The 107991-nt window shown below is 41.1% G+C and overlaps 3 protein-coding genes across 10 annotated transcripts; 1 reads left to right on the top strand and 2 right to left on the bottom strand.

Annotated features, from left to right (window-relative positions):
• Positions 1–35411: 35411 nt before the first annotated feature.
• LOC133346115 (PTB domain-containing engulfment adapter protein 1-like) lies at positions 35412–63952 on the bottom strand. 6 transcript variants are annotated; one of them, XM_061557529.1, is made up of 12 exons: positions 63839–63952; positions 62975–63151; positions 55723–55821; positions 54569–54630; positions 53502–53573; positions 48852–48950; positions 46792–46929; positions 46471–46587; positions 46106–46204; positions 43115–43241; positions 41398–41490; positions 35412–37342 (listed from the first exon to the last, which is right to left on the bottom strand). In XM_061557529.1, the coding sequence occupies exons 3-12, from the start codon at positions 55748–55750 to the stop codon at positions 37323–37325; spliced, it is 855 nt and encodes a 284-aa protein (XP_061413513.1). In that variant the 5' UTR covers positions 55751–55821; positions 62975–63151; positions 63839–63952; the 3' UTR covers positions 35412–37322. The 6 variants fall into 6 exon arrangements, with proteins under 6 accessions (XP_061413513.1, XP_061413516.1, XP_061413512.1 ...); XM_061557532.1 differs by lacking the exon at positions 62975–63151 and having other exon boundaries at positions 63839–63860; XM_061557528.1 differs by lacking the exon at positions 63839–63952 and having other exon boundaries at positions 62975–63312.
• Positions 63953–67765: 3813 nt separating this feature from the next.
• Positions 67766–70033, bottom strand: LOC133345779 (guanine nucleotide-binding protein G(I)/G(S)/G(O) subunit gamma-T2-like). 2 transcript variants are annotated; one of them, XM_061556751.1, is made up of 3 exons: positions 69628–70033; positions 69359–69477; positions 67766–69261 (listed from the first exon to the last, which is right to left on the bottom strand). In XM_061556751.1, exons 2-3 carry the CDS (start codon positions 69437–69439, stop codon positions 69136–69138), a joined length of 207 nt encoding a protein of 68 aa, XP_061412735.1. In that variant the 5' UTR covers positions 69440–69477; positions 69628–70033; the 3' UTR covers positions 67766–69135. The 2 variants fall into 2 exon arrangements, with proteins under 2 accessions (XP_061412735.1, XP_061412736.1); XM_061556752.1 differs by having other exon boundaries at positions 69639–69704.
• Positions 70034–73742: 3709 nt separating this feature from the next.
• Positions 73743–98915, top strand: LOC133346114 (electrogenic aspartate/glutamate antiporter SLC25A12, mitochondrial-like). Of its 2 annotated transcripts, XM_061557527.1 has the most exons (19): positions 73743–74219; positions 76491–76544; positions 77428–77570; positions 79956–80071; positions 81747–81886; positions 82277–82423; positions 83833–83971; positions 85215–85308; positions 85889–85973; positions 87059–87143; positions 88451–88603; positions 89282–89334; positions 89559–89639; positions 90061–90201; positions 92060–92198; positions 93291–93449; positions 95359–95449; positions 95810–96013; positions 96727–98915. In XM_061557527.1, exons 1-18 carry the CDS (start codon positions 74217–74219, stop codon positions 96000–96002), a joined length of 2016 nt encoding a protein of 671 aa, XP_061413511.1. In that variant the 5' UTR covers positions 73743–74216; the 3' UTR covers positions 96003–96013; positions 96727–98915. The 2 variants fall into 2 exon arrangements, with proteins under 2 accessions (XP_061413511.1, XP_061413509.1); XM_061557525.1 differs by having other exon boundaries at positions 95810–98915.
• The last annotated feature ends 9076 nt before the right edge of the window (positions 98916–107991 follow it).

Below are 107991 nucleotides of genomic sequence, written 5' to 3'. Positions count from 1 at the left end.
AAAATAATTCTCACGACGTTTCGGCTACAACGCAAGCAGCCGTCTTATTTTATTACTTCCCTTCTACGTGACTTTACCGAAAGAACCAAGAAGATGAATCGTATTGACTGTTAAGGAAAGTAAATGGGCTGGGGCAGGACGCATAGCTAATGGACGAGACTGGTAAACACACCCAAAAGGACAACCTACTGTGGAGGAGGAAGAGTGATGAGATCAGCTCACATGCTGGAGTGAGATAGATTGTGTGGCATCGTGGGACTGTTTTCAAGAGTTGCGCTGTGGGGAGACCTGATGATGACGATGATCACACACATATAGATTGCAAAACCATAAAACGTGCATTTATGATACAGAATTCTCTTGGTGGTGTTGATAAGTTTAACTTACATTTACAACACTTACTATTTTTCAGGCATGTCAAATGCCGGTCATTTAAAGCAGTGCTGCATTCAACCGAAGGTGGTGACTCAATGAATGTGGTGGTTTGTCAGACAGTATGATCACTAACTTTGGCAAATATTCTCTTACAAAACGCATTTGTAGGTGTTTGGCTCACTGCAGACTCTGTGGGCACAAAGCGTACTTACCACTCACATTAGCATTGTTTGGAGCCATCCATCAGACAATCAAAATTCTTTTAGAAATAATAATCATTCACACATTTCCCCTTGACCAATACTACTTGGTCAGTTGATAGATTTTTATGGATGATATGCAATGGCGTATTTACTTTTACACTGAATATGAGTCATGGGTATACTACAACACTAAAACAGACAGCTATTTCTATTGTGCCATATATAATCAGAACAAAGTGATACATTTGCCTTGAATTCATTGAATATATGTCAGCACAAGTTGTATTCTAGTGTCCATAAACATTAAATAAATATATTAATGCCATAACTGCGCGTAATTAATAGTTCATCACATTTGTATTTTGTGGCTATGTTGGGGGATAACTGAAGTAAATAATTGTTATTCTTTGGGTCTTTCGGTAAAGCCACGTAGATAGAACAAATAAGAAAAATAATAACAATATCACGACGTTTCGGTCGCAACACAAGCAATCGTCATCAGGTGAAAAATATAGTGGGAGAGCTGCTGAGAATTAATTTCTGCAGTCACGAAAGCTTTAAGTCATAAATAATTATTGTGAAACACTGTGTATAAAATGTTGATTATATCCATATTTTTTTGTGACCATCAGTATCGTGGTTATTGTAAATTGTTACGTGTATGCCATACAGAAATGCCAAAGGATCATGCCTGTTTAGATAACCACCAGCAACCTAGGAACTGGACCATTAAGTAAAGCAGCTTTAGTGGCTATAGCTTCCCTAGAGTGCCGACATTTCCGGACATGCCCTGTGTATATCACATGATCAGTAATCAGTTAAACAGGAACATCTACAGTATTTGTTACTATTAGCATGGCCTCCATTTTAGCAGTCCTTTCGAAAAACCGTTTCTAATGTCTGATTTAAAAAAAATCGTAACGTTTAAAAGTCACCGTTCAACGTAAAAGTGTATGTTTGCAATTTGGGCTTCACTTAAAATAGACTTTGCTTGAACAAAACACATTTCGGGGGGGAAAAAAACAGTAGCAACAACAAGAACTTTGGACTGTGATGGCAAAAGAAGTGGGAATGTATCTTCAAGAGGAAATCGCCTTTCCTTGCCCCCAGTTTATCAGAAAAAGTGGTCTCTTGAATTAAAACAAAACAGAGGTCGTTTGAAAATAATATTGGTGCATCAATTATTACCACTTTTTAGAACAAACCTTATATATTTTTTGTGTATCATAAAAGCTCTCTTAATTACCAACCTTTTGCTTATTAATGTATTTCCAGCTGTGTTTGTTGTTACGTCTTTGAATAAACCTCTTGCCTGGTCCCCAAGTGCATACAATTAGTGGGGCACTAAACAAGCTTTTGGATAAACAAACCAACTCCCTGGAGGTAAATATCAGGGAACAGGAAGAGACTGCAGTGGCATTTCTGGAACAACTACTCGAGAATACATTCACATTTGAGTCACAATGCACATTACAACTCTCCGTATTTAACTATTGCACGATTATAAAAGGCATCAACATAGAAAGTATGCATTGTATTCACGTAGAATTTATACAATTTTCAGACGATAACATTGTCGAAAATATTAAGATCACGAACATAAACCAATTTCAAAGTCAGTGATAAGACACACTTGTAAGATGATAGATGCATTAGCCTCCTATCACATGCACATACATTGTTTTTAAAGATAATTGGTAACCACCAGACACATGAGCAAGATGGGTTTAGAAATGTTTCTCTACCATCCACATATCATAAAATTCTGGAGAACATTCATTCATACCATTATGCCTAGTCTTTATAGGCTATGAACATGCATGTGGTTAGCCAGGGTATAAATAACATAAACGTAGAAAAAAGAATTGCATTTACAAGGATGGACAGCGACACTGAGATTGCATGAAGTACCAAAATGTATATCAAATGAGAAGAGTCGATCAAAGAGATACACTTTTACCAAGGTTAATGACAACTATTTCAGAATATATTTTTCCAAAAATGTGATTGGAGAAATAAATGCACAAGCATAGATGGAGAAAGGATTTATCATCTGAGATTTTGCTGACATAAAATCAATGTGAAATGAATTACAGACCATTGGAACTTCCTTTGCCAGTAGCAAAATATGATAATTGTTTTTTTACCCTTTTATCTGGCAACAAAACTGACACCTTTTTACAAGGAGTCATGTTTGCATTGACCACAATACCTGCGGTCGGAATGCAAAAAAAAACACAACTCTGATAATGTATGCACTGTCCTTGAAATTTATTGGTCCACACCCGAGACAGCATTTCTTATAGACTAGTCTCACATGGTGTTGGACTAGATGATGCCATCTGATCCAACACCATGTGAGGACAGTGCATACATTATCAGAGTTGTGTTTTTTGTTTGCATTCCGACCGCAGATATTGTGGTGAATGCAAACATGACTCCTTGTAAAAAAGGTGTCAGTTTTGTTGCCAGATAAACCATCTTCTTGGTTCTTTCGGTAAAGTCACGTAGAAGGAAATAATAAAATAATAAAAATAAAACATAATAAAATAATTCTCACGACGTTTCGGCCTAAACGCAAGCAGCCGTCCTCAGGTGGAGAACAGGTCTGTCGAGAAGGCAGAGTCTGAATGTCACGCTCCAGGCTTGGAGCGACTATTTATGCTGGGATGGAGGGGCGAAGAGCGTCTTGACAAAATAATTTGCATATCAAGAGGAATTTAGCATATTTATGGAAAATGCAGATATGCGTTAGTACTACTTGTGAAATGCGTAGGAGGTTTGGCGAGGGGTTTAAAGTCATTATGCCCGTGCATTATGCAGGATTAGCAGTATCATAGGGAGGGAGTAAGGCTAGAATTTATAAAGGGAAGGAATGTTAATAATATGGCGCCGCAGCAACTAATATGCTTATTGACATTGATAATTGGTTCTTTACCCTTCTATCTGGCAACAAAACTGACACCTTTTTACAAGGAGTCATGTTTGCATAGACCGCAATACCTGCAGTCATAAATACAAACAAAAGACATAACTCTGATAATGTGCACTGTCCTTGAAGTTGATTGGTCCACACCCGAGACAGCTTTCCTTCGAGCCTAGTCTCACATGGGTTGGACCAGAAGACGCCAAAAGGCGCACAACTCAAAGACATACTCTGATGGTGCATTGTCTTTGAGCTGTCTCGGGTGTGGACCAATCAACTTCAAGGACAGTGCACATTATCAGAGTTATGTCTTTTGTTTGTATTTATGACTGCAGGTATTGCGGTCTATGCAAACATGACTCCTTGTAAAAAGGTGTCAGTTTTGTTGCCAGATAGAAGGGTAAAGAACCAATTATCATATTTTTACTGGCAAATAAGGTTCTTATTGACATTGTCATATTACACTATGTTTTATTCTACCCACTCAACTGTATACCACACTGCTATATATTCACTATAAAATTACGATACTATATATTACCTTATACATTGTATTAAACATTACACTTTAATACTATTTATTATTATATAATATGCTATACACTATACCATTAACCGTCGCGTGAAAGGTACTAAGAGGAAGCAACGAAATATGTCAATGAGAGAGTGGTGAAAGGAGACTTGCAGCGGAGCAAAGAATCCATTCCCTGTGGAGAATATAAGATATATAGTCAATGCCAGTGAGTGGACTGCGGTCTGAAAGTCACCGTAAACGTGAACACAATCAGTTCCTTTTAGTACCTACATATGCTATGGGCTCCGCACTTCAAGGACCCATCAATTATAGTTCAGTGATTCTGCACTTGCTTTATTACTATAGAATTATACTGCCTTCAACTTTTATGAACGACTGGGTGTTTAAGGTTAGCGATTTGTCATATTATCTGGCTGTATAGCAAAAATTTAAAATACAATTACTTTACTATGCAAGTTACTAAAAATTGTGTTTTAATATTCGTGTTTTTTTAATTTATGGCCCCTTTCTAACATATGCTACAGGCCCCGCACTAGCTTCATCCGACACTGGATGAGACACGGTTTTAAAAACAAACTGAAAATGTCAGGTCGATTTAAAAAAATCTGTAAAATGTGGCCGGCTGTCTCGAGTGGAACAAGCATCAATTACTCTTTGCAATGAGTAATGGTTAGCCTGGAGACCGAGGCCACACTTTACAACATATATATCCAAAAGGCACGTTTACTATACAGTGCTCATATCGAGATGCCAGAATTCTCAACGTGCTTACAATTCATACAAAAACTTTACAGACTTTACGTGATATGGACACATTGATGCATAACAACAGTGTGGGTTTTCAGGATCAATAATATCGTTACATATGCTCGACTGGATAAATGTTGATAATGAGCTATACTTTACCTGAGTGATAGCACGGAATGGGATGTAAAGGCAGAAGGCAAGTGGAGAGGAAGACGATGCAATAACTTTTGTTGTGGTAACTCAACAGTATCTAAACATGATAATTGTTTTTTTACCCTTCTATCTGGCAACAAAACTGACACCTTTTTACAAGGAGTCATGTTTGCATAGACCGCAATACCTGCAGTCATAATACAAACAAAAGAACATAACTCTGATAATGTGCACTGTCCTTGAAGTTGATTGGTCCACACCCGAGACAGCTTTCCTTAGAGCCTAGTCTCACATGGGTTGGACCAGATGACGCCAAAAGGCGCACAATTATCATATTTTTACTGGCAAATGAGGTTCCCATAGAGTATCTAAACAGACCAGTAAAAGCCAGTAACAGTTACATTTTTTAGATTACATTTTTACGAGTTGCTTCTTTAACCTTTCATATTACTTAATACATAGTTTATAAGCACAAAAACATGTTTCCCCATACAGTATACCGCATGACATTTGTAGTACGTACAGGTATCTCGTCCAGAAGGTGTAGCTCATTGCACTGAAAACTTCAAGTCTATTTTTTTTCATTGGTTACCTGAGTGTCAAAAAAGCGGATACAAGAATAAGTGTACACAACAATACAAGTGCCATAGATAAATCACGTATGATTAAAGCAAATCATAGCAATGAAGGCTGGAGTGGATAAAAATAAAAAAACATCATAAATAAGTTGTTTTGTGATGATACTGCATGGCCAGTGTTGGACAAAGTACAGATGTCTTGTGACCGCTCAATTAATTGACCCCTAAAAAAATCTTCCCTTTGCATATGTATTTCCGTTTCAAATAAACCTTACTTTAAACATATGAAGTTTTAGATCATTAAATGGGGGGGGGGGGGGGGTCACAGGACATCTGGACCAGCCTGGAGGGTGACTGTCTCTCTGGCCTACTTGCCGTGTTGAAGGGCCATTGCTCGAAACGTCACCTATTGTTTAATTCGTTTTTTTATGGTGATGTCATTAACAAGCGGTGAGCTTTGTTTCGTTTCAGGACTTAATGCTGTCGACCGCCTTAAGGGATGGATGTGCTGAACAAAATATTATTTCTGTAATAGCACATTACCTCTAACAACTATGACACAATTGCATGCCTGTTACAGACGGATGCATGCATACATTACTCACGTACAATCCTGTGCTCTAGTCATTAGTAGAAGTGCCGGTAAATTGTAGACGTTGCCTGTGACATTCCAATGTGTGAGAGCAATTTAACTCCGAAACAATTTGCATAATGTGACCATGTGTTAAAGATAAACATTGCACTCCGTGATACGTCCTCCACACGCAATCTGTTTCCAGCATGTACGTTTTTGCAGGATACATTCAGCATGACCACTCAACACTTGAGACGTTTACTTGGCATGTATATTCCAAAGCGCAAAATCTTCATATCTTGATGCTACCAATCATGCGACAGTCAAACGACAGTGTCACTGTTTCAAAGCATTAGGTCCTATTGCAACTGGTATGCTACTCATAGCGGTGGTGAGACGATAACTACATCGCCTGGTATACAGGAGGTTGTGGATTCAACCCCGATCTCTGACGCCAGTATATTTGTCATTTGCACATTCTCCCCGTGTTTGCGTGGATTTTTATCCGGGTACTCCAGATTTTCCCCTCCATATTTAGAAACATGGATTTAGAGTATTCGGCTGCTACAGAGTTCCACGTGATAAGCCGCTTCGTTTGAGCTATCATTTGTGGCCAGGTCGCTTCGAAAATAAAGCGCTATATAGCTCAGTGGCAGAGGTCGCAACCGGGTACCCGATACCCGTACCCTACCCGATACCCGGCTACCCGTACCCGGCCAGGTACGGGTACCCGTTTGCGACCCTGGTGTGGCCGGGTACGGGTACGGGTAGGCCGTGAGTCACTGGTGAGTCACCGTTTGTCACTCATTTCGGGTAGGGAACGGGTACGGGTAGGGAACGGGTACCCGTACCCGGCCCATTGCGACCCTGGTACGACCGGGTACGGGTAAGGAATCAAAACCCGTTTGCGACCTCTGCTCAGTGGGCTTCACCTGGTAAAATAAAATAAAATAGTTTTAGTTTACTTTTGCAAACACATAAGTGAGGTTTCGAAAACGAAGCGTCGCTGCCACATCGTGCACATGCATGCTGGGAGGAATGCGAGTAAAACTGGGGAAATGAACGAAGACTCCGGGGGAAATCTAAACTGCTCTCTTGAGCGTGCCACGTCTTTGAATCAAGTTCTGCCAAACTGCTGGGGCTCCTCGGCAGCCATGCGCATCTCATACCGGAAAGGATCAAATGAGGATGGTTTTTTTCGTCTCTCATTTACTGCTCAAATCGTATCGTACTATCTTAGAAGAAAAACAAGTTTTGCCGCCTGGTTTTCTGGCTGGCTGGCTGGCATGCGGGCAAGTCCACGTCAAACGCGCACCTTTACGTGCAGACGTCACGCATCACGCCCACCCACCTATTAAGGTTAATGAGAATAATACTAAATAAGCAAGAAAATGTCATACTATATGAAACAAGTTTTGCTGGCTGGCATGATGTGATGTCTGGAGGCATAATGAGAGACGTGACATTCTTCATCCATTGTATTAGAAAATGTGCAATGGACGTAATGTTAATGAAGTAGGCAAGCAACTTTATATTAGCGCAGACTTTGTGTAATGGAAATGTGGGTGCCCATTAAATGTTTGAAATGTTTTGTTCATGAAACTCAGACTTGAACCAAATGTGTATTTTCCTATAGTGCTAAATATTTTTTTTTTGTAAATAACTTCCAGATTTGTGTTAATACTTAGTCCAAAGCAGCCTCTTGCACAGATATTCACAAGCTCCACTGCACAAAGTAAATTCACATCCCCTTAATATGGGGTGCTGGTAGAGACCAAGCTCAATTCCATGTTAAATTCATGCAAATAATCCGGTCTGCCTAGCTTTAAGGTCAAATATACACCGTACATACCAAATTGTTGAAATATCTAATGCTCTATATCGTGGTTCATGGGTGTGGTCGTGTACATCTACATTGCAGTGCCTTGGAGATGTTCTAAGATATTTAAAATAAACGTCTGACCCTATGAAAACCTCACCCACAGCCTTCAAGAAACATATGTTCACAATCACGAAATGCTTATATGTAGACAACTTGGCTGGGTGGAAAAGATCTTCTAATATCTTCTTGGTTCTTTCGGTAAAGTCACGTAGAAGGGAAGTAATAAAATAATACTTCCCTTCTACGTGACTTTACCGAAAGAACCAAGAAGATGGATCCCTGCAGTCACGAAAGCTTTAAATCGAAATCTTCTAATATGTCCATGTCGTGTGCCTCATTGGCCTTTAAAAGATGGCGAATAGAGAATAAAATCCAATAATCCACGATGCAATAATCCGCTAACCCTTATAAACTCACGGATTATTGGTGGTTTGTCACTGCACCCATACTCCGCGGTACACCGTCACGGACGGGAAGTGCTGCGCGTACCCCAAACGGCGAACCACAGAAATGGGTGCGACTACTGAGAGAGCATTTTGTAAATTAAAAGACACCGTACATATTCTTGGTTCTTTCCGTAAAGTCACGTAGAAGGGAAATAATAAACAATAAAATGTAATTCTCACGAAGTTGTCTTTCCGACAGCTCTGTTTCTTCACCTGAGGACGGCTGCTTGCGTTGTGGCCGAAACGTCGTGAGAATTTTATTTTATTATGTTTATTTTTATTTTATTATTTCCCTTCTACGTGACTTTACCGAAAGAACCAAGAATATGAATCCCTGTAGTCACGAAAGCTTTAAATCGAAATTTACACCGTACATACTTTTTGGGGGGTTTAAGTAACCCAAACTAGGCGTACTAAAATGATTTGTTTAGTATATAAATATACTTTTGCATCTTTAACTTGAATATAAAGTCCCAAAAACCGCTAAAAATTTAATTATGACAGATTTTTGGGGGGAAATGTTTTAGCCGTAAGTCACGTGCCACGTTTCCCCTTAAATCTGCAGATTTTTTTTGCAGTTGAATGGAACCGCGCGACTAATTCCTCCCATAATCCGCAGCACATTGCATTGTCGCAAATATTTTTCATGGATTATATATCTAACCTCTGCGGTGCGTGGCGGATTATAGGATTGCCGCACGAGCTTCAACCGAGTAAAACTAGCAATTCTTTTTTTTTCCGCCTCAGATTCAAGTACAACTTCAGTAAAGAAGATGAAGGATGACATATTTCCCTTTAAGCCATTGGTCTGTGTTCTTGGCATGTCTAAACTACATACCTCATTCCCCCCCCCCCCCTCATTTGCAGGTAACACGATAAAATAAAGAATTGAGCGCTGGCTAAGCTTGATTTTGGCAATGTTCCGGCGAGAGCAATCCACTGGCAAAAAAAAAACGTTATATGAGTGAGCGCGATGAGCTGTGGGGTGGGTGCATGTCGCAGGAACTTTGTTCAGAGCAGCTGGCAATGCAATCATGTTCTTTCCTGTACACGAGCACCCACCCCCACCACATAGTGTTGGAAGTACAGTGCTACTGGCAGCACAAAAGCCGTCTGTGCATGAGCTGCGCTTCCTAAATGCAGCAGCGGCAGCAGCACACTGCAGGCAACATGGATGTCATAGCGAGCACAAAGGAGGGACAATGTTCAGTGTGTTTTTCCTCCATCTTATCATTGAATCCTCTTTTCCGTGCAGGTGGAATGCAATTACATTTCGTACTAACTTTCTTCGTACATATGAACACTATCTTGTGGGAATAGGACAATTCGTTAGTGGTACTCATGGTTCAGCATGGTAGCAGAATTTCAACGGCAGTTTTACAGGGTTTTGTGGGTCTTTGTAAACCCTCTTGCTTTCTATACTGTGCTACATATATGTTTCCAGACGTGAATAATGCAAAAATGTTTCCTCCATCAGCATAATGGCTTTCCATACCCAAGATTGTCAAGCACCGTTCGTTTAAGGAAGCAACCCCTGGATTGGTTTCATCCTTCAGGGTCTCACCAACAGAGTCAAGATTGTTAAACAAATGCCGCTAGATTACGAGATGTCATCAGCAAGAGTAATGCATTCAAATTATGGGGCCCTGTTTTACGCAAAATTAAAGACCATACACTAAACTCATTGCGCGTTGCTGTGAAGCATTATGGGTAAAATCCATAGAGAGTAGAAAGCAGAGCTCCATTTTCCTCCTGGCCATATTTCACCACACTGGTCAGTGCGGATATGTGATGTTGCTGTACTACCCTCTGCCACCTAGCATAGATCTCTGCAACCCTATGGCAACCTATTCGTGCCTAGAGGTCAATCCAAACACCTATCTAGGGTCAATTTTGCTTAACTTTTGGTAGGATCAGGGTTATTCTGTCATTTTGGTAATAGGCATACAGTATCTGGTTGACTTAGCATATTTTATTTCCTCTAATAAACATCTTTTCTTAAACGTATCCATCAATTGCTTTCAATAAAAATCCATATTTTAAATAAAACCTAGATTTGTTCCAGTTGTACATTGTGTTATGCCGAATTTAAAGAGCTAGAAATTATATATGACCCTGAATCGAGCTATCAATTTCCCAAGGACAATTCAGTCCAATAGTTTTCAGAGTCTTGCGTGCTAACCACTGGTTAGCTAAGAGCACTTTGATCCGGGCAACCCGAGTTCAAATCCTGACCATGGCCAACAGCAGTAGCAAGTGATGTAGGAACTGTTGCTGAGCTTTCGATTTAAAGCTTTCGTGACTGCAGGGATTCATCTTCTTGGTTCTTTCGGTAAAGTCACGTAGAAGGGAAATAATACAATAATAAAAATAAAACATAATACAAATAAAAAAATTCTCACGACGTTTCGGCCACCAACACAAGAAGCCGTCCTCAGGTGAAGAAACAGAGCTGTCGGAAAGACAGCGTCCCAAACAGCTCTGTTTCTTCACCTGAGGACGGCTGCTTGTGTTGTGGCCGAAACGTCGTGAGAATTTGTATTTTATTGTGTGTTATTTTTATTATTTTATTATTTCCCTTCTACGTGACTTTACCGAAAAAAACAAGAAGATGTTGCTGAGTTCCTCTTCATAGACCTGCACTGACCATCATGAAGTGGCGGTCAAATAACCCCCTTAGCACATTCTTTGATTTACATTAGAAAAGTTATCGTATAGCCAACATTTTCGCAATTAATGTGGTGATCTTTTTCAAGAAATATTTGCATATATAGTTTTTTTAATCTCTAAATATACTCACCAGTAGTAGGCATTAAGATCCACCATTCACATGCATACTTGTAACCGCATGGCTGTGAGGCTATCAACCAAAGTAGGCACACTTTTTACTGATGCTTGGCTAAAGTATAGCAGTATATTAAACACTAAAATAGTGTATAAACTTTTTCTCTCATCAGAGTGTGAGACACCAAACTTATGCACCGAAGTCCTCAATGCAAAAACACCAACTCCCTGTATTTTGCTTGTAGTCTCTTGCTGTGTGTGGCGATGTATTCCAGTGACTCTGAGAATGTGGAAAATACAGATATGGAGCCATTGTGCACTTGTGATACCCACCGACTTTGCAATGATGTACCCACAGATGACAGTACAGCAAGTCGGTTATGACATATCAGTGCGGCGTGTGAGTATGCTCTCCCTATTCGTATGCATCTTCTCCAAGCTGTAGAGTTTTTCTTTTCACGTGTGCAAAGTTACTAAAAGGGAATGGAAAAGTTTAAGCGGAGCACCTCTTGAAAACAAACTTTTTATAGAGTCAGTGGGGAGTTTCTTGGGTACAGGCTCAGGGCTGATGGATGTACCTGTGCTCATGTGACCTGTCATCTTATGAAGGTGCGGTATATACGTTGGTGACAAATATGATGACTACAGCGAATCAAAGTGTTGAATATCCTTTATTTTTTAAATGTCATCCAAAATAAATATCTTTACAATACATCATGAAACTATATCCCAGTACATAATTTCAAACCTAAAATTTGTTTAGCTGGAGACTGCCCAGTAATGTACAAGTGCCTGCCAATACAGCTGAACAGTATTTACTTGTGAATTTTTTCCAACTTTGGTTGTCGACGCGGCAGTTTGCTTCTAAACCATCTCTAGTTCTAGAGTTTAACCGTGGTCCAGTTTTTTTTTAAATCCTTTATTAAGAATTTTACTATAAAGAAGGTCATAGGTCAAATAATGCTTCGTGAAGCGATTTGGTACAGATCACTTTGATCTCTTACCTTCCCATTGAGTGAAAATTCGATACAGAGAATCCATCTGAGGGGCTCGGCAGAGGGACCCTGCCCTGTGGGGCACACGTGGCATGCAGGCTGCAATAAACCTGGCTCGCTGTTTGGCCTGGCTTGATTAATGTCTTTGTTGCACGTTGAAATCATTTGGATAGCTTAAGGTTGAAATGGTCTGCAAGCCCTCAGTGTCTCATCAAAGATGGGCCAAATGATCTACCTTAAAAGTCAAACCAGATGACGAAACAGAATGCGAGGTTGCTTATCCTTATCTCTTACATTGTTTTTGTGTGACGGAAGACTATGCTTGATCTAGTTTGCCCATATAAACCAGCCATGGTGTGGGTATAAACATGAACGATCCTCTTTCAGCCACGTTTTAAGTTAACCCAGGGTAAATGGTCGGGCTAGAGTAGGCCGACGCTTTCAAGAAATTCAAGATCTATGTTTCCGCAAAGTGAAAGTGGACGCTTCGCGTGCGGGGATTGAGTGCTCTGTGGCATGGTTGTGGTAGTAGGGGCATGCAGGGCCTTTCCTGTGAAGTTTCTTACGAGCTATTTCACCACATACATTATACAGGGGGTGTTTTTATGTTATCAATACCTGAAAACTACTGTGACTCAACGCTATATACAAATATATACAGTATGCTTCTAAACCATCTATATTTTATGTGTTGTCAAAATGTGTAGGAATACAAATGTTATATTCACACGTAAGTGATCTGAAAATGAAAACATCCTACTTTTCAATCAATTGGGTAATGCTCACTGTTAGTGACTGTGCTGGAGGTGGAGATTCCCCATTACCATGGCAGTAACAAGTATGTATAGGTTAGATGAATATCGTTGACTTCCACCAAAATGGTACCCATTTGGCACTTATTTCATGGGCTTCAGAGGAAAGATTCACTTCGTATTGGTGTCGTATTACCTATACACATGCATGCATACACAAAGTACCCTATATTTCACACCGACACTGAACGTATCTTAAGAGAGACCAGGATAATACAACATTATAGCATACGAATGAAAGATATTTTTTTATGAAACTGCGTTGGCAGTGGTACACAAGTACAAAGAACAGGAAACTGAACACATTTGCCAATGACAGTGTGGCCTTAAATTGTTAAATGTATAATCAGCGACGTTTTAGACAATGTGGCATAAAGAATGGGCAAAATGTTGCCGATGATATATCTTTCATTTCGATGCAGTGTTTATTGACAAATGTGTTGTGTTTTTGGCTGAACGAAATGTAAGGCCTAACTAATGAAATAAGATATTGGATCAAAATGCTGCATTGTCAATCAAATATTGTGAGATCTTAATCGAGGTAACAAACTAAGATTTAAGTAAATTTGAAAATGATGTCCTGTATAGCTCAAAAACACTTGTATTCATATTGACAAAGCAGTGAATGCAGTAGCCAACAAGAAACTGGGAAGGAATGTTAAGAGTAAGATAGCTACAACATTATTCTATATGTGGGGAGCATCATAGTTGAAAACACATTCCTGCGGAGGGAGCTGGTAGGAACGTTGGGTTGCTCGGTCAATGGCCAGGGTCAACGGTGGTGTATTCCGCAAATATGCCCGACTGTGAGGGCGGGCACAAGCCGGCGTGAGTAGGTTAAACGTTGAGTTTTATAAGGGCACCACGGGGTGACCAGCCCCTCCCCACCCAGCCCGACCCCTCCCACCCCCCACCCAGCCCCACCCTCCCCACCCAGCCCCTCCCCACCCTCCCCTCCCCACCCAGCCTTCCCCACCCAGCCCCTCCCTACCCTCCCGTCCCCACCCAGCCCCTCCCTCCCCCACCCAGCCCCTCCCCACCCAACCCCACCCCTGCCACCCCCCACCCAGCCCCACCCTCCCCACCCAGCCCCACCCTCCCCACCCAGCCCCTCCCCACCCTCCCCTCCCACCCAGCCCCTCCCTCCCCACCCAGCCGCTCCCTGCACGACGGACGGACGGACATAATAATCCCCTGTGGGCTGGTGGAACCAGGAGGTTCCTACCAGTATAAACGTTGTCATACTTCGTATTTTTTAAACAATGTCACGTCTTAGGTTGCAGGGTTTTGCTTATACGGTTAATAGCTACTCTTCACAGCAAATTATATGTACATGCTTTAAAGATAAACTTAGATTAATTCAGACTTCCCATTAATGACAGCAGAAGGCAACCAGTCTTATTATCGAGATATTGCATCGATGGCCAAAGTAATTTCCATGCAGGATTAAATTTTCATTCCGTATGGAACAATCAGAGGCCAGACTGTATAGGCCTCTGATTTGTGCCAACATTTGACACATCACAGTTACTGATAATTGGCAGTAAAGTTAAGGTGTAACTCGGTAAGGTGTTTTTGAATGCAGACATAATTCGTTGCCAGTGCACACATGCAAACACGTGCGAGAGTATTGTGGTTAATGCAGACATGATTCCTTGTAAAATGTTTTAGTTTGGTGTTTTAACATCTTAACACCTGTTTTGTTGCCAGAAAAAAGGGGAAAACCTATTCCCATGATGTAACTGCTCACCCCGAGCTCTCATTACTCTGATAGTGCATTGTCTTTGTGCTGTGTACGCCTTTTGGCGTCCTCTGGTCCAACACCGTTTGAGACTAGGCTCAAAAGAAAGCTGTCTCTGGTGTGGACCAATCAGTTTCAAGGACAATGCATATATTATCAGAGTATATTTTTTGTTCGCATTCTGACCACAAGTATTGTGGTTAATGCAGACATGATTCCTTGTAAAAGGTTTCAGTTTGGTGTTTTAACATCTCAACACCTGCTTTGTTGCCAGAAAAAATGTGAAAACCTATTATCAACATAATTGTTGTCTATTTGTTTGTGTTTCTCCTTTGTGATGGGACTTTGTAGGATGAACGTTGGGATTTATAATGGCCACGGGGTGACCAATAAGATCTGAATTGGTCTGTAATAAGGTAGGAACTGATAAAGGGTTAACAGGTATGACATGATACTACCAGATGATAACGAACATACCTATTCTTTGGGTCTTTCGGTAAAGTCACGTAGATAGGTTCAAATTAATAAAAATAAACAAAAAACTACGACAAGCGATCGTCAAGAAACATACCTTTTTTTTAAAACAAGCATATGAAAGTTGCTTGAATATATACAAGCCATCTTCTTGGTTCTTTCGGTAAAGTCACGTAGAAGCGAAGTAATAAAATAATAAAAATAAAACATAATAAAACAATTCTCACGACGTTTCTCAGGTGAAAACCAGGTCCGTCGAGGCGACAGACTCTGTCGCCTCGACGGACCTGGTTTTCACCTGAGGACGGCTGCTTGCGTTGTGGCCGAAACGTCGTGAGAATTGTTTTATTATGTTTTATTTTTATTATTTTATTACTTCGCTTCTACGTGACTTTACCGAAAGAACCAAGAAGATGAATCCCTGCAGTCACGAAAGCTTTAAATCGAAATATATACAAGCCGCCACTGTATTACGGTCAATGCGTGTCAATTTTTTTCTGGGGATAAACATGAGCACGCTTTACTGTCTGCTCCAGAGTATAAGCACATGAAAAGGAGGTAAGCACACAAACCACTTTCACACAAAGGGTTACTCATTACCCAGCGAGCGTGAATGACTGGAATTCCAACATCTTAGCAACTGAGACACGCATCTGGTTTGGATCCAGAAGCAACTTTGTACTCGTGGGCCGTTAATTAAAACGACAACAGCTTCTCATCCATAATAGTTTTTCACTTATCAATTATTTTTGAAAGATACTTAACATCAATATGAGACACAATGTGCCTGACCAGTTTCAGCCTTGTGTTTCAGGAAATGACAGTTGCTATTAAACCCAACTAAATACCGAACTATTCCAAAGGTTAGCTTAACTTTTGTGAGGTTTTATATGTTGATTTGAAGCTTCCGTGACTGCAGGAATCCATACTATTTGGTTCTTTCGGTAAAGTCACAGTCTGCATCAGCAGCAGGCTATGCTTTCCCACCTGATGACGGATGCTTGTGTTGTGCCCGAAACGTCGTGATTTATTTTATTTTATCTTTATACCTACGTGACTTTACCGAAAGAACCAAAGAGTATAGGTTTTATATAACACAATATGATTCTGAAGCTCCCGTTGCTTCAATACACCACCTTGGCTGATGGCAACTGTGGGCATGGCTCTAATTGACCATACATAACAAACACATTTGAAAATGAATAAAAACAGATTGTAATTAGCAGTACCATTAATGTTTAAACTAACATATATTTGAAATTTTCTACTTTCGTAAAAGTTTCACTCGAGAACTTCATTGTCTTGAGAAGCAGCAATGTCTGCTGTTTTCGCTCTGCTGCAGGCAGCCAAATGCATGAAGGAGCCAAAGCCGTAAAACCGCCATGACAATTTTTTTTTAGCAGTCAAAGACAAAGTCTGGACGAAATGCTTTGCCAACATTACCTCAGAATGTTTTCCTAAGGGCGAGTCAAGATGGGAAGGATATTGAAGATTTGAGGGAAAATGACCAGCACCAGACCACAGTTTGGGTTCTGTGGCTGTTAAACAGTTTATACAAAAAATGCTTTGCATAGCCATGCTAATTGTCCTGTATATAAAAAGAGTTTGGCGCTTTCAACAACATTTCTGGTGCATGTGCTTCACATGTGTTGTAACAAAGGACAAAGAATCGTGTGGAATCTATTTTACTGGTCCAACATGCGGGAGAAGCAATACATTGTCATTTTATATTAGACAATACAACAGAGGATAACTGACGTTTAAATAGACACCTCTAAGTTGTTGATGTAACGGTTATTTTAGATGCTTACAGTAGCTATACATTGATGCAATTATCATCAGCCATGGTCAATCCACTGCTGGATTACGGCCTCCGAAAGCCATTGCAATGTAATCATCCACGCAACACATCCACACGGGTTGATTTCATCACTCCATCTCCTTAGTATACGTTCTTTCAGACACATTCCATCCCCTCACTGCCGCTTTATTATTATTCTTTATCATTGGCCATCATCCCCTCTGAAAGATGTGTCCTGCCCAAGCCGACTTACTTTTCTGAACAGTTTGAATGATGTCTTTAACATACGTATGTTCTCTAATCCATGTGTGCCTCTGTCTGTTTGTTAACGTAAATGCAAGCATGTAACTCCTCATGCTTCTTTGATCACTTTTGAGTTTTTGCTTCAAAAAAGACTTGGTTAATGACGATGATCTTGAACCGTATATCATAGCAGGTTGTACACGCCGATTAAAACATTCTTCTTTGGAAACATACATGTGTTACTTTTAAATACCAAGTTCAAATTTCCAAAAGCACTCCAACCTGATCTCATCCACCTTTTCATTTAACCACTGATTCCAGTTCACCTTCAATATCTGCCCTATGTAAACCTATTCTGCTGTGTTTTCCAGTTGCGTCCATATGACATACTGTACATCTCCAATGGTTGAGCGAACTTGTTATACATGACCTTGTTTTGCTCGTATTATTCCTGAGTGTAACATTGCAGCCTTTGTTATTTATTAATTAAATCATTCTAACATTCCCTGCCGTTCAATCCCACTGCATGTTAAAATTAATGCATTTTTTTCTATTTTGTATTTTATTGCTACCAAACGAACAATATATTCATTATATAAATTACCTTTATCATCACTGCATGATAAATTGTCCCTTGATACAATGCAAAGTAGCATAATGCATTTGCTGAAAAAAATCTCGAACGTAATAATGAGACACCCTTAGTCAATCCTCTGCTTGATGAAGGCCTCTCCATACCTTGTGGGTCATAGGGTTTTTTTCAAACATATTTCACCACTTTGGTCAATGTGGCTGGCGAACAGAATAGAACAGTGGACATACCAAATAAAGACCTCATTCGGCACCCAAACATCGCACCTCCTGGTTTCGACATCCCTCGAAGACGCACTGGTGTGCCATCAACCACATCAGAACTTCAACAGGCCAATGCACACATCTCCTCCATTCATGACAATTTAAAGACAAGCCACAGTGTGACTGTGGCCATGAAACCCAAATGATGGGCCACATAGTAAACCACTGTAGTCTGCTACACAAACTCTCTCCTGATACCCTTTCATAAGCGAGCATCCCTCGACATTGTCATTGAGCTCCTGAATCTGTGGCCATATGCAAGAATATTGTGGCTTGGTGAAGGGGGAGGCCAGGACTGATTCAGATATTGCTCGCCAATCATTTAATCCATTGCCAGGAATTTCACTCAGATTTTGGGATTCTCAGCGCAGTCCATTAACCACTGCTGACTACACGCCACACCAATCTTTAACACGCCAGCCCTTAAACATGGTATTTTTGGACGCTTTACAACACTTAAGAATTGGCCTAGCATCGTGTTCTTAGTACTCATCCACAAGCCAGAGTCTTTCAGACAAGTGCCACGTGGCTAACGCAAATGAGTCAACACATTTGCCACGAAGCACACTTAGAAGCACAAAGGAGCATGGGGCTTTGAAACATCTACACTGCTTGTGACCCGATTTCTTCTAGATGAATGCAATTGCATATTATACAGAGTGTACAGCAAAGCTCGGGGACAACGTGCCTTAGAGATAACATATAGTGGGAAAGGAAGTGTACTAAAGTGTGCACAGCGTAGAACGACTATCAAACACTTTATATACAATATTGTGCTTCACTAATAATCGAGAATCCGATGTTTGCACAGTCAAGAACAGAAACACACACAGGCGATATCTATGGAGAGATTTGGAAAGACAACTGTACAACGGTACGATTACTGGACAGTATTGTACTTGTAAAGACAAACGCACGGACACAACTATCCGGCGACTTAACTATAACAAATCACTTCCGCTTGCTTCCTGCCATGAATTTTGACAACCATCACATGCACAAACTCTTTACCGATGAATAAAAATGAGTTAATAACAAAAAACTGATGTAGAATGTTCCCCAGCATTAATGTCTCTTCCACTATCATCATACAGACACACTGTTGGTTTATATTGACGTTGCTTTAAGAATAATACTGCAGTAATACTGCAATTATATGGCATTACTTAAATGCTTCAGCAACTAAAAGCGCCTTGCGTCACATCCCATCTCAAACATGTTCACGGCAAAACCCAGTGGCAGCTGTCCCTGTGTGGCACAAGGTGTCTCAGCACTGGTTTGCAAGTGAGGCATTAGTCTGCGAGTAGGAGACGAAATTACTCTGTTTAATCCAAATGGAGCAATTTGCAGCTATTGTTCAAATTCGTCAAATTTGGACCGTGACGTCTGGCACACATCGGCCTACTCATTCTGAACGACATTCCGGGATCTTTAACATCCACTGTGAAGCAGACGGCATATAGCCCTGGTTAATACACCCGCAGTGTTAACCAGGGCGACCTGCCGGATACGAACCTCCAAACCTCTGCAACAAGCGGCCATGTCACCAAGCCCGCTTGCTTTCAATGTATCGTTGGATATAGTAGATATCCACGGCTCCTTGTCGATACTCGACTAGAGGTGTTCCTACATTGTGCCGTTCACAAGGATGATCCGTAATGTTTACTCCATGCACATGGAATTTAAATGAAAGTTGTTATTTGGAATGTATGAAATATTACTTCTATTTTTCTTACATCTACCCACACATCTTGTTTCTCCAGAGTCAAAATCCTACTTTAAAAAACATCTACAATCTGAAAAAGTTAACATTCTCAGTCGACACACTGATCACAATTACTTAGTAAATGCGCAGTGCTTACGCTGTACATTGTGAAATCAGAAAGCTGTGTATTAGTTGGGGGTTTCCTCTCGTCTCCGTGAAATGGCCTTGTTAATCCGTGCCACAAGCTCCATGTTGGACAAGAGCAGCAACGAAAGGCGAGGCACGTTTGTGGTCAGACCCTTTTCCCCCCACATGCATTCAATTTCCAGCTGTATTCCCCTGCGTTGCGTCTGGCTCCGGGCACGGCTACAACATCATTTACAGAGTCCAGGATCCACAAGACAGCGACCGTCAGAGTTTCCATGCCGGGTGTCCGCCAGAGAGCCCGGCATGTGCCCCCCCCCCACCACCACCACCATCACCCTACCAGTTGGCTTCCACAGCAACATGATTTGCAAGCTGATTGGAGAGATTGGTTACCATAAGTTGGAATTCAATCTGCCTCTTTGTTTCCCCCCTTCGAGCCCCAAAATATGTTTTATGAAGCACTGATTCGCCCCCATTACAGGCCCCCTAACAGTTCAGTACAGTACCAATGCAAAACAAATGCACGGATGTCTTCAGCAGAAGTTGACCACTTAAACACGCGGATTTTGGTTCAGCATGGATGGTAGGTCGCCTCTAGTTGATTGCTGTACGGAATTGCCATCCAGCGATTACTGCTCAATATTGGCATGAACATTGCAAGCAGCATGTATCTTTCCAGATGATTGACTTTTTTTCAATAAATTGCTGGGCGAGAATACCTATAACGTACTGTGATGTTACACGGTAATGCTGATGGTTTTTCCCCCGCTTCATCCAATTTTGGGCTTTACAAATGATTAAATGGGTCCATGCCTTGTAGATCCTGCGACAAATGCCTGCATTAATGCCGTGTAAACTGCATACTGTCCACATCCATGATGTCTGAAAGACAAAGTGAAATAAATAAACATTATTCTAACCATGCTCCGTGAGCCTATTTTTCAACTTCCATGGAAATGCTGTATGTGAGCTTTCTGGAAAAATATGGAAAAGCACCCACTGTACAGTCCGTTAAGCATTACCATCCGCTCTCACACTTGCATAAACAACGCACAGAACTAGAAATGTAAGGCATTTCCATGCACATTTCTCAAAACAAATGCCTCTACAGTGCGCATACTGTACGTAGCTTAAATTTTAGTCAGTTTTCCACAGCGTAGTCCAATTGCAAATGTCAAATGAATTGAGGATTGAATACTATATGAACAGTACGATAGCATAATGCATTATTGGGGTGCCGTACCCATTAAAATACAGACGCAACACTTGGAGAAGCAATCAATGTGCAGGAAAGGAGTGGGTGTTGCCCCAGAGTTGGTGAACTCTAAAACGTGTGACCCCATGCTGTAAAACACTTGGGCCCCCTCTCCTGCTCATCAGCCCTTTGCAAAATGATCTTCAAACAGTTGTCCACCCAGAGCTATTGTTGTATTTCAGGTATACAGCTTCGAAATTAAAGGTAAAAAGCAAAGTGCAATATGTACATTAAAATGTTCTAAATTATGCTCAATTTTATTCATACGATTTACAACGGGAACGGCTCCCCTTATCTACTCACCATCTCCCTTCTTACATTTACACTGACGGCACAGTTTATTTGAAGGTATGTTTTTGTGTTCGTTTGCATCTTTCTCCAGCTGTGCCCTTGGAGTGTGTTATGCATTTGTATGTTTAATGAAATATTGCTTTGCAATTATTTTGCTAAAAAGAATAATGGAAATTTCTATAATGTTGGGAACAGGAGACCTTTATGCAGCAGAAGTGAAAGCACTTGATACTATCATCTCCTTTAGATTCCAAGACTACACAAAGAAGATGTTCTTTGCTTAGGCATATCTGACATCGGTAAAACATGCAAACACAAGATTAAACGCTTTCATCGTCATCAGCTATGGTCAATCCACAGTTAGATAAAGGCCTCTCTAAGCTGCCACGATTTCTCACAATCCAGCGACGTAACACTGCTTTGTGCATCTGCACATGAACGCATTTCGTCGCTCAGTCTCCTCGGTGGATGTCCTCTCGGACGCATTCCATTCCTTGGCTGCCACTCCGTTATTATTTCTTGACCGTCTTCCATCATCCCTTCTGGGAGACGCGTCCTGCCCACCAAGCCCACTTACTTTTCTCAAATACTTTGGATGATGTCATTATAACCTGCGTATTTTCTCTAATGCATGCGTTCCTCTTTCTGTTTCTCAGTGCAATTCCAAGCATGCATCTCTCAATGCCTCCTTGAGCAACGTGCATGCAAAAGCACATTTAAAACACTGCTTTATGAAATGGAGTTTTCCTCGTAAATTTGATCACTCTTCAGGCAAATTCTGTTCATCAAAGCAAAGGGAACAACGAGAAGGCAAGAAACTGAACGAAGAAAATGGTTTCAAAAGATTCACTGCACTGTATTTCAATATCCTTACCTTAATTAAGTTTCAAAACTAAATAATAAAAATACAAGTACAGTTGTAGTGTACCTTAATTTGAATATGAGTGCATTCTGGGAAAAACAAAGGTGGATTTAAAATGGGGGCAACGCCTGTGTGGGAGTGCGGTTGTCCGCTGGCGTTAAGATCGCCCCACTATTAACAGCAGTGTCATTCCTCTGTACTTTTGAGCTGTGGTAGTAACAATTTTTTTTCTCTATTCCAGTGTTGGTAGATCTTTTGAGCAATCCACTGTGGTGGTGTAAAGTATAAACTAAATTTCCAACGTATAGGAATACCTTTAAGGGAATAAATAAAAATTTACCGTGCTCTTTCACCGAGACACCACGCAGATAGCTGTAGTCATTCATCGGCAGTCCCTCGGGGTTCGAGAATGACGGCCATCGGGTTTAGTGGTGGTTTTTGAGCTGGCTGAGGAGTCCAATTCTGGATCCGCAGATGTTTGGGCATTGAGGGCACGCGGTCCCAGATGGAATTGGAATCCGTAGCGGCGGTAAAGTAGTCACTACTGCCACTGTGACATATCCACAATGCAAGCGATGCAAAGAAATGTTTGCAAAAAACATCAAATGCATAAACATTAATTTAACTCGGAAACATTTTCTCTGAATTTACTTTTAACTTGGAGGCGTATATGTCAAGAGGAAAACATAAGTCACCTATTGGTGCTTCTTATTCACATTTGGAATTCATTATAGCCTCCGATAAATATGTTCCAAGACTAAACTTCCTGCTGTCTTTTCGGTAATTTCAACAGCAATGGCATTCTTCCAGCCAATACTGTTGTTTTTGGAACAAAAGAGATTACAAGTAATAGAATGCTACGTGTAGTGTTCTACATGTGCTGAAACTTCAGTGCAGAACGGCCATTTTCCAATATGCTGGTTTGAAAAATGTAAAAAAAAAATTGTGCAGTAAATACTGTACGTTTTTAGACAAGATAGTTTTATTGTTGAAAGTCAAAACTGTCAGCTAATGCTCTGAAGGTGCTGACAAATTACAGCCGAGGAGGAGAATCGGGCAAATGGTTGCTGTTGTTTGCCAAAGTCAATGGGAAAAGCAGACTCTGCCACTAGACTTGCAGGGGTCGCAAAATGTACAAGCCAAAATGTTCAACTGATCTCAAAATGGTGAACTTTTCTTGCTGAAACAAGCAGACATGATAAGTTAAGCATTTTGCATGCGTATAAAAAAAAATGGATTGTGATCATTCAAGTGCTTGTGCACAACAGCTGTTTTCAACCAACGGGCATTTTACAAAATAATTTCTAACTGCCGAGTTTCAAATGAGACTTGGTCTGCTGATCACTGAAGATGTGGCATGAAAACACTTTATAGAAGGTAGGCAGAAGAGGAAAATATTCAGTCTAAACCTGAGGAGACAAAGGGTAGTATACTTGGCCAGTCATGGGAAGTGCCATGGGGGGAAACCAAAGGCGCATTTTCAGAGAAGGAGCAACCTCCATTGAGTGGAGATTAACTGGAGGTTTTCACAGGAGGCCGTGTTTACTGGAGTGGAGAGCACATGGAGGGGAGTAGAGTGAGATGAGAGAAAAGAGGTATGTGGAACCAAGTTCACAGTGAATCTTGAAGACGGGAACCAAGTTCACAGTGAATCTTGAAGACGGTAAGAGCAATTTTGTAATTGATCCAGAATTGGATTAGGAGCTAATGGTGGGGTATGAGTATGATAGCAATGTGGTATCCTTTATAGGTGTTGGTGAGACGTTTTCAAGTGGAATTCTAGATAGTCTGGAGTTTGAAGGTGAAAGATTTAGGGAGACTGTAGAGGACATAACTGCCAGTAGTCCAGATTGATGGATATCTCGAAGTTCGCATTGCCTTTCTCTATCAACAGATTCTTCATCAATGACCATGTTCTATCCACGACTGGATGAAATCCTCCCTTCATCATCACCGCCCCCGTGGACCTCTGATGCTACAATCTACTTCACTCCAGCACATGAGCTGATCTCATTAATCCACCTCCATAGAGGTCCTCCTTTCAGGTGAGTTCCTACTTTAGCTAACATTGTCACCAGCTTTATCCATCTTCTATTATCCCTGCAAGTGATATTCCCTGTCCAAACCTACTTACTTTATATATATAAAAAAAAATCTAGCCGTGTAATTCCCAGCATGCATCTCTCCATGTATTTTTTTCAGATTCTGTTCCATGTTGTATGCTAGAGTCCATGTGTCTGGTGCGCATGTCATGGCAGGTAACTATGCATTGATTAAAAAGTTCTCATTTAGGAAACTGGTATGTTGCTTTTCATTAGATTTTACTAAAGAGCTCCATCCTACCCTCGCTCACCTCTTCAGTTCACCATTTTGATCTAGATCCACCTTCAATAATTTCCCTACATCCATGAACTCTGTTGTCTTTTCCAGTTGTTACTCCAATAATGGCATTATTTTGTTGATCAAACTTGTTGCATGAGACTTTTATTTTAATGGGTTTTTTCATATTTAACCCTATATATGTAGCCTCATTTGATAAGTTATTCAAGTAATTCATGGAGTTCATTTCGTTTGGTTAATATGACTATATCGTCAGCAAATTAAAATGGTTAAAACTTTATTCAATTCACTATTGCTCCAATTTAATTTCAGAAAACATGTTCTAATATCTCTTCGAATAACTTTGGTGGTAAGTATCTCTGTGCCTGACTGCTTGACAGACCTACACTTTTGTCTCTGTCCTGAGCGAATTCAACCCGAAAATGAACACAGACTGGTGCGATGCAATTTGCACTTCAACATAGCCAAATAGAAGACAAAGCTAATTACGAGCAAGAACAATGCAATAAACATGAATAATCTATATTCTTGGTTCTTTCGGTAAAGTCACGTAGAAGGGAAATAATAAAATAATAAAAATATAAAACAAAAAACATTCTCACGACGTTTCGACTGCAACACAAGCAATCATCATCAAGTGTGAAATCCACAGCAAGAAAATTTGGACGTGACTTTACCGAAAGAACCAAAAATATGAATCCCTGCAGTCGTGAAAGCTTTAAATCAAAAATGAATAATCTAGTGGAGTTGTCATTTGAGTTTCGATTGATCGAATGCAACAAATTAAAATCTACAGAGTCACAATTCTGAAATTAATGTCACCAATTTTTCACGTGTGAAAGAGAATTCTCCGGTATGTCACACATGAAGAGGTAACCACTGGCCTTCTCAGTATTAAAAAGGGAAAGATCCCAGGCCAGACAACTGTGGACAATCATCAAAGAATCCATATTCTTAGGTTTTTTCGGTAAAGTCACGTAGGTAAAAACATAAAAAAGTAAAATAAAATAAAAATCACGACGTTTCGGAGGCAACACAAGCTTCTGTCTTCAGGTGGTACCGTCACAGCCACGAAAAAACCTAAGAATATGAATAATTGCAGTCACGAAAGCTTCAAATCTAGAATCATCAAAGAAGCCTGAACAGCGTTCAATGAAAATGATCACACCTATTTACTAAATAGTTACACGATGAAATACCTCCATTGTGGATTACTCAATTTTTACTCTATTAAAAAAGGGACACAAACTGACTGTAAGAATTACAGACCCTTGAGTTGTATATGCGCTTGTGGTGGAGGTAAATTTTGGGCCCTCCCACATTATAGAAATATACGCATGCTGAAAACCTAAAAACGAATCCAAAATCTTTTCCATATTCCAAGCTTTTCTCTTTTAGATGACTGACAAAATATTTTCATTACAATGCATTCTGCTCAAGACCCAGACTTTTCCTCCAGCGCACGTCCATATTATTCTTTCTACTGCTCAGCAAACCTGGTAAATACCTTCCCTGGAAGGTTGAGTGAAGTTTCCCTCTAGATTTTTATATTCTTGGTTCTTTCGGTAAAGTCACGTAGAAGGGAAATATTCATTTTTATTTCCATTCTACGTGACTTTACCGAAAGAACCAAGAATATAAATCCCTGCAGTCACGAAAGCTTTAAATCGAAATTTTCCCTCTAGAGTTACTAAACTATGTAATATCCTCCTTTTGTGGTTATATTACAGTAGACATTTCAAAAGTATGATTCAAGCTTAAGCCTCACTGAAAATCTACCCTAAGGTAGGAGAGCGCATATCAGTTGTCTATAAGAGTGACCAATGAGCAAATGAACTCCAAGTTGCCAATATGGAATAATTGAAATGATCTTTGTTTAAATATGGCGAAAATAAAAACTCTAAAGTATAAAATCGGCGACGTTTCGGGCAATGGCATATCAATTGACATTTGAGAAATGCGAAGGATTGTAGCATGAGAGCAAATGGAAGCCAACGACACATGTGTGATGCTGTGCCCGGGGGAGTTGGGGTTTGCTTTGACACATTGTGTGCATGTGTTTGTGGCCAGTCCTAAGAGTCTGAGTTGGCCTCTGTTCTGGGTATCTGCCTGGATGGTATAATCTAATGCCAATGCCTTCACTGTGACCACAGAACATGTTACATTGTAAGGCTAATGGCCCCTTCTGCTCAGCAGATTTGCGTGTCGTCCTAAAACTAATAGCTTTGGCATAGAGACACTGAACTTGTGAGGTTAGCCACTGTAAAGTCATGTCAGATGTGACCACAACAAGTATATTCAGCAGCAACAAATCAATACAATTTGTATCGGCCATGGAATATAACAGAAACCATATTCGCAACACCGAATCTACCATTATAGTGTGCTCTAAGTTTAACAACCATCATGGAATAGTGACAGAGGTTCAACATATGTTGCATGAGGGGGGTTTCATTTACAAAACGCATGCAACTTAGTACATACTTAAAATGCAAACTTAACTTTAACGTTGACTTCCTTGCCGTACACAGTCATAGAGCTTCAACGTGATTTTATTCACATTCCACTCCCTTCCAGATTCCTCTGAGTAAATATACAAATAAATGTAGGCAAGGTTCACTCCCACAAGAGAACAGTGAACTTGTGGTCACGTTACCGAGTTTTAATGGGAGCAATGTTAATGGCCAGAAAACAAAGAGATATTTAATCATTAAAAAAGTAGGTGGAAACTTTCATAACTCTCAGCTTAGATAATATTGGGGGAACGTAAGCCGCCCGAATTCCCAGATTCACTCAGGGCTTTTCGATGGCGAATGAAGTCCTTACAGTGGACTTGTATAATGTATTGCACCAGTGTGGGCTGTTTTTACAAGAGCCTTCCCTTCCAGTTCGAAGCCACGCGCAGCAGAACTACTTGTGCAGCTATTCAAATTGAATGCATTTCACCACAATTCTATCCGCGTGCTGCTCTATGGTATGCATCCATGTAATACTTCAGCAAATATATATTTTAAAAAATGAATTACTTACATTCATTAAACAATTGGTTTACTGACATTATTTAAAACACTACTTCTCTGAACAATGTTCAGAACCAACCTACAATATACACACCTAAAAAACTAGCATTCTGCAATCTGATTATCTTGACGGTAAACATTTCACTCGAAGTTTTACGATACATTGATCATCTTTTATGTGATGAATGCACTGAAGAAATGTAAAGTTTGTCTTTCTGGCTTGCATGTATAAACCATACTCAATGACGACATTCCCATGAAGTTCATGGGAGTGGTTTATAACGTACTGTGGCCCCACTGGCAAAGTCTAATGCTGTTTGCTGCTGGTCGCTTGGCGTTTTGGGCCTGCGCTCAGCAATCGCGATGAAGGGGAACAAAAAACCTACGGCAGCGTATCCGCCAACATCAGATGGCAGCCAGTGTACACGTGTTAGTCACTTCATGGGAAGAGCCAACCGTGAATCACACCTGTGATCATCTCCAATATGTTTGCAGGTATTGTGGTCTATGCAAACATGACTCCTTGTAAAAAAAATGGTGTCAGTTTTGTTGCCAGATAGAAGGGTAAAAAAACAATTATCATATTTTTCTACTGGCAAATGAGGTTCCAATGGTGTAAATGCTTACCCCGAGCTCTCATATACTCTGATGGTGCATTGTCTTTGAGTTGTGCGCCTTTTGGCGTCATCTGGTCCAACACCATGTGAGACTAGGCTCTAAGGAAAGCTGTCTCGGGTGTGGACCAATCAACTTCAAGGACAGTGCATACATTATCAGAGTTATGTTTTTTGTTTGCATTATGACTGCAGGTATTGTGGTCTATGCAAAAATGACTCCTTGTAAAAAAAAAGGTGTCAGTTTTGTTGCCAGATAGAAGGGTAAAAAAAACAATTATCATACACACGTGCGTTGCAGATATTGAGTACAACTTTAGTTTTTTTTTAAAAATCACGTTTGGTGATTACAAGCTAAATGGAAAAAACAGGAGGCATGGCCATGTATGCCCGTGCTCAGAGAACAACCAGCAGCAGCAGCAACAGCATAGCGTGCTCGCTGGAGTCTTGCCACAGCCATTCTGGCCAAGCTCCCCGCACGTCCAGAGACTTAACTGCCAGGTGGGGTGGTGGGGGCAGCTCATAATCACTAGCACATGTTATCATGACCATGGCACTCACCAACAAGGGCGGTTGGGAAGTCGAGAAAGAGAGAGGTAGAACTATGTTCTTCTGCACATTTTAAACACGACGCTATCTGTAACACAATAGATTTCACATTGCGAACGCAATTCTTTCAGTTGTCCCCAATATGTTCCAGTATGTGTTTCTACAACCATGTAAAAACATTCTGGTCTGACTATTTTCCACGCTGACCGCGTTCTTTCCCCTTCAAAAAATGAGACACGACTGTTTTGTCCAAATGTGTGCAAAATAATGATTGATTTACGTGAACATAGGCTAACTTGCAATGTGCCTTTTCGGAAATAAATACATTTGCAAACGTGTGCGTGTGTGCCTTTCAGTTTATGCGCATTTGCGTACAATGCAATGAAATCAGACTCTTGTCCACGTTTGAGCCCAGTTGTTGGAAGATGGCAGCAAATCCAGCCCCCTCTTTCAGGCTCTTCGCCTGGGGCCCCCAACACGGCACGGATGAGGAGCCGAAGCACCACCACCCCCACCACCACCCCCTACCACCACCACCGCAGCAGCAGCCGCCGCTGCAGCAGCAGCAGCAGCCACTCTACCCGCCCAGTGAATCCCAGCTGAGCCATTGCGCTCATATGCTGCTCTTTCTCTGCACTACCACGTGCACCGGAGCATCCCAACCCTCCCAGAAAGCCAGCCGGTCCTGGGGGATGCACAACTCCACCACATCAGCGCATTTTTGTTGTTGTTTCAGTACAGTTTGAATCTTGGCAGAAGGGTGAATTTAAATCCAAAATAAATAAATCACTAACGACTTCCATGTAGGTGGGAGGAGTTAGCACGGTTAACAATGTGTCTACACGTCAAATAGATTTTGATTGTTGAGTATAATAGGAGTGAACCTGACATGCCCGTAACAGTTACAAGACAGCACATGCAAAACACTAACGTCTTTTGCCTTAAGTACGTTTGGAGTGCGTCATGGGTCCTACATTTATTGCGCACGTTAACTAAATAACTTTACACTCTATGTCTGTGTACTTGAAAGTACAAGGGAGATGACATTCAATTACCTGGCTGGGTTACTCTGAAATGTTTCTGCCAACGCATTCATAGCGACTACCCACATCCGTTCACATCGACGAAACCACGGCGAAATATGATGATGATATGCCTTGGTTTTATGGTTGTCTGTCAAATGTTTTATCCTACTGAGTCGTGGCAATTTTAATCTAACTTCTATAATGCATACACTGTACAGTACATGTTAAATGATTAAAGCTGATAACTTCAATTTGTAAAAAATGTGTAAGAATGGGAAACAAGGAGTCCACACAAATACAATGTATTAAAGTACTTCATCGCATTGAATACTGTCATTTTGGTCCACTCACTTTTTAAATGCGCAAGATTCTAGAAGAACATGGAAGACCACCAGATGTTTCATATAGAATTCGGTCCATTGTTTTTGGAAAAAACATCGCCTGCACGAGCCAAATGCACCCGGTACGAATGCAATTTCCAGACACTGAAAAATTCCCCAACGCTTACCCAGAGTTTCCAAGATCGCATATCATATACACCGGCTAGACAAGCAGTTTCTGCAGTTTTTAGTCAAACGCGGCACATTTCATGTAACGAACAAGACACACCGTTTGGCAATATGCTATATTTGGGATGTTCTACATACTGTAGAGGTAGATTTTAGAATGTAAATATTTCCTTCAAGTTTATGTACCACGTTCACAAAATTATATTTGTCTTGACATTGGTCTATTTTTTGGCAATTTAAAGCAACTTTTTATTTTATTTTTTAACAACACCCACTCAATACAGTCTATCTCTTTCCATAAAAATCGGTGTAATATGAAATTTAAGGTACCCCTAATATTTGCTATAGTCGTGTATTGCAAGTAGTGAATCTTTGAAACTGGATTTGAGATACTGAATAGGCTCACAATAACGACCACTTGGATTTACATTCAGTATTGGACTTTATTTTAAAATGAGAATCACTCCTGCTGGCAATATGGAGATGTATGCACCGGTCTGCTGATGTTTTTAAAGAATTTACAAAAGAAAGTTAAAGTTTTCATAAGACTCATCATCACCATTATCACCATCCGTAAAGAATCAACTGCTCTTTCAACGGCTCGCCAAGCCGTCGCAATCTCTCACAATCCTACAATGTAACAACCCATCTCGTAGCTGCACACAAATTGACCTCATCGCTCCATTGTCACAGTCGACAAGCTTTAATAAGGGTGTGTTCCCTCCTTTGGCTTCCACACCGTCATTAGTCTCGACCATCGGCCATCATCCCTCCTCGTGACACGTCTCGTCCAAGCCCAATACATACTCTTAAAATTCAATATGATGCCTCGAATTTGCATGTACACGTAAAGTATTCTGTAATCTAGATGCTTTTCTTTCTGTATCTCAGTATAATTACGAGCATGTACTTCTCAATGTTTCTTTGCACACTCTTCAGCTTTTATTCAGTCTTCTTTGTCATTGTCCATGTTTCTGAACCATGATTAAAAACGTAACTTTTTTTTAAGCACATCGGCATTTTGCTTTTCATTAGATTCAGTTTTCCAAAATCACTCTAACCGGCACTTATCTGTCGATGTATTCCATCATTTTGATCCTGGCCCACTTTGAAAAACTGTGTTCGGCACACATTCTATTGTGTCTTCCAGCTGTGTCTTTCCAACAAATATCTACAATTGTTGAGCAAACTTGTTATACTTGACTTTTGTCTTGCTCATACTTATCTTGGGCATCACTTTGCAGCCTTCCTTATAAAGTTATTCATTAATTGCCTCTCGTTAATCCCTACTGGCTGTTATAACTATGGTAACAGCTAATCTTTGATGGGTAATGTTTTCTCCATTAAATGTAAGTATTTCTCCAAATTTGTCCGTAAACATATTTTAGTGTACTAGTAAATGCATTATTTAAAATGGTGACATATCTTATGGGTGAAATCAGTTTATCTGGTTTATTCATTGCACATTTAAATGCCTGAAAATAAAGACAAGCCTCAATATTTAAACGTGATGTTTCAAGAATATATACTACATTTGTAAATTGTTGACTTAAAGCTTTCGTGACTGCAGGAATTAATATTTTTGGGTCTTTCGGTAAAGCCGCGTAGATATAAAAAATATACAAACATAATAACAATGTTATTATTGTTTCTATCTACGTGGCTTTACCGAAAGACCCAAAGAATGTTGTAAATTGTTCTTTCTACTATGATACTCCTTATAAATGGAACAATATTTGATCTCTGTTGCATTTAAAAAGCATGTCCTCCAAATCAATATTCAATTAAAATTGTTCCCATTATTTTGAATGTGTTAATCCAAACCTCATATCTCATCTAAAAGTTTTATTTCTGAAATCTAATTTATGCTTTACACGTTATACTACTGGATAGTTTTGTTTAATTCTTTGTATTACTTACGGTTTTTTTTGCACCTTTAATGATATTTATTTATATCTTTCATGTTGTTTTTATGCAGTTTTGTGTTGTTAAGTTTGAGTTGGAGAACAACTACACGAGTGAGTGGCCAACACTCAATAGTACACACGAATGGGTTCATCAACTCACATATTAACAACAGATCATTGATTAAGCCAAATGTAAATCCCACTTGGGATGTTTAGTCCGTAACTGTTTAGGTATTTTTTTTATTGTCGGAATCTGGAGAAAATCCACACCGATAAGAGAATAACACAGAAAACCCACAGAGATAAGTCCAGCAGTCGAATTGCCGCTCTGCCTATTCTTAGCACCTCTTATCTCACAATTTGCCTATTCTTAGCACCTCTTATCTCACAATTTGTCTTTGCCTCACGCACAATAATCTCTCCAAGATCCGTCAACCCTGCTTCCAAAGCACAGCATTACAGTACGCAGTATATTGTAGTTCCACGTCATCCAATATTTAAAAAAAACGGGCCCAAATTTCTTCGACTGACCGAACGACTGTCTCTACCTGCCCGTGCATTTTCAAACCGACCACGCCATGTCCACAACTCTGAGCTCAGAAAAATTGGATCGGTGGCCGTTGTTTTGTCAAAAGAAACTCTACGTGACATAAAGGTAGTGGCATAGGACGATGTGTGTGTGGCTATGGGCGTTTTTTTGTGTGGTAAACAAGTATTTGGAAGGGCAGCAATATATTAAAAAGACTATTTGGCCAGTCCATTAAGTGAAGATGCACCGAGTACTTTTAAACTAAATTAATCCAAAAGTCAATTGACATTGGTTATTATTGTAATAATATTATTAAGTTAAACTAAATTAATAAAAATGCGACGACGCCTTGGTTATTGTAGATATTATTTGTGCATGAAGTTGTGTTACATTGAGTAAAGAAATGTTTAAATAATAACAAAATGTGTGCAGTCTCGTTTTACATAGACAGGCACCCACACAGGAAAATTAACTTAGACCGCATACAGCCAAGAAGTGCTACATTTTAAGATGAGCTTAAACATTAAAAAAATCCTACTCAAACGTTGCTCAACACAGAAATGTCTTCATTTTTGCCATGACTTACTTTATTTTGTACTTAAACATTGAGATCGTTTATTTTCTACTTTAAGTGTATGCTGATGATGGTATAACTTATACAAATCCTTTACAAGATTAATGCTAACTATAGAATGCCGTAAGAAAAAGATGCTTCCAACCTACAAAGTTATCTTGCGTACAAAAATCTATTGGGTTTAAAGCGAGTCATCGGTAAGAACTCGGTACGCTGTAAAACAGTGGGCATTGTGTAGGGTCCTTGAAGTAACGGGTGCGACAGAAACACAATACACATCTGGAACACGTTAGAGGTGTCTCGAACGGAGGCTGGTGGTTTTGTCATGCCAGAAATACCTACATCACCACTCTCTGCCAATGGCAACAACCAAATGTTTTGCAAATGATGAAAGCAATAAAACCCCACACTTTCTCTCCTCATGTGTGTATAGTAAAATATAAAAGAAAAAATTCCGTTGCATTGAAAATACACGTTCAACCGCACATTCTCGCAAGCAAATGATGAGCAATTTTTTAAAATTCGGAGATCTTAAGTTGCCACAGTCACCGAAATGATGTGGCTCATAGGCCAGTTTTGGATGTTTCTTGATACCCATATTTTTTTACGGACTGCCTTAAGTGTGGCTCATCAGATCTTTGGCATTTCCACTCAATCTTGAACACGAGATGTCTCAGGTTGGCTCAGGCTGCTCTCGGCAGCCCGTGGCTCACGCGATAAGGAACAATATTTCTTAGTTTTACAAGGATATTGACTCTTCGTGTAATATGTTACAGTACGCACATGTTGCGTGTGAATTTGGGCGCATCACGTGTTTCACTAGTTTGTCTTCTGAACAAAACACGCTGAATACATTTTGAATCTATTTCTCAAAAGCTACAACATGCTTCTTCAATTATATTCCGACTCATACATCAGCATCACGTTACCAGAAAATACATTTCCATTTTGGAAAGCTAACGGCTAGCAGTGTGGACCCCGTGTCAAAAAAATGACCCCAGAAGAGGTAGTTTCAGAACTATTTCTGAAGTTACATCAAGGGGCATCTTTATCCACACAGGGGGCACACATTCAATTTATCCTGCAAAGAATTTAATAATCACGCCACTGAAGCCATACATGTTGAGATTCTCCCAAGCCTGAATGAGCTCAATCATAAGCCGAACATAACTTGGTTTAGGAGTGCTTAATCAGAATAAAACGAGTAACAACTCGCTTCACTTGAGATTTAAACCAAGGTTGATGGGCTCACATTCTTACCCAGGATCTCCGCAGTGTCGATCTGACAGAGTGCTCGGCCCTGGAGCCAACTGGCCACCTTCAGAAATTCCACTTTCAGCTGTCATTTTGTACTACATTTAAAGTGACAGGCTTTCGAGTTTATTGCGTCCAGTCAAACAGATATTCCTGAACAATTCAATTGCACGGACATTTTCCTCTATTTGGGAGAAAAACTAACAAAATGTTACATGTGAAATGCATTAAATTACCTCTAGATTTAAAGCTTTCGTGACTGCAAGGATTCATTTTCTTAGGTTTTTTCGGTAAAGTCACGTAGGTAAAAAATTTAAATTTATAAAAGTAAAATAAAATAAAAATCACGTTTCGGAGGCAACACAAGCCTCCGTCTTCAGGTGGAACCGTCACAGCACGATAGCTTACCTATGTGACATTACCGAAAAAACCTAAGAACATTAAATTACCCTCATCTTCAACACCGGTGAATGTAAACTTCGTGATTGCTGTCACTTAAAGGATATACAAATGCTCATGCTGAGAGGTAGGTTAACGAGCCGAGACAGCTTAAAAAACACAACATATTTTTTCGGTATTTTCTCGTATATATCTGATTAAAAAATGCTTTAACTATTCATTTTGTGATAGATATTTGGTAATCGTATAGCACGTATGCTTAGTAATCACAGGAAACATATTTGGTAAACACACAATACAAAAAAACTCGTGTAATCATTTTTTTTATTACGTGAGAAATACATTTTAACAGCGCAATAAGAAAATTATGCTAAGACTGGGTTCAGAGGTCAAACCACTATTGGGAGCAATAGTCCACCCAGGCACATAATGCACCTACAAGGGGACTCGCCATGCTGCGTCTTTGTGAAAGTCGTGGCCCGGAAACTAATCAACCACGTTGTGCCACTGCAGCTGATTGGGGTACACCAAAACACATTTCCAGAAACACATTCTGTAGGTAAACATATAGAAAAACATATGGCCCAGCATGCTCTAACCCCTCTTTTCTGATTTTCTCAACGTGTAACGTTTTATATATATATTTTAAAAAAAGTTACGATTGTCAAATGTAATTTGTTTAACTGTATACTTTGGTAATAATGTCGAGTCTTTCGTAAAATATGACAGCTATACATTTAAAGGTAATGGAACTCAGCACATCTTTGAGGCAGCCCTCCACTAAGTGCGAGCACACAAGATAAACACTCATCAACATGCTGCGTACTTTCACAAAATTGTAAGTTTTTGGTAAACATGTGAGCAAAAGCATTTGGTGTATATAAAATATCATGTTAATGAACATATCACAAATGCTTAAAATGTGTATAAAATATAGGAAATTACATCCTGATGAGTATACAAACATTTCTAAGGTGGTAAAGCACCACAGTAAAGCTTTTTCTGTTTTGGTCAAATGCATGCAAACTTGATGCTCAAATCATAAGACATCATCTCCAATAGGTTCATGGTCCGAGTGCTTATTCCACTCTCACGTTTATGTTAGTGGCAGTGATCATCAAATTCCCCAGGCTAAAAAGGTATGTTTTAGTCTAAAAAAAAGCCTTTTCTTTAATGCACACTTGTCATCACAGCACTGCCCACATTATATCATGCCAACTTACAGAATGCACTACAATCACAGAGCTACTCAGTAGTGGTACAATGATTTCTGTGTTCCTTGCAGCCAGAAATACTTTCCATTGCTTTAGGTGGCGATTAGTTTCACCCTGGAAGGCCATCATACATGGTAGGCATTTAATGCTCGTGCGAAAATGCTTTTCTCAAATATTATCAGGTTGACGTAAAAAGTGGACTTACGTTGTTTCCATATCCTATATTATAATGGCACTGTTAATTTCTAAAACACGTATCTATGATATACCCTTGGAAGCGTAATAAAATAAAAGGAAGCCATTAATGTATTGTTTTTGTGTTATCTTAAATTATCACTCAATTTCACCGTGCAATACTCTCAAGGTGATATACAAATTTGAGTCAACCTTTTTACTCTAAAAACAATTACATGTATATTAATATTCAGTTATGCTTTATATCAGTAGATGTTACAGTTTGTGCAATATTTTATATTAATAAATGGCATTGGTTTACATGCGACTAAAATGACTATTGAAATGTAATACATGGAAAGGTATAAAAATATATCCATTTGAAGGCTAAAATTTTAAGCAGTGATTTTTTTTATATACAGTGTGTTTATGATTGTCGAAATAAATGTTGCTAATGAAATAAAATACTTGCTGAAAATGGGAAAATCGTGATTATTTTGCCTGTATATTCTCCGTTACTTAAGGAACACTTTAACCCTTGTGCGACCGCGAGGCAATTTGGTGGCTGTCATAACGACGGTGTGTTCATTGGCGTGGCCAAACGTATAACCGTTGTGTGCACATTGTTGTGTGGTGGTGGTACCTATGCTACCAATAATATATCATGGCTGTCATGATGCTGCTACATGTTATGTCCGAGGTGGTTGATCGTGAATGTCAATAGGAATCTCCGTAGAAGAGGATGCGTTCAATATCCAGTGATGATCAAGCACAGGCACCAGTCCTATGGAAGGATCAAAAAGACAGCGATGTCCTCCATGGTCAAGGTCCTATGATCCTGGAGGCGCGCCTATGGGACGGGAAAAGACATAGTTCGCTTGTCAAAACAACCCAAGACACGTATATGTTAGAACACAGCTGCCGTTAGATTATTTATTTACCAGGGAAAAAGTCCACTGAGGAGCAATAACTTTTTTTGTTGCAACAATAGTCCTCGTGTGTATTACAAATAAACAACCATGGAATTAACAAGAATATGAGGAATGGATTAACAGATTTTTTTTTTATCCGCAAGGTTTTGGGGTTAAATCGCGTAAATATAAATGTGCCGTTAAATCTGCCACCACCCGACACAGCCAATTGGTGAGGTTTGCCACGTAAACAAAACATGCCGTGTCGTTACTGGTACAGCAAACCGGTGTGTTGGAGAGTGAACCCAGAACATTGACAATTCGAGTACGACGTTTCGCCGGTAATTACAACCAGTCTCATCAGGCGGCCAGTCAGATTTGTCGAGAAATCCTCCTGTTTCGGTATTATTTTAATGAGATAGAATGCAAGTCACAATACTCTATGTAGAATAAAAGTAATACAAGAGGCATGGAACAATATGGTGAACTTTACAACAAGGCTTGCTCGTCTCTGAACAGATTAAATGGCACCAAACAACCGCAGCACAATTAGGATTGCTATAGTACTTTATAATTACAGAACAGCTCATTATCATGCCAATGCTGGATTAAGGCGTCTCCACACTTTGTTGGTCACGAGTGCCGTTTGACTTATACTTTATGAAATTCGGCAGTGCAGGTTCAGTGAAGGAGCCCATACACAGTTAAGATGTCATTTTTCCACTGGTGTTAGCCACGGTCAGGAACTCAACTCGGGTTACCGAGGTCACATCATCACAGCCCCACCGTGAAGATTGTAAATATGAGCAGTTCTTAATGTGATTCGTCCAACTGAGCATCACACTCTCACACAAGCGTATTGTACGCACAAGCAGCAGGTGACTTAAAGATCATGCAACATTGCCTTCATGGCTACGAGATCAAAGTTAAGACCGGATTAGTTCTGCTTTTGAACATCAAAGCCACATGTGTGAGGGTGAGGAGAAACATGTGAGAATGCACAAAATGCAGGCACTCTATCGAGTACATCTTCCTTCAGTGAAGTAAAGTTAACCTCATTACATTACAACGTTGTCCACATTTCTCCACAAAATTCCAATGCTTATTGTATTGGAAAACCACCCCATCCATTGAGGAATTACTTTCAAAGTACATTTACACGAAATAATGCAATCGTACGAACAAGTAATACATGATGATGATAATTATAATGGGAATACATTTCAATAACAATAACACGAGTGGCCTAGAGAATTACACAATTCATATATTGCTAACCTCGTTTTTGTTTATATATATAACATTTTCAGATGTTGTTCGACGTTTTTTTTTTACAACAATCTCAACTAAGAACGAAAGGAGGGGGGGAAAACGGAATACACACAATGGCTTTATGGCAAAATGTAGGCTTCTTAAATACCTGTTAAAAACTAAATAAATCCCTGCAGGTATGGAAAAATAACTTCTTGGGAAGTCTACTGATTGAATGGCCTATACCTCCAAAAATATGGTCATACAGACATTAAATGATTAATAAACTATTCCCACGAATGTCTTTGTTTCCCCCACCTCTGACTTAAGGAGAGCTAAGGCATCATATATATTAATGCCCACACAGAGCAACGCGTGGTTGCATTGAATAACACAACAGCAAAGGTTACATTCTTTAGCTGACAGCACATCAAAGAGACGAGAGCAGATATTAAATGTTAGGATTTATTGTGATATATGACATTGTTACTGCATGATAATCCAACCTTCCACACAATGTACAATTGGAAGTATACAGGGTGTCCGTACACATGCGGTTGGAAGGCCGAGCAAAAAAAACTACACTCCTCAGCGTAAAACAATCGGGGCTTTGTTTTGAGCCAACTGCTTTGGAAAGGGAAAAAATATCCCGAGCCCCATCTGCAAGGTGGAATCGTTACGAATGTTAACAGAGCACAGCACATACGTATTTCAAATTGGTGACCAGCACTGTATGTCAATGAGGGTCAACGTTTCAGCATGGATCGGACCCATCGTCCCTACCCAACTTTTGGTTCAACACATTCCATAATTAAGGCCACTGAAACAAAAAAAACATGGACGTGTTTTATCTCGAGGTGCACGTCAAAGTTCGGTGTCTGTGGAACATGCAGTTTAGCAGTGCGCGTAGTGGAAAATAACTGTTCTCATAGATACAAATACTAAAATGGAAATAATAAAAATGTACTCTGCACGACAGAGGCTGCCAAGTGGACTGTGGTGCATCATTATTCATGTCGGTTTCGGGAATGTGATATCATTGGTGTTCACTGTTCAGGTACATGTAAGTTTCCATGCACTGTACATAGGTATGTGTGCACGTCTGCATAGGGGTGGGGTTCTGGTGAGAGACGACATGGGGGCTTGGGGAGATGGAGGCAGCACCCACGGGTCTGGAGAACAGTGCGATTGACGACGCATATTCCAGAGGACATCAAGCCAAGACAGCCAAACACCGTGCTCCATATGTGTGACATGAACCCTGCTTCAGAGTAGATAGCCATAAGCTGCATTACTTTTCGACATTGCTTAAGTATATTTTGTCAATACGTTATAAAAAAAGGTGAAATCTTTTATGTTCTTAAGCAACATACTGTACAAACACATATAGTCCTACAATTGTGCTAAATATTTTGAACCTTTTCAAAATAATGTTTCATCCCAACGTAGATGTGTTTTTTCCTGACAATGTTAGTTTGTGCAAATTATTCCAAGTTTGACCGTCCATGTGACTTTGCACAAGTATTGTTGTCGTTGCTATTCACCATATGCACGGGTTGTGCATGTTCGCGTTGATGTCTGCAATGCTCTTTTTTAACGCTCCATTAACCATCTCGGATTTGCTGGCGAAATAATCATTGTAGCAACCAATGGAAATGCACTCTGGGAAATGATGGAAAAACGTAATAAATAAGGCTTGAAAAGTGTGGCTCCAAGGTAACACATGAGGAAGACAAAGGTCATGCACATCAAGTTCTTTGAACAAACGGAGACATGTCAGAAGAACGAAACTGGAATAGACATGAGAGTACTTACACCAAGGGCAGTTAGTGAATGCGTTTCGGGATCAAAATTATAGAGGCAGGCAAGACTAGGTATGAGTGTTTTTAGAAAAACCGAACTTAATCATGAAAAGCAACATACCGATGTGCATAAACAAAAAATGTTTGCAATCAGTGCATAATACCCGCTATGACACATGGATCGGAAACGTGGACATTGACAAAGAACATGGAACAGAGGTTGATAATTGGACAAAGAAGGACCGAGAGGTGCATGCTAGGAATTGCACGAAGCGACAGGAAGAACACAGATTAGAGAACATACACAAGTTCGGGGAAATGATATTGGCTGTAAATAATTTTGTGGGCATGGTAAAGGACACGTCATTGGAAAGGATGATAGCTGGTGGTTGAGACTAACAATGGAGAGGCAGCCATAGGAGGAAGCATGCCGAAGAGGACATACCGCAGAGTGGAGGGATGAAATCAGCTCATTTTGCATCGCGACCCCATGGGAGATGGCAACGGCTTGGGGAGTTGTTCATCCAAAAGTTTGTAGGTCATGGTTGATGATAATGCATTTCTTCATACAATGTCAGTGAAGCTCTTCCATCCTCAAAATCAGTTCTGACAATTTTTATTAAGGTCTTGGTTTTGTAAGAGCTTGGATGACTGCATCAGTTTCTACTGAATGCCATGCTTTTTCAGCATGATGGTACTTGATTTTTATCTTTATTTTCTCGAATCTTATAATATATGTGGTCATTAGTTAACTGGCCTCTAAATTGCCCATTATTAAGTTGCATATGATCTTTATGAACAGTTTATATATGTGTAATTCCAGACCCATTGCAATTAAATGCAAATAAATGCATTTCCTAATAAAATGCCCCAATGGATGTCATTGCATAAATAACCTAAGAATAAAACGTCGTTTTATTTGATGGCATTGAAATTCTTACCTGGAAAATCTGCCAGGCTGGCACTTGCAATGGGTGGCCCAGCTCCTCGGTTAGTAATGGGGTCAAAAGGTTCTGCTCCAAATATGTCCTTAGCTGCATTCCAAAATAATACACAATTACTCTCAGGTCAAAGGGTTAACTTGTAGTAGAGGAAAATACTACTACTAATAATAAATCCTTAAAAATAGCACTTTATAAACAAATTATGAAGAAAAATTCATCCATTTAGTAAATCACATACAATACAAAGCACTCAGGCTTGTGTGCTGTTCTTTTATATACAAACTACCATCGCCAATGTCGTGATTTTGATATATTATTGGCACAAAGAACATGCTCAACCTTAGATTCATCTGACATTAAAACTCGTTTCCTTTTCTCTCCACCCCCAGAATATTTTAAAGAAATCCCAGTGGAGGACCACACACAGAGACACACAGCACATACACCATAAGAGGTTCCAGTTGAGGAGTACATCCACAGAAACACATACACAAGGTACACACACACAGACACATACAAACATGCAGACACACACACACGGGTTCTAGTGAAAGACGAAGACTAAGATCCCTCGTATAGCCTTAACAGACTGTAGGGGCAAGTGCTGTTAGCGAGCACCTATTAAGGCCGGAACGGTACACGAGGGAGTGGGTGGCCAACACCACGCCCGACCGCCTTTGTCTCCCCAGTGGCGATATTTACACACTGCACCAGGTACTCATTTCAGGCTGAGTCGACCTAGGGGAGGCCCAGGACCGGTTCAGATAATCGTCACTGGTGTTAGCCGTGAGTGGGAATCGAACCCGGGTCGCCAGGTTCATAGTGCAGCGCGCTAACCACTACACTACCGCTCCCCACTCTAGTGAAAGAGCACACAGACCCACAAACACATTTATAGAGGAGGCCAAGTAAACAAGTACACAAAGACAAATATCCCCCAATATAGACTTTAGCAGACTGTTTGGTCAAGTGCTGTGAGCGAGAAGTTAGGAAGGCTGGCATGGGACATGAGGGTGTGGTATTGCTAGCACTATGCCTGGTCGTTTTTGTTTTCCCAGTGCACAGCGCACTAGGTATTTATTTAAGGCCGAGTCTAGCCATGGGAAGGCCCAGGATAAATGCTGATATAACTCGCCACTGATGTTAGCCATGGCTCGGAATCCAACGTAGGTTTTACAGGGTTCATAGTGCAGTGCACAAACCACTGTGCCCACTGGTCCCCACACACTGTGTCTTTAACACAAAGACACACACACGCATCTCCGATTAGCATGGTTGGCTAAATACGGTGCAAGATAAATTCAACATACATACATACATAAAGATCCCCTATGCAGCCTGTAACAGACAGTTGGGGCAAATGCTGTTAAGCGAGCACCTATGAAGGCCGGCACGGCACACGAGGGGGTAGGTGACCAGCACCACGCCCGACTGGCCTTCGACTCCCTAGTGGCGATGTTTACACATCGCACCAGGTACTCATTTGAGGCCGAGTCGGCCTAGGGGAGGCCCAGGACCAGTTCAGATCTTTTTCACTGGTGGTGGCCGTGAGCGGGAATCGAACTTGGGTCGCCGGGTTCGTAGCACAACGTGCAAACCGCTACACAACCGCATCTGTGTATATACATACGCAGATGCGCACACACACACACACACAAGGGTTTCGGTTGAGGTGCGCGCACACACAAGGCTTTTCCCAACATGCTGGTGGCACCTCTCTCGGCAGCTCGACTAGGAATTGGTGGCGGAGCAGTCGGGGAGGTGGCAGGGGATGCTGGGGAAAAGGGCACCATGTCGAAGAGGTCAGCCGATGCCACTCCGTCGAACACCCCATTGAGTGCCTGCGTAAATAAGCAGCCACAAAAAGACAAGACGATCTCGACATTCAGCTCGCGAACAAAGTACCCAACCCCAAGTGGTTTGATCGAATGCACGCTACGGAGTTTAACAAAATAATATCTCAAAAGGCGATTAAATGATAATCTACCGCTGTGTACCGCTGTACATGGAAATAACGGAGTTCTCATCTGTATCATCAAATGCCTTCTGGAAAATGTAGGAAGTGTATTTGCTTTATACTGCCATTAAAAACACTTTGCAATTGACCAAATTCATCTATTGGATACGACACCTGAGTGCAAACTTACCAAGTTATGAAAACAAAATGCACAGAGCGAATAAAAGAAACCTCTCAGTAATTGTGCAAGTTTGTCACATAATACATAGTACTCATCAAATGGATCCAGAAAATTAATAGGAGAAAGTAAAGAAAGGCAAAAGCTTTGAATATGGAAGTGCAGATATATAATTACATCCCTGACATTCTATGCTGGCTTGGAAGTGCTAGCTTTTGAACGATTAAATTCTGTATCTTAGAAGAGGAAAGCTCTCCATGAATACCTTCATTACACTTTACAATGTCCAAATGCCTCTGTATCCCTCATGGTAAATGTTATTTGTATACATGTGCATTGTACGCTGTGGTCGTATAATGTTCGATGAACATGGATCCTTGCCTCAAAACAGAGGCCTTACAAGGGTTGAGGGTTGCAGTGATTTTACAACAGCATTCATAGTGGGGGCTGTTGTGTGGTGTGGTGTAGAGCAGATCATAGATTTCCAGGCAGCAGCAGCAGCAGCAGGAGCTCACAGGCAGGAGGGCCAAAGAGTAGTTGGGTAAGGATCTCACATCTGGCAAGGCTGACTGATCCAGGCAACCACAGAGAGCACAAGGCCCTGTGAGTGCTGCAGCAAGATGAGAAGCAACAACAACAAAAAACGACGAGACATCCTGAAGAGGGAGAATCATGCTGGTGGAACAGGAACAGGCCCATACGCTGAACACTGCACACCTGGCATCTCTAGAACTTTCAATTATAGATTCCCCGCTTCAGTGAACACACTACAAAAGGGGAAATATATTCACAGACTGTAAATAACAATGATATTAGAGCCAAGAAGACTTCATTGTCAGTATTTTCCACTGGCCACTGTTCAACACAACAGATATGACCAATTTCATGCTGTTTGCACTCATAAGCAAGCAACTATGTGGTTTTAATATTTGCAAAAAGGTATGCCTATTTGTTAAATGAAGGCCATCTTAAAAACCCTGGATCCCACTTAAAAGAAAACAAAAGCTCAAATGATGGATTTAAAGCTATTTAACATACATTGTTGTTCAAGATAAATACATCTAGTAAAATAATTTCTGAAACAAGATAATGTTTTACTGATAGGATATATTCTCCACGTTATTATTTTATAGTCTTTCATTAAAAGTGAAAATGTATGGTCTCAACATAATTACTGTAATAATTTATATAAACCATAGTAGCATTGCATCTTGTACATGCGGTACATCCTCAACTTAAGCTGCTCACTATGCACTACACTAGCATTTAACATCAACAGGTTTTTGCTGCCCTCCTGTGTTAGAATATAGTTGGACGTACATTGCAAATATGGAACAAAGCCAATTTGCGTTTGACGTTGTTACGATTAAAATACTGTATTTAAAATCCAAATAAAAATGTCATGTTCATTTTTTTCACATAAAGAGTATTACGTGTTTGTATCACAAACGAGACGTGATTTGGGTATAAGACTAACACATTTAAATTAGCTCCATTACAATATTATAGCACAACGTAGTTAATATGGCAATAAAAATACTTGTGACATTAAGCAAATTCTCTTTCATGTGCATCTTAAGATTAGACAGGTGACATGGTTACTTTTTACATACAGAGAACTGGTGCCATTCAGTTTACGCATAAACACGGACTGGCATTGGGTAGCGATGAGATTCCACACAACAGCAACATTTATTTGACTTGTGCCATTTCTGTTGCGCTTGCACCCATTTTATCGTTTACCCGTGTACGTGTATCCGACACACACTTACAATGGAAACATCTATTTAGGAAGAGGGGCAGGAAAGCAAACACTGTGCAATAAACGCCAATTGACAGACAACTAAATGTGTTATTACGCTTGTTTACTCAGGAAAGCCTATTTTTCAGGAGGGTCCTCGCAAGTTTTTGCTGTCAGGGGCGATGCTGCTACGTGCAATTCCAAGTGCATAATTTGAAATGTTTTTTTTTGCATGGTAATGTTTGGCCAATACCAGTTACATTCTACATATATTAATTTTGCCCATGGAAGGAAACTGGAGAACCTGGGAGAAAGCCAGTAGGAATGGGGTGAGAACTTACAAATGCTACACAGAGGGCACCTGAATTTGAAATCGAACTCAAGGCCTTTTTGCTGTGAGACAAAAAGGGCTACTACTGTGCCATCCTCCCGCTCAATGTACCACAACCCAATGTAAATACAGGTACGTTATTTATCTCTCAAACTTAAACATTATACAGAAATTCAGAGGGATGGAATTTAAAGGTAGATGTAAAAGTATATTGGAATTCGTTTTCTCATAGGCAGTATAAGAGATAGGGTTTTTATATTTGTAATCTGGCTGAAAGAGTGAGGAAATGTAAAAAAAAAATACAGGTGTTTGTCAGTCTATTTAAGTGATCCCTTCAGTATTGTCACTGGTAGCTTCATTTCATGATTTAACATGTAATTAATGGAATGTTTCAATGATCATACTTGTTTTTTATTCCTAATAAATCTGATAATTTAGGAAACTGAGTATGATTGCTAGATGCATCGACCAAATACAGTGGAATCCCAACAGTCTCACCTCCTCTGTGTGAACAACCACGTGTGTGCTTTTGAGCCTTTCCTCGAGTTTTTCAATTTTCTTCTGGAGTTCACCATTCTCTGTTTCAAGTTCAGTAACCTAGAATGCGTAACGGTGCATGTAATGACATTAACATCCGAGTAGCATTTTAGAATTCCGATAATCTTGTCGAACAATGCATTTTGTATTCATGTGCAAGTTAAATAACGTGGCTTTAATGTGTATCTCCTGGGACGTCGTTCTTGACTATGCCACACCTGGTATGCGTCTTAACAGATGTCGTAAAACGATGATATATATACACATATTTTTTAATCATGTATAAAAATAATAGAATACTGTGCTTTAAAATAACTCCATCTTACCCTTTTCTGCAAAGCAATCACTTGTTTCTTTGATTCCACGTCTTTGCCACCAGATTCAAGAAACTTTCTGTAGGCCAAATCAAAAGCCTGTCCAATGCTCAACGTAATTTCTTCAGCCTAAAATTATAAAAACAGATACTGTAATTGCAACATTTGATAAAGTGTATTATTATGACTTGTATCTTGTATACAACATAACCAATAGTTCGGTTAAAGTGTGTTCCTTACAATGATGGCATTCACATTCCATGGCAGACAAGCATCAGTTCTGCGCATAAAGCAGTGGAGGCTTTCATGTCATTCAATAAATCATAAACCCACCGATTTCTCGCTGTCAAATGCAAAGCAAAAATGCTGGTCAGTTTCAGCATCTTTGCAAATGAAAGCAAGGATGCGCTTATCCGTCTTGTCATCAGCACAGAAAGATATTCGGTGGAGTGGACAGTTATGTTGACTTTCCTGTGAAAATAGGAGACACAAAACAACTGCTGAAATAAAAATAACAACAGGGTTTTGTAGTCACTGAAAAGAAAGGAAGATCCCAGCCACACAGCTGATTGGCCTTCTTCAAGAAGGTTGCACAGCACCAGCTTCAAAGAGGATCAAAACACAGGTCACATGCACTCTATGAGGGTCCCCCTTTCACAAAGCATTTAATTGCACCGTAACATTCACCCACTGCAGGAGCAAAACCGCATCATTTATAGCCGGAGCATTCTGGCTGGGCAAAGTGGCACAGGTGTTAAAAGCTGTAAGCTCTAAGGTTTAAAGGCTCTAACCTATTCCTGATTTCGCAATGCAACACTGTATCATTAGGCTGTGGATAACATGGGTGCTATAAAGGGACCTGAAATCAATTTCAGCCTACTCTGCAAGTTGGCAGGGAGTAAGTATTCTGACAATGTTTAAGGCATTCTCTTGGGTTTTTTCGGTAAAGTCACGGAGGTAAAAAATTAAAATAAATTAAATCACGACGTTTTGGGCACAACACAAGCGTCCTTCTTAAGCGGGTGTGCTTTCGCTAAGTTGTCCCCACCTGAAGAAGGACGCTTGTGTCGTCATTTAATTTATTTAAATGTTTTACCTACGTGACTTTACCGAAAAAACCAAAGAGTATGAATCCTTGCAGTCACGAAAACTTCAAATCTAGCTTAAGGCATTGTTAGGAATAGAGTAGTAGCGCCACCTGCAGCTCCGACATGGAACTGTAAAGGGTAAACTTTTAGTCCTACATGAAACCTGCTTGTTGGACCACATGCGCCACAAGGGGCATGGTTTGACACGCACGGTGCATGTGTTGCTCATGGGATTCCTTTTCGTTGTCATTGTTCCACTGAAAAAATTCTGCATCTTGTCGTTATGAAGTGGCGTGTGGGGTATTGACATACCGTTTTTTGCTTTCTGCGCACATTATGCACGTATAACCGTTTGTGATGCAAATAAAATTTATTTTAAGGGGACCTTTCTTAAAATATATCGAAGTATTTTTGGATTTTGCTAGTTTGCTCTACGTACTCGCATTTGGTGTTTTATTAATAGTTTTTAGGCATAATTTTATTTGTGTCTGAACTTGCATCTTTTCTGACCATGTCATGTTCTGGAAAAGTGACCAATTTACAAACAAAAGGTCAGGTGTATCAGGAGATCACTGAGCCCACATTCCTGCTGGAGTCAATCAAATGGGTGCCACGATGTCAAAGGTGACGTCGGTCATCCAGTATACTGGTCCCCACCATAGGTGTATGGAATTTACACCAATGACTCAGTACCACAGATGGACGTAATTTAATGTGACATTTCTGTACGAAGATATTTTACTATACAGGTTTCCCGATCTTTTCTTCGGGTTCGGTTTGTGCGATTTTGCATTAACACAGGTAACCTATTTATACCCAAAATGCATTATATGCAGTTTGAACTCACTCATATGCAGCTACAGTATATGGTCGGATGTGGGACAGCACTGTGTGTACTGTAGAATAAAGGGGCCTCGTAAAATAGTTGTGTGATGTCATCTTCAATGACCATGCTGTAACACAGTGGATGCACTGCTCACTGCAGAGTACCGATGTGAAATGTGACTAGTGAGATGATAACAATAGCCCAATTAAAATATAATCCCCCCCCGTCATTTCTTTATCATTGGAAACTTCACAGATGCATTGCATATATTTTTTCTGCGAGAATTATCATGTTTGTGTTCCACCTTTTTCAGTTGTAAAAAGATAACAGCTTGCATTAAAGTTATATCGTAGTAAGGTAATATTGAAATTAATAACCATTAAAGCAAGATGCCATATATGGTATAATACACAAGTTACTTTTACTCAATATGTTGCCAATGTGTTTTCTTTGTTTGTCATCATCTTTGTAACCGTTACCTTTGATTTGGGATCCAAGATTTCCACACCTCGTATAGAAACCTGAAGTTCAACTTTTGGAAGTTTTTGACCTTCGGATTTTTTCAGGTGGCACGCAAACTGTGTGACAAAAGAGTTGCGAAAACAAGTTCACGTACACTCTTACAGATTCAATCATTATACATACATACACACATACACACATGTTAACATAACCACAGTAAATACAATTTTGTTTGATGTAGTGTAAACGTAACCCATGACCACGTCACCCGAAAAGATGCCAATTTCGCCAAATCTCAGAAAGCTAAGCAGTGATTGAGGCCTGGATAACGCTTGGATGGGTGACCACTGCACACGCAAGTTGTGACAGGGCTTGACAGGCTAATGTGGTGGGCAGCGGACATTTTTTGTTGTTGTACTGCACTCATATTCTCTCATATCTATGCTCCCCACTTTCACCAACTCACAATGACCGGCTTGTTGAAAGCATGGTCAAGAAACCTCGATGACCTGCGCGGCATGGGGAGGCACACATCCAGCAGTGGATTGGCAATAGGGCTGTAGATAATCAATGCACGTTGGAGTATATCATTCATGGAATGCGTTGAATTTGCTTGTTTCATAAAGACTGCACTGGGCTGTGAGGCTGCATCGAGTCCAGGCTGTTGGGCTTGTGAGGACTCCAATCAAAGCTACAGCTCCCCTGGTATTCTTCTTCCCATTGGTGATCGACCTGTGATCTAGTAGGCTTCAAGAGCAATCTGTCTCAATGAAATCTAAAGTTAGTTATAAAATATGCATTTATAATCAAACAACACATGTCGTTGTGTTGTCAACCACCAGAGAAAAGAATACTGCTCCCTCTGTCCCCAATCTTCTGCAACAAGGTGATTGCGATGAAATGCACCAATAACATACAACACAATGCCACACTTCACAATTACGTATCAAAGCATGTCTGGAAATGCTGTTCTGTGCCTTATGCCTAATACGGCATGACTTAATGAACAAAATCTATTTGGGTGGCAGGGTGGCGCAGTGGTAACAGTTAACGCCTGACAGCAAAAAGGGCCTGGGATTGATTCACGAATTGGATGTTTTTCTGTGTGGCGTTTGTATGTTCTCCCCATTTCCTCATGGCTTTCCTCCAAGTTCTCCAGTTTCCTCACATAGACAGCTAAAACAAACGTGCAATTTAACTGGTATTGGCCGAATATCATAATGTTGCAAAAGTATCTGTGAAAAATCATCATTTTTGGATTAAACATAAGAGCATCGTCCCCGACTGCAAAAAAAAACACTTGGCTGGCCCCTCCTGAAAAGTATTGAGGACTCATGGTGAGGCTTTCCTGGGTAAACAAGCGTAATTATCAATCTTGATTTGAAGCTTTCGTGGCTGCAGGAATCCATACTCTTTGGTTATTTCGGTAAAGTCACGTAGGTATAAAAATAATTAAATTAAACAAAACACAAATAATATATCACGACGTTTCGATCGCAACACAAGCGGTCGTCCTCAGGTGGAAAAAACAATCCAGCAGTGAAACTGCTGAACCAGCGAGAGAGCTGTTACAACAAGAGGTTATTCATGTGGCGATGGGCAAGCAAGCGGGGTCTGAGCTGGAAAGGAATTCCATCCCCGGACGCAAGTACGTCAGTTTTGTTAATGGGGGAGATTAGGAAGAGAGAGATTAGGGAGGGAAATTAGCATGAAATGAGCTTCCATCGCCGCATAAGAGTATCGCCCCCACATATGCGTACAACAGCAGTGTTAATGGGAGGTTAGCACTATGTTGATGGGAGAGGTTAGGCAGGGAGATTAGGGGGATTCGCAAGTTAATGTCATGTCTGTGTGTAACACAAGCTGCGGCACTGCCAACTGCGCTGTAAGGCAAGCGCGTCCACGCAAGAGAACCACCACAACGGTGGTCGCGCCAGTGAGACATACAGCCCATCACACAGCCGGAACCATCGATACATCGAGGCTAAGGGAGCAGAGGTGGCCATGTTAGTGAGACCCCAGCCCGTTAATGCAGAGGCACCTAACAGGGCAATGCAACTCAGAGTCGGAGATAACAGCCAGACGGCAGGGAAGAATGGAAGCACCACAGCAAGTTACGACTTTGCTTGGTTAATAACGTCCCTCCAATGATTGCTCTGCTTATACCGATCTTCTCGGTTGAAATTGTCTCTGTGTTGATATATCTGGATGGCTTCATGGATAAATAATTGATGGTAGCCCGAAGGTTTGCAGAGTACCTTGGTCTCGGAAAAAACAATATCGTGCGAGCCCGCTCCGTTATAACAATGATCAGCCACTGCAGAGATATTGGTTCTGCCGTGTTTCAAATCTGCCTTGTATTCGCGAACACGGTCCGAGACATTTCGTTTCATTTCCCCAATGTAATTGCTGCCGTAGACACAACTTAGTTTGTAGACACCAGGGTATTGCATGTCAGGAATGACATCCTTCACAGATGGGATCAAATCACGGATTTTGTGCACTGTATTGAATCGGACCTGGATCTTGTGTTTGTTTAAGAATTTGGAAATATATTTGGTAACACCTGCTATGTATGGCAAGGTGATGGTTTTGATTGGGTCCTCAGATGGTTCTCTCCCCATAGTTGGGGATACAGCTTTGCGGATTGTGCGGTCTGAGTATCCATTCATCTTGAGGGCTTGGTGTACGTGCTCCAGTTCACTGGCTAGGTGGTGCTGGTCAGAGATGCAGCGGGCCCTATCGTGTAGTGTTTTGATGAGGGAATTCTTCTCGGCCGGATGGTGGTGGAGTCAGGCTTTAGATAGGAATCCGTGTGGGTGGCTTTCCTGTAGACGGAATATCCCAATGAGTCATCAGGTCTCTTCTCGATCAAAACATTAGGAATGGTAGCTTGCCATCATTTTCCACTTCCATGGTGAATTTGATGGATGGGTGTATGGAATTGATGTGGTTGAAAAACTGGTTCAGTGCTGGCTGGCCATGTGGCCAGATGACAAAAGTGTCATCTACGTATCTCTTCCACAGGGAAGGACGTAGGGTGGATGTCAGGATGGCATCTGTTTCAAATTTCTCCATGAAAACATTCGCTACCACTGGTGATAAAAGGGGAACCCATAGGGGTACCTTCATTTTGTTTGTAGAATGTACCATTCCAGATGAAGTATGTGTTGGTAAGGCAGTGCCTCACCAAAGTTGGTACATCAGGATTCAGTTCCTGTTGGACCAAGTCTTCAATGATTGCTTTGGTATCAGGTACAGGTACCTTGGTGAACAGAGAGACTACATCGAAGCTGACAAGCAAATCATCTGGAGATAGTCAAATGTCCCTGAAGACGACCGCTTGTGTTGCGATCGAAATGTTTTGTTTTATTTTATTATTTTTCTACCTACGTGACTTTACCGAAAGAACCAAAGAGTAAGAGTAATTATAATAATTCATGTTGATGCTTGCCAAGGTATTTTAAACGCATTTGAAAATGTGTTTCATTAAATGTGCTTTTCAATACAGCTCTTGCAATCTCCTTATCTATATACACATCGTGGTGGAGACTTCACAGGGTGAAAGGAGGGGCAAACCCCAGCGGTCACATAATAGGTGTTTCATGGGACAGCATCTTCTATCCCATAGCTGAGGCAGAGCCCAACACATCAGGCAAAGTGTGATACATGCGCTACCAAATGACTGCAGTAGCAAGCTCCAGAGTAAAGCTTTCACCACTTTACCTCGTTTGTCAGGGCAGCGATCAAGTGAGTGAGCCATCATGGTGACTAATGTAAAAGATGAAAACGTCACCAGTTTTTAGTTTGTTTGTTTTAACCCTTTCCCATTTGGAGATGTCTGCAAGTTGCAGGGTGAGGTCCTGTTCACCGCTGAATCTCGGAATGCACAAGCAGTTCGCGCACATTTTATTTAGAGGCATAGCGCCATTGTTTTTAAAGACATTGTATTCACTGCAGAGAATTGTAGCGACACCACCGCACTCGATGGTAGCTGGCGCCAAACTGTGGCACGCGCCTTCGAGCCTGGCCTTGAGGGAGCCTCGGTACTGATGAAGTAATTTTATTTCGGTTTTTCTTCATCGGAATAGTATCGGATGTACAAATACGTCAAAGGGTTAATATGGCAATTAATGATTTAATATGGCCAATGAAAAGCAACTATTAGAAATTTAGTTTTAAGTGAATTAGCCATGGATACACACTGCCTTAAAATTTATATTTGGGGCAGTGTGAAGGTCTATTGGTCCTAGGTTTGGTGTTCGTAGCCACCATACCTCGCCTCACTCCTCTCGCCTTGCACTGGAGCTCGTGGTAGAACTCTACGCAGCGTTATCTCAAAATCTCTCTCAGACACCAAGGTCTCGAACTGTCACAGCCTCACATCGATTCTCTGCTATCGCCCCCTCGGTGTGGAACTCTATCCCTTTGCACATCCACAATATCAAATGCACTCTGACTTTTAAGAAACATCTAAACGCCTCTGTCTGTCTGGGTCAGGCTTTTGAGCAGCCCTGAGCTTGGCTCCACACCTGAGTTGCTGACTTGTCTGTGAAATCTGGCGCGTTAAAAAAGTAATTATTATCATGAAATATTGCGATTTCAACATGCAAAGGGTCAATAGCAGTATACTTCAATATCTATTTCAATTATAGACGAAAACTTACCTTGAGTTTTCTCACGGCATCTTTGACAACTTCAGAACCTTTGGGCTGGGATACCTCACAACTACCTAGGTACTAAAAATGCACGCACACACATAACATAACAACAACAACAAACGCCATTCGCCACTAAGTGGCGGTGACGTCACCATGACGCTTGTGCCAGGCCATGTGCACCTTGAGGCCACGTGAAGTGTCAAACGCCCGCTGGCAGGAGGTCACGGATGGGACTTTGCCCACACACACAATCACATTGTCACATCAAATATAGAGGTTTAAAAAATCATTGTGTTTGCAGATATGGGTGTTAAATCACCAGAAGAAATTTACTGATTCCAAGTTTAAGATAAAGTACATCGTTAAACAAATGTGATTGTGCATGCATATTACCACTAGGGAGCGCTTCACGCAAAATTTTCATATTTAACTTAATAGCATTGTGTTTACAGTACACATGATATTTACAAAGTATAGCACCGGAGTGAATTCTTTTCACGTTTTTCTGTACTTAGCAGCACATGTTGCAGAGGGATTCAGATGGAGATTATAAATGAAGAGGCCTGTACAGATATATTTTTTCATTTGGACCATTCTCAGCTCTGAGTAATGATAAACATTAATAAAAGATTTCCAAACTCTTGGAATAGAATTGGACTCTTATCACAGCCTCTTTGTTTTCCATTCGGGAAATACAAATTTTCTTTATATAAAGCGAAGAATAACTAAAACACTGCACATTGTTGTACACAGTATGTCCTTTTAGTAAAAAATTAAATAGAGCTGTATGTTTATATATCTACTAAAATATAATTTATAACTTAAGTGCTGTTGAAATAGACAACATTAACTCTCAAATTCCAATCCTACTGCGTGTAATTAGAAGACAGCAGCAATAACAATACGACATGCAGGGCGCTTACACACATTTTTTTTATATTATGTAGTTAAGGCAATAAAGTTACAAATATGTAGTTGCAAGCCATATTGCCTATCTGTCCATTAAATCTTAGTATTGACATTCAGACGATTACAACTTGGAATGGAATCATGAATAATTTAGTTTCCTGTACCTTGACACTGTATGACACGCAACTCTTCGTGAGCATCTCAGGGGTATGAATCCACGATTTATCTGTTGTGAAATAAAGATGCACAATTGGACGTTGCGTTATGTTCACACACACTGTGTAACTTCAATCAGATAGAAAAAAATGGATCAAAAGTGTCAAAGGCCCCAGGTCTAGAGTTGGGTTACCGAGGATTCGCCGAGCAATGCTGTTGTGACAAGTATCGTGTAAGAGTGTTTAATGTGATGTGTGTGCATAGTCATAGTTTTAATTCACTATGGTTTATTTATAAAGCATAATACCACATTCATACATTGACCGTAAGTTATACTCGAATATAGGATTTCCCGTTGTAAATATGGAAAAAGTGTCGACTTGGAAATTATTGCAAATGTTGTTGTGAACTCCCTTTCTATCAACAAATGAATGAGGCCTATGTCCTGCAAAGGAATCTGTTCTCAACAAAAACACGACATTACTTTATAAACATATACAATATTGATTGATTTAATGTTATTCTTTAAATTGTAAACTGTATTTCCAATATGATAAATCGTCAAGGTTATTGACTTAAAGCTTTCGTGACTGCAGGAATTCACATTCTTGGGTCTTTCGGTAAAGTCACGTAGATAGGTTCAAATATAATAACAAAAACTACGACGTTTCGATCGCAACACAAGCGGTCGCCAACAGGAACCGCTTGTGTTGCGATCAAAACGATGTAGTTTTTTGTTATCATCTTTCAACCTATCTACGTGACTTTACCGAAAGACCCAAGCATATGTGAAGGTATTATAAAAATCTAAACTTAAAACTTTCTTGTCATATATATGCACACACGTATATCCTGTGAAATATATACTGGATGAGTGTTGTAATAAGACAATCTCAAAATAACTCTTAATTTCAATAAATGTCCTACATGGCTCTATTTAAGCATAACACTAATACCTGCCATTTGCCACTAAGTGGCGGTGATGTCATCACGGCGCCTGTGCCTGGCCAGGTGCACTTTGAGGCCACGTGAAGTGTCGAAGGCTCGCTGACAGGAGGTCTTGGGACAGACCCAGGTGCCATAGTTTGACTGACTGAGATGACCGGTAGATGCATCAGCTGTGTCCCCTAATGCGCCATATGACACGGACTGACAGGCCCACCTTTCTTGCGAGTGAAGGGGCGGTGCATGGCTGCCCGTTTGGTTTTGAATTTCCACCACCAGGCAGCAGCTCAAATGTCACACCCAGCAGTGAGCACACCTGGGCCAGATAACACCACAAAAACCCTTTTGTTAAGTAAATAAAAGCCACTTTACACCAAACACAGAGAATGGACTCCAAGTTGGAGGCCAATTTGAATGTGTAGTTTGACATGGAAATAGTCTGTTCTCCTATAACGCCTGTTTTCATAATGCGAATTGGAAATAACGCTCAGGTCGAGCAGTTATATCCATTGGACCTTTTCGCATGTTTTGCCACAAGTATGTGTGGTTAATGCAGACTTGATGCCTTGCAAAAAGGTATCTAGTTGGTGTTTGAACATCTTAACACCTTTTAGTTGCCAGAAAGGGTAAAACCTATTCTTATTTTTCGTAATTTTGGATATAACGCAATGAATGTATTAGGGAACACATTTATTATAACGCGGATGCTAAATTAATATAACGCAATCGAGTGAATTGAACTACGCCGCGCGAGAAGGAATAAGCGGTTGTACGACTGCCTCGGCATAGCATCACACAAGGCGGGATGCTGCTGGATGCTTCTCGATGCTACCCACACGCCTCAGTCTTTGTTCAGCCTCTATAAACATCTCACGTGGTTTCGGAGACTGTGCTTTACGTTATATTATTTATTAGAATGCGATTTTTCCATAGCGCAGTGTTCTTCAGGAACACAACTACCGCGTTAAAGGAGAACAGATGAGTGACACTTTCATCATTATAACCTGCCACCAGTCGATGAAGGCAAGTCATTGCTAACTCTCATGGTCACTCGATGCAGCAATCCGTATAGTTCCTGCAAGGGACGATTTCATTGCTCCATCTCTATGATAAACGTATTCTCAGACGTTCCCTCCATTGGCTGCTATGCCATCAATAGTCTCGGCTACTGGTCACGATCTCTTCTCATGATGTGTCCTGCCTAGTCAAAATTAGGTTATCACGTTGTGTATGTTGTCGAATGGGTGTTCCTGCCTCTCGGTGTAATTCCAAAACATTCACCTCTCAAACCTTCATGTGCAATTTTCAGCTACTGTTACATTTTCTTTGTCAATTTCCATGTTTCTAATCCATTTGTTATATCGTGGGTAATGCACACCAATTAAACACCTCCCTCTCTAGACACATCGGTATGTTACTTTAAATGTTTCAGTACATTTTTCCACAAGCACTCCAAACCCACTCCCATACACCTCTGTATTTCATAATTTTGATGGAACATCACACAAAGTACAAACTGTATTACAGTTTGGCATTTATTGAGTCTCCGTGTTCCAATGAGCAGAGGCAGAATTCATGCGTTGGCAGCCCTGAATGAGTGTTGGAAATGCTATGTTTCCATGGAAGGGTGCGGTCTTCTCTAGAAGACATCCACTGTTGACTTTCCCCAATTATCAAAAGCATATCTTAATATAGAGCAGCTACAATGAGAACACACAATGGCAGAGTAGGAACAAAATACAATTCAGTAGACGAGTCAAGCAAGGATTTACACTTTCACAATGGCTATTCATGGCGACTTTGGAATGTATTTTTTCCAAAAAACTAGGTTTGAAAAATAAAGGCATAAACATAAATGGAGAAATTATTAACCATCTCAGATTTGCTGACATAATACTGCAGTGGCTATGAAAACCAACCCGGGATGAATTACAGGAAATGATTTAAGAACTTAACAAATATGGCTGCAAGTTTTCATCTAGATAACTAAAAACAAAACAAAAGTTGCGCATGACAAGTGAACATTATTGTTGGAAAATAGCAGAATGTTAACCAAGGGCAATAAATGCAGGAGGATCACCATCTAAAGGATTAAGTAAAGTGAAGAAGCCTTTGGAAAAAGCAACATACCAATGTGAACTTAATCGTGAAAATCAGGATACCATTGCGCCTAAATAAGAACACTTTGAATCAGTGCCATAGCATATGGATATGTCAAATGACAAACAAAATCAGTTAAACGTGTAGGCTTTCGTGACCAATATTATCCAGGGTTTTTTGGGGGTTAGATCGCGTAAATATAAAATGTTTCGTTAAACCCACCAACACCCGACACAGCCAATTGGTAAGGTCTGTCACATAAACAAAACATGCCAATTCGTTACAAAACGTAACAAACGCTCTAAGCCACACAAATAAGCAATGACAGATGCATGCATGTGATTACACGTACACACAGAAACAGGGACACAGGGATCAAGGAATAAACCTAAATTAGAGTCTATCATAGGCAAAGTGGCTCGGGTAATATGCATCGCAAGATGGGATGGTGGCTGATGAACAAGACCAGTCACAGAATGTCAGCCAAAGGAGAAAATGTGCCCGAGAGGACGAGCATCAATGGAGCTAGAGCGATGAGACCAGTAGCCTTTGTGCAGAAGTGATCCGGATTGTGGCACCGTGGGGACAATCGGGGCCTGTGAAGGAGTGAAAAGCCTTCATCCAGCAGCGGATTGATCATGACTAATGACTGATCAGGACTACCGGCGATGCCGAGATAGCCAATAAGCCCCTTATTCTGCAAATACAATACAAATTCTACTTTCACAGATAAAGTAAAAACCTGCCAAACGCAGGAGCATCATTTCTAAACGTTTTCCTTCGTCGTTAATTTTCCTTCCACTGTACAGATTTTCCCAAAGGATTGGCTGCAACAAGATGGCTGTGCCACTGTTGACTTAGACGAGGTCCATAACCATGGCCAGAGGGGAGCAATGCCGTTCCAAACAACCCACCCCTTCGATTAAAAATCAGAACCCTCCTCCAACGCCACATTGTTTATCCATAATATCACTGTTCTCCGCTTTCATTCCAAGTAATGTCCCCCCCCCCCCCCACCGGTTTGTAGATGTTTGTAGATGTTTGTTGTGCCACTCGTCTGAGTTATGGCCCTCCCACGAGGTAGTTGATGAGATTGTGTTCCACCCTTTCAGTAGCAGCAGCTGTTGCTAGGTATGGCAGCAGCTGTTGCTGCTGTTGCTGCTGCCATACCTGAGATGTGGACCGTTGCTTGAGGACGAGTTTGTGTGTGAGCAGAGACGACCCCAGTTCGATTCCCGGTTCTGGGTCTCCCCTAGGTCGACCCAGCCTCAAATGAGTACCTTGTGCAGTGTGTAAAACCATCGCCATGAGGGAGACAAAGGCGGCCGGGCGTGTTGCTGGCCACCCACCCCCTCGTGTGCCGTGCCGGCCTTCATAGGTGCTACTCACTAATAGCACTTGCCCCAAAAAAGTATGTTAAGGCTACACACGGGGGATCTTTGTCTTGTATGAGCATCTTCCCTGCAAAACTGTACTGGATTCCTCACACAATGACATGTAAAGACACGTCGCAAATGTCAGCCAGCCCCAACAACCAGAGTGCCCGATCAACAAATCATATTTCACACATTTTAAATCAAAAAAAGCTTTCCCAAAAGTTAAAACTATCCAATAACGTGTCACCTGAAAATGCTGTAAGCATTTCCCATATACTGTAAAACTGTTTTATATATATATAATACACGTACTACATTTATGATGTACAAGCCCTTTGTTCCATTGAGTAATGGATGAAATGTATCCCAACAAGATTTGTTGAATATCTAGAATGAATTTACTCACATATTACATTGACATTTCTTTTTGTTTGCATATCTAGCGCTCTAACTTTGACAGTCACGTGTGACAACATTCGCTAAATAAATATATAGAAATCAGTTTCCATTACGAATTCAAACTTGCTTAGCTATATCATAATTTTCCTCTCTCTTGATCTGTACTATTGGGAGTGGTCAAGAGAAGTTGGCCATGCGTTGTGCGAGTTGAGTGTACCCTTGACAGGTCCCACCACAGTTTCTGTTGAGAACAACACATTCCTGCGGAGGGAGCTGGTAGGAACGTTGGGTTGCTCGGTCAATGGTAAGGGTCAACGGCGGCGTGGTGTATTCCGCAAATATGCCCGACTGTGAGGGCGGGCACAAGCTGGCGTGAGTAGGTTAAACGTTGAGTTTTATAAGGGCACCACGGGGTGACCAGCCCCTCCCCACCCAGCCCCACCCCTCCCACCCCCCACCCAGCCCCTCCCCACACATTTTTTGATGCACGACGGACGGACACAATAATCCCCTGTGGGCTGGTGTAACTAGAAGGGTTCCTACCAGTATTATCCATGTATGTTCTACATCTCAAAGTCTCAATATAGCACGGCAGTCAAATAGCCTTAATTCATGATAAACAAGGTCACCTAATTGTATATCTACAGTATTATAAACAAAACCCGAGCACAAATATGCCGAGCAGTCCTACGCACGCAAACAACAGCATACATAACGCACGGCTTGACAAGGTTATGTCTCTGCATCAATTCATAGTAATGTGTATTTCACAAATGAGCTTAACAGCAGGGAAATACAATTGGGTGGTGGTGGGCAGTGCTTACCTTAAAAAAGTGAACCGACCAAAAAAAACAAGTGGATTTTGTGTAGCAGTGAGGGTGGGATGCAATGAGACAGTTTTGTCTAATTCTACTTGCTTATTTTATACAGTGATTTTTTTAAAAGTGTTATCCATTAACCCATAAAAGCCCACTACACGGCCGGCTCCAGGGGACAGTGCATCAGATCGGCTGGCACTGACGGGGCAAATGCTTGTGTGAGTACACAACATTGACTCCCCTTTTAGCCTACTCCACCCCTTCACTGCCCGAGACACAATGTACAAAGTGACAGCATCAATCAGCAAACGCTTAACGCGAGCAAGCAGGCACAAATGTAGAGACCGCTTGAAAGAAAGTGGATACCTAGAATGTTAAACACATCTGGAGAGTCTGAATAATTCCCGTGAGTTACACGAAATAACTACGTTGGAATGAAATTGATTCGTGAATATTTGGACACAATGTACCAGTAAAGACCAAGCAATGCAACCCCATCCCCACACAACTCCCAACCCCCAACCCTCCGTCCTGCCGCACATTGAATCAGCTCAAATAGACACAAATCTACATTCCCTCCACACTTCCACCTTGATGCGCCAGCCCCAAACAGCTCGTTTATAGATTGCAGTTGAAATTAAGCTATAAAACAGGGGGGGGGGGGGCGGTTACCGTTTTCCAGAAATAAAGTTACGTGAAAACAGCACCCGAAGATCATTCATTATTAACTGAAATATGGCCAGGTAATATTTGCAGTAGCTCAAAACAATACTTTTCATTCATAAATCCTTGGACACATCTAACAGAACGAGCTCACTATTTTCCCACACAGCAGTAGCATTGACCTTCAAAATCCCATCAAACCCATGTGGTCTCATTGCATCCATTGAGGGAGCTGTCAAATCCATCTGACCTCATTCTACTCAATTGGATATGATAGATTCAAACTGACGAAAACTATTAGATGCAGTACTGTATAATGACTGCAAAGCATAACAAATGTGATGTTTAGTAATTACTGTACATGTGAAAATATTTTAAAATCGCCAATCATTCTGTATCATCATCAGCCATGGTCCATCCAGTGCTGGATGAAGGCCCTTCCGAAGGCCGCTGCCACCTCTAACGATCCTGCAATGTGATAGTCCACCTCGCAACTCATTCCAAATCTCCATGTAAATGTTTTTTTGTTTTAAGCCAAGAGACTACAAGTTAATCTATGTATTTAATTAACAAGAATTGCTACACGACATCGCTCGGTCAGAATTTTACACGTTATTCTGTTGTACTGTGGAAAGAGAGCACTTACCAACAATATCTACTAAAGAGGTCCATGGAGGTGAAATGGGTCCACTCTCCATGTTTAAACACATGCTGATGGTTAACATGTCTGGAAGACGAAAAGGTTGATAGACGAGACATATGGTGTATTTTATTTTTCACGATGAACCATCAAAAGGAAGGTGATCCCATTTATATACGGACACAAATTAGAATCTATAACCGCTGCTCCTTATCTGGCTTGACCACTTGAATGTAAAGTTGTAGTTGTTGCTCTGCATCTACATCAACCATATACTAAATAAAAAAAATGATTTTGTAACCATTATTAAAATGGAAACATTAATTCATGACCAAAATTAATGTATATTTTAAAATTTAAGGTTTATATTCACATACCACGATACCCATTGGATTTTTCACGCTTTCACGCAGGATAATATGAAGCCGACGTAATTTAGTTAGCCTCCTCACTTGCAATTGACAGCCTTGAAGTCCGGGTGAGTGAATAACTGTTACTTTATGCCCATTCAGAAAAAGATATGGGAAGTATTTCTAATTACATTTGAGAAATACCCTGTATTATTCAGTTAACCTTAAGACGTTTAAACAAGTTACCATATTAAGCTGACAATCTAAAAGTTAGAATTTTGTTTTAAAAAAAAAACACGTTTCATCCACATTAAAGAAATGTTCTACCAGTGAACCACGTACGTGAGTCACCATGACAATAAGCATCAGTCCATCGCCTAAACTGTAATGATAGTCCCATGAAACAAACACTTGAGTCGTTGTCAATCCACTTTCACAAACTGTTGGCCTGTGACCAAGTCACCCAGGAATGTGCCTCATCTCGGACACCAAGCAGCGTAGTTCGTGCCCTTGGATGAGTGACATAAAATAGGTGTTTGTAAGCTGCTGCTGCTATACACTGTCAACAGAGAATAGTGCAGCAAAATCCATTGTTGTACAGTTCCGCACTATGCTCCTATGTCTGCGCTGCCCGCCGTGAACCCGACGGCGAAGTATGGTCAAAAAACCATCCACTGTCAGCCACAAAGCGCTTGGAGGACCTTTCTCAACCAGCAGTGCTGGCTTGATAAAAGAACCGGTACTTACACCGCCACTCAACGTTATTTAAACATTGATACGGCAAAACGAATTTCCGAATCGAGAGAAGAAGAAAGAAGAAAAACAATCAATGAATTCCCCCCATGAAGGATCCAGAGAGAAAGAACGAACCAAAGGTTCTTCCCCTGCCGTCTCCCTCCATGATCGCAGAAGCGTTGGCTTGGAAGGAATGCAGAACACATGTGAAACAGACCTCTCTCTCCCGGGGGTTAACGCTCCTCGCTTAAATAACATCCAACTGCAGCTGCAACATTCCACCACGCAAGTATTAAAACATTAATCTCGACACACACAAGTCCATTCGAAAAAATACAACCGCTTTTATTACGATGTCTTTTTGTCATGTAAAAAAAAAGTTGCTTACCTTAATCGCGGACTTGGGAGAGTGGAGTGTGGCCGAGAGCTTTAAAATGTAAGAATCTTCCTGAAACAGTGTGTGGGTGCAGAGTGGCCAAGAGAACAACTCCTGGCCGATGTAACTGCCCTCGCTTCCAGCCAATGCCTACTCCAGCATTTAATGTAATTTGATTGGTTCCTTTCACTGTGATGTCACAACCACAGAATTCCATTTAAAAATGCCACATGCAGTGGTGGAAATAAGTCTAAAGTTAACAATAATAAAACGATAATTTCAGGCCATTACGATTACAATTAAGCCCTACTCACGCCGCACCCGTGCGCATGTCAGCTGTTTGCTGTGCGGCATGTTTCAGCAGAAAATGTTCTGGACAAGTAAAACCCGATGAAAAGCATTTTATGACTTAAGCCACTACACGTGAAAGGCATTTTCATTCCTAGTACTGCACTGTAGAATAAAGCTACCCGTGTCTGCCAGCAACATTCCATCGTAAAAATGCCATAAAAACTGTATAGAAACGCAGGACTGTTTGTATCATAAATTGAAACAAATTATATGGCGGTATTCAGTAAATAAATGTTAATTACACAAGTTAGTATTCTGAATAGTCAATTCGTTACATAGTAGAGTATTGTAATTTGTTGAAAATGCATTTTCTTTATCAGTGTCCCATCCTCCCAAAGAAATAAATAAGCAAGCTTTGTGGATTTCTTTGGTAACTGAGCAATAAAAAAAGTGATTACATAAAATGAAAATGTAATCATGCACACGTATTTTAATGCGTCGTTTTTCCTCTAAACTTAAAATAGCGATAAGGACTGAGTGTGGTGCATACTGCCCAAAGCTAATCCCATCCCAGAGCAAACTTACCAAGCAGTCTCTATGTAAATCATAACATAGCACCTCCACATCGGCTATAGAAACAATTATTGTTGTTTGAAAATACTAATCAGGACTCCTTTCTGTTGCAGGACACCACACTGGTAATAACGCCAGGGCTCCCGAGGCAGGCCCTACCACTGTGCAATCATGTGACTTGGCAGCTTCCTTCTCTCCACATCTCCCTCCCCTCCATGAGGCCAGGCTCAGGGCAACAAAACACACAACTGGTAAAAATTATGAATACTAAGTGCTTACACGGGGACGATTGGGATTAAAAATAGATTACAATAATGCGTTTATAATTGAAAATGCATTTTGTATTTTGGACGTTGCCTTTTTAATTTGACCAGCATAACCAGAAAATGTATATCACAAATATGCAACAAAATGCGTATCATGCTTAATGATATCAGAGTATGAAAAAACACAAGTCAGTATAATTATGAGGCCTGTTGTTGGTATTATGTCAGAATGGTAAAAGTCACGTTAAACTAAGCAAGTAAATCTTGATTTGAAGCTTTCGTGACTGCAGGAATCCATACACTAAGCAAGTAGATCTCGGCCCAGTTGGAGTATATGATATACATCGTCTCAAACAGGCCTTTTGTAATTGTAATCGCCCATTTACATGTGAGGTGGCCGCGTGACTTAGGGTCCGTCCATAAATGACGTCACGCGATTTTGGACGATATTTGACCCCCCCCCCCTCGTCACACGGCGTCACAAAACGTCAGACCCCCCTCAAATATGAAGTCACAAAGCTTTGCCCCCCCCCCCTGCCAAAAAAGAAAACATGCTTCAAATCGCTTTAAACTATTGTCATTGTAGTGCATATTTAATGTGGCGCTGCACTCTAATGATGTAGGATGAAACATTTGTTTAAAAGTATATTTAGTTAAGTAGAACGTGTTGTCTATATTTATTTAAATTTGCGCATTTTGATGTGACGTCACATTTCTCACCCCCCCCCCCCCTCGTCACACATCGTCACAAATGTCTGACCCCCCCCCCCTAGGTGCGTGACGTCATTTATGGACGGCCCCTTAGGGGTCAAAGCACTGGACTGGCATTGCCGGGCTTCTGGCCTTGAATTCAGGCAGCCACATAGCGTTGATGGTCTCATCCCGGTCACCAATCACTGCACACAACAAAATAATCATGGTTCGGCACTTAATTTCGCTAATTCCAGCTTTGAGAATGAAACATTTGTTTTACTGGCATGCGAGAAAAATTACTGTCAGTGGCAGAGTGAGTGGGAAAGTACTGCCCCTACTTTGTTGACCAAAAGGTTCCTGGGCGGATATCTGAGTTATTTAAGTGGTGCCTGCTTATGCGGGATATTCTCTAACCATTACGTATTGCGCATGTTTGAGATTGAAATAAAGGGTGACATTGGCTAATGTATGAGTCAAATCAACAAGATGTACAAAATACCATACAGGATTTCCATACATTTGATTGCAGTTATGAATGACGGAGCCTATTGCTTAAACAAAAAAAATGGTGGGAGAAACGGGAGTTCAACTTATATCGTAATTTTGGAGCTTTCGTGACTGCAGGAATTATTCTTTGTTCTTTCGGTAAAGTCACGTATAAAGATAAAATAATAAATTAAATAATAGCATACGACGTTTCGATTGCAACACAAGCAATCATCATCAGGTATAATGAAATAGCGACATAAAATCTAACCAGAAAACTATAGACAGACATATAAGCAGACAGATATCACCAAGATACATAGAGAGAGCAACACAGGTACAGAGACGATCACCCCTCTCTGTACCTGTGTTGCCCGCTCTGTGTATCTTGGTGATATCTGTCTGCTTATATGTCTGTCTATAGTTTTCTGGTTAGATTTTATGTCGCTATTTCATTATACCTGATGATGATTGCTTGTGTTGCAATCGAAACGTCGTATGCTATTATTTAATTTATTATTTTATCTTTATACGTGACTTTACCGAAAGAACCAAAGAATAGTTCAACTTATATTTGCTTATAGTGTACTCAATTTTGACTTGAAGCTTTCGTGACTGCAGGAATCCATACTCTTTGGTTCTTTCGGTAAAGTCACGTAGTTATTTTATTTCTAACTACGTGACTTTACTGTACTCAATTATTTATAAATAAAATCACCCATAATACAGGTTTGTTTTTGGGTTAGATCGCGTGAATATATAAATGTGTCGTTGAACCCGCCACCACCCAACACAGCCAATTATTAAGGTTTGTCATGTAAACAGAACATGCCAATTCGTTACTGGTACAGCACACCGGTGTGTTGGAGAGCAAAGCCACACCATTTACAAATTGGCATGTTCTGTTTAGGGGCCGTCCATAGATGACGTCACGCACCTAGGGGGGGGGGGTCAGACATTTACGACGATGTGTGACGAGGGGGGGGGGGGTGAGAAATGTGACGTCACATCAAAATGCGAAACTTTAAATAGATATAAATATTCTCCTACAACATCAGAGTGCAGCGCCACATTAAATACGCACTACAATGACAATAGTTTAAAGCGATTTGAAGTATTTTTGGGGGGGGGGGGGCAGAGCTTTGTGACGTCATATTTGAGGGGGGGTCTGCCTTTTTGTGACGCCGTGTGACGAAGGGGGGGGGGGTCAAAAATCATCCAAAATCGCGTGACGTCATTTATGGACGGCCCCTTACGTGACAAACCCTACTAATTGACCATGTTGGGTGGTGGCGGGTTCAACAACACATTTATATATTTACACGATTTAAGCCCCCAAAAAAACCTGTGTTATGGGTGATATTGGTCGCGAAAGCTTACGTGTTAAACCAAATAAAATCTCACTATTTGTAAATATTGCATCATTGCTAAAACGTCAATATTCACATCTAGAAATACAAGCAAACACCTTTGCTGTTAGTTTCATGATCAAACAAATGCAATTACTTGAATGCAATAGCTTTGTGTGGCCTCTTATGTAACCAGCCCACCATAAAAGCGATGTAAAACAAATCCCATGCATAGGTTGTTTTCTGTGTACGTTTTATGTTTGGGAATGTAGGAATATATTTTGCAACTTATTATTTTAGTTTGCCTCTGACAATTTCCAAAATACTGCACTAAAAAGTACGTATTATTACATGTCTCAGTGATGTATACACCTTGAAAATATACTTCACTTGGTAAGATATAATAGAAGCACATGTTTTTACGTGAAAAATCGCAATACAAGGGAATGTTTTTGTAAAATTTAACAAAATAACCATAGCTTGTTGTTGTGGAAACTAACATGAAAGATTACACAATGTTTTTCTTCTGATATTTTTAGGATACCAATTTCTTTTTTAAACATAACACTGGTACACGGGCACTTTACAGAGACCACCACGAAGTATACTAAAGATCACGTGGGTTCACTGTACAGAGCAGTTGCAATGCACATGAACAGCAGCTACACCATCCATTGACATTGCATATTATGTAAACATAAACAGTATATCTATACATTAATGGAATCGCATGGCGAATTCCCCCCTAACCCGCTGTATACCACGTCGGTGATAATAATGAATGCCCACTGATTTATTTGGTCTAATATGCTATGCCGCAGATGATCGGTTCTGCTATCCCCCCATAAGGTCCCCCCATATCACCGCAAATTATTGGATTTCTGCTGTATTCAAATAGTTACTCGTACATAGTGGCTTGAATTATTTACCAAACTGCCATTCTAGCGATTACATGTAAGTGATTGCTTTGCTTTGCCTGAGCACAAGGAAATACACAAACTGAATCCGTGAAAACACATGGGTTGATAGAAAAGCACCATGTCTCAACGTACATACAATGTTTTTCAGTGCAGTCGTATGATTTTAACTGACATAAGATGTGCCACAATAAAAAAAAAACAGACACCATTACTGACAGGTTTGTCAGACTTCAGATTCTTTATTGGCAATTTTAAGTGTCAAAATACAGCATTGTGCACCTTTGCATGCCATAATTATGTTACTAAAGAATTTTAATAACTTTTTCTAAGCAACCAAAAACATATCCTCTCCGCATAAAGGGGCAATGTGGCCAGAACCTCTCTTGGCCACGTTTGTCTCCTTTTTTGTGATGTTAACACACCACATGAGATACTCATTTTAGGCTGAGTAAACCTATTGGAAGCCCAAGACAGTTAGATATACAGTTTTAAACATCACTTGCGTTCAATAATTAAATTCAGATTGTTGAAATCACAACACAGAGTGCTTTTATAACACTGCCTACTAATTTAAAGCTATTTCATATGTATAAAGACAACGAATAATGTCATTTTTAAATATACATTTTAATCTACTGGGAAGATAGTCATATATTTTGGCGAACAGGATTAACTTTTATAATTCTATTATGATAGGACCATGGTCAGTTGCATAACACACCTTTTTGCCATTTAAAGTGGTATTGAGAAAACATCAAATGAATTGTATTCAGTTGGTCTTTTACATTTATGAATGCTCTATAAGTCTGCAATAGTGCTGGTGCTTTTCAAGGTTGGCCATCTCCACCATTAGCTTTCTATAAGACTACAGGAATGGGGAAAAGGTTGTGGGCTGAAACATTGATTAATTCCTGATATCTTGATCCATTTTTTAGTTCAGTTTTTATCTGAAATTTCCATCAGATGGATGATAAATACTGTTTAGATACGACGAGATATTCGAGATATTTAACCCCTGATTAAATGTTGTCCAAAGTGCCTCTGCTCAAATGAGCAATGAGGCATTAGTCATCTCTGTCGGTGGCTCTGCGTCAGTGATGGAAATATAACGTTATCAAGGTGGGGTTCAGTCTCCTCGATAAGATTATTCACATGCAGACTTTCCACAAAGTGAAACTAATCTGAATGACCGCAGACATGGGTTGATTTAAAGTTGTGACCGTTCTGAAAATTGTGTACTCTAACTACAGCATCACGATTTATTCATTGTTTCATTAATATTACAACCTAGTCCTGCTTTGTTACTTTTTTATCACCAGCACAGGTGCTACTCAAAAATAAAAATAAATGTTTAAGGTGATAAACCATTTAATAACTGATAATTTCATGCAAATAATGTGCAGATTGAAGAACACAGCTTCTAGTCATTTATGGATTTCATAATAAAAATGCAACCAATGATATTGATTTATAATAAGGTTTTTGGGTTAGATCGCGTAAGTATAAGTGTATCGTAACCCTCCACCACCTGACACAGCCAGTAAGGTTTATCACGTAAACAATGCGCCAATTAGATATTGACTTAAAACGTTACGCTAAGAGATAATACAACCACCCTTTTCTTTAAATGGATTCTTGTCTTCAGGGACACCTTTAAGAAGAGGGTCTTCTGCAGCATTTGATTCCACATATTCCTTTATATCTCCAGCTGCTTTGGACACCTATGTTGAAAATAAGCAATACGGGCATGTTAGCGTTATTTCATTGCTAAGCAGAGCCTTTTCATTAGACAAATGAAAGGTAGCAGACGTTTATTACCTGGAGCCGCTCAAGCTTCATCTCAATGTTGAGCTGTTCCACCTCCATCTGTGCAATATCTTTGTCTGATCTTTCTTCCATGATAAATGTATTGTTCCAGAAGATATTTGTGAACTAATCTGAGAGAAAACAAGCGTGGAAATTGTCCACAATTAATATTCATGTACACAATAGTTTTGTATAAGTTTCATGTAAAACATAGATCATTTTCTCAATTACAAACTGTGACTTAATGAACACAGTTTACAAAAATGAAAAACCTTACATACCTCGTGCTCACCTGTTCATGAAGAGTAATTCTTTACCATTCCGCACCCAGCAGTTCAGTGCAGGCTTTGAGCATGGCTCATCTTAAAGAAATGCCTTCTCCCTGCTTCCGTGACTATTTGAAGGAGATAACTGTAATCCCCTTGATCTCTATCAATCCACTCATCAATTACCTAATTAGATGGAATAATTAATGGGTTGCAACAAAAGTACAAAATATAAACTCCACGAAATATTTTCTAAAGAAAATGTAGCAATGTTGTTGTCGACGTGTGTTTTTGTTTTCATAGTTTAGCTTCAGCATCTGCGCTAATACATTGAATGCGTGGTGAATCTTCAACGTTTGGTCGATATTTACAAATATTCTGACTACCATTGTCAAATCTCATTTTGCTCTCTGAAACAACGTTGGAGACATTTTGCTTGATGACAAATATGACCTACAAAAAGTGCGCTTTAATATTGCTCATACGATGTTTCTGGGTTGTTCTAAGGACCCGAGAGATTACGGTAAGCCACTTTACCTCTTTGGATTGACAAAAGCTGATTCTTGTTTCCGTCAGAAGTTAATACATATTGGTGGTTAAACTGAGCCGTCAAAAATAGCCCAAAAAGCCCTCTGCATTGCACCACGATGTCTCCAAATACTGTATACATCGAAGGTATGTAGCTAAATAATATAATTGAACGACATGTCAAGAGCACAGCAAGCAAACCATTGTGGCTTTCTAACCTACTAAGTTGTCTAAAAACGTACTATTCTAATTTACGTAATAATTGATATGTTGATGAAATTTTTTTTTCCACTAATACCGTAACTTAAATATTCAGTTCTCATGAATGCAGAGCATATAAGAATACGTCTTTAAACTCACTTCTATTCGATGTATGTTTACGATTATCGCTGCCTGAACTGTCCACGGTAACATTTTATAAGGGAGAACGTGAGCTGCTCCAACCAGTTCCTGGACATGAAGCGAAACGTCAGACATCATGCCGAACAACATGCGGTACAACCTGAAAACACATCGTAGAGCTGTACAACATAACTGATAAAAAAAAAGTTACGTATAGTACTAGTAGTATGTTCCACATTTACAGAAGACTTTGATGGTCATACGTTTACCTCACACTGAATCATTTCTCAAGATGCCACAAAACAGGGAAAGAAGATTTGGGAATATATTCTATACTTATTTTAAAAGCATTTATCAAATTGAAGGCATTCCATAAAGTATGCTTAATTGATGTTGGCATGGATTTTCTGATGTGTGGTAAAATACATATAAGTGAAATGTCTATGATTAATGTCACCGTTCTAAAGTTGTTACAATAATGTAATCAGTCATACTTAACACCTCATTCTTGATTTGAAGCTTTCGTGACTGCAGGAATCCATACTCTTTGGTTCTTTTGGTAAAGTCACGTAGGTAGAAAAAATAATAGATCAAGACGATTGCTTGTGGCGATCGAAACGTCCTGATCTATTATTTTTTCTACCTACGTGACTTTACCGAAATAACCAAAGAGTATTAACTCCTCATTCATACGGATAAGATCGTACAGCATTTTTCCAAGATTGGTCTAGATTCCAATCTCATAGGACTGGGAATGATTGTAATCTACCCAACCAAAACTGTTAACACAAATCTGCAAAAACTGTATCACAAATATACATCTGAAATGAAAGTCCTTCCAATCCTCCTTGCCAATCCAGACCCAGCCCCTCACATCTGCTCTGCCAAATCTGCCCTGTGTTAAATCTATCCAGGTCTCTTGTCCAATCACAGGACCGGAATGTAAAAACAAATCCTGTTACTTTAGAGCATGGATTAAGGACATCTATCATTGAATCACGATGCAGGCTCTGCACAGCATCTTGTTCTGCCAGTTTGATGTTTCCTCATCCAGATTATCTTCCAACTGTTGTTTTAATTGACTTTCTACTTTACTAGTTGTATTAGTTTTGTTGTAATAACAATTCCTCTCACCCACCGGGCAATTATATGAATTGTCACAATTCAGGGTCAAGATTTTGTTCAAGAATCAGTCATATTTTTGCACCATTGTAGAGAACATCCCTGATATGAAAAGCTATTTCCGGAATTTCAAGTGGACTTTTTACCCTCTCAAAAGTATCTATCTCACAAGCGCCACGATACCATTGTCCCATTAGTCAAATGAAAATTATTACGTTCTCAGAGCCAGAGTTTAGCCAAATTAGGTTCAAAACCAAATGTAATGTTTGTCTTTTTGTGCAGTGATTGGTGACTGGGCTAAAACCATCAACTTGCTCCACGTGATAACATGACTTTCATCATGAGTAACTTGTCAGTACTACCTGAGGGTGGCATAACTTTAGTGGTTCCAATTTCCTGTTGTGGCCAACAACGATAAATTACGTGATAACCAATTTGGTGGACAATCAATTCACTATTATCCGTATTTATAATCGATACTACTAAGCATGTACCTTCGGTGGTACCAATTTCTGCCTATGAACTATTGGTCACCTCATCACGAGTGGTTATGTCGACGTCGGCCGCGTCGACTCTTTTTTCTACATAATTGCATGCTCACGTGAACACGTGGCCACTACTGGCAGTGTCTAGCTATCAGAGAGTTTTCCATTGCTCAGTGACCCAGTGGTCACAGCGAGAAGAGTCCACAGCGCTGCCAGGTCCGCGAGAACAAAGCTTAAGCTGCATGGAACGAGACAGCAGCCCTCGTGCGCTCGACCCCGGCCGTGCGCTCGACCCCGGCCGTGCGCTCGACCCCGGCCGTGCGCTCGACCCCGGCCGTGCGCTCGACCCCGGCCGTGCGCTCGACCCCGGCCGTGCGCTCGACCCCGGCCGTGCGCTCGACCCCGGCCCTGAGCCCGGCGCCGGCCCTGAGCCCGGCGCCGGCCGTGAACCCGGCCCCGGCCGTGAGCCCGGCCCCGGCCCTGGGCTCGACGCCGGCCCTGGGCTCGACACGGGCTGGGAGCTCAATACGGGCTGCGAGTTCCACGTGTGCTCCACCCGGCTGTGAACTCCACGTCGCCGACCGTGAGCTCCACGCCGGCTGTGAGCTCCACCCGGCTGTGAGCTCCACCCGGCTGTGAGCTCCACGCCAAGCGAGAGCTCCATGCCGGCTGTGAGCTTCACACAGGCTGGGAGCTAAACACGGGCTGTGAGTTCCACGTGTACTCCACCCGGCTGTGTGCCCCACGTGTGCTCCACACGGGCTGAGCTCCACATCAGCTGTGAGTTCTACACTCCACATCGGCCGTGTGCTCCACATCGGCCGTGTGCTCCACGCGGGCTGTGAGCTTCATGCGGGCCGTGAGCTCCACATCAGCTGTGAGCTCCACGCGGGCCGTGAGCTCCACATCAGCCGTGAGCTCCACATCAGCCGTGAGCTCCACATCAGCCGTGAGCTCCACATCAGCTGTGAGCTCCACATCAGCTGTGAGCTCCACGCTCCACATCAGCTGAGAGCTCCACATCAGCTGTGAGCTCCACGCTCCACATCAGCCGTGAGCTCCACATCAGCTGTGAGCTCCACATCAGCTGTGAGCTCCACATCAGCTGTGAGCTCCACGCTCCACATCAGCTGAGAGCTCCACATCAGCTGTGAGCTCCACGCTCCACATCAGCTGTGAGCTCCACATCAGCTGTGAGCTCCACGCTCCACATCAGCTGTGAGCTCACGCTCCACATCAGCTGTGAGCTCCACGATCCATCGCTGTGAGCTCCACCGCCTCCCATCAGCCTGTGAGCTCCACATCAGCTGTGAGCTCCACATCAGCCGTGAGCTCCACATCAGCTGTGAGCTCCACGCTCCACATCAGCTGTGAGCTCCACATCAGCCGTGAGCTCCACATCAGCTGTGAGCGCCACGCTCCACATCAGCTGTGAGCTCCACATCAGCTTTGAGCTCCACATCAGCTGTGAGCTCCACGCTCCACATCAGCTGTGAGCTCCACATCAGCCGTGAGCTCCACATCAGCTGTGAGCTCCACGCTCCACATCAGCTGTGAGCTCCACATCAGCCACGCGTGCGCCACGTGCGCTCCGCATCAGCTGTTGAGCCGCCACGTGACTCCGCGTCAGCCAACCGCGTCGCGCCTGCTCAAGGTCACGCCCGCGACGTGGACGCCACTTCGTTCCGGCGGAGACATCGCGGCGCCTGGGCCTCGTCTTCCTCCTCCTCCCCCCCCAGCCTGCGACCCACAGTCATCGCCAGCCACGCCGGGCCTTCCCGGTCTATCGCTCTCGCTCTGCTCTATCCCGCCCGTGCTGCGAAGACGCTCCACGGCCGTCTCCGTCAAACGCCGATCTGCGTCTCTGCCCGGGTCAACTCGCGGCTGCTTTAGATCCATCCTCATCATCCTCGTCTCGCGCAGTTTGCTCCGCGTTCTGCTCCGTTTCTGCTCCACCCCTCCTCCCCCCTGCCCGCTCCCATCTGTTGCTCGACGAGTCTCTCTATTCTCTTGCCCTAGTCTCGATTCTCTTGCCCTGGACTCTGATCTCGTGTCTGGCCTCCGCTCTCGTCTCTCGTCTGACCAGCGCCTCGGCCCCGTGTGTCCGTGTCGTTCGTCCTCGTCGTCATGGTACGAGGCCGTGGACGTGCCCTCGTGTGCATGAGACTGCTTGCTTCTACTGCTGCTCCTACTGCTGCTACTGCTGCTGCTTGCTCCTGTTCACCTCTAACGGGCGGTGGTGGTGGCTCTTTCATCAAGCGCAGCCCTGAAGAGTTTAACCTCACAGCTGTGAAGCGTAAACGCCACACGGCTGTGCAAAGGGAGGGTTGTTTTACCCCCCCGTGAAGCCTCTTTAGTTTAACCTGACTGTCGCTATGCGTTGTTGTTGTTGAGTGTGCGGTTTGTGGCTGGTTTTGTTTTCCCCTACCCCCCACACACACAGAGCGCCGCGTGGTTGACGTTTAACACTAACGCACGGTTGTGTGACACGCGCGCGCGTGATTGATGGCTGAGCATCGCGAAATAAAAATAATTAACACCAAACAAACATCCTGTTGCTGTCCTATGCTTGTGACAGGTGAATTCGTGCCCGAGTTCGCATGGGGTGTGTGTGTGTGAGTGTTGTATGAGCGAGCCGCGGTGGCCCTGGGATTTCATCCTCGTCGCATGCGAATTTCGTGAACGCTTGCAACTTTGCACATTTCGACTTCACCATATATATGCTGGCACTGTGCACTCCACGTTCAGATGATAATCGTTGAGACGGTGATGACTTTTGATCGCATAAAGTCACCATCGTTTGCGTACAGAAAGTAAGTGGCTGACCTTTACAGAGCTCCAGTATTCCCACATGGTTACTTCAGATGTCCTTCCAAATGCAAAACTACTCAAATTGGCCGTACGTTCCAAGTTCGGGTCCGTATGTACAGTCATGAAGAGTGAGGCTTTTGTGTGGCAAAGACTTGGAACCATTTAAAAAGACTGAGATGCCCAGGTCATTAAGCTCACGCGAAGCAGGTATGAGATATTGGCAAGGCTTGAAAGCTTACTGAGCCTACTAATTTAAATATAAGTATTTGCTGCCAATAAAATGTGTATATTTCGTGCGTCTTGCTTTGTCTTAAAACCGTTACATTCCTATAACACTACACATAAACTGTTATTTTCGCGGAAGTAATGTTCATTGACAAGAAATCCTCTGATCTCATTCCAGTATATCACGCAGATTGTTACGCGTGACCACCAATTTTAAATGAACGTTGAATGAAGACTATAAAATTTTAAACATAAGTCCATATAACTTAAGAGATCGTTGCAAAAAATTTGCACTGGTTGAAGCCCGTCAAGTGTACTTGAAGCTTGCATGTTAATGCCAATGCGCATGTTGTGTTATGTAATGCATTATGTAGAATGTAATAGCATAAGTAGTGTAATGTTTGCAATAAAAAATTGTAACAGTCTGTTAAAGTGGAGATAAAACCAGCATTGTATCGTTTTACATCTGGCACTGGGTTTTGAGTTAAATGACTTACAGAGTATGCCATGGGAGCATGGCCCCTCACCTCTCATGGTGGTGACTACGCATGTTATGCAGTGCCCTGTGGATTTCTGGTGAGTGTCGGATCACAGCATCTATGTGATGGTCAGGACATCAGGGTTCATCATTTTGATACCTCTGCAAATGTGTCCACATGCCATTAAAACCAGCCATGTTCGAATTGTATTGCAAGTGTGGCATTTAAATGAAACTATAATTGGACACAGTATTTTCTATCGGAATGTGGGACATTAAACAAACAATTGGCGGATTAACACCACCATTGAACAAATGTACGCCTGATTGTCTTCTTGTTTAAAAAAAATATATCAACTGTTTCTTTTATAAAGGCGACCGTGACATTTCATGAAAGGACACTATACTTTGGCCAATGAGCACAGGCTGTAAGCTCACAAATAGGAAGTTATTTTTATGAAAAGGGAAAAAATAAGTCCTGATTGAAAAAAAAACCAATACACGTGAAATCAGGAAGCCAGAGGAGAAATGAGAAATGATACCCTTTCATGCTGTCTAAGAGGTAATTATGTACATGGAACGTCTAAAATAGCGCGGGCACAACTTGTGACCAGAGGGTAACGAGGCAATCCTGTGCTAATTAACTTTTAACCAGTGAATTAGTACGTGTCTACCTAGCGGTCTGAGTTCACTACACTACATACTTAAAGCGCATGCCATGCTGCAGTGCCCACAACACATTTTTTGTTCACAAATCTGATTGCAAGATATAAAAAAATATTAAATAAGAGGGTTCACGTTTCCACACTGTAACGATACAAAGTTGTCAATTTGAAGTCAATAACGCGTGTACTATCCAGTTCCTGTGTTGTCTGTTAATTGTGCAGGTGCAAATTACAAAACGGGCTGACCCTGCGGAGCTAAAGGATGTGTTTTTAAAGGTAAGTTCATTCTTAATAGATTATAAAGAAACACATTTGGGTTTATATCCCATATGGCTTAATCAAATGCATGTATTAAGTCAAGTGATGACAAAGCAATACACCAGTCTTAAACGATTGTATGGCTTTTCCGTCGAACCATGGTTTGGAAATTCCATGTCTATATAGTTTGTGTATATATCGTAGTTTCCATAATGTTTTTTAATGGGTAGTTTTTAAGGCTACATTAACTTGAACAAGACTATATTGTACATTATACAGCATATGTATAAAACTAAATCACCTGAAATGCATATGAACCCAGCGGGCCTCAAAAGCTAAGCAGCATTGTGCCTGGATAGTGCTTGGTTGGGTGACCACCATGCTTAAAATAGGTGTGGGCAGTAGATGGCAATGCAGAAAAATGTATCTTTCAGTATTCAGCGATAGGGAGCAAAGTTTTTGAACATCAATTTATCCTAAATACTATTGGTGTAATTTTCACATTTTAAAGGTGGTGTAAGCATATATCATCCACACTTTTTGAGTAATATGACAATTAAGTTATATCAAATGTTTATGCTGGTACATGTTATAACAGTACAGGACTATCTGTTATTCAATTGAAAGTCTTTGAATCCCCAATAATTCTAAGTCACAGTCGTTTCATTACTATTGCCAAGTAAAGAAAGTTATTGGATTTTTTTGGGCAATATTGTTTTACTTTGAATAGGTTACAAGGTAATACTGTATATGAAAACGTATGACCTTTCAATAGATATTTTCCGTCTCCAATGTAGCATTCACTGTGTATACTTTATCGTAAAAGTGTACTCTTCATTATCCGAAAATGTATTGTCATTTATACATTTTACATGTTATATGTTTACATTGTCGTGTGTAGTTTGCAAGCCAGAATAGGAATGGGGAATATTACATGAGCCCAGCGGACTTTGTGCAGAGATTTCTGAGCATGAGCACAGAGCCAACTGCCAATCCTTCTTGGATCAAGTTTTTGGCTGGTGTAGCAGACCATAACAAGGATGGGTAAGTGCTCTTCTTAGAATGATGTGGTTCCTGTATGGAGGCTTTTGTAACTGGATGTCAAATTGTGGATGTCAAATTGTGTATAACCGGAAAGGCTCTCCACTCATTTCGTCCAGCGTCGAGAGTATTTTCCGTGAGAGACTGAGGGACCATCCATTTAGGACGAAACGCAAAAATATGTCAAAACTTGACCCCTCCCCTCCTCCCTCTACGCACGTGGACTTTTTACACCCCCCCCCCCCCACCTGCGTACATACGCCTGACGCACCCCCCCCCCCCCGAAACCTATAGAACGGCCGATATTTAATCCACGTAGAAACGATCAAGAATCTATAATATTAACGTGTTTAAGCAAGCAGATCGTCCACCGCCAGACTATCTAACTCATTTGAAGGCCAATGTAGACAAATTATTATCGAGGCTTCACCCCCCCACCCCCCCCCCCGTTTCCTATGCGTACGTAACGTGTCAGTAGACCCCCCATACGCAAGCGTACACATTTGGGTTAACCCCCCCTCCCCCCTCCATGCGTACGTACTAAATGGATGGACCCTTATTAACTAACTTAATTCCTTTTAAAATGTATTTATCTTGCCATCAGAACACTATTGCTGAGAGCTGCATCTGGTGCTCCTTTAATGAAATAAAAAAAAGTTTTTTACACGACAAAGAAATGTGATAAATGTCATATCAAGCACGCACAATTAGGGTGAGGTGCACGTGATGAAAAAGGGCGCCCTATGAATTCACGTTAGGTATCTAACCTATAAAATGCAAAATGATGAGCAGCCAAAGTCGTCGCAGGTGTCCATTCTGGTCCCCATGCTCCCAGACTATATCTCATATTATCGTCCATAGCAAAGGTTGCTCTTTAGCACTTTGTCTACAGCATGCAATTTAGGCAGTAGGCGGTGCATCACCCATCTAAAATAATTTAAAATGATAACTCCACAGGTCAAACATCCTCTGTGCATTGGTAAAGCTCTTGATAGTACATCTAAAACATTTGTGTAAATGAGAGGATGGATTATAACACAGGGAGACCTTGCTATGTTCCAGATTCAATTGGCCAGAGTGCTTGTAGGTTCAAACAATAATGAACTGCTAAGCAAAACGAGGCAACGGATGTAACAGCTATGAAAAACAATAGCGGGGATTATGTGTGCTACTCTAAAGCATGAGATATATGTATTTGGTATTCCTAGAATTTTACGCATTTTTGTTTGGTTATGAAGTGTCCTGCACACACAGCACACTGTGCATGATAAATTAACGATACATTTCTGCTTGCGTAAGCATTATATCTGGATGTTTCATCCCTATTCCCAGCCAGTGTTCCAACAATTATTTAGTAACAGAGACACTCTGTAGCAGTGAAGCCAGTGTCACTTGTATTTCTCCGAACGATAACGACGCTGTACAACTTTTTTTATGTTGAGACCCTTGCCACGATATTCATCACAATCTGCCTCATTGTATCTTAACTCCATTCTGATAATGCATCTTAGCCTATTCTACAGCTTTGACTACATGTGCAGACGCTCTCTCCCAGTACACAACTTGCAAAGCCCCTAAGCTGTATCTGCCCCGATACTGTCCCTCACTGCTTCTCAGCTTGCTTCTCATAACAAAAACCTCGCGTGAAGTCAATAGTACTCAAAGGAAAATGCAAACTTCTCACTCATATTTGTATCCCCTTTGTGCGATCTTCTCTGTTTTATTAATGTTATTATTTCCCTTGTCATCTCTCATGTGACTATCCTCTTTCCTTTAGAAATCAGTCGTATTTCTGTTGGTATTAATATTTGCATACCAGATATTTGAGGGTTTGTTCCTTTGATAATAATCTAGTGGCATATCTAGAACAATTCGGCTTAAATTTGTATATAGACTAGAAACCTCCTGATGCAATGCTCGGTTTACTAATCCTTCTACAAATGTGCAATCCACTTATTATGTGCAGAAAAAACAGGTAGACATTGTCTAATCTAGATCTCATTAAGAGGTCGAATTATCCAGGATGGCTTACTACACTTAGTATTTGCTTATATTATAAGACAGTATATCTATGGGGTTGTCAATAGTGATCTACGATGATTGGAGTGTTTTGCCTCAGCTGTGCTTAATATCTAAATATTAGAAATAAGAAAAGATCTTGGCAAAAAATACTTCATCAACCTTAATAATTTCATTACCAGACGTTTCGACACCAGCAACCAATCTTGAAACCTTTAATTCCTCCCACAATGAATAATATCAGCTGAGGTATTTCATTCCTAAGAATGTCTATTATGTTGAACATATGAATATCATTACGGAGAAAGTGATTGGAATCTAGTTTATGATTAGAGTAAACAATTGACATGTCTCAATCGTTTCTTCCAGGTTGATCTCCTTCCAAGAATTTGTGGCATTTGAGTCGGTGCTTTGTGCACCAGACGCAATGTTCATTGTAGCCTTCCAGTTGTTCGATAAGTCTGGACATGGACAAGTTACATTTGGTGAGATTTACAGGGTCTACGCACACTCTAGCAACTGAATGTGACGTCTTGGGCCTGCGTCTTGCGATGGATGTGCTCTTCAATTACTATAAATAAGAAAAATGAATGATTAGAATTTCTATATATATAGTAATGTTTTATTATATTGGTGATTGCTCGTATGGCCAGTGTGTTCGATATTGAAGTAAATTACATATTTTAATTGAGGGGCAATGAAATACAATTTTGGATATATCTCTAGCATCTAAATGTGACCGGATCTCAAGACACTGCACAGTAACAGTTGAATAAGTATTTGATTGAGGGAGACAGGCAGTCATAGGCAGAGGGAAAAAATGGAGGCCCTGAGCCTGAACTTAACAGGGACAAGGAGTGACAGCACTGATAGCTGGGGGAATGGAGTTCCAGACTGTCGAGGCTGCAGAGGAGTTAAGGCATGGAGGGGAATACAGTGGAATAAGAGGGGAGAGATAGGACATTTTCCTTACGTCTGTGAACAATCGGTGCTGCTTATTTTATGATGTCCGCAGTTATACCACGTGGTCCATGAGTGTTTCCCTCTTTCATACTGCGAAGGGCATAGTTTACTTATTCAAGTGCGACCAGTGTGATATCTGCATAACATTCCTCCACTTATTTTTATTCTCTATCATGAGTTATGGTCCCATCTTTCTCCCAAAGGGCTACTATTTGTGAATTGCTAATCGTCAACCTCCTTTTTTTTGCTGTTTTCATGCTCCCATTTCATTCCATGAGATCTGCATTCCATACGATGAAATCAAGACACAGATGAGAATGGGTTGGAGTGATTATGGAATCTGAACTTGATCTTCAGAAGCAAAATGCCTTTGTGTCTAAAGCAGAAAGTCTATAATCGATTACAGGATATGGTTGAGAAAAATAAACTGAGGGAGAATATATAATAAAAGCTGTGACATGGATAGATACATGATTGCAATTAGACTGAGAGCGAAAGAGGGACACATCTATTGGAGAACATATAGAGGCTTAAGATGTAACTTTGACTGTCAAGTTGGCTTGGGCAGGGCACGTCGCGAGACGTGATGACGATAGCCTGATAGCCAGGGGATGAGACTCACGATGGAATGGCAGCTAAAGAAGGGAACCTGTCTGAAGAGACATCTGCTGCAGAGATGGAGTGGTTAAAATTAGATAGTTTTGCAGGAGCTAGGTGGATTGTTGCATGGAGGAATCGTGAGAACTGTTTTTGTGTTTAGTTTGTTGTCCTTCCCCCGAACCTGCGATTAACACGGTTGGCTACGTACGGTGTGAAAGAAGTTCAACATACATACATAGATGGATTACAGTAGTGGATTGATTACGGTTGATGATGCTGTATGTATGTTGAACTTCTTTCACACCATATGTAGCCAACCATTCTTATTGGAGGTGTGGATGTTGAGGAGCGAGAGGAAGAGAGGGCTAAACTACAGTGTATCCTGGGGATAACGAGTTACAGTGTATACGTTAGGTTTACCATTGTGTTTTGATAGTAACTATAACATTACTATGGGTTACCAAAGTTTGGTAACTATAGATGCAAATGCATTTTTAAAAATATACAAATGTGTTTATTTAAAAGCATGTTTTTTATTGATGAAAAGTCTGCATCCACGTATGCTAAAATGTAGCGTTTGTGTGGTTTTTTGAGCAGAAAATATCAAGGAAATCTTTAGCCAGACCACCATCCACCAGCATATCCCATTTAATTGGGAATGTGAATTTATCCAGCTGCACTTTGGCAGCAGCCACAAGAAAAGCATGAATTATGATGAGTTCACACAATTTTTACAGGTATGATGTCTCATTTAATTAGTTATTTTAGAATAATATGATCTCATTGAGTGTTTTGCCCATTACATTTTGACGAAACAGTATTAATAAGAAACGTGTATTTCTATTCGTATCCATTATTAAAATTTAGTTTTATTTAAAAAATCTGATGTTGGTAGACAATTTGATATGAAACATTCAAATTTTTAAATAATTTTCATAAATTGTAATAATTACACATTACGTGAAATATTTCATTCGCATGCCGTTGACAAAAGTACACTTGCCAAATTGTTAATTTTAGTTCCAATATTAAAAAAGTACTTTTACTAGCAACACAAGATTCAGGCCTTTGATGTGTCATGCTCGTATTATGTTGCTCGCGGCTGTGCCCATGTTGCGCCTTGGCAGGAGCTGCAGCTGGAGCATGCACGCCAGGCCTTTGCTGTCAAGGACACCGACAAATCAGGCACCATCGCTGCTCTGGACTTCCGGGATATCATGGTCACCATTCGGCCACACATGCTCACATCCTTCGTGGAGGAAAATCTCGTTGCTGTCAGTTCTCTCGAATGTGTACACTTAGCATAACACCCTTTGGACATACACAGTATCTACCACCACATATAAAACATTATCAGTTCACAGCCTGTACGTAATTAGTTTTTATCGGATGATTAACATTTATTGTCCTTCCCACACACCTCCGATTAACACGGTTGGCTACGTACGGTGTGAAAGACGTTCAATACACACATACGCTTCTATTTTCAATTTAAATCACTTCTTCATCGATACACACAATCCCACCGAATGCTGCCCCACCCACCACCCCAGAGAGAAATTTCTACATTGAAAGTGTATTTGTCAATCCATTGCTTGAGCAGGACCTCCCCATGCCGCGTGGCTAATGGGGTGTGTTTGGCCATACTTCAGGGAACATCCGAGAAGGTGTTGGGCAGTGCTGGCCTCGCTAAACCAATGACCGGACATTTTATATCCACGGTTCACAGCCTCTGTGGCAGGAGCACACGTGGCTCTGTTATGTGACTTCGACGACTCCTTCTGTCGCGAACAGGCAGAGGCAAGGCATGTCGAGAGGCCTGGCTCGTTTTAAAGCTCGGAACCAAAACGCATCTTGGCCTTAACGCAAGACTTGACCTCTGCTAACCACCTGCGTAGTTTATGTCTTTACATATACGTGCAGGTTTTGTGTGAAGTCCTAGGCTATGCATTTGTGTATGTATGATACAGGCATGCTGTGGGTGACACATGTGGGATATGTATTGTTTAATGACCCGTGTATGTGTTCATAAATTTGGTAAAACAACAAACAAAAAACTCCAGCAGTCAGCATTCTACACAGCATCATTTAACATGAAAGAAAGTAGGACATTGTGTGCAGTCCTTTGTTCTTAAAAGGGCATTGTCACATTCACAGTGCTATGCAGTACAACAGGTTTCATAAATCACATTTTGCCAAATTATCCAAACCACAAAAAAATCTCATTACACTGCAGTCGTAAAATCTGCATATTACTTCTAGAATGCATTAAAAAGATAATTAAATGCTGATGATACCTTGCACCCGAATTAATTAATCTTCCAACAGTACCCACCACCACACTTCACTATCAGGATGGAGATTATCTGTAAACCTCAATATTTCCTGAAGAAGGCCAGTCTGCCAAAATGATGAGATCTTCATTTCCGCTCGGTGGCAATATATAATAGCCCGTTATTAAATACCGTGACAGAATAACTGACAAATAAAGTTGCTTACATCATTTAGATATTAACACGTTAAAGTAGTGGTTTCAGCAAAAGGAATTTAACAATTTCTCTACCCACTCAGGAATTTCAATGGAGATGAGTACCACACAATGATCATTTGACTGACACTTGAATTTTACCTAATGTAGACACATTAATTGAGTGTATGTATGTACTTTGCCGCCTTCTGCCAGGCTGTTGGAGGCTTAAAAGCTCACAGAGTGAGCTTTGCTTTCTTCAACGCCTTCAATTCCCTACTCAACAACATGGAGCTGGTTCAGAAGATATACAGCACCTTGGCAGGCTCTCGCATTGACATGGAGGTTACGAAAGGTTTGCTTACGCACGGGGAGGGGGTGTGGATTTATCAGTAGAAGGAATGTGGGTTCATATGGATGTGTGATAGTGACATCCACAGTTCTTATTTACTACTATAATGAGCCAAGAATGTCTGTGTCCGGTGCGTGACGCCACTCTCTGTCGGCCAGCCCCCCGTCATTAATAATCATGAGCAGGTGATGTCACTCCACATCGAACAGCCCCCCTCATTAATAATCATTATAAGGTGACGTCCTCCAAATGGACACCCCCCCCCCCATTAATAATTATTAACGGGTGACATCACTCCACATGGGGGGCCGAGGCGCCTCCTCCCCCCTCCTCGGCGTCAACTTACAACCCTCTCGCTATTGAGACATCAAAGTAAAAAGGACATCATGATGAACAAGGGATTATAACCTTTAAATGAAATAAGTCTATGTCACCGCTGCCTTACAAATTGCACACGAATGGATGCAATGAATATCACGTCGCGATCTGATTTTCGCTTGCAAGTTTCAGATTTACTGCAATACACCCATCGTCCTTGGACGGGCAAAAGGCGAGTTAACTATAATGATGTCCTAGTACGGTTTTCCAAGTTGGGCTGTGCACTGATTTTGCCACACACTATTGTAGGCATCTTCAATTTTTTTAATTCCAGAGGATGCCTGCAGTAGTGCGTGGTATAAGCTTGAGAAAAAACATTCTGAACAAGAAGATGATCTCAGAAATCCGCCTTTTGGTTTTAAATGTCATACTGTATACATATATCCAAGTTTAGAAGTAGTAGAATAATCTTTTTTAAAATGCTGTGAACCCCATTATAAAGTTTAACGTGTTGTATTTGTATAGTTGTGAATGTTTACAAAAATTATAGAGTTTAGCGTGTTGTATTTGCATAGTTGTGAATGTTTACAACTAGATAACATCATACCAAAACATGTGGGAGGATGGCATGCAGAAAGGAATTGCTGTTGCGCGAATCTTCCACAACACTTTTCTTTAGTGAACCTCTCACCGAATTGTCAAACCAGCCCAATAAGGATAACTAAATGGCTCATGATGCTAAAGAAAACCATATAAATATTCACAAATAAAATGCATCGTGAATTTATGTCATAATTGAGGCTTCATGAGAACATTTTAAAGCTCTAAATTCTGACAATTTGTTTTTATACACCAAAGATTTGGCAACTCGAACGAGTAACCAAATGAGCTTATGTACTATAATGTATTGTTTATGTCCCCATTTCAGAGGAGTTCATGCTTGCAGCACAGCGGTTTGGGCAGATTACACCGATTGAAGTGGACATTTTGTTCCATCTTGCTGATTTGCATGAGCACAGAGGGTGAGTTTATATTTTCAATATTCACAGTTGTGCAAATACGGCTTTTTTTTCTTTGCAGTTTTTTCATGCAAGATATGTACATACTGTATAAGCATGCTGTTTTATTTTAGGCAAAACATGTTAATGTTTCGGTAAGCATTGAATCAAAAATTCCAAGTACTCCATTTTCATTACCCTGAATTAGGAATTCCAGGATGTGTTGAAGAGAAATGCTCAGTGATAAAATAAGTGTATTCCACCGTGTCTTGTTGACTTTAACCAAGTAGTATGCCCTGCAGGCAGGAATACACAATTTGACATCCAGTTACAACGTGTTAACCGTGAACAAATACCACACATTTATAACTGATCGCTTGTGGCCAGTGTGCCACTCCTGTAAATATTACATAGCGCATAGATCATGATGTGAATTAGTTTTTAAGGATCTGGAAGAGATGTTTCATAATAAAAAATAGCTATAGTGGTATTATTATGAATAGTTTATCTTTTAAAACCAATCACAATTTTTTTTCCAAGTAGAGTATTGCAACGTGTCATGGCTGCATGTTGTCGTGTTCGACTTGTTCCTTTCCGCGTGCAGGCGATTGACTCTGATCGATATTGAACGGATTGCCCCTCTCGAGGAGGGAGCGCTGCCCTACAACCTTGCTGAGAAACAACGGCAGGTGTGGCGTCACGTGCACCCGATCATGAGGCTATTCTTATTCTTGCGTGTGGCCAATGGCCAGGCCTGCCTGCCACAAGATGGCTTCAGGAGAGGGTTTGTGTTGCTAGTTCTTCTCCGTTGAAGGAACATAGACTACAGTCGTTTACTCCATGCTCCAGATATTGGGTTGCATGGCCACAAAAAAAATGCCTACAATCTTGTGGTTTGTCTTTAATTTTCCATCTTTGAAGGAGATGTGCACATTAGCCCGTTGATGTTCTTGTCACGGTTGATGGTACACCGGTAATGAGGCTATTGAATTACACAATCGCATTTACCCCAACGCAGCAAGGTCAAAACTTGCTCAAATAATTTCAAAGAAAAATATTACCAACACTGAGTCATTTTTTTCGTATTTCCTTCGGAAAATATTTCAAATCATCATAAGCCTAGGACCAGGTTTTGTCTTTGCCATGCATTTGTTTACAGGGACTGAATAGCCCTCTTTGAAATTAAACGTACTTATTAGGGTTGAACTTTTTGGTTGAATTTACATTAAAATCCAAACTTAGGTGTAATCCGCGCATGTGTTTGAGGTAATTTAATTACTGCAATAACTACTTTTCATCAAACAGTTTTTTTTCATTTTTAGATATAACATATTTTTGTGGATAAACTCGATTGCATATTTAAATACACTTAACACTAATATAAATGTGTTATTATATACGAGCAGCACATATATATAAACAATTACAATACAGCAGTGTTTTCCCAAATCCATTCCTGGTGCCACCATAATTATGAGCATTATTTTACTTTAATCAACATCTACTTAAATGCAAAGTGAGTTAATATACCGATGATGTGCTATGTTGTGAGTGGTAAACATGGAAACCAGCATAGTGGCGGCACGAGAAAGACATTTAAAACATTCAGTGCGAAGTTAGTCATGTTTGTCCTCAAAACTTTACCACCCTTCAGGATATGCTGACAATGTGTACATTGTGACTTTTCAAAAATGTGCTTTAGATGTGCAATATCTATATGGCATATTGGAGAAGTAAACACTTTAGTTGACCCATCTCAACCTTATATTGCCAGCAACTTGGTGGGGACTTGAGCCGGCCCATTCTTTTGCAAGTCGGAGAATCGGCCTACCGGTTCATGCTGGGCGCTGTTGCAGGAGGTAAGGCAAAGTACTTTAAGACAAAACTTATCCACAATTACACAATAGCACTGTACACTACACATAGTGCTATTAACAGTGCTTCAGATTGATTCAAAACAAACATCAGAGTGCAACACCACAAATTACGAGACAACACATTACGATGCATACAGTGAAACACATGCACATTTTCCAGTCAAGGCGAATCTCTTCCGACATTGGTACATTTCAATACATAAGAGACAACTATAAGAAAACTATAAGTTTTCTCTTCAACAAGTGAGAGAAACATAACAATTAAACATGTATTAACACTTTTTGGTTGTGTATTTATTGTGTAAGTATATGTGCAAACAATAGTAGTATAACCAAAAATGTTAGTCTTAAAAGCCAACAATAACAATTGGCCTAATTTGACTTGTGATCAATCTCTATACATGATTTTACACAGAAACACCAATTAGAAAGTGTGATAAAAAAAATCCTTATAAGTTTTGTTTTATAATTGTAATGTTCCAATCTGGTAGCGTGCATAACAACATAATCCTTTAGACGTGTGTGAGTGTGATGCCATCATTGCTAATCAACAGCAGGCAGATGACACTGCTCTAGAGTTGGTGCTGCCTGCTATAGAGTATAAGTGACGCCACACAAATGTCAGCTGACGTCCCTCCTCACCCTTACCTCACCCCTTGTTTGGTCGAGCTAAAATAAAAACCACAGAGTCTGTGGCACACAAAGCATCACAGACAATATTGCAACATGATCACGATGTACGTCTCAGTGGCAAAAATGTGTGGGTAGTGATAAAACACATAAATATATCAATGTCTCTTGGGTATTTTAATTGACTCACACTTGATCATAATGGGTGGGTGCAATTGTGGTTAAAGTGCTTAGGCATCTAAAGAAAATGTATGGGATGGGTTCACTATACTTCTCAAGCTAATGGGTAATTTCGATTTAAAGCTTTCGTGACTGCAGGGCTTCATCTTCTTGGTTCTTTCGGTAAAGTCACGTAGAAGGGAAATAATAAAATGATAAAAATAAAACATAATAAAATAATTCTCACGACGTTTCGGCCACAACGCAAGCAGCCGTCCTCAGGTGAAGAACAGGTCTGTTGGAAAGACAGTGTTCTTCACCTGAGGACGGCTGCTTGCGTTGTGGCCGAAACGTCGTGAGAATTATTTTATTATGTTTTATTTTTATTATTTTATTATTTCCCTTCAACGTGACTTTACCGAAAGAACCAAGAAGATAATGGGTAATTACCGATAGAATCGTGAGTGATATTCCTTTGCTCTGTCTCTAAATGTTTTCAGCACTGGGTGCCACGGCAGTGTACCCCATCGATCTGGTAAAGACGCGCATGCAAAACCAACGCTCGTCGCTCATCGGTGAGCTGATGTACAAAAACAGCTTCGACTGCTTCAAGAAAGTGGTGCGCTACGAGGGGATAATCGGTCTCTACAGGGGTGAGCACTCCGCGAGACAAGTTCAGATGCAACCCACAAGACGAAAGAACATGATAAACAACTTCACATTTGGTCATGTTTGATCTCTTAAGGTAGTGGCGTCCCCTTGATTAAGTTAAGGGGTGTGTTTTTTCTATATGCAGTTTAACCTTCAAATAAAATAACACAAACTGTCAGCATTTGACATTTTCGTTTTACTGAACTGAGAAGGTGTGAAGTGAATACGAATGAGTAGTGTACGTAGTTTTACTGTTGTTGTTGATGTAACTTTCTGACCCGCCCCGACTGTAAATCTGTGAAAAATAACTTCATAGCTCATTGGGATTTCTCCAGGATAAATAAAGATCCTGATTCTGTCTGATAACGTGGCAGAGACTCTCATCACTTAGGAATAAAAAAAAATTCATAAAGATTAACCTTCTTTTCAGAAACTATACTTTTTCCTCAAAACACCAGTGGAGCTGATTTTTTTTTAGGAATATGTCTTTGTTTCAAACTATAGCCAACCAAAGTTATTGCCATTTCAGTAACAAGCACTGACATCTATTGCATATAACTTTCTCATGACAGCAGCATAAGAGATCACGATGGCAAATGATCAAAACGCTTGTACTCACACACTGATGATGTTCTTATACCAATAGGTTATCTGTTTATTTCCTACCGTTTTCTATACAGGACTTCTCCCTCAGCTTATCGGTGTGGCTCCAGAAAAAGCCATAAAACTCACTGTATGTACATCATTTAACAACTATGAATCTACTCACCACTTATGCTTTTTTATTTATTTCATTGTTATACATTAAAAAAATATAATGCTTGCTACCAGTTCACAGATATGTAGTAAAATGCTGAAATGCACAGTGAGTGGTGGTTTCCTTTAAAATATATTAATACAATGTGGATACAAATTAAACGATGATCATTGAATAACAAGACCATTATTTGTGTGCAGGTAAATGACTTAGTGCGCGACAAGTTCACCAAGCGTGATGGATCCATTCACGGACTTGCAGAAATATTATCTGGAGCATGTGTAAGTTTGTGCACAGAGATTGACGTAATCACGTCTACTTTCAGAACTACTTTTCGTGTTAAGTTTGTTGTCCTTCCCCAGCACCTTGCGATGAGCACGGTTGGCTACGCACGGCGCTCAAAAAGTTCAACATACACACATACAGATGCAATTGTGCCCAAACCACTAGACAGCCCAAGCAATAGTACACAGTTGGTTTTCTGCATGACATAAACACATCGGCTTAAAAAAAAGATATCACAAAATCACCCAATCTGGCAGCGATGCCTGCTAGTTGGTGGCCCACACAAGTTGAACATTACACAGACTTTACTGAAAGAACCAAAGAGTATGGATTCCTGCAGTCACGAAAGCTTCAAATCAAGATTACACAGACTGGCGATGTAATGTCCATGTAATGTTTCATGTGATGATCCTGCAGGCTGGGGGCTCTCAGGTCATATTCACCAACCCCCTGGAGATTGTCAAGATCCGACTACAGGTGGCGGGAGAGATCACCACTGGTCCCCGAGTCAGCGCACTCACTGTGATGCGAGACCTTGGATTCCTAGGCCTCTATAAGGTCAGGAACCGCCTGCACCTACACTGTACTGGCATGTCCCTGAATCATTAACCCCTAATCTGTGTATTTTTATTTATATAGTTGTGCTCGGTACATATGTTCATTTGTCGAATAAACATCGCAGACATCTCTAGTGTATGCTACTATGGGTGAACATACTAAGACACATTTTTGTCACTGTTCTACGTAGGGTAAACGGCAGTCTTCTCTCTTGAGCCAATGGATCACTGCCACTCCGAGTTCTGCTATACCTTTCTGTTATTTTTGACACCAAAGATCATTCCATCTCCCTTGAAAATCTATGTAGCTATGAGCCATCTCCAGCACAATTCCCTCATGTTTCTACTCCTAACTCTCGGACTGTGTATTCTGCACTCCCATATGAGGTCTGTTTTCTACCACAAGGCCCTCTCCTTGGCTCCCTGGTTTTTTTTTTTCAACGTAACTTCTCTCTGGCAAAATCATCTTTGCTTAAAATGCTGATAATTATGTTTATATTGATGGCACCCAGCTCTGCATTGCCACTTCCACCGTGAACCCAACCTCGCTGTCCACTTCACATCCTGGCTTAACATTTGTCACCGTGGATTGGTTGCCTAAACATCTAAATGTTGATGTTGCCAAAACAGAAGTACTGTACCTCATTAGTCTTCCTTACTTTCAGCAAATACTCCACTTTGAGTGAGTGCCTCCTAAACATTTGCATTGCACGAGCGAAGAGTGTGCAACGGCTTGGAGTTGTCATTGATCTAATTGTTCCCACATATTTAAATGCTGCGCAGCATCTACCGCTTTCACCATCTCCTTACCCCTGCTGATGCGGAAATTGCCAGCCGTGACTTCATTACATCCTGATGAGGCTATTGCAATTATCTCCTCTACAGCCTCCCCAATTCCCTCATCTCCAAGATGCGAATAACCCAAACTGCCTCTGCCAGACGTCTCCCTCACCTGTAAACGTTACAAGATCACACAAATGCTCCGATCCATCCATTATCTCCTAATCCATTCCATGATCAAATTCAATATCACACTCATCAGAATTCTCCATGGATTTGCTCTTGCCTACTTCTCTCCTCTTATCTCACTCTACTCCCCTCTGCACATTCTCCACTCCAGCAACCAAGGTTTTCTATTGAAGCCCCTAGTTAACCTTTGCTCAGTGGGAGGTCACTCATTCTCCTCTGCTGGCCCCATTGTCTGCAACTCCCTTCCCTGAGCGATCCATACTATCGACTTCCTGCACAAGCCGATGATTCAGTGTTTATATAATAGAAATGTGCATTTTCTGTACAGCACCTGAAAATATGGTCACATTGATACGCTATGAAAATATAAATTGTATTTTAACTTTATTGTATTGAACACTATACATATATACACACGAGTCATGATAAATACGATGAACAAATGATAATTTTAAGATTATTGCACTGAATGGATTCTTACCTGCACAATCAATAATATAACTAACATATGTTTTCCATATTCAAAGCACAGTAATATAACAAACTAAAAAATCACGTGAATAAATTGCTCACAACAGCATCTTTTACATCGATTGGCGAGGTGACGCCCCTTGTCCATAATTTTTCATCATTGCTAGGAAACCCATTGATCCATCATCCTGCTCTATGATGTTAAAATTGCAATGTTTGTGCCACTTAGGCAATACCTTGTTTTAATCCAGTGCTATTTAAAACAAATTTAGAGAGTGCTGTGTTCGTTTGTTCACTTAAAAATCTGAGCTTCTACACGGGTAAAAAAAGACATTTATTTATGACACACCAGTCAAAATGTCCAGTATTTGGTGGATCCTGTGTAAACGTTGCTCTTTTGTGGAATCCCTCACTCGCAGGGTGCCAAAGCCTGCTTCTTACGAGACATCCCATTCTCAGCCATCTACTTCCCCACTTATGCACACACCAAAATGTTGCTGGCTGACAAGGACGGGCGAGTTGGCCCTCTCCAGCTCCTTACTGCCGGAGCCATTGCAGGTGCTTCCACAGCAGATACGATTAGAGTAAAAAATTTACGCGTAAAAACAAAGTTTTTCACTATAAATCCTTTATATGCGTGGCGGCTAGAGTCCTCTCGTCCTCTGGCTTGAGATGGCTGCCACCTATGGGTTCGATGATTGCCTGCCACCATTAAGCAATTGGTAATTAAATATAAAAAAAAATTCCTAAAAAGTGTAAAGTTATGGAAAAAAAATTTCACGAAAATAAATTGTCACGCACAACGAGTCTGTGTGCAAAATGTCAGCTCGATTGGATCACGGGAAGTGGGTTAAAAAACGACCGAAAGATTTGCACGGTCGTAAGCGCGCAAGCAAGCAAGCAAGCAAGTGAACTTAATATAAAGGATTTAAAAATAATGATAATCATAATAAAATTAACAAAACAGGAATTTCTGAAAAAGATAAGTTCATATCCACATAATGCAGTGAACACATGGAATGTGGGAGTTTAATGTAAATCATATTTACCACTTAAACAATCCAATCGAGCTTTGACACAGGGTTTTCTTATAGATTTCAAATGTTTGTTTTCTTAGCATGGGGTGGTAAGGCGAATTTAAAATTTCACTGAGATAAATATCTCGACGGTTCGGCAGACTGGCCTTCTTTAGACTATATGGAGCATCATACATATTATTAGTCGCTGAGGTTGCTTAGTAGGTGCTGTAGGATCAATAATGCATAATCGATATTAATGCATTATTCATCTCTGCAGACTTTCATGTTTCCCGAAAGCTAGTCAGCCAAAAGTCGAGATCTTCCCTTTCTCTCAATAACAGTATAGAAAAAAACGTAATTTTTTTTAAATTACCTGTTATTTTATGTATGAGGGCATGAAACCTTTATTCAAAATGAACAATACAAATGAATATCAGTTTACTTTAATTATATCGGGAAAGATGACGCAGTAACAGATTATAAATTAAGGCAAACAGTATTCACTTAGTGGTCAGTTTAAACGTGAGTAGTTCTAGAATAAGTGGTCTTGGCTGTGAACAGATACCACAAAACATCAGTAAAGCTTAACGCCGGGTCCCCAGTTTTGGCATGGTTGTACTTTGGAATGTAGGAATGCCAGCGGCATCCTTAGTCACTCCAGCCGACGTGATCAAGACACGGCTACAAGTGGCGGCACGGGCTGGACAGACATCCTACAGTGGCGTCTACGACTGCTTCCGTAAGATCTTGCACGAGGAGGGCTGGCGCGCATTCTGGAAGGGAGCTGGAGGTAATCCTACCATGCATCAATAAGTCACCATTGTAATCATCACTACCACGAGCCTTTTCACGTATTACCATATGCTTCATTGTATGAGTATCTTTTTACTTTTCGTCAATTTTAAGCTTTTAACAATATGCCAAAATAATCGGATGGATGATATTAAGGAATCTACTCTCCTAAAACAGTAGTGTGTCTATAATGTACTGATGTCTTTGTATAATTAACCTAATGAAATAGTCTAAGCAAAAACAAGTTTGCAGCTCTTTATTCAGAAAAACCAATATTTTTGTTTCAATATATACTCGAAAGCATTGTATTATCTCAAAGTAAAATACCAGGCATTAGATTCTGGAAAAGACCAATGACGATCAATAACCATTGTGCCTAGCCTTTGCAGATTGTAAAAAAAGCATTTAACTCAGTAGAAATTGATGTCGTCATCCAAGATCGAACAAGCCAAGGCCTAAACAACAAGTTAGGCCTTGCTCTAACAAGCCAAGGCCTAACAAGCCAAGGGATAGAAAATCTATATTTTTAAAAGCACAAAAACTTAAGAAAAATGGAACAGCCACACAAAGAATGACTTGGAGTACCAAAAGAGATTTCAGAAGGGGAGTCAGACAAGGTGACGCACTTTCACCAAAGAAATTCACAGCAACATGCAAACATATTTTCCAAAAAGTGAATTGCAGAAACAAAACCTTAAATATTAACGTAGAAAATAACAACCATCTCAGATTTTCCAACAACATTCATTATAATATCCAACGGAAATAAACTGCAGGAAATGTTCAAACTTTATAAAGAAGGCTACAATGTTGGGATTATGATAACGACGAGCAAAACGATGCTCATGCCAAACAAATTCGCTAAACAACTGGAGATGTTTGTGAGAGAGACATAACTAGAAAACACATGCATACCTCGGACAGAGATTGAAGGCAGACTGAAGTCAAACTGATGAAACCAGAGGCAGCCAAGAGAAGGTTGGAACACTTTTCGAAAGATGAACTTGACAATGAAAAGTAACAAAACAATTTGCCTCATGAGTAAACTGTTTTAATTCGTGCATATTACCTTCTATGACATACAGTTTAGAAAGATGGTCAAAAAATTAAGAGTGCAAAAAAAGCATGGAGAGTTGCTTGGAATTTTAATGAGAGATAAAGAGGAAAACATGGATAAGAGAACATACGTGGCTTAAATACAACATTGAAACTTCATAATCAACGTTTTTGGGTTAGATCGCGTTATTTATAAATGTGTATAAATAACGCGATCTAACCCAAAAACGTTGATTATGAATAATATTGGTCGCGAAAGCCTACGCGTTAAACGAACATTGAAACTTGTTAAGAAAACGAAGTGTGATTGAGCAGAACACTTCATTATAAAGGTTGATGGCCAATGATCAAGTATAATGACAGTATGCAGCCAAAGATGGAGCAAATAAATCAGCTCATAGGCAGGTGCTAATTGCAATTGTAGCCAGTGTCGTCGCTTACCTGAGAAGAATTGCAAAATCATAAATTGGCAAATGCTTGGGGTGGCCTTCATCCAGCAGTGGATTGATCTCATTGTTGAAAATGATGATGAGCATTTAAACATCTGACCGGATCACCTTTTGGTTAGAATACACGATTCAAATATTGGCAGTAGCTTAATTCATATCATTGGCAAGGATTGACTTAGCCCATGATTTATTTGGCATATATAAAATATATATACTACTTTGTGAGAAGTTGACAGTGATTGTTCTAAGGAGGGACTGATACCATCCATAGGACTCTTGCAGTTCCACTCCTGCCTCAAAGCTACCAACAGAGAGAAGCACTGCCCTGCATTTCTTTGAAAAATTGATACTTTAACGATGAAAAATATTTATATTAACCAAGTGTGTTTCCCTCCTGCTTAGCACGTGTGTTACGATCATCACCTCAATTTGGTGTCACCCTCGTTTCATATGAGCTGCTGCAGAGATGGTTGTACGTTGACTTTGGAGGAATGTAAGTAACGATATGTAATTCACGACATTACGGTTTACTAAGTTTATACATACATGCATGTTGTGTGTCCTTGAGGTTTATTTTGTTTTATAATCCCCCAAAACAGTTACGCTTAAGTCAATGCCACAATTATTTGGTTGCCATGCGCTGTAATTGTATTTTCATCATGAGAATATTGGTAGCCAATCATTGTATTCACGAGGCGCGTTTTTAATGATTGTGATGACAGAATAATGCTTTGAATGGACCCACAATTACAATCACACACTCGAGACCAACTAAACACTTCGTTGATTTACATGCACCCTCCATACAGCGTTCGCTTAATGACTTTTGACGTGCCACTTTCCCCATTTGCAGCAAGCCAACGGGCTCTGAACCCACACCCAAGTCACGGATTTCGAACCTTCCTCCACCTGATACAAATCACATTGGCGGATATCGGTTGGCTAACGTCACCTTCGCTGGCATTGAAAGCAAGTTTGGCCTCTACCTGCCCAAGTTTCAAGCAAACACCCCAACGCTGTCTGCTGCTCATACACTTAAGCAGTAGATCGTTTTCAGGTATGAAATACAGTAATACAATGGTGCCACATTTACAATTATTGCGATTTGCTTTCAGATGTATAGTTCTCGCAGTGCTGGTTCACACTCGGCTAATTCCTACAATACGTAACAACGTAGCGAGAACGAGTTTTGTTTAAACTGCATTTTTGTTTGTGGGGGTGGGGGAAAAAAATCTGAATGCCCACAAGAAAAATCCACGCATAGGCGACCAAAATTCAAAGTCTGCACAGATACGTTGGAATCCTACTTGCTGTACCGCCTCTTACAGGCAACTCAGTGTTCTTGCTTTAGGCACGCCATACAAATGTTCTCGGTACAATCCACCAACCCTGTGTGGGTTGGTGGCTCACGACCACATGTATCACCGCACTCGGCCTAACATACAGAGGGATCGGGCCACGTGTTTCGTTGGGATGTGACTTGACCGTGCTTGGTAGGGGTTCTGGTTTGGTTCAGGTCCCAAAACATCTTCAACTGGAAACACCCGGTTGTTTAATGTTGATTATAAAAACGTATTTAATTGCTATATGTGATAAGTCCTCATAGCTCTTAAAATGCAGACTCTAATATGCATTTCGAAATGGTGGTATTGTTCATGGTGTTGTATTGCTATTCAAGATTAATGTATATAGAATAATGCAGCAGTCGAACTCCAAAAATCCTCGATGAAAACTCACACATTTTATGATTCTCTCCCCCGTGAATTACAGGAGCTCCTGTGAACTGCAGAGGCGCTGTGATGTTTAGGTTTTGTGGTTAATTGGAAGACACATTTTTGGAGTTCTACTGGAACTTAAACCATCATTCTATTAACGTGATAACTATATTATCTATAGTATCCAGAGAATGTTCAAATAATTTTGGCATTAAAATACTTAATTGCAACTGTGGTTTGTGGTATTACAGCCACGCAGAGGGATGTGCTGTTCACGGTCCCCTTGTTGCCTGCTACTGTTTAGCAACTCTCGAGTGCTGTCCGTGCTGCATCACAAGTGGCATGCAGTTCAAATAAACAACGGAAACAACAACGAAAACTCCATATTCATAAATAACACTGTGGCATTAAAAAGAAAAAAATAGGCGACGTTTTGGGTAATGGCACTTCTTCATTGCATATGAATGAAAGGTAACAACAGGTATGTTGGGCTAGAATGTGGAATATGGCTCTTATAGATTTTGTGGGAGCTTCGTAAATGTTCTATCAACAAAATACCTGTGACCATATCTCAATATAACATTGTGAAAGAGTTCTGCCCCATTTAAAATACATTTTTATTCTAGAACTTCATGTAAGAACTATTTAACGAAAGCTTGGAAGTACATTTATGAAGACGAGTGCGCAATACATGACTCATGTATGTGGAACTTCTTTGGCATCGTACGTAGCCAACCGTGCTAATCGGACACCAAACTAAACACAAAAAGCAGTTCTATAGAAATTCGTTTTCAATCAAGATTCAAAAATGCATAGCTCCAGTGGCGTCCGAATATCGGAGGAAAGAACGTTCCAGGCGCCCGCAAAAAAGCACGTCTTTGTTCGATGGCTAGCCAAAAGCCACTTCGAGGATGACTGGAGTTTGCGTGATAAATATGGGATATGTCTTCTCTTTAAGCCCCCCTAATCGCCATTTCTTGTTCAAAGAATCACTCTCTTCTTTTTCCTGATCCCCAGTACACTGTATTCAAATCACGATCCTTCTATTTACAATAGCAGTGACGCGTTCGTTGATTGTTGCAGATCTTTGCAGTTACCGCGGGTGAAATATGTTCCGTCTGAGTTACAGTGGATGTTAAAGTTCCCGTGACGTCAATCGAACAAGAATTGGTTCATTGTTTGCTGGCGTCGTGGGCCATCTTTTAAACATGTTTCAAATTACTCGCAAAATTACTTCACAGGGAAATGCATAGCAATTGTCGCCTCCTAGTGCAAAAACGTTGCAAGACCCTCCTGACAAGTCGAGACTCAGTGAGGCTTTCCTGGGAAAACATGCGTAATACCAAAATAAAACGTACAATATAGAGACCACGTCATATTTACCAGTAAACATGGAATGTTGGAAAAATATTGGACCACTGTTGATCCAACGGTTCGAGCCACATGCCAACGTTGATGCCCAACTTTGGATGTTTACTGGGTCGTAGCTTCATAGATCCAAATTATCCCGTAATTGTAATCACATGACCATGGTATAATGGTTAATTTAGCATTTTAGGTGCACATAGAAAGATGAATAACATTACTCTCTTTTATAAGACTACAATTGGTACGTTGTATGATCTAGGATGATTGTGACAATATTTTAACATCATTATTCAACTTAAACTTGTCATTCAATGTAATGAGAAAGTGATTTCAAAGTAACTTTGTCTTAAAATCAGACAAGACGGGTAAAAATAAAAAAAATATCCTGTCGTATCCAGTTATAGAAGGATCACTTATTTATTAGTATTGAAATGTATGGCATTATATAATTATCAGAGTAAAACAGCTAATTATGAAGGACAGGTTACATGACTAGTTTTACCTACATCTGTAGTCTTCTAAAATTCTGCATGCTCAGCATTGTGTGTTTTGCTGTGGATATTCGTATGGCCATAAAGTGTATTTGTTGCAGTGGTTAAAAATACAATTAAATATGAAAGGTTATTGGGCCTCTATAAATTCAAGGTGCATCATTCATTTGCGCTCTGTTGTGTGTGTGCACTTTCAAAGGGTGTTGAATAACAAGTCGGTTTCCAAAGTGCTGTGTGTGCATCAGCTGATGTGCTTTGTTTTAATGCACCTGCTTCTCTTATCCACATATACGTCACTACTTATATTATGTTGTGACAATACAAATACAAAATAAGATCGCGCACAAAAAACACAACGCAAAATAAACTCATCATTTGACACCAACGAAGCCTTTTTTCAGATTTTCTAAATATTGTTTAATTGCCCACGTGTGTATGTTGTACATGTTGACAGCGAATTGACTTAACTGTTAAGTTTGGGGCTGGGTGGGGAGGGGCTGGTCATCCCGTGGTGCCCTTATAAAACTCAACGTTTAACCTACTCACGCCGGCTTGTACCCGCCCTCACAGTCGGGCATATTTGCGGAATACACCACGACGCCGTTGACCCTGGCCATTGACCGAGCAACCCAACGTTCCTACCAGCTCCCTCCGCAGGAATGTGTTATATATATCGCTGCCACAATTATGCTCGAAACTTATTGGCGCTTAAACAGCCTTTCACTCCAAAAGTGTGTGGCAATCTTAAATGGCGCAGACTAAGGCTGCGTAACAAGGACCTTGTAACCCAACATGTTCATTCTCCGTGTTGTTTCTGTAATCCAATTGTATATATATACAAACTCATTCGTAGGCCCATTTGAGCAATCGAGATGACATGCAGCACACATCCAATGTCCTCAACACGGTTAACTTGCCACGGTCTGTAACCAAGATTAAGAGGAGGATGCAACTCGAGTGGTGCGCCTTATCCGTAATCCTCTTATCCTGCATGCAATCTCTTCATTTTATTATCTGTGGCAGCCAGGGAAGCCATGATGTTCTCACAATGAACGAATACTCATTTTAATTAGCAGATAATTTTGTGCAATAACATATAACTTAATTTACATACCACGAAACAATTCGTACAGCTCTGTGTCTACGAGCTGCTGGATGAAGACCTCTCTATGGCATTGCGGGTCATGGAGGGAGGCGGTGATTTGACCATACCTCACCACGCTGGTCAGTGCTGGGCACCATAGATGTGTGAGCATCAATGTACAGCCAGACAACGGCGTTTGCTGGCCTGTCCACAACACAGCCCTCTAGCCTATGACGCCTGCTATGGGGTCGTCCATAAATGACGTCACGCACCTAGGATTGGGGGTCAGACATTTGTGACGATGTGTGACGAGGGGGAGGGGGTTTGAGAAATGTGACGTCACATCAAAATGCGCAACTTTAAATAAATATAGACAACACATTCTACTTAATTAAGACTTTTTAATAAATGTTTTCTCCCACAACATCAGAGTGCAGCAGCACATTAAATACGCACTACAATGACAATAGTTTAAAGCGATTTGAAGCATGTTTTATTTGGGGGGGGGGGGGGCAGAGCTTTGTGACGTCATATTTGAGGGGGGGGTCTGATTTTTTGTGACGCCGTGTGACGAAGGGGGGGGGGGGTCAAAAATCGTCCAAAATCGCGTGACGTCATTTATGGACGGCCCCGATGCAGGTGTGTAGAGCCGCCATATATCGAGGCTCAGCCCAGCTCCGTTTCCGATATCTGACCGGATCGGGCGCGTTCCGGCTGATGAGAATTGGCTGAAACAATTTTACATTTGGCTCGTTAAACGCTTGTACGCGTGACACTTTCATTAATTTGGCTGCGTGGGGTGGTGGAGGGTGTTTACGACACAACATTGGTCCGACGACGATGATGACGTGGCCTACACCCAAACATCAATTACGAATCGTATTACTGGCGGCGAGATCCTACGCGTTAGAATAACTTTGATTGCTAAGAGAAGTGACTTTGGGCTTTGAGCTTGACACGTCGCTTCGAAGGAATTGCGGATGGCGTGCGAGGAGTCCCTCCTTTGAGTGGGGTGCCAAAAGAAGAGGGCCCTCCATCCCGCGGAGATGGAGCGACGGATCATTGCTAGCACGCAGCGGAGTGTTGCTCTGAAGAAAGGCGGAGATATGATTGGAGGCGTTCATCCAGCAGCGGACGACAGATCGACGGATCATGGCTGATGTGGTTATATAACGGATACACTTGCCGTATCGTGGAAGCAGTCGTGTCGTGGTTTATTCCACCACCGCCAGAAGGTGGCAGTACGGTATTTTATTTGCCACCAAAAAGTTGAAAATGTCAGTGGAACCAACAACTCCCCGGGTCCCCTTGATTGATCATCGCCAATCGGACAGCGGAGTCTCAACTTAAAATAAAGACAAATAATCCACTACTGTTCAAAAGTATTAGCTTCACATTTGGCGAATTACTTTGAAATCCATCGGTTAAGTGTGCCTCGTAAATGTAAATTATTATAAATTTTATACACCGGGATGTGAAGGTTTCACCTCCAATCCAACAACGCCCGTGACACGGCGTGGGGTGTGGCCATGATCCAGCAGTGGGTTGACAAAGGTCTGGAAAGTATTACTTGCCGTCAACAAGAACCCTATTGCAAAGTGGTTTTCGCGCAGTGGTTGGTGCTCTGCGCTATGAGCCCAGTGACATTGGCCACGGCTAACATCAGTGGCGACCGATATATCAACTGATTAAAACAACCCACATGACCGACGCCGTGAGAGGGCTTGGGGAGATGCCCTTCATCAAGCAGTGGATGTAACAATGTTTATACCATGCTAGGTGAGGGAGTGTGGGTGGAGGTGATGGAGTGTGGGTGGAGGTGAGGGAGGTGTGGGTGGAGGTGAGGTAGGTGTGGGTGGAGGTGATGGAGTGTGGGTGGAGGTGATGGAGTGTGGGTGGAGGTGATGGAGTGTGGGTGGAGGTGAGGTAGGTGTGGGTGGAGGTGATGGAGTGTGGGTGGAGGTGATGGAGTGTGGGTGGAGGTGAGGTAGGTGTGGGTGGAGGTGATGGAGTGTGGGTGGAGGTGATGGAGTGTGGGTGGAGGTGAGGTAGGTGTGGGTGGAGGTGAGGGAGTGTGGGTGGAGGTGAGGGAGTGTGGGTGGAGGTGAGGGAGTGTAGGTGGAGGTGAGGGAGGTGTGGGTGGAGGTGAGGGAGTGTGGGTGGAGGTGAGGGAGTGTGGGTGGAGGTGAGGGAGTGTGGGTGGAGGTGAGGGAGTGTAGGTGGAGGTGAGGGAGGTGTGGGTGGAGGTGAGGGAGTGTGGGTGGAGGTGAGGGAGGTGTGGGTGGAGGTGAGGGAGTGTGGGTGGAGGTGAGGGAGTGTGGGTGGAGGTGAGGGAGGTGTGGGTGGAGGTGAGGTAGGTGTGGGTGGAGGTGAGGGAGTGTAGGTGGAGGTGAGGGAGGTGTGGGTGGAGGTGAGGGAGTGTGGGTGGAGGTGAGGGAGTGTGGGTGGAGGTGAGGGAGTGTAGGTGGAGGTGAGGGAGGTGTGGGTGGAGGTGAGGGAGTGTGGGTGGAGGTGAGGGAGGTGTGGGTGGAGGTGAGGGAGTGTGGGTGGAGGTGAGGGAGTGTGGGTGGAGGTGAGGGAGGTGTGGGTGGAGGTGAGGTAGGTGTGGGTGGAGGTGAGAGAGTGTGGGTGGAGGTGAGGGAGTGTGGGTGGAGGTGAGGTAGGTGTGGGTGGAGGTGAGGTAGTTGTGGGTGGAAGTGAGATAGGTGTGGGTGGAGGCGGGGATGTGGGTGGAGGTGAGGTAGTTGTGGGTGGAAGTGAGGTCAGTGTGGGTGGAGGCGGGGGATGTGGGTGAAGGGGAGGTAGTTGTGGGTGGAAGTGAGGTCGGTGTGGGTGGAGGCGGGGGATGTGGGTGGAGGCGGGGGATGTGGGTGGAGGTGAGGTAGTTGTGGGTGGAAGTGAGGTCGGTGTGGGTGGAGGCGGGGGATGTGGGTGGAGGTGAGGTAGTTGTGGGTGGAGGTGAGGTAGTTGTGGGTGGAAGTGAGGTAGGCGTGGGTGGAAGGTGATGGGGTGTGGGTGGATGACATGAGGGAGCCACCCTCGCCTCAGGGATCTCACACTAGCAGCTCATTGGCTGGAGCAGCTCTTGTCTTACCCGTCCACTATTTACTAAGCACAGCTCAGTCATTATTTAGTTTTAATTAGTGAATGCCCAGGTCACCCTTATAACCAGGCAGATTACTAAAATGAAGGGGGTAAAAGTTATTTCACATACATTTGGAAGTTTCATCTTCTTGGCTCTTTCGGTAAAGTCACGTAGAAGGTCTGTCGGAAAGACAGCGTCTGTCTTCCCGACAGACCTGTTCTTCACCTGAGGACGGCTGCTTGCGTTGTGGCCGAAACGTCGTGAGAATTATTTTATTATGTTTTATTTTTATTATTTTATTATTTTCCTTCTACGTGACTTCACCGAAAGAACCAAGAAGATGAATCCCTGCAGTCACAAAAGCTTTAAAAATCGAAATTTGTAAGTTTGCTTCACGGTAAGCTCTGATAAGGATGAGACCCAGAAGCTCAAAGCTGAGAATTGTACGTCAGAACTGGAATGTTGGGCTCTTGCTGCTCGTGTCTTACCTACCCAGCCCTCTTTGGCTTCATTTGTGTGGGGCTGCTCCTTGCAAGAGAAGGCATCCTACTGGAGCTTGGCCAAGGCCAAAGCACAAATTTGGTGTTGCTTACTTTGTTCTGGTGAGCTGGGAGCTGCGATGAAATGAATCTGCTGTGCTGAGGAGGCAATGCCTGCCTGTGTTAATGCAGTGGTCCAACCTGACTCCTCCATGTAGTCTACAACTGTATTCCACATGGCCATTTCAATGTAGAGACCACCAAATATGACGACATACTTGTCCTCCCCATGTGTCTGAGGCAAATTCAAGTGAATGTACTTTGCTCGGCCATACAGCGGAGCAGCCACGGCCATAAGAGGAATTTAGCGAGGGTTGAGAAATTGTGTGGCTTGACGCTGAACATCTATGCCATGATTGACTATGGTGGATGTTGCTGCCTTTTCATAGAAGAGTGGCAAGAGTTGCGTGAGAACTGCTTGCTTTTCCTCCAAGTTGGAGTCATCTTGCAGAGATGCATGGTAAGCTGATCATGCTACATTGTCCTTTTCTTTCTAAGTTCGAATGCCCTTGCTACCACTAGGTCTACACCAATTGTCTCTGTTGCATTGACAAGTTTCGGCACTGCTACTGTGGTTTCCTTGAGAGCAACAGCTAGCGATGTAGTCAAACTATCAGACAATGAATGGCACTTTGTTGTGTCTGCAGAATGAAGTCTAATTGCCTCTTGGCAATATCCCATGTTCGACTTGGTTGGAGACTGCCTGTGCCACGGAATTAACCTTTAGCCGTAGTGCTTGAAGGGTTGTGATCCAGGTTGTCCAAGGCACCAACAGTGAAGAGACCATGACGTAGCTGAGAAGGGTACACAACACTTTCTTTCTCAGTAGAGAGACAGACTGTAGTTTCCAACTGATTCTCAAGCTGCAAGATTCGGTCATAGCTGACACTGAGACCCAAATCATAGAATTGTGTTATCAGGTTCTTTGATCGCGTTAAGTGTGTTAACATTCAGTCCAATGTCAGGTATTTCAGTCATTTTATAGAGATAAAAATCATATTTTTACAATTGTTTTGCTTATATATGTGGCCATAACCATTGTGTGGTAATATTTGCAACACTGTTAATGTTGTGTCCTTTCGTCACCTTCCTGTGAATGTTTTTGACCAAAACTGTGTTTTTTTACAGTGTGGAATGAACAAAAATCATATTTTGACTCGTAAAAACTGTCCTAATGACTTGTTTTCGTGGATCCTAGCAAAAAACTTAAAGCATTTCCGATGAAGATCATCTAAAAAATATTATGCTTTTATCCACTCTGTCCCCATTTCATCAAAATCCGACCCTAAGCTGCCTGACTATTGTGCACCCAATCTCGTTAGATCTTAGAGGCTAAGCAGATTTGAGCCTGGATTATACTTGGATCGATGACTGCTGGGTATTACCACGTGTTGCTGTAAGGTGGCCGGGAGACGGCAGTACACCAATGGGTCCAAGTCTACATATTGATTCAATAAACTGGTGCTTTCTGCAAACTGAATCTGTGTGGAGCTTTGACATTAGCCCCATTGTATGCCTATGTTTTCATTCCAAAAACCTACCAACTAGATTGACGAAATATCCCACCGCGTGACCCTCCTGAAAACGAATCTTAAGTCTCACGCTTTCCTGGAATAATAACATTTACATGAGAAACGAAATACAGTACTGTACGTTGATACAGGTTTGTGGTGTTGGATTTGATGCAAACTTAAATACGTTCTATTTTGGTTTATACCAAGACCTCATCATGAGCTATTTCATTTGAGCTCCAAGGATCCCAAGGAACTGCTGCCCCTTATTTCGTTAAAATTAAACATTAACGTCACTTGAACCGGTGATGTATTTACCCTCATTACGAAGCATGTACTGTATTGTGAAAATTTCTGTACAGTCTTTAAATTTTTTGTGAACATGTTATAGTTCAAAATAGCATTAATGGAATAAGGGTCACAGTTTCTCAAAAGTGTGTGTGCGTGCTGCTATGCTGTTGGTTCTCCATGTCCGTTCATTGAGTGCATTCACCAGAGACCAAGCAAGGCGTGATAATGGTGCAAAACTTAATATTCCATTACTCATTTTCATTTTAATCACACACACACATTTTTGATCATTGAACATTAATTGTTTTATTAAACGAAACAACATAAGAATATTTTATTTTATTTAAAAAGATGGGTTCTTAAGTAAAAGGAAAAATATTGCATGTATTGATCCCTTGAATGCTGTTGCATATCAAAGTAACACACGGAATTGTGATCAACAGGGCAATGGTGCGGAGATAGAAAACAGGTGTTAGCTAGGACACACAAGAGATGGTACATGAAAATCGTACACATACCAACTCTAGCTCACCATCCAAAATCAGAGTCCAACGCAACCTTACCAACCACACTGATCATGTCACCCATGTTCAGAACGGTCCCACAGCTCCTGTGGCATAGCGTTGTTGACATGGGCCCTGACATAAGGAATAACATGTGGGCTCCCTTATCCAATTCTCTCTGTCTTCGGAGCACATTGTCTGGGCCCCGTGGAGTGGCACCACCTGCACACTCGATACCTCATCCACTCCACAGATCGAAAAATGGCATTAGAGCCCAGCCCTATGGACCGCAACAGAATCCTGGCTCTGGGATTCTTCAAGTTCTTAATTCTATATACACTAACCAAGTATACGATTTGTGTATTCATGTGTATGTATAAATGTGTATCCTAGTGTGTGTCTACATGAAGTATATGTGCACACTTTAATGCATTTAGAACTAAGTACCGTACAGTAATTAAATACTTTTCATCAATTTGTCAATCCGATGCTGGAAAGGAGGCCTCCCCATGCCGTGCTGGTTATGGGGACGTGTGCGACCATACTTCACCAGGCTGGTCGATGCGGTTTGGTGAAGGGCGGTGCACAGCCACTGATGTTGGCCATGACAATGAATCAAACTAAGTTTCACTCTCTTTGGTTCTTTCGGTAAAGTCACGAAGGTACCTACGTGACTTTACCGAAAGAACCAAAGAGTATGGATTCCTGCAGTCACGAAAGCTTCAAATCAAGATGAAGTTTCACTCATTTGAGCAAGCACAGCGCCAAAATTCTGGGATTATTGTTTCACGTTCAGCTGTCAACTTGATAGTTCTTGCTCAGCTGGTTTCATATCTGGAGGCTAAAACCTCAGTCCAGCCAATCAGACTTTGCCACAGCTCGGCCTGTACCCGCACGGTGATGTGGGGCCGACCAGCGATATTTCATCATTTATCAATCACCACACCCAATACCCCAATTTTTCAAGCAAAGATAGTAATAATAAAAAACCCACCTCAATGAAATCCACACTTCGAGGTTATAAATGTGCAAGAATTAGTGTGAAACGAAATTATTCTTGAAAATGTACTTTTAATATAAGCTATATGGGGCCTTCTAGAAAAAATAGCTGTGGTTGTCACACCTGATGATTGTTTGCGTTGCAATCGAAACGTCGTGATTTATTTATTTGTAGTATTTTTTATATTTATATTTTTTTATATATATGTATTCTTTTCACCTACGTGACTTTACCGAAATAACCAAAGAGTATATGGGGGCATTGTTGTTCTCGTATGAGTCTCGAATCACCTGACAAGCTGTGGTATACCTTGGAGGCTGCCTCGTCTACTGCACGCCATTGGGGCTTAATCGACTTGGCACGTACCTATGCTCACATGCTGGAACACGAATGTACATTGCTAAAGGTGCTGGTCAGGACCTTTAATAAAGAAGGTACCATGTTTGTGAGACCTGCAGTACTACAGTATATCAATTCTAAACCATGTCTGTCTGATACATTGGGGGAACAGCAGCGCAACACAGAGACCAAGGCACATCTCCAGATGCCTGCCTGCCTGAAGATGCTCATCTCTATCTAACACTTTTGTCAATCAACTACTTGATGTAGACCTCTCCACGCCATGCTGCTCGTGAGGGTTATTTTACCAATGCTGGTTGAAGGCAGGGACGCGTAGGCATGTCAGCATAGAAGCACAGTACAACATATGATTTTGAAACACTTTCCTCTACAACCCACAACATAGCACAGCGCTGCAGATGCCTACGACAACCTGCTTGTGCGTGATGGTCTCTCATCCAAGTCCTATTCAGGCGAAAGCTGCTTAGCTTCTGAAATCTGACGAGATCAAATGCATGTTGGGTGAATTCGAAATCGGCAATGTAAAAGTACAATGATGGAAATTACGACTTTATCAAGCTCATATTTGCAAGAGCACTTGGTGTAAGCCACAGCCTAATAGTCATTTAAACACGTCAACACATCTCAAAGCAACAGCCTCCTGACTCAATGAATCTGTGTATTCGACTAATAATGGGTGGTTCTTGCTATTTTAATTCCACACACGTATCTGTCAATGCTTCTATGTACACATTTCATCCTTTGTTTCATTTTTTGTCAATGTCTACATTTTTTATCCATGTGGCAAAGCTGTCATTGTGCACTGACTGGTAACTTTCCTTCTCAGGCACAATGTTTTGCTGATTTTCGTGATCGAATTTCGTTTTTGCCAAAGCACAAATGGCGTTATTGTTCGTCTCTTGCATTATTTTGTATTCCTCCAATCTTATATTTTTATTGGAAAATTTGTTGAATGGACTTTTTGTTTTACTTGGGATTCCATAAAAAGACAGAAAAAGTTACATGATCAGGGGAAAAAAAGACTAATCAGAGTCGTAATGTTGTTGTTAAGAAATGTCATTTTGCTGGGACAGAGCACATCATACCAA

This window comes from Lethenteron reissneri, chromosome 23, assembly GCF_015708825.2.
Source record: "Lethenteron reissneri isolate LAM-NWPU_2019-01 chromosome 23, ASM1570882v1, whole genome shotgun sequence".
Lineage (NCBI taxonomy): Eukaryota > Metazoa > Chordata > Hyperoartia > Petromyzontiformes > Petromyzontidae > Lethenteron > Lethenteron reissneri.
Note: the sequence above shows the minus strand (reverse complement) of the source record. Positions and strands in the feature narration are given on the sequence as shown.

What these genes read in the sequence shown, in the direction of transcription:
- LOC133346115 (XM_061557529.1), bottom strand. Translation starts at nt 55,750, where the DNA reads ATGCACCGCCCCTTCACTCGCAAGAAAG. An exon ending in TCTTGGATCCCAAATCAAAG is followed by an intron (nt 46,930 to 48,851) that starts GTAACGGTTACA and finishes CTATTTTCACAG; the next exon opens with GAAAGTCAACATAACTGTCC. An exon ending in CAGCCTGGCAGATTTTCCAG is followed by an intron (nt 37,343 to 41,397) that starts GTAAGAATTTCA and finishes CCCGTCCCATAG; the next exon opens with GCGCGCCTCCAGGATCATAG.
- LOC133345779 (XM_061556751.1), bottom strand. Translation starts at nt 69,439, where the DNA reads ATGGAAGAAAGATCAGACAAAGATATTGCACAGATGGAGGTGGAACAG. An exon ending in TGAAGCTTGAGCGGCTCCAG is followed by an intron (nt 69,262 to 69,358) that starts GTAATAAACGTC and finishes TTTTCAACATAG; the next exon opens with GTGTCCAAAGCAGCTGGAGA.
- LOC133346114 (XM_061557527.1), top strand. An exon ending in TTGCTGAGAAACAACGGCAG is followed by an intron (nt 85,974 to 87,058) that starts GTGTGGCGTCAC and finishes TTATATTGCCAG; the next exon opens with CAACTTGGTGGGGACTTGAG. An exon ending in GATTCCTAGGCCTCTATAAG is followed by an intron (nt 90,202 to 92,059) that starts GTCAGGAACCGC and finishes CCTCACTCGCAG; the next exon opens with GGTGCCAAAGCCTGCTTCTT.